The 110,272-nt window shown below is 27.9% G+C and overlaps 6 protein-coding genes across 7 annotated transcripts in view; 5 read left to right on the top strand and 1 right to left on the bottom strand.

Moving 5' to 3' along the window:
* The first annotated feature begins 40,019 nt into the window (after window positions 1-40,019).
* LOC113554945 (mucin-2-like) lies at window positions 40,020-55,017 on the top strand. Its single transcript, XM_026959066.1, has 5 exons — window positions 40,020-40,133; window positions 50,001-50,108; window positions 50,171-54,165; window positions 54,234-54,345; window positions 54,416-55,017. Exons 2-5 carry the CDS (start codon window positions 50,048-50,050, stop codon window positions 54,556-54,558), a joined length of 4,311 nt encoding a protein of 1,436 aa, XP_026814867.1. The 5' UTR covers window positions 40,020-40,133; window positions 50,001-50,047; the 3' UTR covers window positions 54,559-55,017.
* A 2,693-nt stretch (window positions 55,018-57,710) lies between these two features.
* LOC113548230 (splicing factor U2AF 50 kDa subunit-like) lies at window positions 57,711-62,875 on the top strand. Its single transcript, XM_026949004.2, has 11 exons — window positions 57,711-57,967; window positions 58,048-58,290; window positions 58,988-59,115; window positions 59,187-59,303; window positions 59,371-59,533; window positions 59,593-59,634; window positions 59,696-59,751; window positions 61,568-61,690; window positions 61,784-61,939; window positions 62,001-62,165; window positions 62,228-62,875. The coding sequence occupies exons 1-11, from the start codon at window positions 57,952-57,954 to the stop codon at window positions 62,357-62,359; spliced, it is 1,341 nt and encodes a 446-aa protein (XP_026804805.1). The 5' UTR covers window positions 57,711-57,951; the 3' UTR covers window positions 62,360-62,875.
* A 1,436-nt stretch (window positions 62,876-64,311) lies between these two features.
* Window positions 64,312-67,842, top strand: LOC113548309 (probable small nuclear ribonucleoprotein Sm D1). Its single transcript, XM_026949118.2, has 4 exons — window positions 64,312-64,536; window positions 66,259-66,335; window positions 66,784-66,987; window positions 67,085-67,842. Exons 1-4 carry the CDS (start codon window positions 64,523-64,525, stop codon window positions 67,192-67,194), a joined length of 405 nt encoding a protein of 134 aa, XP_026804919.1. The 5' UTR covers window positions 64,312-64,522; the 3' UTR covers window positions 67,195-67,842.
* A 1,407-nt stretch (window positions 67,843-69,249) lies between these two features.
* LOC113560827 (putative phosphoenolpyruvate synthase) lies at window positions 69,250-82,855 on the top strand. 2 transcript variants are annotated; one of them, XM_026966919.2, is made up of 28 exons: window positions 69,250-69,496; window positions 73,946-74,046; window positions 74,118-74,262; window positions 74,455-74,563; window positions 74,636-74,674; window positions 74,945-75,028; window positions 75,123-75,305; window positions 75,471-75,586; window positions 75,687-75,795; window positions 75,984-76,164; window positions 76,286-76,431; window positions 77,264-77,509; window positions 77,847-78,000; window positions 78,537-78,651; window positions 79,127-79,263; window positions 79,740-79,864; window positions 79,931-80,087; window positions 80,188-80,346; window positions 80,413-80,541; window positions 80,686-80,770; window positions 80,853-80,938; window positions 80,995-81,150; window positions 81,406-81,551; window positions 81,618-81,848; window positions 82,055-82,151; window positions 82,242-82,452; window positions 82,520-82,594; window positions 82,656-82,855. In XM_026966919.2, the coding sequence occupies exons 2-28, from the start codon at window positions 73,969-73,971 to the stop codon at window positions 82,721-82,723; spliced, it is 3,567 nt and encodes a 1,188-aa protein (XP_026822720.1). In that variant the 5' UTR covers window positions 69,250-69,496; window positions 73,946-73,968; the 3' UTR covers window positions 82,724-82,855. The 2 variants fall into 2 exon arrangements, with proteins under 2 accessions (XP_026822720.1, XP_026822721.1); XM_026966920.2 differs by lacking the exon at window positions 69,250-69,496 and adding an exon at window positions 72,679-72,813.
* A 37-nt stretch (window positions 82,856-82,892) lies between these two features.
* Window positions 82,893-100,337, bottom strand: LOC113560828 (transmembrane protease serine 9-like). Its single transcript, XM_026966921.2, has 8 exons — window positions 99,978-100,337; window positions 85,465-85,775; window positions 84,556-84,993; window positions 83,876-83,964; window positions 83,669-83,804; window positions 83,457-83,595; window positions 83,237-83,382; window positions 82,893-83,113 (listed from the first exon to the last, which is right to left on the bottom strand). The coding sequence occupies exons 1-8, from the start codon at window positions 100,159-100,161 to the stop codon at window positions 82,958-82,960; spliced, it is 1,599 nt and encodes a 532-aa protein (XP_026822722.1). The 5' UTR covers window positions 100,162-100,337; the 3' UTR covers window positions 82,893-82,957.
* Window positions 100,338-108,641: 8,304 nt separating this feature from the next.
* The window catches only part of LOC113549351, a 1,642-nt gene continuing 11 nt past the window's right edge, over window positions 108,642-110,272 (top strand). Inside the window, exons 1-6 of the mRNA XM_028188583.1 lie at window positions 108,642-108,820; window positions 108,954-109,184; window positions 109,572-109,805; window positions 109,866-109,934; window positions 109,998-110,075; window positions 110,158-110,272. The exon at window positions 110,158-110,272 is cut by the window's right edge and continues 11 nt beyond it. Coding sequence (XP_028044384.1) covers window positions 109,621-109,805; window positions 109,866-109,934; window positions 109,998-110,075; window positions 110,158-110,194 — 369 coding nt within the window. The 5' untranslated portion in view covers window positions 108,642-108,820; window positions 108,954-109,184; window positions 109,572-109,620 and the 3' untranslated portion in view covers window positions 110,195-110,272. The remainder of the gene's footprint in view (window positions 108,821-108,953; window positions 109,185-109,571; window positions 109,806-109,865; window positions 109,935-109,997; window positions 110,076-110,157) is intronic.

The following is a 110,272-nucleotide window of genomic DNA, read 5'->3' as shown; positions in this document are numbered from 1 at the left end:
TACATCTTATATACAATATATATCTGATTAAGCTAATAACAAAAGAAAACTAATATATCAAATGTATAGATAAATGTCTATATTATATTTATATGTTTATAACACACGAACATGTTTAGTGGTGCACATTATCTTCTTGAAGAATAAATGAAAATAAAATAAATAAATATATATATTATATATACATACATAAATTGCTATAAAATAACTGTTAATAAGTTAATAATAGTTTAATATTTTTTTTATTAATAATCAATTATATAAATTGTTTTTAAATTATAGATTATAATAAAAGTTAATATTTTAATAGTATACATAGTTTTTAATTTAGTTTCAAAATGTATAAAGGACTCTGTATTACATTTTTAATCTTAGGTTTAAATAAAAAAATTGTCGATTTTCTTACTACAAAGTAATTTGTAATTTTCAAAATTTTGTCAAAATTCTAAATTTAAATTCTTAAAAAAAAATTTCGTGACTATAATTATTCGACATTTTTGAGAAATAAACCACTTGTTAGGAACCTTGTTTTAAATGTTAAAGCATTTTTGCTCATTCATATATTTTTTATCAGTATTTAAAAAAAAAAAAACATCATTATATATAATTATAACATTCATCGCACTATTTAGAGTTTAATACTTATAGTGTCCAAGAGTAAAAATCAACTTATTTTACTCATCAGTCGTCATTAGTTTTATAATAATTTTAAACATCATATAGTAAACAGTAATATAATATTATAATGATTTAAAACAATTTCACTAGGTATCATTACGTGATGAGTTGATGTGCGAACATCACCATTGGCTGTATATTTTTCAAATATTTTCTGGACCTATTGCTGTTCCATAGATTTATTTAATTTTTTCATTTGTGTTCAATATTATAAAATTGGCCCGATTTAGCAACATCGCTTGAAAATAAAATAAATTGAATGTGTGAAATTCGTGTTATAAATTGCATCTGTATAACCGCCGGACGCAATCGTATTTTACTCGTTTCTATATATTTCTATTAAAGTGACATTTACCAATATCAATAATATTCAGTTGTTAAAATAGTATAATTATAAAATAATTTTTAGGTATAGGAATTTTGTGCTGTACACATAAATTAAAATCACTCTAGTAAAAATCACATTATGCGGAAAATATGTAAAGTTTTTCGTTCCTAGATTGCTGCAGGTCCTTCGGACGTCACCGCCGCCGTTCGAATAAACGCGATAACGCTGGATTTCCTGAAAAGAATAAAATATAAACAACAAGTGCCGTTGGATCACGGAATTCCAACATATTATTGTACTTAACGCTGATTGGCGTCTTCGATGGCGTCTGCAGCTGCTGCAGTCGTGTGTGCATATATTATTATCGTACACACGTGCACACAGATACGTATTTTTTTTCTATTTCATATTACAAAACGGATGATACGTCGCAATATCGTATTATAGTGTATTAATTTTCCCGTGAATTCGATACCCGTCATCCGACTGATGTTCGGCCGTATTTGAACTATACGGCGAGAGACGAGAAGAAAAAAAAACAAATTCTTTTTTTCGTAAGTAAACGCGACGCGCGTGCAGTCGTGAACCTTGTCTTCATTTGCATTGCGGGAACGGCTGCGGCGGCGACCTTCAACTTGGACCGCGAATACCTTGTGCGCCGCACGGTCACACGGGTGACATCACCCGGATGATCGTAGTGTTATTATCTCTATCATTTCACGTCGGGGGAGGCCTTTCACCCGTACCCATTCGCATTACCATACTATTATTATTAATACACTATATTTTTATATAACGTTATAGCGTCGTATTGGCAACGGGAATCGTAGCCCAAAGGTAATATTATATTAATATAATCAGCTAATAGGTATCGGTTTCACACGTGCCTGTATAACATAATACTACAGCCGTATGCGTACGAGCGCGACCGTAATAATAATATATATTTTACATATTATCTATAATAATATATACGTGTGCGACCACAACGGGACCGCTTATCCGATCGCAGTGTTTCGCAGGAAACCGGGTGACGGAAAAATAACATACTTATATGTGAGCTAAACACGCCTCGTCGTAAACCGTATCCTAAAGCGGAGCTACTTTGATTTTTCGTGGGCCGAAATCTGCAAACAATGGTTTTGGAAACAAGACCGATTATTTTCAACACGACATCATATATCATTCGGGTATTTAAATACAACGTACCAGTGTACCGTGTTTACACACCATATTGCGATGCACGGGCGGTAAACCGTATACCTGATATATGGTTATGGTAGTTATACTACGTTGTCTACGACGTCTTGCGGAGAATGCGGAAATTGGGTGGTAACCTACTTATACAAATGCCGCCGTGCCTGTATAGAATAATAACCGTGCAAGTCTCGAAGACTCGAAACGCCGTTGTTTACGATGATGTTTTGAGAAGGTGCAGCTAAAATAGACTTAAAATGTCCATTTATGTGTTTGGCAAAAACCTCGACAATACATAACACCGAGTCCGCCGTTTTCTCACGTGTATAATATATATATCGTGGAAAACACAAGGTATACCAATGATCGGTTAGTCTAATGATGTACTACACTATACTACAGTTTGTGGGATCAGTACATAAATGGATTCAGAGTGTCTTAGTCACTGTGATAACCATAATAATTAGTTTCCATAACACCATCGGTGTAAGTACCTATTATAATATGTATGTAGGAAATTATTTCTTATTAAGATACGTTATGATTTATTGTTGTTTATTAGTAACATTGTGATACAGTTAAGTTTATGTTTCGGTATTATATAATGCAATTACATCTATACCAGTTACACAGCCAGAGGGTACCGGTGGCACGCGCCTTCCCCTTCCGAATATCTATTTTTTTTTTTAATTATTAGTTATTTAAAGTATAATAACTCATATTAACTTTATAACGAAATTATCGGGTATGTTGTAACTGTGATAAATTATCATCGAAACAACTATATTATGAATGATATTTTCACACTAGCTGTTGTCTTGAAAATATTAAAAAATCAAGTCGAGTATACGCGTAAATCAATTTCTAATTTGTATCACTTTTTTAAACTATTTAAAAAACAATTATGTATAAAAAAACACAGCCCTTCTCTCCTCTGTTTCTGGTTACGGTGAGGACATCTACAATAAAACAAAAAAAAAAAAAAACTCAAAAATATTCCAATTATTCGGTTATTTATGTATAAAAATATGACACTGCATACGTAATATTGTTTAAAGTATAATAACGGTTTAATGATAAACTAGATGATTTAAATTACTATAAATGAAATGTTATTTGATTCGTTTAAGTTTTTGATTAAGCGACGTCTAAGTTACAGTCGTTAGTCGTCACACATATCCCATATATAACATAAAATATTATAAGTTATAAGACATCCATTTATGTGTTTGTAGACATGCGGTGTACGCATTTGTGTTAAGTGTTTAGATGTGCACGACAGTTGTAACTCCAATAACTATATGTATATACTGTGCACGATTAAAAAGTATAATGTGTTAAACATCTCGAATTACATACCCTATTCACTACACTATATAGGTATTGCTAGTAGGTCAACCATTTCGCCTTTTGTTAATTAAATAAAAAATATAATATATGATTAATATTATATTATAATTCGTGTTATTATCATATTAATTTTGAAGTTTAAAATGAAAACATACGTATCCAGTCCGTCGTCCGTCTACGTATTTAGTCCTAAAATGGAACCAGTTTGTGAATCACGCTATAACAATTGAGTGACCTGCTCTGCATATTCTTTCGCAGTATCCGTCGAACCCGTTCGAGGTATTTATTATTCGTACATGTCATCATCAGTAAAATAATACTGTGTCAAATATACTGGATTCTTCAATATTTTTAGTGATACGAAATTTATTTAGGTGTCTGCAGACGAACACCGACTCAACCAGTTTTAAATAATTAATTCTAATGGGCTTTCTCCCGCAAGCTGTCACATAAACAAACTTAATTACGACAGTGTTAGTGACTTAAATAGATATTTTGGCGCCGGGTTTACAATCGATTATTAGTAATTATCGACATTAAATTATTTATTATGTTTACATTTTTTGTCGCTACCGGAAAGTACATATTTAACTATTCAATTTCATAAGGTCGAATTTGTGAACCGCGTTCTTTAATTTATTAATAAGTCATGCGATTTAAAATATTGTTCGAGAACCTATCATATTTTAAAAACATGCAATACTTTAAATATTTTAATATATTATGTGCATCTATATATAGAATATGGTTAAAGAATACGAGTAGATTAATATCAACGACAAAGCGTGAAATTCGGTGGCCTTATCCTAGACCGTGGGCCCGGTATACGTGTGAGGTCACCTCTTGAAAAAAAAGAAAAGAAAATAATTATCATGTACCTAAGCAAATATTTCATTTATTTATTTTTTTCGTAATATATTCGTAATTGGACATTATATTGAGCAAAATTAATAATATGTTAATAACAGGATAATTATTTTATCACAGTACACATTTTCTACTATTTTTTTTCTATACTCGATGATTTTTTTCTTTACCTCTTTTATCTAAACAGTTTTGTGAAACTGTACAAAACGTAATGATGAAAAATTGAACAGTCAATATAGAAACGATTTTAATGTAAATTAACCAGTCACTTTTAATCATTCTGAAAAAAAATTCTTGATTAATAAAAATAAAAATATTTTTTAATTCAATTACTACTTTTCTTTGGTAACAAAAATTAATTGTTTTTTAATGCAAAATGTAAACGGATTATTGATTTATGAATACATTATACTCTATATAAAATAACTCGAGTTTATAATTTATAAACTGACATTAGCACAACAATTATGATTTATGAATAATTACTAAATACTTCTTCTGATGTAGGTACTATTATATTTATTATAAAAAAAATGTTGTGTAAAAGGTTTTTAACACAATTTTGTATAGTGGTAATTTATGTGACACTTTAGAATTTATTTATAAGGTGCAGTTACTAAATTAGTATTATGTATTTGTATTAACATTTCAAGAGTTTATTTTATGAAAATGAATACATTTTATTTTAAAATACTACAATATACCTATTGCAACGTTCATATATAAAAGTTTAAGTTGAAAACACATTATAGTTAAAGTTTCTAGTTAAAAACATAATATAAGATTACGTATAAAGAATAAATTTCCTTCCATCATATCTGTTTCATATTGTCTAAATAAAACATTTAAGAAATGTTATAATTTAAATAAAACTATCATCTTTATACTTTTTTCAAGACTGAAAATTGATCGTTAAAATTTGAGTTATATTTTTAGAAATAATATACACAAACTTGTCTGTTTTAAAATTAAATGGCAATTATACTTGTAAAAATATTACTTATTAATATTTTAAATATTTATTTTATTATTCAAGTTTGAATAATTGATTGTTTTAAAACACATATTCTAGTAGGTAATTATTTTAACTGGTATATAGGTACAATAAAAACGTCTAAAGATGAAATGTCTAAAACCAGAAATTTGCTCAGTAAAAATTTCCAAAATCTAAAATTCTCAATGTTATCATGTATTATTTTAGTTTAGGTTATATATCAAACTAACAAGGTAATATTATCAAATCATCTATTTTTATATACTGTACTGGTCTGAACAAATGCATTGGTATTCATAAGAGTGTAAATGTTATCCAAGTATCGTAAAAAACGATTGCCCTCAGGGCCTCGGGGCAGTGATGGTATAAATAGAACAGTTTCTACACTAGTAATCTTGGAGGTTAGGCAGAACTACTTTCGGTAAATTTGTTGACCAGATAGAGGCAGAGAAGTTATATGCAAATAAGAGAAACAGTAATGAGAAAAGAGAATTTGAGAAAAATAAGTGCGTGAAGAATTAATATACAGAAGGTGGCAGTAGTAGTAGAATACGTCTTAGATAGGATGCTGGACATTTGAACTTATCAGATGTGAGGAGGTGGACAAACGAGAAGTTTGGATGCGTTGATTTCCAGATTGTTACGATTGTCAGTAGGCCACGGATACTTTGGACAGTATCTTCACGGGTTTAAGACATTGCAGGAATACTCAACATGTGTAGACTAACAGATTTATATGGACGACGCCAAACGCCGTGTTTAAATGCGACCGATGATAAAGGAAACATAGAGCTAGAAATAAATTATGGTGGAAATTTAAAACCAGATACAGTCATCGGTCAAACGCTTTGGGGCAGAATAAATTAGTGGCGAGGGCGTACGTCCACTGCAGTAAGTATGCTTTCGACTAGAGAAAAGAATATGGGCTGAGACAACAGGTGAACCAAAAAAACAATAGAAAAAAATAACTACAAGAATAATAATAGTTACAGTTTTAACTAGACATCTAAAATGTGTGCGCGAAACTAAAAGAGTTTCGGGGATAGAACCTTCTTTTTTCCGTAATTTACTGGCCAAACTGTGTAGAAGGTATATTCTCTCGGGTCAACTACGTCTTTACATAAACAAAATATGTAAATTCTCCCAAGTTAATTTAAATTTCATTGCTACACTGAAACTACGCTTATAATTATAAATAAAATGCAATTTAAATGTATATAAATTAATTTAAATAATATTTTTTTTTATCGGTAGCTTGAATAAAATTATAAATTACAGCTAAATTAATTAAATTATATTATTATTTTAATATAGTTTAATTTTATTGACTTTAATTTGTAAGCTTGATTTTTTTTTTAATTTTTATATAATGTACAAACACTACAAACACAATTATTATACAGACTCGGGAGAGTTTGCATAGGCATAACACGTTCGGACACGTTATCAACAATTAACAATTTATATATTCACTATTTAATAAAAAAAAAAGGCATTTTTTAATTTAAATTAATTAAAATTAATGCTGCCATTTGTAAGATTAAGATCTTACTTACTACATAATGTTTATATTATCTACCTATTCGACCTATATAAAAGAAAACACGCCACATATCATACTTTATCAGTGATAAAATAATACATAAGTATCACTAATTAGATAATGAAACTTAAAATTAAAAATTAAAATATTTGTCCACCCCCTTTGCAAATTCCTACGGATACACGCTTTGACGCACGTAGGGAAATATTACACACATATATCGTATAAACTATAAATATACGCCATAAAGTGTTGTGTTTTGGGTCCAGACGAATTCTTACCGTATACGTTTACCCTTCAAATAGTACTGAAGTTGACCAGGAAGAGTTTACAGTTCATTAAAATTGGGAAAGTCTACAATAGTCCGCCAAAATCAGTATTTTAAGGCAATAGTATAATAGTTTGTTATTTAGAATAAACGATACGTATAATGCAAGGGGACATAACGACTAAGGTTGCACACCCTATTGTAATTCTATGACGACCAACGAAAAAAGGTGGGTTTTATTTAAACTAAATTAGATTAATAACTTAACAATTAATATGACATAATATATGTATTGTATTAACGCTAAACATTTAAGTGCCTAATATATTATAATTGCAGTACCTATTATTTATTTGATCGTGCACTATTGTACTTATGTCTAACATAATAGCTAGGAGGTTAATAGTATAATAGTACCTACTTAGTAAGATACCATCGGGCAATCATTAAACAAATTATATATTCATATTCATTAACACATATATGTATGTAGTCATAAACCTATTACGAAATATCGAACTATTACAATAGCAATAATAGTTAACAATGTCTATAACTAAACATATAAAATATTGATTTATTCATACTTAATAGTAAAAACTAAGTTAAATTCTTGCAGTAAATACTTAAAAACATTTAAAACAAACGTATAAATCATTACAATGAATTTAAATAGATCATTGTATTCTAATATCTAAGTTCTACTTAGTTGGTTCGGACGCTTCACCTGTTATATGAATCCTCCATTATAACATTGATAATATTTAAATTGTCATTTTGTCCCCAAGTGTCGCTCGATCCAGCCCTTTTTCCTTGAAGCCATTACAATATTTTCTTACAATTTATTTATATTGGTGAATTATATATTTTCTGATAAAACATTTTTTTATTATTGAATTAAAATGCTTTCTGTATTCTGTGTATCGTACAAGTAAATTAAATTATTATAACGATTATATCGAGTTAAAAAAGTCACAAAAACGTTCAACATATTTAAAAAAAGTACATTTTACTGTTGGACTTCCGAGATTACTGTAATAAGAAATGACGTTAGATGTTTAAGTTCCGTGAAATGTTTACGCAGATTCACTTAAATATTCTGCAGAACGACAAAACTGCTTTACTATTTTGGTCATCAAATATTTAGAAAAGAAGCTATCGCGGACCACAGTATATGTAATCCACTTCAGAGTTTCGGCGCAAAATCACTCCTTTAATATTACATGGGTAATAATAAGTCTTGAAAAATAATAAATAATGCGGAATACAATGATGTGAGCCGGTAGGATAACAAACATTAATGCGGACGTCATCTGGTAAAATCGGTTTATGTAAAATTGTTTTTACCGGACACGCATTACACAACATTATACGCGCATTCAGCGCATTCATATACTAAATCGCGGATCATTATTATTATAATTTATAGTGTATGAGTACATAAATTAAATAATACGGTTGTCGAATCAAAATTCTGCTGCTATATATAGTACGCATGATACTCGTTTTCCTTCCAATTAGTAGACGACACGTCGTGAAACACGACATTGCGTGTACCGTACACGAGAAAAAACAAAATATACGAAAATAGACTTTGCGTCCGAATTACATTTTCCACGGAAATCGTTCTGAAACGACCGGGACGTTAACAGCACGACCAAATCGAGAATTAGAAGTAATATGTACACGCGTGGTATTCGCTCGGTGGTACAAACGGGTCAATACCCCGACTGCGAAACCTTATTCGCAATGATCGTGTGATATCACACAGCGTTATTCGTTATTGGCGCGTACCTACGTGTATTTCGCGGGCGTCAATATGTTTTAAACACGCGAATAAATCATAGTGTTACGTCGGCCGCGGGAAGACCGAACGCGTATAATAATATAATAAACGGACAGGTATAATAATATTATATGGCCGCCGTCTCGAGCGACAGAGATAGGCCGCGGCCGGTTAACCGGAACCGGCCGCGTCCCCCCGTGCGGCCCGCGGGGCGATCCGCAGCCGCAAATCTGGACCGTCAGTGATTACCGTGCGAGCGGTCTGCGCGCCATTATAATAATATAATATAAACGTTTTCGCACACACGTTGGCGAATATTATTATTTTTGCCGTTAGAATTATTATGACTGTACGAGGAGGTTGGTGCCCGTGTATTGCATTACCCCAGTCGTCCCGGAGGGCGGTCCGGATGTGTGTTTCATCCGATCGCACACACCGCACCGGTTTATGTTTATTGAATTGATATAATAATAAATGTATAATAATAATAATAATATGCGAGCCGTACGCGTGCCGATCGAACGGAACAAAAAAGCAATAATAATAATAATAAAGACGTACGATAATATTATACAGTATATATATATATATATATATATATTGATAGTATAATAAGACGAGTGTTGTACGCGCACCGGCCTGCACTTGGGTGTTCGATTCCGGTGTGATATTAATATTATTATTATATGGATATATTATAATGAATGTGCGGCAATTATCGACACGCCCGGGATCAGCGAATCCGCGCGGTCTCGGTTTTGTTAATTAACACGTTCCTTTGCAGAGGATCGTCATAGACTCGAGAGGAATACCTTATAGCTGCGATATAATATGTTACGGCCGTGTGCGCGTGGGAAGTGCCTATTAACACTCGGCAACAGAAATCCGACAAGGCCCGCCATATATTGTCTTACCTGATCGTTGTTTTTTTTTTTTTTTTATTATTATTCGAAATCTCTATTATACTTATTGTACGTTTTCGGTGACACGGACGGGTCAACGCGGAATCATCTGCGCCATACAAGAAGATTCATCGAGCATGCATCGATGTACATTATAATGCAATTATTCAAAATTTGATTTTTGAAATAATTTTAATTCAATTATTAAGTTTCCTGTGAATTTAAATTTCCTTTTTGTACTACCTACTTAAAGAGTGCACTGTGGAGATACTAACTTCCGATTAACAATCCCTTCGCTATGTAATAAATTATTGAACGGATAATTTTTCTGAAAAATTCAACGGATTAAAATAAAAATTCGAACAAGTATTTTTTTAATTATTTAACTTTGTGTACTAATAGGGTATTGGATCTATGAAATAATGGGTTTGTAAAATATAAGAGCTGTGGTAGTACAACATTTTTATTAATTTATATTAAACCATCAATAATTATAATTAATAAAAATGGTTAGAGTGTAATTCGATATTACATACCATTTAATATTTTCGTAAAACCATTTTTAAAAACTATCATCCTTAATTTAAGCGTTATAATAACTTAAAAACTACTCATCTGCGTTTCGAATTAAGTTCATCAAAATATTCAAATAATTTACAGTAAAAAAGGAGGTTCTTATTTGAAAAATAGGATCTTGTGTCACCTCAGGGCACCCCTTAAGTAGCACAAAAAACACCTCACCTTTAAGATATTATGGTTCTTAAATTGTATTTTATTGTTTTTATTTAAAAATTTATAAAATCATAATTTAAATAGAGTCATTATTAAAGGAAAAATCGAGGTCGGCATACTTATTACTTCGTATCGTATAATACTTAAGTGATAATAATAAGTAATAACTTAGTTGAATGTGTGACAGGAGATCGGTTGCCGTTGAGGAGAAATAAAAGCAACGATAGACTTCGGTACATAGTACCTGTATCATTCGAATATTAAAGATATACAGGACGATTTAAATACCGGCCAAATGAATCTATACTCATAAGTTAACAATAGTGTTATAAGCCTTATAAATATAAAGTTTATATTATAAGTTATAATATACACTTTATATTTTAGCGGTTTGAAACGAAACACGTGGGTACGAAACACCCCGCATACTATGTTAGTAATAAATGTAAATAGGTACATTAATAGCGTGCGATTTATTAACTATTGCTTTTATTTAATATACATGTCATAGTCGAGTATTATTAAACCTGTCTAGTACGATCCCGCTCCCCGCCCGATCTATCACGTGCCACGCACAATAGTAAATTCTATGACCTACTATGTTTGATTATAATTATAAAAATTCGTTCTAGCTCTCAAGCCCAAATGTTTATACAATATATACATATGTATAAATTATACTATATAAACATTAAACATATTATTCATACGTCGAGGAATACCAAAATGAAATGAGTACGGCTTTATATGGTAAGTTGCGTATAAAAAGCGAATGGAATACTGTGAATTCAAAAACAGGTCGTTTAACAAGTTTTTTTCGAATCTATTGACACAAAATAAAATGTCTATCAATAATTTAATATCTTGTTTATTTTGTTTTTTTTTTTTGAAAATTATCGTTTAAGTAATTTTCATTTTCATTTTTTATTTAACATCGAATAGCCATTATTATAAATAAGTTTGATTTACACAGCTGTATATTATATTTTTTTATTACATGCCAAATATAAGTTGCATAAGTGTCAATTCCGTATTTAACTCTTTTGAGTAGTTTTTTTACGAACCTAGTGATATGAAAACATTTTGATTTTGATCAAATACAGTAGACGCCACTTATAAGACTCACTTTGGGACCAGCACAACCGAAAGTCTTATAACCTTATAAATTTTATTTTACTACATATTTTACTTTAATTTTAATACTTTAACACATATTACATATCACATACTTATTATTGAATACATTTAATAATCCCGATAAAAAAAAACTAAAATTATAATAGGTAAATATTACATATAAAAATATTATAAAAATTATACATTAATAAAAATTTATAAAGGACATATGTATAATGTATTAATTATTTAGTTTGAAAAAATTTGTAATTTTAGTTTGTTTTTTATTTTTTTTTTAATATTCCGAAAATATAATAACGATAATCGTTGCGATAAAAATTATTATACGTTAAATGATACCAACAGAAACTAGAAATAATCGACAAGAATATTGTTTAATTTTTCAATACCAATTTATTTCTAAATTATAACCAAAAAAGTTTATTTTCTATTATTTATTTTACGAAATTTCTAGTCTTATAACCGAAGTGTTTAGTCTTATAACAGATTTTTTTTTAATGTTTTTTGATACGTACGGTCCGTTCCAAACGATTTTGAGTCTTATAAGCGGCGTCTACTGTATATAAAATTGAAATAAGTGGTTATTAAAAAAAAAAAAAATCCTTCACACGATGTTCTAGACTATTACACTAAATAATGAAACAATACATTTTTAATTCAATATAATTTAATAAAGAAACTAATACATAGATATACATTACTATACACTTTTTTTCCACCATTTAAATTATATTTAAAAAAAATTATTTTATTTTATGTACCTATGGTGATTTTTGGTATTTAAAATAGTAATAGTAGGTACTATAATAAGAGTAACATATTCAAAATACCTAACCCAACGTTTTCATTATTTATTTATTTCAAATTTAAATTAAAAACCAACTAATGTCATGGGACGGAACGAGTGCAGCAGGATGAGTGCCAAACAACAGGTCTACGTCTTGACTGGATCCATCGTTACAATGCCTAAACTATACAAGACATTAAGTTATTACACTGTATATTATACATGAGACAAAAAGAAATCATATTGAACGTAACAATTGCTGTGGACACTATAAATCATAGATGCCACTGAATAAAATAAAGATAAGAGAAGATAAAAAAAATTAATTTCAAATTTAATTAACGTAAGCGAATACTCAAGAAGAATGACAATCAGTCGATGTCACTGTATAATATCTAAATTTATGTATAACAATTAGTATAATATGCTACTATTGGCACTTCATTAAAAATAATAGTGTTAATGGGACATATATTATAATTGAAAAAATAATATGAAATATTATAAAGTAATATATATATATATTATAAATATCTTATCTGTATGCTAATATTATAAAGAGGTAAAGTTTGTAAAACGAAAAATAATTTTTTTTAAATGCTACTTTTAAATAGTCAAAATTTGCACGAGTAACTCTGGTAGGGACACCAATGTTATATTAATATATTTTAAATATCGTCTATACATCAAATTAGAAAATTTAATTATAATTAAATTGTATAAAGAAAACATTTTTATAGAAAGTTTGAATTTTTAAAAATAAATGTCATCGTATTACTCCAAATAATTCAATATTTAGTACGGGTTTTTGATTTGTGTTTTATTTTACTAAATAATACCTAGAACACCTTATAAGTTTGGAATCATATCTTTCATAATTGCAGTTATACGCTATTAATAGCCACTATCTAATTCTTCTTATACTCGAATATTGGTCGTCAAAACAAAGGACTACACAAAATGTTTCATTTAGAGCTCAAGCTTGTTTACAGTCAGGTGGGGAACACTTAGAAAATCTGATTAATTAATTAAATAAATACAACATTTATTTCCTTGTTATTTATTTTTATTTTTAAACTAGTTTATTATTGTTTTTTGTTTTTGACGTTAATTAGGTTCCATTTTGTCTTTATAAAATAAACTAACTTATTAAATTATTTATATCATCTCTTTATATGCCTCATTTAGATTTGATATTTAGTATGATTATAAATAAGCAATAATTACAATTACAAAAAAACCCATAATGTTTATCTAACTTTTGAAAAAATGTTTACTTTTTTCAATTTAATAATAATAATAATTTGCATAATTTCTGGTTTAATTGGGTATATTGGTTCATAGGATAATATTAAATATACGATTTGGAATTTTTGTTCAGTACATTACTGACAGTCAAGCGGACACTTTCAAAATTAAAGTTTTAAATTTTAAATATTTATTTTGTTTTTATTTTTTACTATAGACACCTTACGGCTTACATATATTATTATTAAGTTCAATTACATAGTTTTCCAAGTCAACTCACTGTTGGTCTAGTCGTATAATATTTTGTAAAGTATTTCGAACGGCGCGCGACACTCAATAGTTTGGCCAAGACTCCTAATATATACATATGTACTTGATGACCAATAAAGAAATAACCAAACATTAAACGAATATATTACAATCGTTTAACAATAACAAGTCAGGAGCGGATTGGCTCGGCTAGTTACAATTTCGGCAGAGAAAAACTCGGTAATTTCATTCTGTTAATTTAATTAATAATTAGTTATTGTTAATAACATATGCAATTGCATAAAGTTCAAGTCCATATATGTAATATTTTTAAATTTACAGCAAAATAATATTTCCTTGAATTTTAAACTTTTAAATCCTATTAAACTATAAAAGTATTATGCGTCAAAACACTTATATTGGTATCTTTAATAAGATAATTAGGCTGAGTTACATAAATTAATTTAATGCTTCACTAAAATGTAATGGATCAATCATTGGCTACTAAGTCATGTGTAAAGGACTATAGAAGTCATTAACTCTTTATTAATTCATTAAACGCTTAGTGATTGATACGAATTATAAAACCATTAGGATAACATAATGGTACTATTAAGGCATAATATTTTGTTTATTTAAATCGCTTCTTCTTATCCAAAGAAAAATCCAACAAACGCGCAAACGGACACAGAAATCCAACAGGCCTTGACAGCGATACTCCCAATTAAAAAATACCATCTATGGTTCGTCAGCGAACCACTGTATTGTAGTCACATCAAGATCATAATCGTGGCTCGCAGAATGTTTGTTAGCACGAAACACTATACGTCTGCATAACACTGCGATACGTAGTCGACAACACACATACGAATTGTAAGACGTCAACTTCTATATGTTCCGTTGGATTTTCTTAACAGGTCCCGAGATCTATGATATAATTCATCAAGATTGGATGTATTGGTTAGATTAGGTTAGGTTTATGTATTATATGGTACGCATATTTATGAAATACTTCGATATTTTTTCGGACGCGAGTCTATTTATTATAACTACTGCAGTGTATAGTAGTATAGATATCGTTTTTTGATGAGAATTTCACATTTTTAACGTTGCAGCGATCTCGTTTGGAGTACTTGCATAACACGATGTACTTACACTGTACATAAAATAGATGTGAGGTAGAACTTAATATTTTTAAATGATTTTTGTAGCCTGTATCAGTGTCATTTGACGAAAACGACGATTTCACGGTCATTTCGATTTTCTTTATTCGTTAAACTCGCTACCAAAATTATATCGTAGTTTACTTCTCGCTAACGTATTCATTTTACACGTCTATCTGTAACCTTGTTATCGTTGCATCTCAACCTGAACCGTTTCGCTCAAAGTAACGTAGTATTGTTCTGGTAACAAGACGTAATATATTATTATTATTATTATTATTATTATATATATATATATTTAGGAAGATAGGTACACTATACACATATTGATCACTAATTAAGTACTTTACAAATACATAACCTTACAAATAAATAAATAATTTATATTATATTGTATCTAGTATAAGTTTATATACGAATGATTTTTTTTTTTTTTTTTGATTATTTAAGTTACTATTTTATATTTACTATCACGATAACCAAGAATCAGAAACGTAAAATTAACACGTAACATTTTTTTTGCGAGCACGAAAAAAGCCTTAAGTAAGATAAGTAATTGTTTAATAATTTATTTCTATACTAATTTAACGTTTGACATATTTGAATATAATCGTATGTTTAATTGACAGACAGCGCGTACAGGCACCTACAGTAAAAATACCCCTATTAAAATTAATCATCGACCATAAATCATAATGCTGTACAAAGTAAAAAATCTATACGCTTTCAGCTTTGCATATGTTTATTTATTAAAATGCGAATTGTAAAATATACTAACTAGATCACATAATTATTATTACGTGATGTCGGTCAAACTACAAACAACAAAGCAATGCAATTATGTAGCCCGAAAATAATTTGTTTATAAGGTATTAGCGGTTTGTTATTTTTCTAAATTTTAAAATCAATTGATTAAAATTCATATTACCCTAGGCTATATTATAATGAATAATAAGCAACTAAGTTTTAATGTTGTGCGTCGTAAATAATAATCCCAGTATAAAATATGTTAACACTATAACGGTTAATATCACGAGGTACTACAATTGTTTAAATGGCTTACTTAAATATATATTCACTTACTGACTTACTGTATGCAAATTTATACAGTAGCTGAAAATGGACATTTGGTGTAGTAAAAAGTGTTATACGATTTATCCAATTATCAATCACGACCCACGTGAATAGAGGAAGTCTAATGTCAAAATGCAACACCTGTAGTTAATTTCCAATATCCTGCGTTAATTTTAAGTTGAAATTCAACAATAGTATTACTTTATGCAAATCTCTTTCACTCGAACAGAGTTACTTTAATAATTAATTTCATTACTTCAATCATTTTAGTTTTAAAGGTACTAAATCAAAAGGTGTTATCAATAGTTTATTTCCTCAATAGCACGTTGATCGTGTCATTTAACATTATTCATCAATATATCGAATTTACTTTATGACTATTGATTGTAATACGTCTAGTTTTAAATAATAAAAACAAAAAAAAAATACTAAATACGAATTATTTTTAATTAATCTATTATTCTTATTTAAAGTAACTAAAAACTAGGTATATCTTAATTGAAATATAGGTTAACTGATATGAAAAATCTTCGAAAAAGGATTAAAACTTTGAAAGGTTTAATATTAAATACATAGTACCTATGGGCAATGGGACCAACCAATATTAAAGTCTTATATTTTCTTTAGCATTGACAATAAACTATTAGGCTTTCAAATCAACGAGATTTTATTTAATTCCGACGACATTTTTACAATAGCTAAAACTCAGTAATCTAATACAATACACAAAAAAAAAAAATAAGAAAGAAATGTATTATATTGCAATTATTTATTTATTTTTTTTTTATTAATATCGAATGGTAATATTGTTATAAGTGAATTGAATCTTAATTGAAAAGACTAGGTTCTTATTTGTACTATTATGATTGTTTTATCTATGTTCGCACGCATTATACTTACCAAATCATAATTTATTAAGATTTAAAAGTAAAAGTGTTAGTTGAAACAATCTATAAAAAAAAGATTCTAAAATCTAATAGAAAATATTTTTCTGTAAATAATAGAATACTGTATTTTCAGTATTCAAAACAAAGCTACTGTAACACAATATGCTATTGTAAAAAGTTACTTTCTTTAATTTATTTAAAATAAACTATAATAACTTGCATAGATAGTAGCTATGTAAATGTAACAAATGGATTTCAATTTGTAATTTTTAAGGTCTAATTATGTATCACAAATACTTGCATTTGAAAAATATTAAAAAAGAATAGAGTAAAAATGTTTTATTATAGCATATTTTTTTCGATTTGTTTTGGATGAGAAATAGTTTAACTGTAAAGTTATATCATGTCAAATGTTAATTACTTATTCTACTTAATTTCTTACTAAAAGTAGATGAAATGTGTGTTAGTAGTCGATTATAATTAATTATAGTTACGATTTTAATATTTATTTCTAAATAAAATCTTACACAATTGTTCAAATTAAAATTAAAAAATTTTTATCACTAATCACATAATAATTACTTAATATTAATACATAAAAACACTACTATAAAGTCCTTTAAAAATAAATAGCAGCAAACTTCAAATTTATCTTACAGCTTTAATATATACATAACCACAGCGGCTAGATTAAAGAATATTAGTTATGTACCAATAGGTTTGGTAGTAGTTTACTCTCAAAAATCCAACGTGATAAAATGTAGACCATAATATTATTGTAAATATAAAATACATATTAGCAGAACACTATAATAAATATTATTACATTCAATAAATACGACTAGGTTTTCAACTATAAATATTTAATTATGTATGTCTGTTGTCTTGTACTAATTTAATTTATATTAAGTCATTAAAACGTGTCCTCTATAATTTGTATATAATTTTTAAAGAAAAAAAAATAAGATAACTCGCTTTGCTCTATAATTAGGGCTTAAGTGGGGTTTCTAGTGTACCTGAGTAAACGGATTTGTCAAATTTTAATGATAAATAATTGTAGGTACACGAAAATTAATTCCGCGCGAATGAGAAGGAAGAATCAGCCGTAGGTTTAGACAAAAGACAATAGTAATGCACATAATGGCAAATAGTTTCTATTCTCTAGAATTAGTATTTTTAAGTTACATCTAAAATATCATAGAATCTTTATTTTTCGTGTAAATATCCAATCCAAACTTCAAACGTCAAGAAAAGATAATTGGTATTTTTTTGAATTTAAGAAAAATGTATGAAAAATTTTATATGTATTACATTTTTTAACTTTTTGACTGAAAAACAAAAATTTTATCAACTTAAATTAGATTGATACAGCTTTTAAAATATCTAAAAATAGCAAAAAACTAATAATTAATAAGTATAAATATTTTGAACATTTTTTTAATGTTTAAGACAATAAAACAATTATTATAGAAGTAGGAAATACTGACATTTTTCAATTTTCTACAATTGATATTTTTTTTTAATTAGAACAAAACCGATGTTGTGTTAACTAGAATAATTAAGGAACTGAAGATCACGGCGAGGAACACACGAAATGGAATTGTATAAAATAACCGAAGATGATAGTATAGATTTATAAGACAATACATTTGTATATTAAATGTTCGTACATTGTACAATAATTATTATAACTATTATACTGTATTATTCAATAACAAAATATTTATTTTATAATTACGTTACAAAAATTAATTTATATTTTGATCATGAACTTTCTTTTTAAATGTATTACATTTGTTTCCGTGTCAACGTAGAAATACGTTTTATCGTTACTAGCAACACGCCATGAATTTAATAATAATAAGCCACATTAACTAGGTACGTTATCACCTGTTGCACACACACTTTATTTTATATTTAATTTTACATATTTTATTGTCACTAATATGAATTAAGTATACACTTTTTTTGGTACAGGAATATACGTATGTACCCCGACAATTTTGGGTACATTTTTCCACTCATCGAAACTTTAAATTCTTATGTATTAAAACTTATTAAGTACAGTATAGCGTCGATTATCCACAGTAATTGGGATCGAAGAGGGTGCAGATAACCGATTTGTGTGGATAGTCAAATCAGAATTAAAAATAAAGTTAAAAACTAATTTACTGTGTGTGTATAACGTACCTATAATATGATACATTACAGTGAGCCGTAGTAGATAATAAAATATAATCTCTCATTTCATAATATACACATGACAAAACGAATAAAACGAATAATAAAACTAAATTAAATTAAACAAAAATTAAATTATAAAAAAATTTTGTGGACCAGATAATTGAAGTGCGGATAATCGACGCACTGTACTGGTTTAACTTCGATTTTTATGTATTAAAATGACATCAAATAGCCCTGAAATATAAATTTTTCTTTATTTGTCACTCAAAAAAGTAATGAGTATTTAACAATAAAAATGTATTTATTTTTAATAATAACGTTGTTTTATAATAATTTCAGATTATGTAAAAATATTATTGCATATACATAAATATACTTTTTGAAATAATGAGTGTGTACTGTTAAAAGAATCACCCAGTACTATCGATTACTCAAATTGTACCCGAATTGAGAATTCATTACTACCTATATTATAGTAATTATAAATAAAATGTAAAAAACATCTATAATTATTTATTTATTGTTAGCAATTAGCTGATAATCTTGTAGGAATCATAATTTTTTGTAATTATTACAACCATAATGAACAATACAATTAATGTACAAAATGTTTGTGAAATTAAGTTTAAATATTATGCATTCATTAAACATTTTAATTTTACGTTGTCCAAAATCAATCGCATGATAATTTATAATGTAACTATTATCAGTATATTACATGATTATCTCACCTTGAAATCTAAAAAAATACTGTTAAAAAATAATCATGAAAACTATTGAAAACTATTAATAACATAAAATATTTCATACTAGGAAGCTTATTTTTCAACAAAAATAATTTTTTTTAATTTGTATCTTATAAAAGTACGTAATTTAATTAAAATTTAAATATTTTTAACGTGATATTTTATTTAGACTATCTGAGACATACGATAAACAATAAAATCAATTGATATATAATTTGTATAATGCTATATAATGTATAATTAATGATATGTACAGCGAATAGACCTAATTCTCAGTGGAGATATTTCGTCGTGATATAATATATATTACATTACACTTTTTTTACATTATTTAAATACGTATTCATTGAAATCAAATACATAATTCGATTAAATATAATTGTATATTAGTTTTACAAGTGGAATATAAAAAACAAAACAATAATTATACACCTCTGTTGATATTATTATACAATACTATACGGTTAACTTAGTGACTTCGTTACTGCAGTATTATTTGCAGGAAAATATAAGTTATTTTTATAATATATTTTCTCAAGTTATAATTAGAGTTTCGGGATTTAGTTACTTATCTGAAAACTTAGCAAAAAAAAAATTGTTTTACTGACCCACATTTATAGTAGGTAAGTACCTATTGGTTGAAAAGGAATAATTTATTGCAACTATTATAACGGCGTTACCGGCTTTTTGTTTAGTATGTACATAGCCTGAAGTATTCTATATGAGGTAGAAAATTGGCATATACCAGTAAATTATAATAATTATAAGGTAGAATACAATATGCAAAAAAATATATCATGGTAATTATTGTCTTAATATATAGCTTCATAATATTATAGTGTTGTTGTCGTCGTTGAAATTGTATACCTACCTTTTACACTTATGTTTAGTTTATTTGATAGTTAAAGTAAAATAAACCAATTTTTTTTTTTTTTTTGAATGCCTCAAATTTACTTAACATTAGACATTTAATATGTATATAACATACCTATATTTTTTCTATTTAAAAAATAATATACTTATACATGTATGTTATTATTTTATTTACTCGGATGTATTGATGATTATTTGAATTAGATTAATTCATACATAATTGCATTATTATATCTAGTTTAAGTATAGGATGAATATTTATAATTTTTAAGTATGAACATATTTATTAAATTAAATTAAATGTTTTCTATTTTATTTCTAATGATCACCTTAGAGCTTAGAGTAGGAAATAATAATAATCTGCCCTAGAATCAAAATTAGTAGTTTACACAAATAATAATTTAATTAATAACTGGTTTAATATTATTATATGTGTTTGTATAAGCACGTATAATTATTATAAAATGCATAATTTATAAGTAAATATGGTGAGTACTAGCCCGTAATTTTAAGAAAACGTCGATTTAGAATCATAAACATTTTATTTCATCCATTTAACAATATTCTGGAGACGTTTCAATGTACAGTAATATATAAGTATATAACATAATCTATAATTCTATATATTACATAGCTATATACAATAACCGTCAATCAAGTGGCACCTCATAAACAAAATGTATTGGGTTACGTTCCACATATTTATGTGTTTCGAGCGTGCGCGGGTGTATTTGTATTCGATAATGAACGCCAAAGAAATATATAATATATAACAACAGAAAAACAACAATACAACTAGTACTCGTAATCGTGATCGGATGATCGCAAAATAAAAAATATTTTCGTTAAGAATGTAAACAGAATTTTTAATTACAAGATATCAATCGTTGTCATCGATGTGTACCGCGTTAATTGTTACACGATGTACGTGTTCGAACAATTTTTAACAACAAACTGCTCGACGACATTTTGCAGGTGAGTGTCGTCGTATACGATGAAAGAAAGGAAATTCGTATTTACAAGGACATATTGATATTAAATAGCCACACAAAAGTTCACTGTAATTTAATTTTTAGTTTTAAAATATATTTTTTGTAAACATCACGAAAGTATCCGAACAGTATTCGTAATTACAATCGAAAAAAATAACTAATTTCTCATTCATGTTCAAAATATTAAAAGTCGAGGTTATTTTAAACTTTTCACAGTAAAAAAAAATGAATCACATTTTATTAAACTAAATTGTATAACCATTAACCATATGTTTACGTTTCACATTAGTTAATTAAATTGTGTAACTCACACACTTTTCAATGACTGAGCTACTTAAAAATTGTACAAATCCGAACTTAATATAAATAATGAAAATAAATCCGTTAGAACTGTATAATATAAACTCAAATATGAATACATTATCATAACAATGAACATATAAAAATGTATACTGTAGCAAGAACATGAATAGATCATATTATTTAGAAATATATATCTAATTTACGATATTGGTTTTGTACATTTTAACAGGTCTGTCTATTATCTGTAAATATAATATATATACATATACATGATACACATGGACTTTATTATATTTTTCTATATAATTAGGTACATGTATTCTGAAAGAATGTGGGAGTTGGTTATACATATATGATACATACCTACCTCTTAAAAAAAAAAATCCTTTTTGGAAATAATTTTAATATGAGTTAAATACTCAAATGCAATGTAAGTATTATGATTATCAACCTCTACAAAAAAATATAGAACAGATGTATTAATGTAATATACTGTGATCCTTATCAAAACGATGATATCATTTTTACCACTAAAAAATAAACTAATATGTTTGATATCTTCGAATTCTATAGTTATAAAAACGTTAGCTTATTTTTTTTTCTCAATTTAAACGGTTTTTTATTTGTAATTATAACATTATTGTATATTACGTTTATATAGATAAAAAATTCTCTAGTCGATGTCTCGATTCATCTAATAAATATTTTTTTTTCCAATTGAATGAAGACAATTCAACAATATTGTGACACTTTTTTTTTTGTATTAAGGTATTATTTAGATGTAAACATTAATATTTAGTTATTTAAAAATCTAACAATGCATAATTAATCAGTTAATTTTTCATTAAACTTTTATTTTATTTATACGCTAATTGTTTGATCATTTCATAGTTGCAAAACATAATATTTAAACTATATTTTTGACTGTTTGACATTGAATATTTGTATTAAATTTGTTTCAATCATTATTATGTACCTAAAAATATGTCCCTGCATGTATAATTCAACAATTTTTTTCTCCACTTTTATTTCAATTATTTAAAGGCTAACGTTGAATACACATACAAATTTCATAAATGTTCTATTTAACTTTACTGATTGCATCTATAATTACCAAAATTAAAAAAAAAAGAAATTTCATAACCATAAATCACAACATTATAAATATTACAATATTTCGATCCTAATGCTGTGTCACTATCTCTTCTATTTTATTTATAGTTAATACGACACATTAAATTCGTACAATAAGCTCGACTAGTAAATCTTTGGACATCTATACGCACATATTTTATGTGATCGTAACAATTTTTTTTTTTACAGAACGGACAAATTATGCTTGTATTATCGTAATATATAGGTATATATTATAATATACATACTTCGATTATATGCACATTTTATATATTATTTTAAACGTAAAAATATTAATTACCCGTGTGTCATCGTAACGCGTATTATGTGCATAACCGCATACGTTTTATTAAAACACGCGTTCACGTGCAGCATACGCATTACAATGGTTAATGGTGCAGATAACAATCGATCGGGTTGCCGCAATTGATTTATATGTTATCATTATGCTCGAGTGGCAAGTAAATACAATAATATGTATACGTTATACTACCTACGTATATTGTTTTGAACGTGCGAAATATGTACAGCGGTCGTTGCACGCGAACGCGTTTATCATAATATTATGTTGGCGTGCAATATATTTTACGGTTTACAAGACACTTGTTTGCGTGTGTACAGCGAACACGCGAGTAAATATCCATAACATCAATGTAAATAAAAAATAATAATAAAAGTAACGCCGTAAAAACGATAATAAAATCGCTCGACGGCTGTACGATTATCATTGTGTGCGTGTGTGTGGTCAGACGGTAAACGGTTTGCGCGAAGTTTGTTTTGCGAATATTGAATATTTGTTTTGTGACGATGACCGTGTAAGACGTTTTTTTTTTTTTTCATTTTGTCACCCGTCATCACCGACCGCGGAACCGACCGTTTTGGTAACGGCCCACGCGCCCGCAGACGCACCCTCCGCACTATCCGATATAGTATATTATACTGAGTCTGCAGAGTGACCCGTTTGCACTCATATTTGAATATTTCAAAACCTATTAACGTGTTTGAAAATAATTTCAAGTGATTATAAATAATAAAATTTTTTTTTTTCAATTTTTAGTGGCAATGTGCATTTTTAATTTCTCATTCCAAATCATACATTTTATTGGAATACTTTAATACATAAGTACGAATTTTGACTAGCGTATAAATTATAAACTTATAGATAAGAGCAGAGTGGAGTGAAATGACGCGGGAAAAGTGTACCTCGTGAAATGTGTCGGCCTTCGCTCATCTAAACTTTAAATACTTAGAGCTTAAAAGCTCGTATTTACGTATCGACAAAAACATTCTGCTTTGGAATGAGGAATTAAAGATGCACGTTGTCACTAGAAAATTTAATTTTTCCAAAAATATTATCTCGTATAACGGACTTGTAACCGTTTTAAAGAAATATTTTCAAAAACGTTTTCTGAATACTAACGATCGCCTCGCTTGTTAAATAGATCACTCCATATTATAATGTATTGTATTATATATTTGGATGACTGGCGTAACACTGCAATAATGTACGTCATGTAATACGCATATAACGTTATTATATACATAGACGTGTACAATATATCCATATAAACCATACGCCGCCGACGCGGTGATCCACTGAACTCGTGAAAAGAGAGTTCTACAGCAGTCCTACCTATTTTCGTCGGGCGAAGAACGCCGTGCAAAACTACTGCGACCCGTGACAACGCTGGCAATTTTTAACGAGTAACAACCGTCGGGATCGTACAAAATTCGATTGTGGGCGCGTATCCGCATACCTGTCTGACCTGCGGCCGTAGACATATCGCGTGAGTGTGTGTGTGTTAAACGTCCGCGACACAGTGAACTTGACCTGATTATTCTTCGGAACTCGTGTACGAATGTGTAAACGTTGTTTTCTTTTTTCGTATACGCGTATTTTTATATTGCGTAGGCCCTCTCGTTTCGGAAGCCTCGCGGCGGCACGTACATAGTATTCGGCGTTATGTTACTATTGAACATTACGCAGGTGGACGGAAATAAACGGATTATTATTTTATTATAAACGCATCGATAAAATAATATGATAATATCATTTATGGACAGGTCGTCGTCGTCGTCCGTAGTAGGCACTCTGCGGCACGGCGCGCGTAGGATGAATACCATCACCACCGAATCGAAATCACAGATACCGCGGTGACACGTATAAAAATAATAATATATGTTTATTTGTATTTCTCTTTCTCATCTGTTTTACATACGAGGACACTGAGAAATAAAAAAAAACGGTACAACTAAATTTTACTCGCTCGTCGTTTCTATTATACGGGTCGCGGCTGTCGAGTGCGTGTTTGATCGATGTGTTATATTTAATTTAGATTTACCATTGTCATTATGTATAATTTTTATTTATATTATATATGTATAATACACCTACTGCAAAAGTAGCTGATGCTTATGCCGAACACACACCAAAAAAAAAAAAAAAAATAGGATAATTTAATGTACAGCAAATAATGTTATAATTTGTTTGACCTTGCAACTAATTATTAATTAATACCCCCACGAGTTGTAATGCGTTTACTCTAATAGATAATAATAGTGCTTTATGTTACTAGCATGGCATAAAATACCCAAATTTTAATAGTCAAACTAGGAAGTGAATATTATATATATAAATCATGTTGTCTGGGCAACGTGCACCACTGTGACTTTGTTATCGAGACATTGTCAAGAGATGAAAAACGATTGTATAAAAAGTCAAGATATAATATACGTATATTTCATTATAAAAATTTGTTTTTTGATACAATTTTTGATAAAAGAGTATTTTGGTGTGTTAATGTATTTTTTTATTATATTATTATTAATTATTAGTTACAAAATCACAACAAATATTTTATATTGCGTTTTGGAAAATTGTCTATTTCCGTATTTTTATAATATGTAACACTCGAACTTCAATTAAAATTCGTTAGTCCTTACTGTCTTGTGCATATTTCTCGATATTTAAGGGTGTCATATTATATAGTGAATAAACGTTTTTTTCTTTAATTAAACAATGCTTTTCCCAATAAGTTGTTCTTTTATATCAAACATTTATAATATTTTTTTTTCTGAATAATATTAAAAAAATATATATATTTTTATATTCAATACATTTATGGCTTTTAAATAAAAAGCTATCTTGAATATTTTGAACAACCTTAATTTAATGGTTTATATACTTCGTTTTTCAAATACACAACAATTTTGATTTAAAAAACGAAGTACCTATCTAAATAATTATAGTATATAACAATACAAGTTGTTAAACAAACTACAAACAATAATAATACACTAAGTTTTAGAATAACTAGTTGATTATTAAATTCATCTTCTTCGTATACACGCGAAGTCCGCTTCCGTTAGACAGTACTATTATATACTTAATAGGAAGTTCAATTGTCGTTCAACTTCTTCGCAGTGTGTTCACTATTCCGAAAACAATTTTATCAGAAAGATCTTTAACTCTAATGATCATAGTATTGCAATAAATCTTGAAATATTCAATGTAAGTATGTAAAATAAAAGTTTCTATTTTAAATAAATAATAATAGACTTGATTTTCGATTGTCTAGATTTTAAAGGATTTAAAAAAAGAAGGTATTATATTATATGCAGTTTTAATATGAAAATAACTAGCTTTATAAATTGCTAAGTATAATTGTGTATGTGTGTGTGTGTGTGTGTGTGTATTACATGAACAAACATGGTATTCTGTTAAGTTAATGTGACTGTTTAAAAACAATTTAATCTACTCTACATTGTAAAGCTGTAATTATAATATTTTTAAAACACAAAACTAAACAAATGGCTTTTTGCTTTATAATTTATAGTTGTATTTTTATTTTTATTGTAGGTAATATTGGTGGTATTACTGCCAATAGTGTCAATCCAAATTATTACAAATCCTAAAATAGCGTCCTCTTAACTAAAATATAATAGTGTAAAATATATGTATATAATAGGAATAATAGGATAATTTATGCTCACCATCTTTTTACGCTTTAATAACAAATGTATTAGATTTCTAATTTTTAGAATTTTTTAGTAGGTATCATCATTATTTATTAAAGATCCTATTTCCAATTAAAGAGTATCCTGTGTTGATATAAAAAAAAAAATTCTATTTTCAAATAAGCCTCTTTGCTATAAACTGTTAAATAGATTTTGATGTATGCTTTTATATATTTAAATTTAAACTACTAGTTACTGAGTTATTAAACGTAACGTATTATAGGTACCAAGGATAATAATTAATGATAATAGATTTATACATGGAAGCTATTATGATTTGACAATTATTTGAATTAATGTTTATTTATCAAAAATTTAAAAACTGTTTGGTTATCTATAAGACAGAATATCACATAATATTATATTTTATGTAAGTTGTAAGTACATTATGTGTCTGTTTAACATTTAACAGTAAAAAGGACGTGTGTGTTTGAAAAAACAGTTTGCATCACCACAAAACACTGTTTAATTGTCGTAAAAGATATAACCATTTTAAAATATAGTCTCTAAGTAAACTTAAGAATTCCAAAAATCAGAATTTTAATAAATAAATTATTAAAATTTAATAGTGTGAAACGGTTAGGTTAGGTTAGGTTAGGTTATACAATATCATCGAGTGTCTATGTGTATATACAATATACACATAGACACTCGATGATATGAGGTGAAGATAATATTAGAATCTATTGAATGATCAATATTTAAGACCATCACTTTATTTAACTATTTAACTACATAAATAATGATGAGTTTACTATCTTGCGTTAGCGAAAATCATGCTTTATTTATTTACACAATATAATGTTGACACGGATAAGTACCTACTCTTTAAGTGAACAGTCTTCGGAAGACGCGTGGGCGTTTAATTCAATATGATAATATATTCATATTTTTTGACATAGACTAATATTGACCGGCTGTTTTTTTTTTATAATTGTTTACCTATAAATTAAGTTATATTTAAGTTCTAAATTAGCTTTAAATTTTAAAAGTTGTTCCAAATTTAAGTTGTATAATCAAATATTACTTTTAAGAGTAACACTAATAATAAAATATAGATACCTTTGTATTTTTTATAAAAATAAATGAAATATATTTATGATTGTTTTTTTTTTTTTAAGTCACGACAATAAGGATTAAGAATTTGTAATAGGTAGATTAAATTAAAGTAACAAATTAACCAACTATTTATTACTTATTTACATGCGATGTACTCAATAATGTTAAATTAAATTTATAAAATAGATGATTTAAAAATGACTAGATTTGTCTTCGTGCGTCAATAGGTTAGAGTCAAATGCTTTCATTACATTATATACTTATAACTTATCCATTAAATAATAAAAATATTTTTTAAATAAAATTATACAATATTATGTATCTATAACTTAGGTACCTCCATTGGCTATTGTATTTAAATTATTCAAAATCTTGCCACCTCTCGTACTTGAATTACTTTTATAGTTATAAAATGGATCCTTTATTTTTGTCTGGAAGTTTAAATTTTATAAGATTAATCTAAAGTTGCATTTACTATTTAATCTTCGACTCTTCGTCTATGATTGTTGTATGTCTGTATGCGCTTATAAAGAATCGTTTCTTTATAATCGTGGTGCTGTGCAAACACTAAACATGTGTAGAAATATATTGTCTTCAAAATAATTCCACTTCGAAAAACTAAATATAAATCGTTAAACTTACACAGTTATGCATTACCTAGTGACGTTTATAAATATTTTAATAATTTAAATTTACTATTGTTATAAACGTAATCATATAACTAAATGTCACCAGTCAGTGATTGAAATAAGTTTACGTTTTACAGCTTTACTTAAGACAAAATATAATAAGTTTTAACTGTGTCAACATTTTATAAGCAATTTTTCAAAAGAAATTATCTACCCGAGGTTCATTTCCTATCTCAGTAATATACTATGCAAATATATGTTAATACACTAATATTTTGAAGAAAAATACTAATTTTTTTCTTTAAAATTATTATTATTATAATTGATAATAAATAAATAATTAATTATTTCAAAATGTTAAATTAAAGCAAAATTATATTCTCAGTAGTGTAGAACTCTGTCAAATTTAATAATCAAATAAATACTACTATTGTTTTTTATTAAAAGTGTAATTACATTATTTTTATATTGTTATCAATATTATCATAATAAAATAATAAATTATATAATAAACATACAATATAAATCATTAAAAACTATTTATAAATATAATATATTATATTATAGTATAGTTATCATAATATAATTATAAGAATTAACTATATCTATATGATTATACCATTTATACCTACGTATATATTATTGAAGTGTATTTTTATATAGTTTTGAGTTCCAATTATTTCACTCGAAAATACTCGATCATTACAAATTCGTTTCTTACGAATGTATATCATATAAATATCATCGAAAACCACATCGATTATCTATCAATAATGGCGAGCGAAGGTGTCATGTAACTCTGACGCCCGTGACCTCTCTGACCTTACACTAATAATCAACTCGAACCGTCATGGTTGGAAGTAAGTGCTCTGGGCAGTCATGAGTTAATGATATTTCGGCATTTCGCTCACACTAAATAAATTTGTCACACGTTCGATGAACACCGGAAACTTTTATTTTAGGAGTTTATAAGGAACAAGGTGGAAAATTGTAGTAGTTTACAGTCATAACACCACACTATAAACATTGAATTCCAACTAGACACCATTGTGTAGTATATAGTTATATAATCAAAAGAAGATGAAAAAATCGATTACTGTTGTCTCGATATATTAAATCGTCTGTAGTGATTTAATAAATTACCACGTCACTATATAGCTTATATGCAACAAACAATCTTCGCATACCATTCGTTTGAAATATTATATAAATCAAATATTATAATTATACAAATATTAATTACACTAATTTATAATATTTTAATACTGTTGTAAATCGTTATAAATATCTCACTTATAAAAATAATGTATAAAACATAATGTGGTAATGAATTGATAAAATGTTTTTTATAAAAAATACATATAGTCATTGATTAACTGCACATTAAAGTGCACACATTACCTTTGATAGCACATACCTATAATTAAAACAAAAAATTGAGTATCTCAACAAACAACTATTTTAATATGAGTTCTGTTATAGTTGTTTACTAGAAAATTGTAATGTAAAATGTAAATGTCTTAAATCTTATATAAGTATAATTATAATGCGTGTAATTTATACGGCAATTTCTAAATAAGTAGGTTCAATTAAGTTTAAACACGTAATATTATATTATATGCAATATTAAAAAAAATATATTTATATACCACTTGATTTTTTGTCAATTAAATTAAAATTATTATCATTATATTTTTTTAAATTAATAGTAAGTACTTGAAATATTGAAATATGTAGCTTAAAAATATTTAGTATTGTATAGTAATTAATAAATTACATTTGTTTATATTTTGCACATACAAGTTTAATTATTTTAATTTTTATATGATCAAATGATATTTTAACTAATTAAATTTTAAGTGTTGTTACTATTATTAGATTATTTTCTATGAAACCATTCAATATTTAATAATGGAAGTTATTGTGGCCAATACCGATTATTTTATGTTCTATTAAAGGTATTCTTCAATAATATTCTCGGAAGTAAATATTTTAATATGTTGATCAATCATTTTTTTTGTTAACAAAAATTAATTTAGATCACCTTGAAAACCCCGAATTTCAAGATAAAGGAAATATAAACAAGGTGCATCTGATCCTTGAGTAGTGGTCGCATTCCCATATTTTAATTAAATTAAAATTGCAATGAGGACTCTTTGTACGGGAGGTCACGATCACGATAATCGTGAAAACTATAAAATTAAATCAATTATTTTGATAAGATTTTTCTCGCGAATTTCAGGAGAAGAAATATTATACGTAGTAGAAATTCTTATGGTGACGTCGTCGTAACGATTCACGTCAGACATTCGCATAACACGAGAGCATAATATGAACATCATTGAATTCTATTGACGAGTGGAAATGAAAATAATGACCAATGAAGTCCAACGTACGTAGGTACCTACTTACGTATTGGTAATTTAAAAACGATTTATAGCCTAAAATTAATTTTTCAAACACAAAATAACACATGAAACAATAAAGCACTTGAATTTGTCAGCAGCACGTTTGGTTTGTACGATTTTGCAATATCCGGCATGTACTTGGACATCAATCGCAAGGCCATAATGTATCAGGTATCTTTGTTGATATGCGTGCACGTATAATACGTTATAAGTTCTATACAATTATATGACGTAAACCGTAAACTGTGCAAACAAATAATGTGAACTCGTCGCGAGAAAACGTTTTTTGTTTAAAGTTCAGATGATAGACTGATAATTCTCTTGAACTTTACCTCCACAACTCTACTTAGGGTTTCAAATTACGTAAAAACATAAATTATAGAAATGATTTTATTTAAATTTACAATATAAAAATAAATCAAAATATTAATAAGTTTACATTATATTTATGAATTTCCAAAGTTATAATCAATATACACATAGGTACATATTTAATTTTAACTACTTAATTAAAATACAATTATAATTATAAAAGACGAATTGTCACTAAACGTGAGTTGCCAATATATTTTTATACTGGCGAAATATATGTTGATAATTTGAAAATAATGATGTCCCCTATAAGACTATTTTTATTACAACGGTTAGTATTCCAAATCCCGATGTTATAAAAATAAATAAACTTTGTTCAATGAGTAAATCGCTCTAATAAATGTATTAAATTTTTAAACGAAATCGTATATAATAATGATTCTGAGCAGACTACAGAGATAGTGTGGAGAACAAAGTTTATATTATAACTTGTATTAAATTTTTAAGTCTTTAGTATTAAAATTTATAATGTTATGAATCAATTTCGATATAATTTTAAAACTTTCATGGTTTTAATAACACCGGTGTTACGTTAATATTTCCATTTTTTCGTTATTTTTTGTTAAAATAGTTAAGAAAATTAATGTAAATTTTCTACTATAAATCACTCTCAATATTAACAAAACTTTAAGAATATAAAAGATTCTCGTTTTCTCAGGGTCTAAAACCACAAAAATGTGTGATAACTAGAAAACATATAAATAAACTCGATTTATGTAGATTACGGATATAAATGAAAATTAATTATGTATAATGTGTTCACTGTTCATCACTATACTAAATACAGATAAAAAAGATTTTCAACTCACGTAAATATTTTTGATTTTTAAAAAAATCACCTCAGAAAACGAATGAATGTGTCACGAATGCCAAGCGCTAAACCAAAGTCAAAAGAGCTTTAAATTCCCTTATTTTTGTCTATTGTAGTCTCAAATAAAAATTGTTATTCAAATAATTATTATATTAAATATACTAAAAGTATAACGTGAATTTTTTTTATTTCTTCTCTAAAACTAAAAATAAGTTGTATTTATTTTATGTATCGAATAAAATAAATACAAGTTATTTTATAGATATAATCTAAATATATGTATGAATCTGATTTTATATGCTTTACTGGTTAATTAATAACATATATAATAATAACATCATTTAAACACAAACTAATCCCACACGGTGAAAATTATCATTTCAAAGGTTGATGATTTAAGAAATAAGCAAGTCTGATTAGTATTGACAAGTAATTGAACATTGGGTATGCCTTAAGACATATTTCAAATATGTAAGTCGATTTCCAAATGAATTATAAGATACAAATAGCGTAACTTCAATAGGTTTTTAATTAATTTTTAGGTATACGAGCGATCATCAGACAAACAACCGATTTCTGCGATCAATGAATGTGGAATGTAATGATATCATGATACACAGCTCATCATAACCTAACCTGCAGTTGTTTCTGCACTGTCCTTCTATTCATAATATTACTCAAATAAAGATGACCGGATCCGTTAATTAAATGCTACATATAATATATTTTTGTAACGACCATTTCGGTTATTCGATTAATTTTACCACTTGCATAATATATGCAAACGTATACAAGAAACATATAACGGTAAACTTAATATTATTTTAGTTTATTATATATTTTATAATTTGTTTATATTGCTATTATTAATAATTTATTGTTCAATCAGTCATGTAATAGATTAAACCAATTTCTTATAAAAAATATTTTTTTACTTCTTTAACTTGGAATTCTTGTTACAATGTTACCGTGATTTGAATATTGTATAAATAGCTAAAAAAATTAAAATATGCATAAATAACTCAAAAAATGTTTACATACTCATAAATCTTTGGTAAATTATTTTATTTACTGGCTATACTACTATAATACTAGTATAAATTGCGATAACTCATAATTAAATAATACAACAAGAAAATTGCAAAGCTCATATTTGGTAAATATTTCAAATGTTTACATTCTACAGTAATTAATTTTATAATTAACAAAACAATAAAATTAATTTTTTTTAAAAATAGTATTACGTAAATATTTCCATTTTTAAATTTTACCAATTATTTTTAAAAGTAGGTACTTAAGTACTATAACTTTTCAATTTCTGATCTCTCAAAGTACAAACTAGATTCAATTTTCTAACAGAAACTACCTTAATATTGAAAATTGAAACATTTTTTTGAAATGTTTTTATGTTTCTATTACCTATTAAAAAAAGTCACACACTTACATTCATCACTCCACTCATCCAGAATCTAAAATATAATTTATTTATTAAACTAATTTTCATAAATATAACATAAGCACTTGTTTATAATAAGCTCAATATTTGTTAGATACTACCAAGGGTCAATACTGATCAAGTACACAAGTCGTGTGGGACCGGCTCAACATACAGTGTTCTTAATTTTAATTGATTCACCAACAAGTACGAATAAGTGAGCTACAATTTTTGTTCTTCCTTAAAAATTTAATTTAATTTAATTTAAAATAAAAATGTATTTCTTCAACTACAGCTCAACATTTAATGTCAATTGATAATTCAAAAAACATTGCGAATAATATATATTTAATCACGTGTATAGTTTCCTAATAGTCTCTAGTATTACAATATTACATATTATATTAATATTAACTATTAACATGCAATAACTATACGAGTACAATGATTTATACGACGTATATTACTTTATATTCGTTTTCTGGTAAGAAGATTTAAATTTATTCAGGTTGATACTGCCATACTACGCACTTAATTTTTAGTATATAAAAAATCCGTCATCATAGCTGTAAACATTGTTCATTTTATATCAATAACATGTTATTATTTTATACAATACATTCTTACAATAAAGAATAAATTATAATATTTATAATTCTATACAAATGCAATATATTCACAGGGTAATTTATTATCTCAATAAATAGTAAATATGAAATTTCCAAAATTTAGTAAACATTTACCAATCATTTCATAGTTATATTACAGATGAAATGATATAGTTACTATTGGAATCATTTAACAAGTTAAATTTTATAAACGCGAAATACAAGTACGTACAAAATCGTATAGGTTAAGTGTAAGTGTGAAAAACATGTAATATGTCGTATGGGTAAAATAGCATTATTATTTTGTTTTCAGGCGGTTATATTAAATACCTAATTATTAATATATTTTTATTTTAAATTGACATTTCAATAAAAACAATGTAAAGTCATTTTTATACATTTACAAACCAATTAAATAAATACTTTGTCTACGAAAACACTTCATAGACTCACATTTAAATACCTATCCAACAAGCACTATAAACGTTTTATTATTGGCTAATACACTATAGTCATCATATAACATGCTATTTTGTTAGTCAATTATATATTAATAATAAATATCAATAAAAATGTTATTATTATAGTGTAACGACACCTTCATAACACGAAGATACAATAAACTAACAACCACTGCTTTAATAGAAGCTAATTAATAAGAATACTAATAAAAAAATCCTCAATTATTGTTTGATAACACATCAGATCCTGGTTGTGGTGGAATCGATTCGTCATCCTACCTGAATCGCGTCAGTTGAAATTATTATTTATTTATATTCACGTTTTTGGCGGTAATTTGTTTGTATTCTCGTTTTTTTTTCTTTTTAATCACTATATTGGAAATTTATTAAATTATAGCACACACAGGTACTAGCTGATGCAAAAAATATGACGTCATTTCTATAGAGTAGTCGATAATTTACGAGTTGGCGATGGACCGGTAGTGACCCATGTAAATAATTTACGACCTTACGATAGTAATAATATTTATACCACAATGAATCGTCCCTATAGAATTAATATATAATATGCATCAACATCTTTGAAGATGAATTTCTGTGTTTAAATACTTCCTATTGATTATTTACGTAATAAAAATATCGTCAAAATGAAAATTATTAGTTTTTTGAATAATCGTTTATTTATTAATTATTAACACCTAATTTAAAATTAAAATTAATTTAAAATATTAGGCATTAGGCATAATACTAGGCTACTTTTGAATTAAAATTATATTATTTACATGGAGACTTAAATTAAATGTACCTTTATAATATTAAGGAAAATATATACTAAATACATATTATATTACTAGTTGATGGTTATTAGTGAAAACTGATAAAATATAAATAACAAAAAATCTAAAATTCTTAAACAATTTTACTTTTTAAACTACAGAAGAAAATTTAAATTAAATTGAATCTTCTAGACGTTATTTAAACAACCTTTAAATTATAAGTATTTATTATAGGTATATTATTAATAATGGTGTTGATTTAGTTTAATACTTGAATATAAAAATGTGAAAACTTTAATGGTTAAAATGGTAAGGAGATAGTGGTTTAAATGTAATATTTAAACAATTTTGAAATCTAAAAAAATGTATTTTGTAGTATGCAATATAAAGCTCAGTTATAAAATTTATTATTTATATAGTTACTTATTTTGTGGTAAATAGTCACGATTGATAAATGTATTCAGTAGCCATATTACTATTAATTCTACATCTTTAATCCATATAATGGATGATGTATATTAAATGTATTCATTATTATATATCTTCAGTGGCAATATACAATATTTGTAATACCTATCAAAATATTAATTATTATAAATTATAAAATAATATAAAATTAAGTAGTTTTGTATAATAAAAATCAAATCAAAATCAATATAACGTATTAAATACTATATTAATTATATTAATTTAATAAAAGCTCGTTGATTTATTTATTAATTTGTGTTTCATTAAATTCTAAGTAGTATACAATATTAAATCTAAATAAAAATTACTTGTTGAAGGTTAAATAATCATATTATAATAATATTAACATTGTAATATATTATTGTTTTTGATTATATAAACAAAAAAAATACATTCCAATATTTTCAAATTTTCTTTTTTTTTCTATATTTCCTCGATTTTTATTGCATTACTGTATTATATTTATACATGGCGTTATAACCACAAAATACACTAGTTTTAAACGTTCATTAAAGTTTATTCACATGAGTACTTCAGTGTGAACTGCGAAGACCTCAAATATTTTCCGTGTGAACTACATGAATACCACAAATAAGCTATTGACCAGCTATCAATAGCAATAACAATACTGTTAACCTAACCTCAATGTATTATAGTTATATCATTATTTGTTTTTCTTTATTATTATCTCATTTTTGGGTAGTTTATTTTTTTGGATTTCGTATTCAATTTTCCATCCCGATCAATAAACTTAAAAGAAAATTGTATTTTTTTGTTCAATAAACTTTATAACTGAAAATTGTAAAAATATAATGAATCTTAATAGTAAAATTATTTTCTGGGCTAGTTATGTAAATTATAACTGAAAAATAGTTCAATAGATCATATTATATGTTCATTTTTGTTTAAATCTGAAATTTTTTGAATTATTATTGATTCTAAGTAATACGTTTTTAAAATTGTGCTTGGTTAAATTTTTTATTCAATACTTTTACATAGAATTTTTGCAATTATGTATAATAAATCTTTTTTTAACAACAACAAAATACAGCGTTGTAAAATAAATTCGTCCCACGCTTCACTTAGAATCAATAATACTATATAATTGCGGTAAATAAACAATTAAAAATCAATTGATTGAAGTTAATTTAGCGGGATACCAAAAACCATAAGCTATAATTTTTATTATACATATCTCAAACTCAACAATATTATTGTAATTTATAAGGTATTCAAATAAAATTATTAAATGTTGTGAGATTCCATTGGCAGTGAATCATTTTATAAACATTTTTCACAATCAAATCCACTGTAGTAGTACGTCTTAGAAAAATTATATCTAACAAAACCTAACAGCATTGGTTAGGTCATCATTATAATTAGCACAACCGATAAAATAAAATATTGTTTTTCCTTGGTAAAATATCTTATGAATAATATAACCAGTTCAACGGTAAAGTTAGACGTTCAATACCTCCTCCTACCATAATAGATAACAACTTATTATTATTTAAGTTCTAAATTTAAAATTAAAATCCTAATTTGGGTAATAATATTCTACAGGTGTGTTTTAATGTATCAATAATAATACGTTACACTAGAATATTCAAATGGGAAACCAATTTTAAGTTTTGTCTATCTTCTATCATTGATATTTTTAATAAAAAAAAAACAACAACAACAACTACACTGAAGTCATCTTAATAGACGGACAGCTGAAAAGGTGTTTAATTTAACAAAAATAAGCAACTAATAATTACTAGTTTGAAATATATTTTAAACTTAAAAGTTACGAGAAATAAATTAACAACAATATTTAGGGACAATTTTTATTACATATTCATCATCGTATTTTATCTAATGCTATGTATTATTACCCAATACAAATGACTAACGCTTTTATTAATATTTATTTATATTTTTCTATTCATATTTTAATTCAACAAGTAAATATATTATAAATTTGATTATAAATATCAATTAAAATAAATTCCTAACTATATTATTTACGATAAATCAGTTAGCATTCAATTAGAATGATATTATTATGATGTTATGTACCTACTAAGTACTTACATGTGTATTATTTTTACCAATATTTTTTATTAAGGACAATTTTTTGGTAGATCTTACAATGTAATAACAATTATATGTAAATATAATAACATCTCCTTATTATTATTGAATTAATTAATATGTTATGCACTTTGATCTATTATTAATATTAAAAATATAATTAAACTTGATTGAAATTAGTTAGTTAGAATTTAAAGTATGAATGATTTGTTCAGAGTTAAGAACCGTTTTAAAAATATACAATATTTATTGTGATTAAATTTAATATCAAGTAATTAAATTGAATGGTTTTTTTATTTTTATTTATTTTTCCTATTACTTTAGTGTACGCTCGTAATATGATAGGTATATCTACGATGACAGTATAATATTAATTTGTGTAAGTACTTAATAGATACAATATTATACATAGTATATAATATAAACATAATATACTGTTAACTGCTTAGAAATATACAGTAAAGGCTATTTTGTATATTTTTAAATAAAGATGTATTAGATATATAGTTTTATATACCATATTAATTATAATTTATATGATTTTACATAAATAAACATTTCTTTGTTAATTTAAAATATAAAAGACACCGAACCTTAACACTGTTTTCCATATCGTTACATACGACCAATCCCAACCTCAACCTCAATAATATTATTCCTTGTATAATACTCGTTCATCGTTAATTAAAATTATTGTTTTGTATCTTTTTATTTTATTTTTTATTAAATGATAGAATCGATTCATATTATATTATATATTTTACTATTATAGTATTATTCATAAAATAAATAAAATATAATATTACCTTAAATATAAAAAATTATTATAATACAGACGTTTTTGTAATCAGATAGATACATAAATAGATAATGAAAATATTTTATTGTTTAAAAATGTTCTTTTCTGAAAATTGTAATTGACATTAAACAATTTAAATTACTGTAAGGTATTCATTAAATTAACTGAAATACATATTATGTTAAAAATTATCAAAGTGTAAACTTAATAACTTGATATTTTATATAACCCAACTTATGTGCTAAAGATAAAATGATTCCTTTTATTTGAAAATTATTCAAATAAATTCCTAATGCTTGTTTGTAATTAGGTATGACTGAAACTGTTGTAACTTTTATGGTTTATTGTGTATAAACCATAGAATGTAAATTATAGGTACTTAATTTAAATTAAAAAAAGATAACAATAATAGTTAACTTAAAAATTATAATGATAATATGTTGTTATAAATGTATGTATGCCAATTTAGAAATCCCACCATCACAATATAATATTTAGTTAAATCTTTCCAATACCCAGAACCCACCTCATCAAAACGACGTCCAGAACATCTTTTTTTGGAGGGGCAAATGTATTATTTTGGCGTCTGGCGGTCGTCATGAGAACGGAGATTGGGTGCCGGCAAACGATCTGAGGCAATGGGTTTGAGGAGGAAGGATCTCGCGGCTATTTGTAGGGCGCCGAATGGATTGTGTTGCGAATTCAGTCGTCGCGGCGCTGACGAACAAGTGATATTATTCTAGCCGACAGTGACCACAACGGTCGTGTATTAATACGTTCATAATTTCGCGGGTAAGTGAAAAAAACTTTAATACTTGTAACTTAGATATTACATACTTCACATTAATAATATTATATTCTATTGCTTTTATATTAATGTAATACACTGCATAAAATAATATCGATACGCTTATATAATAAATATACATTTAATTAAATTAGAATACGGTGTACAAAATTTCTTTCGTAAAATGCTTGTGAAAATTGAAATAAAATATGGTTTTTGATATTAGAATCATAATAAGCTTACATGATGTAAATACTATAAAAAAAAATAATAATAAAGAAATATTATAATATTTTCATTTCGGATTAAGTAAAACAAAACGTATATAAAAATTTAAAAAAAAATTAAAATTTTTGACAAAGCTTATTAGTCAATTTATATATTAAATAACTACATATTAAAAAGTTATTTTAGGTGAATATTTGTAACTTATTAATATTTATTTAATTTTAAAACTTAACTTAAATCCGTTTCAAAAATAAGCCATCATTTCTGAATCGTACTTTTACGATCTACCTCTAATTAAAAGTCTGCAATTTCATTATTTTATGAATATTCGTAAAATGAAATTGTGAATTTAAGTTTAATTTATTGAAAGTTTAAGCAAAAAATATAAAAATCAACAAGTAGAACAAATAATTTATTTGGACAAAAACTTTTCTTATTAATTAATACAATCTGAAATTTTAGTTGCACTTACAGTATGTACCTTATACTTGATTTTGATTATTATCCAAGTTATTTTAAATATCTAACCTAATTGTATTTAACCAACCATAATAATGTACTCTTAAAATCATAAATACAAAGTTAAAAATGTAATAAAGAATGCCTATAATAGTAATATTTGTTGATTAAAAAAAAATCCTATTTGTGTTCTGCTGAAGTTCGCGAGTTTTACATTTTTTAGAACGTTAATATTTATTAATGTATGAATAAATCTAAAGAGATTAAAACTCATTCAATGCATAGTCCTTGCATATTGTTTTTTTATTATTTAGTACTTTTGTTAAAAATTGTATTTGCCTAATCTAAAAATATTTTGAGAAAAATAACTACGTACTAGAACCTCTACAACATGATATTTCAAAAAACTGATAAGGTAGCTATTATAATAAAATATTTTTGATTATTTTAATTGTTGTATTTAAAAACGATTTTTCATATACCTCCTTGCAAATAAGTCATATCTTATGTGAATTCATTAATTATATTTAAATATTATGGCTATTATTTATACAAGTCTACCTTTATTTTATTATACCCCAATGCCAACCCAAGGCTTGCACAACGTTAACTGTTAAGTTCCGTTAAAAATGGATAGGTACATCATTATGTTTTACGCTATTATTTTCCTGATTATCAAATAATTATAATTTTCTATTGTTTATACTATACATACGCTTTGATAACGAATCTGATAATTTATTCATTATTTATGTGGTATAGTTAAACATGTATATTAATTTATTATAATTTTTAACCAATAAACCGTAAACCACACGAGGTAAAAACCGTATGTGGTCAAAGTAAAAAATTATATGCATTCGAAATAATATATCCAATACCTACCTATTTAGAGAATTGAAGTCGGTGATGATCTGCATCACGCAACTTAGGAATTTAGTCGTGTTTGATTTCCAACGTATCTATATCAATTCAATAGTGCGGTAAGGACTATTAAAAAAAAATCGTATGTATTTTATCTATGTTTCTATTTGTATCGTTAAATATTTATAAAATTACGTACCTATAAACTATTATAAATTACGTACAAATCTGAGACTCAAATATAGTATAATATTTAAATAAATATATAGTAGGTACCCAACTAGTGTAGTACCTAATATAATTCAGGGTCCAATAATTAGTATCAAAATGTAATTTCAAGACTCCACTCATACAGCCTATAACTACGTTTTAATGAGTCATATTGTCGGTGAATATGCAAATCAACACCAATAAGACGTAGCGTATCAATATATTTATTATTATTTTTTTTTGCCCTTTACTTAGTGTTTAAAGTTGCCTCATCCCTTGTTAACTATATTACGTTTAGAGTTATTAAATTAGAAAAATACAACACTTAATAACCTATAGTTAAAATAGATTATAATAACCTAATTTATTAAATGATTTTCAATTGTTTAAACTAGAAGATTATACTCAGGCACGTAAATAGATGCTTATTTTTTTGGAGGGGGAGGGGGCGATTAACCTTATTCAGAAAAGTTAAAGTTTAAAAAATGTTTTTTATTAATTATTAGTTACTAAAATATGATCTTGGGGGGGGGGGTGTTCGCTCTTATCGCCTCTCCCTAAATTACGTGTCTGATTATATTATATCTATTTATAATATAATAGAAACGTATGTTGTTAATTTAATTAATTTATAAAGGCATCTTTGCATTTGTAACTTGAAGGAAAAAACGAATGATACTAAAAGTGAATAACAAAATAATCAATAATTTTTTTATGTGACTTGATTAAATTCAACTCGGTAATTTCTCAGCACGGATATACTCGGTAAATACCGATAATATATTAGGTATACGCACGCATAACCGCATAGGTGATGAATACTGTATAATTTTAATATATAGTACGTATACCCGGTTTAACACAGCTAGGTGTATATATATATATGTAATTATAATACGTTAGGTAGGTAAGCGCTATACACACGCATCGTGTCCGTCGGGTTGCGAAACGTGGTCGTCGCGCCGACGTCTATCGTGCGGTCCGCAAGGCCGGACCAGTTAGTCATTATAACCAGTAGCTTTAACAATATTATTATTAGTTATTTCACCGTAATAATATTATGTAGGTATATTTGCCATCTACAACACGTAATTTGTTTATTATTTTGTTTACCACCCATCTCGGTGATCGAAACGATAAAATATTAATTATAAACTCACCGAGACACAGAAGCTCGCGTATATTATTGTAGCGGATGCACTTTTGTATTTATTGTTGTAAGCCATATTATTGTTTTTTTCGGTAAGAACAACGTTAGAATCGTATTCAATTTTAATACTTATTCATTAATGTTTTCGGTTTTCGGTTTTTAGGTCATTTTCTTTTTTTTAACTCACTTCTACTTTTTAGTCCATATTTTATTGTTAAACTTATGTTTACTGAATATTTTATGATTTTAAATGAATTTTATAAATGTTTATAATGCATTTAGAGCGCCGCGCATGTATAATATAATATATAGTGATAATCGCGATAATATATAATATTCGATAACTAGGTCTCCTCTCGTCTAGAGACAATGGACATTCATGGGGTGCCCTAAGACGTCGCATATTATACTATTATACAGTACCTACACGGAGCTGCTTACACATACACCAATCGCATACTCGGTGTCTAAGCCCCACGGCCATTGCGATTTTCGGGAAAACTCGAGGCACCAAACGAATTTGCATCGCGCGTGTGAAATAATCCAATAATATAGGTATATACATCCAGTCCCAGGAAACCGTTAACCGGAACCCGAGGGCCTCACAATAACCGCCGTCTGGTCCGGGGTAGGGGGCTTGTTGGGTAAGGTGTATAATGATATACAGTTGTTCAAACGAGACGTAACATTATAATAATAATAATATTATTACTTATTGCGATCGTTGTATAAACATAATATACTTACATCGTATGCGTGATGCGCGTAAATACTAAATACGAGTTTTTAGTTTTTACCTTGATGTTTTAACGGATCGGACGTTTTGCGCTTGGCCGTTGATCATTCGCCAATTTCATTACGGGTACATTGAAACTTGTTTGTAATAATATATTGTGGCCTATATATTATAATGAATTCCTAGTATGCGCGGTTACCTGCCTACCAATACCACAGAATAGATACTTTTAATGCGTGTATGTAGATTGTAGACGCTACATAGATGCGCCTACGAGATGTGTTCGGATCGGCATGCGTTCGCATGTATCGTTTTTATTATGATATTTTGTTCGGCGATTCTGCGACGCCTTACCTTGAATTAAATTATGTATATTATTATAATTTATAATCGTCACACAAAACAAAAACATCGCCGTGTGTGATTTGTCATGATACCGGTAATGCTATTATTAAGTGTGATGAGGAAGAAAAACGAGTTCATCGACCATTGCAGTTATTAATGTTGATCATCTCGAAGAGTATACGATATTCGCACTAGTTATGCATAAACATTATAATTATTTCAAAAACGTCCGATAAAATTTGTTTGAAATAAAATGTATTGTTTATAAATTTAGCTTAATTATTTGATTTATTATTTTTGTTAAGTAATTTCAGTATATCCTTCAAGACATATCGTTTAAATCGTATTCCATACTATATCTTGAGATACATCATTATTCGTTAAGCGCCTAACTTTAGCTAATAAAAATATATATAATATATTAATGTATGCAGTAGATATGTCAATATGACGTGTTGTCAATAAGGAAACATACGTAAAAATAATACATTTTTATAGTCTTGAATAATTCTTTTTGTAATCAATTGTATTGAGTCAACAAATTTTATTACAAATGAACCAAGTGTATTCTCGAATTTTTATTTGTTCGAAAAAATTACTTTGTTGTGTGGAATTAATTGTTAATACGTAATTAAATCCAATGGTACTTTTGTAGTTTTATTTAAAAAGATTGTAATCGTTACATATCTAGTTTAAACATAGTAGTAGTATATTATTATTATTATTTATTATTTTTATTAGATAATTACATAACGAATAATAATGTTATTAATGTATACACAAAGACGGGGGTGATAGATATTATACAGTATGCCAGTATATGTATACCTATCTACTTAAAATACTATTAAATTAGCGATTCTGAAGGACTATAGAATTAAACGCACAAAAAACACAACATGTTGTGTTAAAACTTAAACACGACTTAAATATTACTTACAAAATTACTTGTTTCTAACAAACAAACCGTTTTGCTTCAATGATCATTTCGTATTTTACGGCTACAGGAAAAGTGCTACATTGCTACTTGTAAACCTTAATATATTATTGTGTAAATCTGTCTACAATATTGAAAATTTGGTACTTTTTAAGGCATCACAAAATATCGTAAATTTAGACAATTCACGAATAGGTATGTAAACGTATGTGAACACGAAGCTACAAGCAAATTCATCATCGCGTAATGTTATAGCCTTGATGAATAACAAAGCGATAAAAATGATATATTTTGTTTATTTATAAATAATAAATCATTATTATTAGTATAATATATCACAAAAATATTATAAAAATCATAGATGAAACCGATGCTACATGAATTAATAGCATCTACTTTTATAAAAAAAAATTATAAATATAATATGTCTAGGTAGGTATATCAATAACAGTTTAAACATGACTAAAACATTATTATTTAATAATAAACATTTATTTAAAAAAAATTATATACTTATTTGTTAAATATTTTGTAAAGTTCTATAATATTAGTTTAAGACCTAAATTTATTATTATTTCATGAATTCATATATTATTTTAATTGGTTTATAGATCAAAATAAGCGTGTCTTAACTCTTAATTGATATTTATTTCATAATATTCAATTCATTGTTGTTGTTTTTAGTAGTAAAAAGGTCTTGTTTAAAGCGGTAACGCAAATCATATGTCTATAAAAATAAGAATCATCGTTTTATAAACAGTGGTGTTTTACTAACGTAAACAAATAAAAAAGTAACTAAGGAACAAAAAAATAAAAAAAACCGTCGCTGTGAGTTAGTTTTTAAGTTTAAACGATGCGTGCGTATGTAGTGATTACTTGCAAAACGGGCAGCGTATCTTTCATCACGATATCTGATACATCGGATATAGGCGGTCTAGGATCCAGAAAACACACTAACGGGAGGGAGTATCGTATATTTTTGTTGTTGGTTTAACACAAATCAAATACTACAATAGTTTTATAAAAAAAAAGAAAACTAAATTATAATACTTTCGTAAAATTAATGTAAATAGGTGTAATATGACTTCCAAATAAATTTATATGTATATATTATAAACGGAACACAGTTCAATAAAAATGATTTTTAAATCAGTAGATTATACAGAACTTAAATAACTGGTTCACAGTAAAGTTTAAAAATCATCAACTGTCAGTAGAAAAAATATCACTGAATTCAATATGATAATATTAATTTAATTTTAAAACTCAAAATATAATCAATTAGGTGCTTGTTAATCCGTTTCGAGTGAATAATAAATAAATATGATATTAAAATGCCGTCCAATCTGGAACGTGGTAATTTTTTCAAAAAGTATCATTAGCCGTACGGAAATAACGATTTAAGTACCAGTGTACGATCATCACACGTTGCGCGTAATTATTATGCGCGAATTGCTTATGCTCGTCGGCGGTGAAGTGTTCCACCGCTGCTGAGTCTATCCCAATGTCAATGTCACGATATTAGAGACTACAGAGAGTGTTATATGCTATCGTCTCCGGTTTGTTGTTATGCCGAATTAGCTGGACAACAACATTATAATAACGTTGTGCGATCATGATAATGTACGTAATTATGCCCAATTCATGGTTCGTTTGCTCAACGACGATCGACGATGAGAACAGTCTAATATTATTATAAATATATTATTTGGGCTTCAGGCTATCTGTCAACAGTGTCAACGTTATAGCATCATCATTCATCAGCTTCACTTTGGATAGTATTATAATAGTAGTTTATAGGTATTTACAGTGAGTGTTCACTCCATAAGCCGGTATAAATGTATAATATAATAAATCTGTTTGTTAATAAAATCAAATTATAACAATACAATTTTAAATTGTTTTATTCAATTTCTAATTATAATTAAGAACATTTGAACATTTCATACTTTGAACGTTATACGCTTATACTATACATCACATAGTGACGTTATTATGAAAGTGCTAAATTAAACCAAACTATGATTAAAATGTGATTTTTATTTTACATTAAGGACTTATATACTAATAAAGCTTATATTACTTTTACACGTTTTTGAATAGAAATAATTACCTAATCAATTTATAACAATAATAAAACCGAATTTATATTAATAAATAATCAATAAACTTAATAAACACATCCTAAACCCTCAATTGTAGTTATACACATATAATATGATAATATTAATTGTTATGAACTATAATATTTAAATATAGGAACGTCAAAACAAAATAGTTAATTTATATACTTTAATATAATTTTACTTTCATAGGAATACATAGAATATTTGTAAAATATGCTTATTATTAAATATATATTATTTTATCCCATTTATAATTCAATAGGAAAAAATATTAGCAGTATTTTGGTTTTCATGATTCGTATAGAATTTTATGGCTATGAAGTTAAAATCCCTTAATTATGACAGTTTCAATTAATACTAATATTTATACAACTAATTAATATAATTACTTCTTAGCAGGCACAGATCCAGAATATATTTATGAGAGAGGAGGATGCAGTGGCATATTTGAGATAATTTTTCAGGGGGGGGGATAAAAAAAAACAAATCAAGATCCTCGGGGGGGGGCAAGTGCCCCTATTTCACCCCTCCCTCGAATACGCCACTGAGAGGGTGACCGACAAAATCAGACTCCCCTTGGATTTACGTCTGCTTTCTAGAGTTATCACATTAATTTTTATTTTGTTTTTTTTTTTTTTGTGGGAAGGGAAGGGGGCTACTTTTAAGAGTTAAAGGAAACTGAAAATCCTTACCTATACAATTGACAGCTGTTTAAATCAGAAATATTTTTATCAACATTCTATTCCCGGAAAGGTTAACTGATAACATTATCTTCAATACAAATTTATAATCTATTACTTCCTATTCGTGTACTAATTTACTATATGTATAAAAAAAAGTAATTTGTATATACGTAAAAGTTGACGTGAATACGCGCTAGACCTTGATCGCACAATATCCAATCCTTGAACCTTGATCATAATTTTTACTATTCGCTACAATGTCATCACGTCATCATCTCACCATTCAAGTTTTCATATGAATCCGATTGAAACTCATGACATCATCATTTGGTACCTACATGGCTTCATGCCGTTCACAAACTATATTGACATACAAAAATAACACACACGTACACGTAGTACACGCATACATTTTGTACGTGTTTAAGACATTTAAGTACTGTAAACGTGACTTTGATTTAAAATTATAAAGTTGGCCAGAATATTTAGGATTAATGAAGTAGGTATTTAAATGCTCAAGTATAATTATTTATAGTTGTCATTTTGTAAATTAAAATTGTATTCAATAGAATTTAAAAGAGACATGACAACATTCAAATTACCAAAAGTGTGAGTAAAAAAGAAAATCAAACTTTGTATTGGTTATACAATTATATTTTACAAACAAACTATATTTTATTAATTAACACGAATTAAAATATCAATCGAAAAAAATATAGTTAGGTACCTACTATATTATCTATTGATCTGTAGATAATACCCACGTCTTTTACTCATTTATTTACTCAGACATAAAAATTATTAACCAAATATTTCATATTATTGATAGATATCCCAATATCTTATTAGAATTATTATCCCAAATATGGTTTTAAATAATAAAATGTTGAAAATAATTTTTTATGTAAAATATTATGTTTTTGTTTTGAGGACGATTTAAGTTGAAATTTCAATATATAGATACATTATAGTTGTATTTGTATACGATTAGCCATTATATTTCAAAATATTCCTGACACTTAAAAGAAATGTATTACCAATATTGTTTACTGCTGTAAACAACGTGATTTTGTGACTCATTAGAACCCGATGGCGCTACGTCAGATTTGCATAGTCATTTCGGTCAACGGCCAACCATGACCTCCTCTCTTCGACCTCATAAAACACGATCTGGTCGTACGAAATATCAAACCTACCTCCCCCAGCTTTACTTTCTCGTCTACTTCCGTGTTAATTTCTTGTACTCATACGCACATTTCTCGGATTAACAAATTTATATTCATCTAATATACCTTCTACAGTGTATTTGATAATAGCAAGACATTTATATAAATATACATACATGTTTATTGTAAAGTGTGCTACATAATACATAGACACATAATAATGTTTAGGTGTACGTAAAGCTTTGAATTATGTTAATATTGTTTTGATATTATATTAGTCATCTATGTGGAATTGTAATCAGATAAATCAAAAGATAAGATCTTTCAAATAAGATTTTAAATTGCAAAACGATAGGACACATGCATAAATATAGATAATTTTAAAATAATCATTAGAAATGTATTCAAATATAACTAACGAATTTATTTTTGGTATACAGTATAACTATGTATGTGCTTAATTTTTAATAATATAATCACACCTACTATAAAATTCGATGAAATAGATATTTGTGGAATATTTGTGGTTACCTAATCAATATCAAACGAAATTTTTTATATTCACAAGATTACGATTATGATTAAATAATAAAATATTTAAGTACGTTCTATCGTTTAACCTTATAACTGTATTTATACTACTATTACCAGTAATTTAGGTTAATAAGTTAATTTAATATGTGTCATGTATTTTATATGTGCAGTGTATTTTCAATTGATGCGATTTTATATTCACTTTTATACTTTTAAAGATTCGCATATTCTTATGGATATAACCGGTTTATGATTCCGTTATTTTAAAAGATATAATATCTGCATATAGACATATAGTATAACATTTTTAACCACATACTACAGGCAGTTACTAACATGTAATACTAGACAATATTTTACGGCTGAAATAATTTTCCGGCCAATGAGTCCTTTAAAAAATTTAATGTATTTATTTATAATTGTTTTGTTTTCAGGAAAATTTTTGATTATATTATAACTAAGTGACAAGTCATATACAATCATGATGGGTTCGATGAGCCGAATCATCGTCTTAGTGTGTATAATATATCATTCTATCTGTGGTATGTTTCTATCTAATACATTCCGTAGAAACATAAAAAAAAATTATTATTTTATATTACAGATGTCACCGGCAGAGGATCAAGAGCTAGTTCAAGTCCCACAGAAGGAACATTTATTTGTAAATCGGAAGGATTTCATTCAGACCCGTCTGACTGTACGTCATTTTATAGATGTGTAAACTTTGGAGCTGGGACATACTATACCAAGTTTAAATTTCAATGTTCTCCTGGAACTGTTTTTGATCCAGAAAACTCTGTATGCGTACATCCTTCTCTTTCTAATAGAGAAGAATGCAGAAATGTACAATTTAGTAATCCCGAGCCTGAACCTAGCCCAGAAGAATCTAATTCGTGGAATTCACGACCTAATGAAACTCCAAATCAACCAAACTCTAATAAACCAAATAACTCAGGTTATGGCTCAACCGCCCCCGAATATTTAAGTCAGCCATCTTCCAACTATGATTATGGGCGCCCACAAACCGGTTATAAGCCAACACAAACTGAATACGTACAACCTCAATCACCAATATACCAACCTCCCCCATATATACCACCACTACCAAACTATCCATCAAATAATTATAAACCTCAACAGCCAGAATATGTAGAATCTAAACCTCAACCAAGTTACAATCAACCACAACCTCAATCTGGTTACATTCCTACTTCATCACAACCGACACAACAACCAAATTATAACCAACCTCCACAATCTGGTTACATACCTACTTCGTCACAACCGGTACAAAAACCAAATTATAACCAACCACCGCAATCTGGTTACACACAAACATCAACGCCACCGGCGCAACAGTTCAACTATAATCAACCACCACAATCTGGTTACAAACCACCTAGTCAACAACCTAGCTATAACCAACCACCACAATCTGGTTATATACCACCTAGTCAGCAACCAAGTGATAATCGACCATCACAGAATAATTATGTGCAACCTGTAGTATCAGAGCCAAATTATTACCAACCATCAAATCCTAATTATAATCAACCGCAATCTACATTTGCACCTCCTGTTCAACCAGAAGATGGATACAATCAGCAATCATCATCGGAAAGTCCTGAAAATGAAGTAGATAATGAATCACCTGATCAACCAGAAGACTCTAGTTCTACTGGACCAAATTGTGTGTCAGAAGGATTCCATCCGTACGATGAAGGCTGTAGTAAAAAATTCATAAGATGTGTAGCTAAAGGTGATGGAACTTTTACCAAATATGAATTTAGTTGTGGTGAAGGGACCTTATGGGATGATAGTCAACAAACATGCAACCATGCTAATTTAGTAACTTGTGGAACCACGACAGCAGCTACACCTTCCACAATACAATCAGATTCTACTGTAGCGCAACAAATAACCACAGCCAACCAATGGTCTAGTTCAATGAGTTCATCTATGATGTCAAGCTCAAGTTCAAGTTCTAGTAGTTCTTCAAGTAGCCAATTTTCAACTTCAGCTATCATTGCTGGTCAAACAAATGGAGGAAATAACCAACAGCTTTCATCTCAAGGTGCTACTTTAACAACAGTTGCTATGAATCAAGGCTCAAATCAGGCTGAAAGTTCTAGCACAAATCAACAATTTGCTACTTCTGGGTCTAATCAAGCTGTAACATCTGGATTTAACCAACAAACAACTAGTGCCGGAGCCAACCAACAAACAACTAGTGCTGCAGCCAATCAACAGACAACTAGTGCTGCAGCCAATCAACAGACAACTAGTGCTGCAGCCAACCAACAGACAACTAGTGCTGCAGCCAATCAACAGACAACTAGTGCTGCAGCCAATCAACAGACAACTAGTGCTGCAGCCAATCAACAGACAACTAGTGCTGCAGCCAATCAACAGACAACTAGTGCTGCAGCCAATCAACAGACAACTGGTTTTGGATCTAACCAACAGACAACTGGTTTTGGATCTAACCAACAGACAACAAGCGCAGGATCAAATCAACAAACAACTGGTGCAGGATCAAATCAACAAACAACTGGCGCAGGATCAAATCAACAGACAACTGGTGCAGGATCTAATCAACAAACAAATAATTCTGGGATTAAACCAACTTCACCAATGTCATCAACATTAAAACCAACAACGCCAATTTATACAACAAAAAAACCAATGGTATCGACAACTCCAAAACCAACCACTCCAAAACCAACAACTTCAAAACCAACAACTTCAAAACCAACCACTTCTAAACCAACTACTCAAAAACCAATCAATTCAAGTACTACACAAAAAGTTACAACGACAACTCAGTCAACATCTACTTTACCAACAACTACTACACAAAAAACCACTACTAAGAAACCAGCGCAATACACTTCAACTTCTAAACCAACCACTCAATCAACTACAAAACCATCTGTTACGACAACCATTAAACCTATAAATTCAAAACCAACAACAGTTGCTCCCACAAACAGACCATTAAATCAATCATCAACAACTATTAAACCAGTAAGTCAACAATCTACGAAAAAACCACCTACCACACCTGTTACCACATCATCATCTATAAATCATCAAACACAACCACCTGCAACAACAGACACTTGTACGACAGAAGGATTTTTCCCAGATTCTAAAGATTGCAACAAATTTTATAGATGCGTTGGTAATGGAAAAGGATTTACTAAATATAATTTTAATTGCGGGCCAGGAACTGTTTGGGATCATATTAACAATGTATGTAATCATCCGTGGGCAGTGGATAGAGATTGTTCTAAAACAAGTTCATCGTCTACACCTGGATCAACAAAACCAATTGTTTCAAATAGTTCTGAAAATCCAATATCAAGTCAACCTAGTAACCCAGAAATATCCACAACATTGCCTACCAGTCCTTACCCTCAATCGTCAACAAATAGTCAAACTACTCAAACCCAAACTTCAACAACTACGTCTAGTCAACAAACATCATCAATCACAAGCCAAACAGTTATATCGACCAATAATTCGACTGCCCCTTGTAATACTTCACCAAAACCACCTAGCAAAATAGTGTGTAATGGAAGTGGATTTTTCCCTCATCCTGATGATTGTAAAAAGTTCTATAGATGTGTCGACTGGGATGGCGATAAAGGTGAACGGTTTTCTGTGTACCACTTCGACTGTCCTCAAGGAACCATTTTTGATCCTAGCTTAAACGTTTGTAATCACGAAGCTTCTGTATACCCCCCCAGAGATTGTTCTGGATCAAGCACTCCGCAAATTAGTGGAACTACTCCAGCTACTGAAATATCTACTTCCACAGAAGCAAGTACTATAGTAACAACTGAAGGTCAAACTGACACAACAGGACCTTCTGAAACTAATGAACCAGAATTAAAACCAACTTCAAGTTTGCCAGAAACAGAATCTACTACATCTAGTCAACCAGAAACTAATCCACCGACAACTAATCCAACAGGAACTGATCCAATAACGTCTAGTGTAACTGAGACTACAACGAGTCAAATAGAAACAAATCCACCGACAACTAATCCATCAGAAACTAATCCACCAACAACTAATCCATCAGAAACTAATCCACCAACAACTAATCCAACAGGAACTGATCCAATAACGTCTAGTGTAACTGAGACTACAACGAGTCAAATAGAAACAAATCCGCCAACAACTAATCCATCAGAAACAAATCCACCAACAACTAATCCATCGGAAACGAATTCACCTACAAGTCAAACAGAAACAACAGATTCTGAAACAAATCAACCGTCAACAGAAACATTACCTGCTACAACAACTTCACCAGAAACTTCAAACTCTACAGACAAGTGTCCTACTTTAGAACCTGATCAAGTCGCATTAGTGTGCCCAACAGGCTTTAGAAGACATCCAAAAAATTGTAACTTATTTTATCAATGTACAATAGCAGACAATAATGACATAAAGGTATTGGTCCTGGCATGTTCAAATGGTACGTACTATGACCAAAAAAGAATTCAATGTTTACCACCAGATGAAGCAGAATCGTGTCCATTGAATAACGAAGGCCGGTCAGAACCACTTGAAGAGATACTGCCAACTGTAAGTTATTACAATTGAGTTTCCAAATAAACTTACATATAAAACTGGTTTATGTTTATTTTACATAGGTCCAGATTCAACCGTATCGGCAGTTATGTCCGTCAGAAGGAATGTTTGGTTCTCCAACTGATTGTCAAACTTTTGTAAAATGCAATAGAAATGCTCGAGGAATTCTCAGTGGTAAAATTTTAAATATTAATTTAATTAATAATTATGAACAATTTTGCTATATAATATGTTTCTCTTTTAGGTCAAATGTATCAATGTCCCGAAGGTCAAAGCTTTTGGGAAACATCTAAGAAATGTGAGAAGAATAGGAAAATTCCCATGTGTAATAAACTCGGCCCTAAATTAAATTGGCAAACGAGCCTAGCTCCTGTTCTTGCTAATTAATGAAATTTAATTTTATATGCAAAAATTTCAAGTTAAAACGTTTAATTAGCTCAATATTAATGTATATTAGTTTAAGCTTATGATAATAAATAATATGTAATTAAGTATTTAACCTTAATTTAGATTACAATTTGTATACATTTTGAAAAATGTTTCAAAGATTTACCTAGGCAACAAAAATACAAAACTTAAAATTGATTCACTATACGTTTAGTTTGTGAAAATATGAACAGAAAATCAAACTAAATAGGTATGTAATGGTTCTAGCAAATATTATAAATTAGGTTACTATTAATACAATATTTTTGTTATGAACCATATTACCTACATATTTGATTTCAAAAATAATGTGCCATATTAGACAAGTATTTTTGCTTAAAAGTCTCATAAATTTTTGAAACATTTTTTAAATATTGCAAATAATTACGTATAAGTTATATTTTTATATTTTTTATACAATATTGTGATGAATTTATTGTTTTTTTTTTTTTTTTTAATCTTATTTATACATTTTGTACATACATTTTTATGCAAAATTAAAAATATATTATTAATTTAATTTTTACAACCTTTTTTAGTTTAATTGTATTCAATAATTAAAATAATGATATTGTAATAATTAAGAAAATAGATAGTAGGTACTCTATTAAATAAAATATAAAAATAATTACATTGATTAATTTGATGTTTTCAAACTAAAATATTATTGTAAATATTAAATATATATATATATATATATATATATATATATATATATGAACGTCATGTATTAACATGACGTTCATAAAATAAAATTAGGTTTGTAAGTTAAAAATTAACTATAGTTAAACTACAGCAATAACATTAATAGGCAATAATTGAAAATAAACTATCTACAGATAGTAATTAAGTTTAAACTAGTATAATAATTTTACAATTTTATTTGTACGCAGTATAAAGCAATAGCACACTATCATACCGTATAATATTGTACTATTTTTATCAATAAGAAAAATATCGTTGCCATAAAATCCAGGTAGGTAATACAAAATAATACAATACTAAAAAATTTATTTAACCTAAAAATTTGAACATTTAATTAATTTTTAAGATTCTAAGCCAGGAGAAGAATGTTTTGATTTTAAAATTACCTATACATTTTTTTTTTTATGTAAAAATGCTTGAAAAATTAATACATTAGGTTCCTTATAGGCATAAGTTTTTCGTATACTAATAAAATAAATATAGAAAAAAACATAATCAAAATATTTTTTAAAAGCGTTTAAAGTTTACATTTTGACAAAATTGGGATATTTACGCGTAAAATAATAATTTCTAATCAATCTAAAAATTCATAGTAAAAATAAGCTTTAAATTTATCATAGATAAAATGATTGTCTTTTTGAGTTGAGTGTAATTACGACGTTACCGTCATCACCCACATCAGTCACAAGTTCACAACATGCGGCATGCTGATGACTGTACCACGCAAAATATTTGAAACTTATTATGATTCTTTTTATAGATAATCGGAAACAATATATTAGATGAATAAATATTTAGATAGCAACTATTATAACAACAATAAAATTTATGTGAAACCAGAAATCACAAATTTTTTTCATATTTTCATATTTTCTTCTCAATACGCATAACACAATATTGGTTTTTATTTTTTATTTTAATAACGCATTAGTATATTACCTACCAAAATAATGGAAGTCGTGTTATAAATGAAATTATAATTAACAGCACCCAGTAATCAACCCAAAATATTTAACAAAGGAGTGAATAAATTATATTATAGATAAGATGTATAAAATATGTATGTATAATATATATATTATATATGTGTGTAGAGTGTAGACCAGTGCCGTATCCAGGGGAGGGGGGCTTTTGGGCTTAAGCCCACCCCGAAATCTTTTATTTTAAATAGTATGTGTATATATATATATATATATATGTTTTTAAATTATTTCCTATTTTCCTATAAAGTTAAGAATGAATGTTTAAGCCCCCCCCCCCGAAAACAAATCCTGGGTACGTCATTGGTGTAGACTGTGTAGTGTTTGTATTTATATATCGATGTGTTTGGTTCAAAGACCGAAATTGTACATACTGGAATGTGCGGTACTGCGGTAGATTCAGTCATTTGCAGTGTACGCACTTATATTCTGTGACACTAAGTGTTCAATGCATAAATATTATTCTTCTGTCTAAGGTACAAAATGTTTCTGAAGAAAGCAGATGGGTAGGTAGAAATGTATAAAGTATGGTACAAATCACATTTTAACCACGTTTATACATTTTGTTTCACTTTCAAAATAAGTACATTTAATTTTTTTAATTTAAGGTACCTATGTAGGTACTTTAATACCTTATTACCTATATCTAATTAAAAATATCGAACGTAAGGCTATTGATTATAAATACTAGTACCTATTCTAATATATAGTTATGATTAATGGTAGTATATACTACATACCTAGTATCCTATCTCTTGACTCTTGTAGCCACTTTTGATAATATCTTACAGAGTTACAATGTTTAAAATGTACTGAAATCGGTTTGTAGTAATGTACCTAGAATGCCTAGTTATTCAATACAAATATTCTATAAGAAAAACGTCCAAACCAAATGTAGTTATATTAAGGCACTATAAAGATTAAAGGTCTCATAACACATCCAATGCTCTAGTTACACTACAATTAATACCTGTTGTGCGATTTTAGGCGGTATTTACATGATTGTATTACATATGTATATACTAAATTGTATACCTTTGCAATTGTTGAACACAAATACCACAACAGTCATAACCTAACGTCTATAGTTCAATTTAAGCGATTAACGTGAAAAATAAATCATAGAATATATATTTTTTTAATAATAGTACAATAATACAATCAGTATATTTTATACAAGTAATAATAGATTAATAGCCAATAGGTTGAATTTGAAAATGAATAAATAAATTCTAGTTGTATATTAAATTTTTTTATTTTTCGATGTTGGTGCACCTGAGTTTTTGATTTGCCGTCTCGATTTTACGTTTCTTCCAGAAGAACATCCTCGTACTCGCGTTGTTATATTCTGTTTATGTTGTTATCTTGGGTCTCTTGGGGGAAGAACTGCGTACAGAATCAAGAGATTAGAATTTAGACTTAAGGGGTAATGTTACTTGTGTACGCACTGGAGTACCGGACATTTGTACAGCCCGGTACGGCAGTCACGAGTGTTAATGAAAAATATTATAATTATTATCAAAGTCGGTTTACTTTTTTCCTAATTCTGCATTCAGTATTTACTAATAACACATTACTAAATGTTTATGACTTTTCATTCTGTTTTTTAACGTTGGACGTGATAATTCAAATTAATCGCTGCGTTTAATTTAACCACAAACATAGTGTAATGGGTGAAGACAAAGGTAGTGTTTGAATAATTATGTTTATCTAGTATGTATATTGTTGTGTACTTATAAAATTGCATTATATTTATGTAACATAGAAAGAGAACGAGACAGGGACCGTGGAGAACGTGATAAAGAACGTGGTGAAAGACGGCGACGTTCACGATCTAGAGACCGCGAACGTCATCGCAGACATCGATCAAGGAGTCGCGAAGGACGTAAACGTAGTAGATCTAAGTCACCTAAAAATAAGTCTAGACGTAGAAAACCATCTCTTTATTGGGATGTTCCGCCACCAGGTTTTGAACATATTGCGCCTCTTCAATATAAAGCCATGCAAGGTAAAATATAATATTCAACATGGTAAAAATATAGGTCTTAATTTTTTTTTTTATATTTGCATAGTTGAAATTAATTAACTTTATTAGCTATTTATTAATTCGGTTGGTAATCTACTTTAATTTGGTATACCCAAGTAGTAATTCATTCTTAGAGATTTTTCTAATCTAATAGGGTATATCTTTACATGTTTGACTGTTTGAATTGTGTATTTAATTTCTTATACACATTTTAATATTCTGAAATGGGTTAACCCCACCACCACAATACTAATTCAAAACAATTGTTTTACTAATAATTAAACTATATAATAAATATTTATATTACCAAGACAAACAGATTACATTTATATAATTATATGTAAATTAAATTAAATTTACTGCATCTTTGTAATAGACTTAAATGATCATAATTATAAATATGTTATTAATAGCAAATACACTTAAAATTTTAAGTTGTTAAACATAATGTTCTATAAATACTTTTCTCCATCTATTGAGATAAATATTGGTCATAATAAATAACATATTTGACACATTATTATTAATTATATAGATGTTTTATATTTTTATATTTATAATAATCAAACAATAAATTTATATTATTTTTGTCTATTAGGTACTCTTGCAGATTCAATAATATTTTGAATATTAAGTAAAATTTTAAAATTTTAATTAAATGAGTTAATTTTTTGTTTAGCTGCTGGACAAATTCCTGCAAATACAATGCCAGATACCCCTCAAACAGCTGTCCCTGTTGTTGGCTCTACAATTACACGCCAAGCAAGAAGGTTGTATGTTGGCAACATACCATTTGGTGTAACAGAGGTATTACTATTATTACTTATTATTGTTATTATTTCTTTATAAAAATAAACATATTTTTTTTACATTTTTAGGATGAAATGATGGAATTCTTTAATCAGCAGATGCATTTGTCTGGATTAGCTCAAGCTGCTGGTAATCCTGTGCTTGCATGTCAAATTAATTTAGATAAAAATTTTGCATTTTTGGAGGTATGTACAAGTTTCATATAATGCTATTATAAAATTGAATGAAAATTTAAATTTCATTCGATTTTAGTTTAGGTCTATTGATGAAACTACTCAAGCAATGGCTTTTGATGGTATTAATTTCAAAGGCCAGAGTTTGAAAATAAGACGACCACATGATTATCAGCCAACACCTGGAATGACCGAGAGTAATCCAGTGACAAACTATAATTCTGGAATGACTTTAGACATGAGTATGGGAAGATTTATTTTCTCTTAGATCAACATTTTTCATTGAATTTTTTTGTTATAGTGAAATATGATTCCAGCTCATTTGGTCTTGGAACAGTTCCAGGTTTGTATTACATTTATTAAGATTAAATATTCTTGCTCATTAATAATTGTTATGTTTTTAGATTCACCACACAAAATATTTATTGGAGGATTACCAGCATACCTTAATGATGAACAGGTAAGTCTTTTTAGTAATAAAATCTGGCTCTTTATTTTTAGCTTAATGGTCCATCATTAGCAGAGGTACATTAGGTCAATACAAAAACATGGTTTGAGAAGAAACAAAAATAGTGTTAATTTTTTTTTTAAATTTTTAGCACATACGTTTCAGATTTTATTTTTTTGTTTTTTTTTTTCAGAAAATATGTTCTTGTTTTGTGTATTAAAATATAACAGTTTAGATTTACAGGGACCTAGGGTATTTATTTAGGGTCGCCGTAAGAACATGGATTCTCCTTGCCAGACTTTTATTGACTTTTCATTATGCTTGCAATACATTTACTTTTCTTTCTGTCTGAAAACAAATGTAAGTAGTAATACAAAAAAAATATTTTAAAAAAAAGAAGAAATATGAAACATTTCAATAGAACAGTAAAGAGCTAATAATAATTGTTCCTCTGCTATACCCCATGCCCTTAGCTAGATAACTTGGTTGAAAATGAAACTCTCTGATACAACTGCTTCGTCTGTCCAAATCGACATACAGGCAAGTGGTGTTTCGGAATATTACATTGGTTATGTACTTATGTGTCATAGAGACTAAACTTTCTTGATTAATTTATATATATATATATAATATAATACTAACAAGAATAAATTAAATATGTCTTTAAGTACTATTATGTAAAATGTACTATAAATGTATAATTCTACATAACAATCTAATAACTTAAACATTAATTAATTTAAAAGAGAATAAACTAAAACTAATTAGAAACTGCAGCACAATTGGTGGATTTTTTGTTACAATAAAATATTTTATGTTGGGTTTTATATTTAGGAAACAATTAACAATAAGTAATATCATCAATTAAATAATGAAACTGTTGACCACTTTTGTGGTTTCTGATTGATTCACATGTAATAATTCCTTACTCCATTATATTAAACTTGTTTAAGTACATTTTTTAAGTATTTATATAGTTGCGTTATTATATATTAATGTAGATAATTTTATTTATTATTATTAAAATTAGTTTTTATCGAACAGTTTAAAGTGAAAAACAATTAATACATTTTGTGATAAAATACCTGTTTTACAACTTTTTAAGTTTACAATCTCTCCAGTTCATTCATATTACATACAACTGAAAAAAAAATAATAAAGATGTAAACAGATTGGAGTTAAGAAACACTAAAATAAAACAAAACGTAATCACAGAAGTGATTCTATTTATAAATTGTTTTAGTCATTCATATTATTGGAAGATATTAAATGATATAAACACAATAGAAACTTGATTACAAATTTAAGTGTATATTAAATTAGTCTATTGTAAATTTTTACCCCATTGTGAGTAGTCATTGGTTAAATAAATATTAATATAAATTAAATTAGTTAAAAAGTAGTATACCTTTAAAATATTTAGCATTAAATCTGCTTTTTTAATATAATAATGATTAATATAAAGCATAAAGAATGGATGTAACATAGGATAATAAAAAAAAATACATATATATTTAAAACTACTATATAACCTGTAAGTTCAGTGTTTAACAGGTAAACTTTTTAAATTTAATTTAGACTTGTAACAAATTATTCTTAAATATTTCGAATGTATGAGTGTTAAAATATAAATTTACTTGAGGACATGCTTCTAAGCATAAAATAAATAAATCCTTATGTTTATTTTTTATTTTTAAACTGCATACTATTTAATATTTATGAATAATATTATGAGAGTTCTAAACAAATATTATTGAAGGTTAACTATAGCATCCAATAGGATATAATACTGTAATAGATTTTATATTATTTATTTGCATGATGATAGGTGAAAGAACTACTTACATCATTTGGTCAGTTAAAAGCATTCAATTTGGTCAAGGATGCTGCCACTGGTTTAAGTAAAGGTTATGCATTCTGCGAGTATGCTGATGTTGTGATGACTGATCAGGTAAAAAAGTTTACTAATATTCAAAAATATTTAAAATTCCTTATTAGTTATTATTAGCAACAAAAATTAATTTTTAAATGTTGATAATTATAGGCCATTGCTGGTTTGAATGGTATGCAATTAGGAGAAAAAAAATTAATTGTACAGAGGGCCAGTATTGGAGCAAAAAATCCTGGTCTTGGTCAAGTACCTGTAACAATTCAAGTCCCTGGACTTACAGTTGTTGGAACTGCAGGACCTCCAACCGAGGTAAATAATTTTTTTTTAATACAAAATAAAAATTTTTAAAATCATTTATAATTATTTACAGGTTTTATGTTTACTGAATATGGTAACTCCAGATGAACTTAAAGATGAAGAAGAATATGAAGATATTCTGGAAGATATTCGTGAAGAGTGTAATAAATACGGCGTAGTTCGGTCACTAGAAATTCCACGGCCTATTGAAGGAATTGATGTGCCTGGTTGCGGAAAAGTATTATTTTTATAATTCATTATTTTCTAATAAAATTAATATTAAAAAATGTTGTCTTTCAGGTGTTTATAGAGTTTAATACTATTGTTGACTGTCAAAAAGCACAACAAGCTTTGGCAGGCCGAAAGTTCAACAACAGAGTTGTTGTTACTTCATTCATGGAACCAGACAAATATCATAGAAGAGAATTTTAATTACAATAATACTAAACTAATAATTAAAATATTTGAATATTTATAATATTTTTTAAGTTACAGAACCCCTCAATATTGAATTACGACTTAAACTAGTTACATTAACCTTTAGATGCATTTTTTTTTGTCTTTTTGTTATATGACTTTTAGACTGAGATAAAAATATTAAAAATAAATAATTCTACCAATTTGAATAGTTTAAGAAAATTTTGTACGATATTTATTATTATCGTGTGTAAAAAATGGTTAAGTGAATGCCAAAGTGTTTGTAATTATTCATGAAAATAATTTTGCTTGGTATAAACTCATAGAGCCAGTATTTTAAGTAGCTTTACCATATTTTACCATACTCATAGAAACAATGTATCATGTATGTATATCATTGGATTTTTATTTTTATTTAGTATTGGTATTAAAAAAATAAAAAACACTAGGACATAATTAAACTTTTCTTCAATATACTGTGAAAATTTGGTAAATCTACTGTAAATAATATATTTATATGTTTGTACCGCATGAAATCTTTTTTTCTATATAATCTCATTGTTATGCAACATTGTTGGTACTGCTATGGGACCATTTATAAAATACTATGAATTATATTATTCAAATATGTTTTGTATTAAACATTTTAATTCTTTTCAAAATTACATTAAAGTTGCCTATATTAAACTCATTAAATAGAAAATGTTAAGTGTGAATATTTTTTTAGTTATGCTATTACCAATTTAGTTTTAAATACACTTAAAAATTCAATTTTTTATGAACTGTGATGATATTTATATCTAATAATATGTTAAATAACTTACTTCCATATTTATATTGTTTGAAGCTTAATTTAACAGTTCAACTTACACATGGGCAAAAATTGACCGATTACATTTTAACCACATGATCATTTGTCCCTCAAAAATTGTATTTTGTGTCTTTTTATAATTTGAATAATAAAATGTATATTTTACATCAACGTTTAATTATTAATAATTTATATTATTATAGTTATTTGAACAATAATAATAATAATAATAACCTATATTAAGAGTAACTCATTTTTTAACAGCAAACACTAATTTATTAACATAATATTTAGTTTTTGTGAATTATATTTTTGTTATATAAGTGTTATTATTTATTATAATTTAAACTTGCTTTGATTAACATAATAAGTATAATAAAACAAAATTTACAACTCAGCTAAAATTATTTCATATTTTTATTGAATTGGTTGGTAAGGTTAATGGATAAATGAATACATTGTTTTTAAAATTAAATATGGCACTTAGTATTAAGTAGGCTAGAACAGACTATGTCAATTTTTGTTTTGTCAATCTTGAGAAGTTGAGAACTTTTTAAATCAATTTATGAACAATTATTACTTTATCCAATAGTCGAGATTTTATGTATATTAAATGCTTATTTGGATTATGATGTTGAATAGTATTGACTATTGAATAGATCAGTGAAATGGGTGGTAAGTTCTACGAAAAATGTTATCAATAGATAAATTGATATAAATAATTTTTGGAATGTTTGCATGGGCATTGAACTAATTTCGAAACACTACCACACAACAATGTTTATGTGAGACAATAAATTCACATTAAGAATACTTAACTATTATTTTCCATAACTATTTTCAATGCGAATGTGACCAATGCAATGTGTATATGTCGTATGACAATAAAAATGATATCACAGTCATATACATCAATCAATACTCGAAGTCGGCTATCTACTATTTATAAATGTGTGAACCACGAATAAAAAAATTAATATTGTTATTTTTAGTATATTTTATTTCGTGATGTGAACAAAAATAAAAAGATTTATAAACGCACAATCAGTGTACCATAGTTAATGAGAAATCGTCGTTTGTGTATTTACAATCGATAATGTTGGTGGCACTGGTTTTCGGCTTCTTTCGTTGACAACATCAGCTATCACGTGCAGTTTCCCGTCTTTTTCCAAAATGTTTTGATTCTATAAATCGTATTTTTTAATACCGATTTGATTAGCATTATTCTTATAAAGTATATTTCATACTTATAGTTTATACTTTATTTGTTTTACTTTTGTCTTTCACGTCGGGCAGGCCAACAGCCAGTGCGTACTATTGGATACTATTGGATTAGAGCGCGTCACAAAGCTTTCTTAAACGTAATCATGAAATTAGTCAAGTAAGTCAGTAGTTTGATTTTAGCCGCGGTCGCCGGTAATTATTTTAATAAATCGAATTTCGGGACTAATTCGATTTTCGAGAGGTTTTTTTATAGGTTTTTTTTTTTTTTTATTAATTTAGTTTTTAACAGTATTTACATGTTCAGCTAATAACTATTTAAAACATCAAATAGAACAAATCATGTAATAGACTGTTAATAACTGTTTTGTTTACTTTTCAACCCATGTAGATTACTAGTTACCCACATTATATAATGTTTAATCAACTGGTCTTACGTAATAAGTATACCTATAGGTAGGTTTTAAAATCAAGAAATTAGCAAGATGTCTAGTAAAATTGGGTGTACAGTATATACTAAGCTAGTATATTATATTCAACTTTTTACTGCATAGTGTAGTGTGCATCTCATTTAAAAGTGAATGTACTGAATAGTAAACCTTTATAATATAATAGATTAAAATCAATCAGTACATAGATAATTGATATCTAATTTTATAAATGTCGCTTAAAATAATAACAATTTCAGCTTAAATACATATCAAGTCCTACCACTTATTAAATTTCTGAAATGAATTTCACCTGCTGTGAAAATGAGTGTTTTTGAAAGCATATATATTACAATTACATTAACTAGTATACTTCAGCGTTCTATTGTAATAAAAATATAAAATTGCTTACCAATTTATTGATATTTAATCCTATGAACAATATTTTAACCTATTATTAAGCATTTAGTTTTAGTTTCTAAATCCATACATAAATTGTTAAAGTATTTTTTATTGACATATCCTTAGTACGACTTTTTATATAACTTGATTGTCTTTGTTTTTTAAATATTGATTTTTCAAATGTCTTTCATTAATTTCTTAATTCAATATCTATAAATTGCTCTGTTTTTTTTTTATAATATGATATTAAATAATCGTTAATAATACTATGCTCATCTTTGCTTTTTACACATATTTTAAATCTTCAAATAATTTATTAAACACACTATGTAACTTATGTTATCTCCATATTATGATGTCACTATTTTATTTACCATATTTTTATATCTATACATTACTTTTTACAACTAATTTACTGAATTATAATCGTAATTCAAGTACTATTTTCATTTCCAATTGAATTGAACTTATAAATGTTACCTTTATCCTGTTTAGTAATTTAGTATGTAAGCAGTGGCGCAGAAGTTTTTAAAATGTGGTCAGGAAATTTCAAAACTTTGCGGTCTTAATACCTATTAGCATAAAAAAATATTCAATTGGGGGAAGGGGTTGAAATATACATTTACTCATAATAAAGTTATGATTTTTATGATATGGCCTACTGGACTTCGGCACCACTGTTCAAGTACTAGCATTTATATATTTTTATTTTATGAGCTTATAGTCTATAAACTAAGTAAATTAATTTAAATAATTATGAACAATCTATGTAAGTTCTTCATAATGTAATTAAAATTATAATTATCACAATCATTATGTCAATCATGTCCAAGAATTTTGTGATTAAACAAATGTTATTTGTTTATTATTGTGATCAAGAATAATATTTTAAAACATTATGAAATAATGACTTAATAACTTAATATACTTACAGTAAAACAAAGTTTGTAGTTGTTATTTGATTTTAAAGAATATTTTATTTTAGCTATTGTTTAATTATGTACATCATATTACAACATGTCATTTTACATTTAATAATTTTTATGTTTTAGATTTTTGATGAAACTCAGTCATGAAACTGTGACATTAGAACTTAAAAATGGTACTAGTGTTCATGGCACTATTACAGGTAAAATTTTTATAATTAATATTTGGAATATTCTTTTAAGCTAAAAACATATTTAATTCCAACTAAAAAAAGAATTATTGATGTATAACATATAATATATACTATGGCAAATTACCAATAAGGGTTGACATTTGGAAATATTGTTAAAAAATCTAAAAATAACCATAATTGATCATAATATAATGGATTATCAAAACTCACAAAATGTGTTTAGTTAAATTAAGATAAATTACACAATTATTTATTATAATGTTAATTTAAAATATTATAGTTAATAAAATATATTATTTCAATTGCATTAGTTAAAATTATTCTAAACTATAGTCTTTATTTAAGTTATATATATATTTAAAACTAATATTTCAGTTTTATTAGATTGACATCAATAGTTGTATTTTTTTAATTTTAGTAATGTGTTACTAAGTATTAAACATTTATACAATTTTAGGTGTTGATGTAGCAATGAACACTCACCTTAAGGCTGTTAAAATGACTGTTAGAAACCAACAACCTATACATTATGAAACTCTTAGTATTCGAGGTAACAACATTCGGTACTACATTTTACCTGACTCTCTTACTCTTGAAACCCTATTAGTCGATGATGCTCCCAAATCACGAATGAATCGTGGTGGACGAGGAGGTCGTGGAGGTTAGTATACATATTTTATTAGATATATTTACTTCTTAATGAAATAAAATATATTAATTAAGAAATAATATTAAATATACAACTATTATTGTCTTAGGGCCAGGAAGAGGTGGTCGTGGACGTGGTGGTCCAAGAGGACGAGGAGGTCGTGGAGGGCCACGTGGAAGCGGTGGTGGACGTGGGCGTGGTGGTCCACCTCGGCGTTAATACTTGCATAAATTATTCAATTTGAAATCAAACTTGTGTATTTTCAAATTTGTATGTGTATTGGTCTTTTTTAAAAATATTTAAACTTTATTTATCAAGTTTTATAATAAATTGTCCTTTATATTTAATTGTCTAATACTTATAAATACATTTAATAAACAGTACTATATACCTAATATAAATGTATTTAATATTAGAACTGATCATATGACTTATTATTTGGTAGAGATACTGGAAAAAGCATTAATTAAGTTTTCAGCTATTGAAAAGCTTACATACTTTTAATTATCTTTGTTTTTTTTTTATATTTTTTAATATTTAATAATCATGATTTTCTGAATATACATATTTATGGTATGTAAAAAATAAAAATAAGATATAAAATGCAATTAAGTTAACTCTTAAAAATTGCTAGTAACAAATAGTATGCTCTAAGTCTAAAAAGAATTTTGTATGTGGAAAAGTTTATAACCTATTAATATTATTTTATATCTTATTCTTTAAATAGTCATTAACAGTATATCATACATTATGTTAATGGAAAGTATTTATTTATTTTTCATATTATATATACTGTTTTTTTACAATGTTCATAATAGTTAGTCTTAATTAATCTACTTTTCCTGTTTTTCAATATAATTATTCAAATTAATATCATTGTTTAAAGGTTAATCAATTTTCCACCCTACCTTACCAGCTAACCAGAGTTAGTGACACTGAAGTGCTTTTTAAGATACTCTTACATCATATATCAAGAAATCCCCTACTATTCTCCAAATTAAATTAAATTAAAGTTATTTAACTTTTAAGCAACTACTGGGGCTATATGATAATTATTTATTATATTATATTCATTTGTATATCATATTTATTTATCTTAATACATAAAATTGTGGATCGATAGTTGGACCCCACTTTCTCACATGGGCCCTCCTGCCTACAAAATCTACTATGATTTCTGTCATAGGTAAATTAGATAATTGGCGCCATTGATTAAGGTACTAATATTAATGTAATCCATACATTTTCAAATATCAGTATTTTTTATAAATCAAATTTTATCTGTTCTGAAAATGTTAAAATCACAAAGCATTTTACAATAAGAAATTCTGAAATTGTATCTTCACTGTTGTAATATAGAATAGATGCGTGCCACTATGCCATTAGTTTTATTTTTATAGAGTGACAATATTTAGTTTATATTTTTAATTGTTATTTATAAGTAGAATAGAATCCCTAATCAGGACTTGATGGTTATTTATTTACAAATAATTAAAAATGAGCTCAGGATGCTTATAACAGTTATAACTTATAATTTATATATAGTATATGTACCTAAAAACAAATATGTTGCATGACCTCTAAATATCAACCGAATTAAATTTAAATTTCATAAAATATATTTTATATCATTCTGAACATTTAAGGTGTGTGAGATAAAAGAAATATTTAAATTCATTTTTTCCATGTTTTTGATAGTCATCCTATACTTATAATAATTTTATTTTAATTATCTTGGAACACTAATTATTTTCAAGCTTAGATATTATGCTTCTTAATTATTTTCATAATTGTCCCTAAATATTGAGGATAGTTCAATAATTGTTTAATGTCAGTTGTCAGTTTATTCGAAGAGACCATAGGTGTATACGTAAGTGTGATGATGATAATCATGATTACATCAACATTTATTACAGAATACATTTAAATTTAACCTATCCTATGTGTTATATTATTTTGGACAGTTTATAGTCTTCTAATTTTACAAGTTATTAAATTACAATAAAATAGTAAATGATATCAAATTATTATTCATAACAACTTCAAGAGTTATGAATTATGATACACTACCTAAAAACTGTTATCACCATATTTTTATAATGATTTCCAATTACGCCCACCTACATAGCAAGGTTTATAGATTATACCTAATCTACATGATACATCGTACAATCACAGAATAAAGTACAATGTATTTATATAGATATATAAAAATGTACTAATACCTTTTAGTTTTTATTATCTTATTTTAATTGTTAGTTATAGGTACACGGTACTGTACGACGGGTTATTACATGTAATAACAAATGTTTTTTCTTTCAACGAAATAAATGATTTCGGACTTAAATTAACATAACCTAATAAAGTAATAAACAAATAATCCTTGTTTTTACGTACTAACTAAGTTCATCAACTTTATCATTACATTCATAATCGTCACCACGATCTAAATAATATCTTTTCTACATCGTGATAGCCAAATAATATGGTCTATATACTGATACTATAATCTAAGCAACAGGTAGGTACTTATTTCATATAGTATTTTTTAATTTATATATGTATACAATTTGTTTATATTAAACTATAGTTGGAATTCGATTATACTTTAAACATATGTTTATAAAATTTTATTTTTTTACCAAGAGTTGGCATTAATTTTGGTCATCTTCAGATAAATGATAAGATTGTTTTTGCATGAGTTATGAGCAAGGTTCGAAACTTATAGCATTTGTATATTTTTTTTATTTATTCTAAAAAATAACAGTATGCGAAATAAATTAATTTCTCGATGCCATGATATCTAATCTGAAATTTGAATATGCCTAGATATTTTTAGTTAGAGTTAGATAATACAGCTTTTTAACGCATATTTTAGCGTTTATTTTGATGATTTTAAATGTTATAAGTCCCAAACCCTATCTATACATGACTTTTATACTTAGGGAAACTATTTATCGATTCTGCTAGTACTTGTAGCCTAAAGATAGTTTATCGATTCCGTCACCTATTGAACAATGGAAAATTAATTTTCCCGAACAAAAATTATATTTTTATTTTGCTTATAAAATTATAATTTAGTGTGGTTATTAGTATACGGTTTGAAGTAATTTTGTTCAGTATTATATTATTGTATACACTATACACGATTTAGTATCTATATCGTATATTGTATAATATAAATATAATGTAACCCTTCCTTCCAGACGTCTTGAAAAGAAACTGATACTGGTACCTTATCTTCCTCCTCAAATATTTAATATACATGCATCAGTTATATAGGTTCGATCTCCTCTACGACGATTCTTGCATTTTCGTATACGATCCAATTTAGTTTAAATCAAGATTGTACTTCAAATAAATAATTAATTTTTATTTATTAAAAAAATAAATTTGATTAGAAACAACAATAATAATATACGGATGATGGGTATAAAGAATTTCCAGACGAAGTATCATCTATACATAGACACTTATATATATCTAGAGTACAATCACAGATAGATGCAAATAATATTGTTCAAATTATTTGGGGGACTTGAATTTTCTTTATAATATTGCTTTAAAAACTCGTGGGGCGTAGCCCCCGCAGTTACCAATTATAGTTATCAAATAAAAATACCAATTTATTAAAATTTGCATTCAATGCTATTTTATATACATATATATTACATATTTAAACGGAGTTGCTGACAAACACGCATGTTTATGGGTACCCTTTACCAGTATTAAAATATGAAATCGTTGAAATGGTCATTTATGTATACTCATATTATTTTTTTATAAACACAAAAATAAAATTTTAAATAATTTTTGTCGTGTTTATCGTCTAACTTATAGAAAAAAACTTATGTTTACTATATACAGTGAATTTTCCATGTACAACATACTTCCATTTGACAACATTTTTTATTGCACGCCCGACTTCGACACTACGTTACATGGAAGTTTCACTGTAGTTATCAATTAACAACGAATTGATGTTGAGAGACTTGGCATACTTTTGGCAGATATAATTTGCCCCACCAATCACGATCCCCTCAATTGGTGCCCATGTGCATTATAGTTGTGCTTATAATATGACTATTCCACTATTCCACTTCACTTGTTTTGACACAATCCTACTGCAGTGTTGTATTTTTGCATTCTATTTAAAAGCGTTTATTTAATACTACCTATTATGTTTGGATTGAAGTTTCTTGATTACAAAACAACGTACATCGGTAAATGATTAAATAGATCTTTTCCACTTTCGTTTTGTTGTTTTTCAATTTCTTGATAACTATAATAGTACTATACCAACTTAATGGTAAATTCTAAAAAATAATTTATTTTAAATAATTATTAGTTATTGATCTACATTCATTTAAATTGTACATCAATAGAAAAATTATAAAGTAAAATCTGTGTTCATCGAGCCACATTATCATTATTATTAATATTTTTTTTTAATTGTCAAGATTATAAAATGATTCTGATTTTATACCGATATTAATATTTTATAGACTGCATATTGTTTGCTATAATTATATTAAATATTAAATAAAGATTTATTTTAATGTACATAATTTTCCAATTTGTTTTCAAAAAATAATAATTGAATAACCTAATAAATATATTAATTTCGATAAATATCTTATGGATATCCATTTCACATTACACTTATTTGATGAATGGTGGTGAACTATATCTAATGGATATATAATATTAAATCATCTTTGATGTCCAAGTGGATGTCTATTAATAAATAAAAAAAACAGTCAATTGGATATCTAGTATATTATAATAGATGTTATGGATATCTATAAATCATATATATTATACTACAATCATTAGTTGTTCTTGTTTTATGTAGGAAGTGCTTTAGAATAAGTGACCACAGCCAATTTTTAAGTTGAAAATGTATATAAAAAAAAAATTATTTACAAATCAGTAGGTGAGTACGAAAATACGAAATACAACGAATATAAGATTATAACATGAATGTTGTAAACTGTGAAATACTATATCCATATAGCTATAGACGTATAGTATCTAATAAGCTCAAGTAGTGGTGGAAAATTAATTTTATATGATTGTATAGTATATGTTTATATTGTTTTTTGACAGCTTGATATAACAGGTAACTTGACTCCAACTCTAGTAGGTACCTAACCTATCTAATCTAATTTTCTATGTTCCGATTAGGAAAAGAGTATGATAAAATGCATTTTCGCTTTGTTATTTAAATATCATGTTTTTTATCTGTAAACGTTGAAATTAATCTTTCGAAATTCAATTACCTACGCAAATTTTTCTACTCATGTTTAATGTATTTATACAGAACGCCGATTGGCTTATGCAGTTTCTCAACGTAAATAATAATATATAGACAATAATAATAGTGGGGTTAGTACCATAATATTCAGTATTATTTAAATAGTTTGTGTTCAATTTTTTTTTCATAAATTTAATTCTGAACGAAAATAGTCGAGAACTGGATTCCTGACAATTAGAGTGCACTTCGTTTTCGTATTAGATGATAAAATAAATTATACATTTTTTCTAACAGTATTGCACAAGTACATATAATATTTATATAGGTTCTAACCTATATGTGTATAATATATATATATATATATATATGTTTTATTTATTCTTATTGAGTTATTTTTTGAAATTTAAATACACATAATTATTCATTAATCAATTGTCATAATATCCACTCCTATTATTTCAGCGTCGTCATCGCGATTAATCATTTTATAGGTATATAATAAATGACGTATTCTATATAGAATAATATTATTACATGTGCAGTGTGCACCGACTTATTGACTGCCTACATTTACGTTTTCGGTGAGTTAAAATTATACTTAACATAATGATAGTTTTGATAATTTATATCTATAGATATGCGTTAAAAACACTATACTCATATACGAATTTCACTATGATTACCTAGTCAATGTTTATCTTGTTTGCGCATACCGTAATATTGTCTATAGCTGTATACGTACATTTATACATATAATATTAACATATTATAGACACACAGTCCATGGCAACATGCCAACATATGTTTAGATGGTTTAGGAACCAACAATATTTACTTAGGTAGGCGCACCGATATTCTTTGTCGTCAAAACCGCGGTAACATTATGATGAATAAACGAGTGGGCTATATTGTGTGTAATCTTATAAAAACTAGTAGATACTATTTTGTATGCAGATACACTTATCTATAGTATAATTTATTTATTTTCCAGTCTGTTTGAAAACCGTTGAATGAAAACTACTAATTACAAAAAGTCGGTTTTAAATCGATACATATCTATTCTTTATGAAGTACTTACCTCTTATTATATAGATATTACTTTTATTAAATTATTATAATAAAATAATAATGAATTCATAAATGAAAAAAAAATACCTATTTAATATTTCTCAAACTAACGTTTACTCAGATAAGTTTAACAGAATATGGTTTTGTTTAACTTTATGATTGAAAATTATTCGTTACGGCCGTTGCGCAAATATTAACCAATTTAATAATAAAATACGTCTTTTAAAAAATCTACATTTGCCGCCCACCACTAGGTAGTAGACAGGCAGATTGTTTCTATTCATATTTTTGCATAACACTATTGCAGCAAAATTATACAGTAAAATTAATAGCAATTAGAAATTTTAAAAATATCTTATAATATGTATTGTTTTGTTGATACTAATGAATAATGCCAGTAAGTATGATAGTGAACTTTTTACGCTTGAAAGCGCGATTTTAATCAAACTGATATTTGAGATAAAAAATAATCAACGTTTAGAGCGTAAAGAGAATCATAAAGTTACTTTTATTATAGATAATAATGTTCATGCAGTTTTAATTCATTAAAAAATTTAAGAAATGTCTTAGTGGGTTATTAATGAATTCAATATATTAATAGATTTAGCGTTTAGATATAAGATTACTTTTTATTATATTTTTCAGAAATAAGGAAATAATAGTGAAAAATGGACAATTTTCGCCAACGAATATGTTTTTCTGCGCCAACGATATCAGATAATTTATTGGATCTCGAACGAAATAATGTGAGTTGACTGAGACGTTTATATTTTAAGCACAAAAAACAAATTATATCTTATGTGTCATATGTGTGTAGGAAGTTCAAGATTTAATGGTATTTTGTGGTGCAGACGAAATAGGAAATATGATTACATTATGCGTTAATCAAAATTACAATTTAAAACAATCGAAGTCTTTAGTATACATCCGAGATCCCACCGGACTTGAATTCACAAATCAAGGTATCTACATATTAATTGACATAAGATATATCTCATATTTCAAATTTAAATAGATTTTAAGTTGTATCGCTAGTTTATATGACGAATCTGTTTTTTATGAAGAAATATAATTGATTGAAAAGGCCTTACATATAATAATAAATTAATAAGCCAATAACACATTTTTTTTTTTTTTGGTTTTGTTTCTTTTAGAAACAGATAAAGGATCTTATGAATTTTCTAGTTGGAAAACACTCAGTCTCCAATTTCAATGTATAGTACCAATGCGAACATGGAGAATCGTGTTCAGTGGTCGTCTTAGGTTAGAAAACATACAAATAAACTATAAATTAAAACATAAATTCCTACGTATTAAACATATTTTTTTCAATAGAAACGGTGGGAATTATCATCACGTGAAGATAAATTTCTTGTAAGTTCACAAATATTTTGTTATTTGATTGATAGTTACTTAGTACTTAAAATAGGAAACATATTCGATATATTAATTTAAAAAAAAAGTATGTTCAGAATTTAATCAAGAATGCAGTTTCAAAAACGGTTTGATGGTATTAAATATTATACATTTAAAGACATTTTCAAAAAGAAGTATTATTATGATTATTGTTATTTTACCATTAGCTAAAACATGGCATACATATGTAGTTATATAATTTTAATTTATCCTTGCTTCATTGTTTAGGTGGAAGCCATTTGGATTTCCAGTGTACTGTGATAAAAAAAATACATTTTTCAAACATGAAATTGATCACTCTGATCCGGACTAGTAAATGCTTTTATAATTTTATATGGATAAATTATATTACTAAATTGTAACGTATTAAGATTTATATATTTTTTAATTTTACCATACGGTTTAGCATTAACAATTTATTGGGATTCGATCATTTCGGTCAAATTTCCGGTTCAATAGTTGTAGATGGTAAATCAGAAATGATTTACATGCGTGCTATGAGATTAAGACGGTGGAATATGTCAGTAGACGACTCAATGTTTGCTGGCTTTATGAACAGTAATATGTGTTCCGTACAGAAATTAGAAAGGTAATAAATATTAAAGCTACTGGTTTTTACTATAATATTATGTGACCCGCCGCCTCATAGGCTATTGGAATTGATTATTTCATATGTTTTTTAGTCTATAATTGGTTTGTTATTAATATAAGATATTAAAATTAATTTTTTTTGTAAATATTTGACTGGATTTAGGATAAATTGTCGTGGTCATTTAAAAACAATTTCAGTACATGAAATACTGACACCAGATGAAATCAATTTCGTGAGTGGAGAAAGCGATATTCCAACAATTGCAATACATCATAAAAGTGATTATTAACTTATACTTTATATATTTTAACTTTTTTTTCTAGATTATTTATTTTTTTCTACCTCAGATTTTGTTAATTTTATATTTTTATATTATAGATTTTAGTTTAAATGCAAATTTAAAAAGCCAAACGATTGTCAACCTGAATACTGTGTCAATCGAAACCGTTATTGGAGACGACTTTAAGGGAATACTTTTATGTTTCAAGTAATATTCTTTTAACCGCACAATACTGCGTTTATAAAATTAAAACAATACTAATAATATAATTAAAATATATTATGTTTGTATTATACATTCATATCCCCATTAAATATTATTTATGTACCCGTTCCCACATCATACAAACAAATAAACAATATAGAAATATAATTAAATATTTTATGGACTTTCAGAAATGCGTACATAACAGACAAGATAGTAGATTCCACAGAGGACATTTCTGTAAACGATCATAAAATCGGTTTAACCGTTAACTTAAACTCGGAGATGTGCGCGTTCAGCAATATAGTAGGAAATAAAGCAAAATCTCTGTTCCGATTAAAAAAAGCAATCGTCAATGGTCTAATTAATGACGTGAGTTTCAGATTCGCAAACGCGTGTTACTGTTACACACGCTTTAAGTTGAATTCTAATCTGTCAGAAACGTGTTGATGATTTTTATACTAACATGATGTTCTGTTGTTTTGACTCGAAGGTTATTGTCCCCGAAGGTTTATGCATCACGACGATCGCGATGAGAGCACATATAAACGAAAATAAAGAATTGTCAAACTATTTAAACAGCACGATCGAAAAAGCAAAACAGAGTGATTTTGAACAGTTGTCGAATTACTGTGAACGGTAAGAAAAAATCATTTGATTTTATTGCGGTGTAGGTGCCTTCTATAGGTGCTCAGTGGCCATCTATGTCGACGCAATATCGAAACTTAAGCAGGCGAGCCGTGGCTGATAGTGGACAGCAGGCTCTTCATACAAATAATAATAAGAGATATTCTAATTTTCCCAAATTCCTTTTTTTTTTATTTTGAGCAATATTTTTGTATTAAATTATTTTAAATTTTATTTCTAAAAGAATATTTTATAATAGTTATTAGTTTAATGAGTTTTTAAAAAGATTTCATAAAAGAAACAAATTACAGAAAAGATAACAAAGTCAAATATAGGCAAAAATGCATTAAATTTTCAAGGGGGGCTAACATTTTTAACATCAACTTAATCTCCATTGCTTTGCACCCAAACCTCCACTAGAAATCTAATTATCTGGAATTGTAAAATCTATTAAATATATGTATATGTATTAACTATTTAATTTAAATATAATTTCAAATAAGTATATAATTATATAGTTGTGAACGTAAGGATATTTTAATATCAAATTTATTAAACTAAAAAAAAAAATATAATATGTGATTTGAATACTTAAAAAAATATTTGAATACATATTTTAAATACAAATAACACCAAGTATTTAAATAAATATTCTGGACATATTTGTAAAGTATTCTTTTAATAAAACTGCGGCTGAAGAACGACACAAAATTTAGCTAGAGTCAGTAAAATAGTTTTTCTGCGTTAATTTATTTTGTACATTCGCCACGGATGTACTTACTACAGCCTACAGGCATGTATAATATGTGTAATATTGTAATATAATATTTATCGTTACATTCAGGTTGAACGATCAGTGGCGGTCGACCAAACTGTGTGTCGAGTTGCTGGAGGCGATTTCAAACGGCGTGAGCGAACACCGCGTATACGCCGTCCGTTCATCTGGAACGTTCGAGGATGGCGAATCGACATCATCAGCAGGTCAATACATCACCAAACTAGGCTGCGCCGGTCGTACTTCCGAAGTTGCGGCGGCAATTTTAGAATGTTGGTCGTCAAATTTCTCGGCGCGAGCTCTGACATACCGAAAGTATGTATTTATTATTTATTTATTATTTATAAACGGGCATGAAACCTAATAATACAATTTAACATGAAACTCACGTTCGTTTATAGAAAAATTAAATTTAAGAATGCAAATTTACTATGTTGTGCGTGTGCTAGCGCTAGGGACAACATGACATAATATTATCTTAATAAACTTAAAAAAAATAATAATATAATAATTGTATTATGTGATTTATAAAATATCGCTATCACCGTAGTATCTGTTATACTTATATCCATCACTTGGTATCGTAATCGCGAACGATAGATTGTTACGGTCTCACGTATACAGTATAAAATATTATTTTTCGTTTTCATAGAAATAACGGACAGCCATTGATGTGCGACATGGCCGTGATCGTTCAGGATCAAGTAAGCGGTCCAGGAGTGGCAGGAGTTGCGTTCTCAAGAGACCCAAACACTGGAGATCCCGGAAAAATCACCGTGGCCGCGAGTTATGGCTTAGAAAAAGCGGTAGGCTTTAGTAACCAGTAACTATAGGTGTAATTATTAGTGTTTACTCGAGATTTTTTCCTATATATACACCATGACAGGAAGCTAATATATATACAATGTATATTATACATATATGTATTATTATCTACAATAACGAGATCGAAGGGCCTTGTCATTCAAAATTATCCAAAAACACTTAAGTTTTCGTAAAATGCATATTTTATGCGAGACTTGTTTTTCCGTAAGGAGAATTGTCCCTCGTGTACCCCAATTGTAAATAGTAATAAACAAACCTATAATAAATATCAGTTTAAAAAAAATATTTTATTACACTTACAAATAATTTAAAAAAAATTGTATATTATGAATATTAGTAATAACAATTAAGTATAGTGTAAATTATCAAGTTGCATACATAATTAGGTTACAAAATAGTGCCTGTATATTTTTAAATTTCGTACTACACATAATTTTAGTCCTTAAGGTACATAAATTGCGTCTATAAATAAAGATATCATAAAAAATCTTCTCAGCTAACAGACTACACATTACAGGGCGTTGTTTCGGGAACGGTCGAACCTTACGAGGTCGTTGTTTCTAGACTGCAGTTTGAGACAATTGACGACGACTCCACTACAATTGCGGAAAACTGCTCACAGACTACATCGAGTACATATACTTATTTTCTTAACTTACTGCTAAGTATTTACTTAACCATTAGGTTGAGTAAAATGACAATACATTGAATTGCCATTATACTTATACTATACATACATAAATAATGTAAAACATTAATAAATACCACGTATAACACGCATAAATCCATTATAGTATATGGATAGACATGTATAATTAATTGAATATCAGATTATAATGAACTATTATATTTTATTAAATGATAGTATGAATTCAGATTCTTTTCTATTTTTTTTATTTTTAATGTTTGGTATACTTTTCATAACCAAGGATTCTAAGTTTTTTGACCGAACGACAATGTGAAATGTATGGTTACTTTATAAATTATAAGTATAAACAATGTCCGTTGCACTGTTATAGTGTATCTTTAATTATATATAGACACATCATGCCATTATGCCTCTATTAAGAACAACTAATAATAAGTAATAACACATATGATTTGCAGATTTCGTCGTTGAAAATGACAATGATGGGAAACCGCGTTGTGTTTCCGATAATTTGGTCAAAAAATTGGCCAACATCTGCGTCCGAGTAGAAGGCGTGTTTGGTTCCCCGCAAGATATCGAATGGGTGGCTGTAGAGGTATTCGTTTTGCGTATTAGTATTGTTCTTTGATTTTTTTTTTCTATACAAAGCTCATCTTATACCAATGTTCTGGGGTGTTATTAAAGACTCAAGTGTTGTAAAATTTTAAATTTTCATTTTCATACACGCGTGGTTTTTTAATAGAAAGATTTTAAATAGTAAAAAACAGTGGTAATTATTTCAATAGCTAAGCTCTTTGTTAAATTCAAAGTACATAATAATAAGCTCTTAATCGTACTTTCATCTGTAGTATATAGATATCGATACGGTACTGAGTTTTATGAATGAAACGCGTGTGTGTGATATAGTAAAATCGTATGTAAAATACATTTGAACCTATACGAAAATAGTTCTAAAAATACGATAAGATAAAGGACAATTGTTGACAACTAACTGTTTTCTGAAGGATTAAAACTAATCGTTAGGTATATACATACGTCATTCATATATTCATAATCGTCTTTTGTCGGCAGGATCAAATTTACCTTCTCCAGTCGAGACCAATCACGTCCATATTCGCTTGGAGTAACGACGAAATCACGCGAGAATTTGACACACCGTTTACGAGCGACGACGTGGTGATGTTTTATAATGTGAAGTTAGATCGATCAATAATATTACGTACACAGCGTATCAATTGATACAATTATTCGTCAAATTTCAGGGAAGTCTACCCTAACCCTATGCACACTCTATCGTTGACTTTGGATTTCTTTTCAACGTTCCCACTGTTTAAATTGACCGAAAAAGAACTTACTGATATATATTGTAACAAACAGTTGTCCTACACTCACAACAACATGTGTCTTAACGTATGTCAAGTAGGTACCTATATTACTAACAAAAACGATATACATACTTAACTGACATTTTATATCCATTGACTAAATTAATTTATCTTTTTTTTTTTTTTAACGGAAGATGTTCCAAGATTTAGAACCTGACAGCGTATATGTTAAAATAATTGAATATTCGATAGCTGGACAATGTTTTTTAACAAGTAGCATATGGGAGAAAATATTATTGAAAAATCGCAGTTCTGCATTACAAAAATTTTTAAAATCTATTTCTTCATTTAAGGTAGGTAATTGTTTTGTATATAATACATATTATAATCTATTAAAAAATGTATAAAATATCATTTAGGAAACACTATACCTCGAATCACGGTTAAACGAAACACACAAATTGATTTGTAATACAAATATACAACAGTCGGATACAGCATTGGGTCTTTTAAATAATATTGACAGTGTTATGGATATTTTAGAAAAGGTATTATATTAATTATAAAATTATTGTATATAATAATACTATCATAACTTATATGCAATGTGCAAATATAGTTACTTTTCATTGTATATAATACTTATAAGTTATAAGTTATTCAATATATTTTTTTTAATGATATATTTAAAGGTCACTTCTTGTCATGTGGTATCAAGCATGAATAATATAATATCACATACATTGTTGGCAATATTAGGATTAGACTTCAATAAAGGTAAATTTGTTTAATTATTGCAACTTTTTTCATAAATACAATATAAATTTATATTAAAAATTATTGAGACACAAATTTTTAGACTCGCCTATTGATACGTTATCCAATTTAGCGGCCTCGATTAATACACCAGACATAATAAACGTTTCAATCTTAAAAGATATTCAAGTAAGATTTATGAACATGATACATTTTTCATTGAATCAATTGATTATATTGTTTAGGCTATTGCTGGAGTTATTTCTGAAATGCCTTCCAAAAAAGAATTTTGCGATTTACCCGTTGAAAACTGTAACGACTGGTTAAAATTGAACTGTGAGAAAGGTTATGGTCAAGTGAAATATTTTATTCAAAAATATGGACACCGTGGTGCCCAAGAGGTTTGACTTATACCTACTTAAATATTTTTTAATATTTAACTAAAACTCTGTGACTCAAACTATTAATACTTTATATTATCTATATGTGAAATATAGTTTTTTGGCTATACCCAACAATACTAAAAAAAAAAAATCATATTATATTTCATGGCCTACATTGATCTTTTTACATTTCAACAATAGAAATGTATTTTTTAAACCTTATTATTACCCTCATTAGTTAAGAACCAATCTATTCTTTTGCCGATTTTATAGTTAGATTTTGGTTCAGAAACTTGGTCAACCGATTGTAACCGATTATTTTCGTGTCTCCGATCGTTAATATTGTACGAACACCGTCAATCCGATAAAAAATCAATAGAAATCGATTCTAGTACTGTTTCAAGAGGATATATTAAAAAGTACTTTAAATTAATTAAACATTTATGAAAACACCGAATTAATAATGTATTTTATTGTTTCATTAGAATGATATTCGATTATTTACTAAAGAAATATCGTCAAAGCATTTCATATAGGGAACAATCAAAGGATATGCTGGTGCAGATCACTCACAAACTGCGATTGGGTTATCGAAATCTCGGTGAAAAACTCGTGGCTGAAGGAAAAATACCAGATTCGAAACTTATTTTTTTCATGTCTCAGTACGAAGTTAGAAAAATGTGCGGAAACAATAACCGTCCCGAAATTGTACACAGGTTAGTGTATATCATAATATAATACCATTAATTATAAACATTATAATAGGTAATAATATTAATAATTAATAATGATAATAGGTAACTAAATTGACATATAGTATTTTAAATCGTTATAGGCTTCTCTTTATAGTATCAATATGTTACTCCCGTGTTTGATAAACAAAAAAATATATTTTTTCTTGTAATTTTATCATTTTTTATAGAGCAATGAAAAGACGTAAATTGTGGCCCGATTGGGCATTATTGCAGTTTGACGACGTATGTTACGGACCACCTGTTCCTAAAAAAAATTTAGACGAGGTTGATTATATAATTTTATACTTGATATATATTTTTTTAATCCTTCTAAATTGTACGTATTTATTACGATTCCTTGTATTCTACATACAGGAATCTGTTTACAGTTCCAAACGGTTTAAAGGTTGTTGCGTGTTTCCTGGACGGATTAAAAACCGTGCGTGTGTACTAGAGCACATCGAAGACGCGCATTGCTTGCGGACAGGAGATATTTTGATCGTGAAATCCGTCGACATAGCTTGGTCACCATATTTCCCGATTATTTCCGGTTTAGTCACGGAGATTGGCGGTGTAATATCTCACGGTGTGCAATGACAACAAAATAATTTAAAAGCTACGCACAATTAATTAATATTATCGAATTTGTATAGGCGCTGTTGTAGCCAGAGAATACGGGTTACCTTGTCTTGTTGGAGTACAAAATATCAAAAAATATTTCAAAACGGGTAATACATAAAAAAAAAACAGCTGGGTGATTTGAAATGAGATTTCAACTTTGAATTTCAGGTGATATGGTAATTCTAGATTCCGAGAAAGGATTTGTCATCAAAGATGACAGCATTATGACGAATTGAGATTACATCTAAAATAATAGTTCATATTTATGTATCATTTAATTTTCAAGTAAAATATATAAAATAAATTGAGAACAATACAAAAAGTTTAAAGAACATAAGATTATAAATAATAAAACTATTTATACTAACCTAAATAATATGTACAAAAATAAAATAATATAAATATTTAATATAATAATAATTTACCGAGACACAATTATTATTATCGGTAAGCAATACTGTGCTATCAATTTACGTTTTTAAATTTCTTGTAATCCAATTCATGAAACTCGTAACTCTAGTGTATACTCCCGGGTATTGGCCTTTGCCGCATCCTATTCCCCAACTGACAATACCCACCTGGGTCCATTTACCATCGTTTAGCATCAAAGGACCTCCGCTGTCACCCTGTTTTAATAAAAAACGACAATTACATATATATTCGCATCGAAAAATAATCCACTAACCCTGATTGAATACGATATAGGTATACATAATATATTATACTATGTAACAAGATTTTATACTTACACTGCAAGAGTCTCTTGCTGCTTTGCCCGCGCACAAGAAGTGGTCTACAATCCCGCCCGGAGCCGCAGCTCCATACTTGAACTTGCATTCCTGATTTGTCCACACAGGCACATTGACTTTCTGCAAAATCGCCGGCTGTGGACCACCTGAAAACAGACAGTACATCGGGTTGATTTTTAATCTCAACAATTATTACGTGTTCGTCTCTTTCGAAACTCACTCTCTTTCAAACTGCCCCAGCCGATTACTGTAGCGGTATGTCCTGCGTACATAGATCTGCTCGTCGGTAAACATATCGGGTGTACTTGTTTATCGAACTTCACTGGTTTATCCAGAGTGAGGAGCGCGATATCATTGTACTGTAGTTAAAACACACGAGTTATTAGACGTAAATCGATGTACACTGTTTAAGATATCTAACGTCTTACTAACCAGAGTTCTTTGATCGAAACCTTTATGTCGAACGACTCTTTTGATTTTTCTCTCCATGTGTTTCACGTCAGTTTTGCTTTTGATATTGTAGTCTCCGAGATTCACTGTTAAACGAGCTACGTCCCACGAACTCATGCTACAATCAAATTTTAGAATATCAAAGCGATATTGGGCGTTTATAAATATCGGGTCTATATCAACACTTACTGAGCAACGCAATGTGCGGCCGTTAATACGTGTGTGTCATCGATTAAAGATCCTCCGCAAAAATGCCTGCCCGAGTTGAATATAGCAACCTAAAATTATTTACAACTCATTATTGTAAAACGCTTATTGAGCACATAATAACCTACCTATATGGATGCCTACATCGATATTGGGAACACTACGAACCATTGTCGTTTTAGATTTGTATTCACTATAAATTTTGTGTAAGTGAAGATGCCCAGAAATCATTATCTAACTATGGATCAACAGTATGACAGCCGAAAAATTATACACCGGAGAACAATACTACCGAGTGTAATAATAGACAAGATTACAATGTGAAACAATAATTATTTTCACTATTATTGAAGCATATTATGATGTTTGCAATTTTATAATGTGTATATCACATTATAGATGATCTCTATTTCGATTGACATTAAGACCGTATTTGTACCGTGCGATGGACATCGGAAATGTATAGATTACATAGAAACCCATAGGTTATTAAGTTTAAGCATATCACAGCGTATAGGCTACTTTAGATTGACCTAGTTTCATCAATTTCTAATGAATATACGAGATATTTTACCGTGACATTTGTGTAAGATATAATACATTACATGCAACACGCGTATGCGCATTATTTACGATATTACACTAGGTATATAGGTACTTACGATCCACGGCCATTCTCCTGGATCGGCGTTTTGACCACCGACGATCCTCTCTTGATCTTGAGGACCGTTTTTCAGACCACATTGATAATCGTAGCTCCCACCTTCGCCGTCTACATAAGACGGTGTGGTAGTGGTGGTGGTGGTAGTGGTGGTGGTGATAGGTTTATTGTGTGGGGTAGTAGTGGTGAAGTTTTGATGCTGGAATGGCGGCCATGGTGGTATCGTAGGTTTCTGTGGAGGCGTTGGTTTAGTTGGCTGCGTCGATGGTGGCTTCTGTGGAGGGTGTGTAGGAATCGGCGGTATAGTGTGGTCCGGAGGGTGCGTCGGCAAAGGTGGTGGCCAATTCGGTGGCATTACCATTGCCGGTGGTGGTCTTATCCCTTCTTCTTTATGACTCTCCCCGACAAAGCTCGGGTGATCGCAGCACACGCCAAACATCTAAATGCCAATCGATACGGTTAGCGTATAATACTACTGTGCATAGGTATTAATTTATTTTTAATGTTTTATTGAAAATGCGTTTTAATTTATTTTTTTGTGTACGTAAAATAATAATAAGCATAAATTATAATGTATTTCATAACATTATTTTACTATTTTGTCATTCAAAATAAATCCGTTAGATAATTAATTTTAGAGCAAAAAATATTTGATATAAATGCATTGAATAAATAAAAGAATATTTGAACAAAAAACCTTGTACTTTTAAAAATCTTAATTTTCAAATATCAGAGCTTGTAAAATAATTTAAAATATAAGAATTTTAAAAGCAAATTTATTAAAATATATTAACACAAGGTGTAACATTCTAAGATTTTCTATACGTAAAAATCAAATGTATACGGACGTTGATTTAGCATTTTTATATATATTTTTACACATCACATTGAATGTTAAGTTGGTATTCACCTGTTTGTGATCGATACTTATGTATGTGCACGTGTCGTACATTCCTACCATCCACGAGTCCCAGTATTGGAAGTTTGGCATTTTAATGTACGGATAACACAGTCGAAAACTCGTGCACTTGCCCAACGTGCCTCTGGCCGTCACACACGGGCCTGATACCATCGACCACGAATTCTGTCTTTTCGTCCTCGACGTCCTGACGGTACTGAGATCGTCGGTGCCTTGAGGGCCGCTACCGCTGTTACTCATCAGCGGATCACGACGGTGATCGATATCACGACCTGTTGAATGTTCCTGGTCCACAGGATATGCTACAATAATAAAACAGACCCGTATTATTATGAATATATGTAAAAATTGAAATGTTATGATTAAGTTCTTAAATTCGAACGTTATTTGCCACCGCTACTCACAATGTGAATAATATTATGTTATCGACCATTGCAAAGGAGCGCGGAAAACACGGGTTCGCAGATACTGCATTATCTATTAATGATGACATTTTATAGTCGACATAAGAATACCGATAGGGTTCATACGATCAAATATAAGTGCAATATGATAATGTATGTGTATATGTATAAGTCGATCTGACAGAACTGTCGTTATTTTATCACGTATATTCATCAATAATTTATACAGGACAACATCTGCTACATCTATAATAATATTATATAGAATTACACGTTTACACGCAAGTAAACAGAAATATGGGTTCACGATGACATTAAATAATAATATAATATTTTAAGATAAGTCTGCAGTCAGCGCACTTTGTGTTATCGAGACCGGTTCGAAGCGCGTAAGCGTACCTATACGTACATAATATATGTACCTAGCTATATATAAATAAGCTTAGCCCAGCCACGCGCGCAATAATAAAAGCCTTTATGACGACGTTCGTTACACAGTTTTTATAATCTATTAGAATAATATTATTATTCAATTATAATACATTAAGTGTTAATCTCGGTTCTCGATTCCATTAGTAAGAATAGGATGAATAGAATAATTATAGAAAATCTTAGGTGACCTCCACGGTTTCACTATAACACTCGCGATTATATAGGTATGAACACTGGACATAATATGGTATGTGATTTTGTTTGGTTGTTGTACCAATTTCAAATCTGACTAAACTCGCACTTACATTATGCACCACAATTACGTACATACAACAAATACTATAAAAATGTTACTCTGCCGTTTTAGAATGATACGATTAACTTCAATATGACTAAATTTTTTCCTTCGGTAGAACTCATCTCCCACAAGTATTGCCTTTTTTAATCTATGTGAATATTTTTATTATACCCTAACCTTACGGCCTACTCCCTCTACAAAGTTTGTATGTTAAATATTTCTAAGTAGCTTAATGCCTGTAATTAGAAGTAGAATTTTTATAATTTTATTTATTTGTTTCTAGTGCTGTATGTACTTAAATGTGAGTAATGTATGATATATATATATATTACTATATATTATTTTCATATTTACAATTCATGAAACATAACATTTATAAAAAAAAAAATTATTTTACATAAAAAAGCATATTTTAGGAGTTAGAGAATATTTAATACGCTATAGAATACTTGAGAATATTAAAAGAATATTTTGCATTTTTAAGGTCATAAGATATTGTATACCAGGTATTTAAAAAAATATTAATAGAATATATTATTGACTACTTTAAACAAATAAAACATTAAATTAAAGGATTTTAAGAGAATATATTAAATTTAAATTAAATTTGTAATGATCAATCTTTTAAATTATATACTTAACTGATATTTCCTTCTAGAATAAATTGACTATACACACCTCATTCAATATTAAAAAAAAAAATTTTGAGAACCAATCGTGCTGCATATGTTTATAGTTTATGTATAAAAGTTCATAGCCAATTGTTTACCTCATCAAAAAAAAAATTGTTTGTGACTATATATATATATATATAAATATATTGGGGACTATTAAAATATGTATTTGAGGAGACTTAATTCTTTGGCCTTCGCCTAGTTATATGAATAAAACACAAAACGTACGTCGTACACCTATATAAACATTATATCACTATAAAGATGATCATTACACCTATAGTTGCAAATAGTTTTATTTTTTAAAACGAATATTTAAGTCGTAAATAGTTCAATTTTGTTTTGTTTTGAAGGGGGCTCAAATCCACTACAATTTTTTTGAAATATGCCATACAAATAATTTTTAATATTTAATTATTTAATTTAAATTTTACATTTAATATACACAATACACATTTATTAAACATATCTTTGGTAAAATGTATCATTATCTGGTCATATTATTCTCTCAGCACATTTTTTTACTAAAAAACTACAATAATTCTTATCGTGCCTGAATATACTGTACTAAAAAAATTCAATTTAGAGATTTAAAGATTTTTATTAGGGTTTATTCTCCCCATTCCAAGCACCCTTATTTACGCCAATAATAAACCCTCTATAGTAAACATATTATATTAGGTGTAATTGTTTTATTAGTCATCGAATTGAACACACATCAAATACGACGTGTGTTGTCGTATATAATATCTAGAGGTGATTGCGATATCACGCGTTTTTCCTGACATCCGCAAATTTAATGAACGATGATTATAGGGTTCAGTAATATTTTAATATAGTGATGCTGGGCTAATGACCCAGCGGCAGTCCGATTAATCGTGCAAAAACGGACCACCGTTGCGCTACGCTATATATTATTATCATATATAGCGCCACGCGGCTTAATCGAAACACGAAGACGCTCCCGGCGAACGATACAGGTGGCATACATAGTAAAGTTTACTTTATACGCTATAATATGTAATTTAAGTTACCAAAAACAAAATAATATACACCTATACCTGTGTTATTTGCGCGAGTATGAATTTTTTTTTAGCTTCTTACTGGAACTGTTTTTTTTCTTTCTCTTTCTAATAATGAATATTATATTATCACGACCGCGTCATTCGATCGTTGTAAGAATATTATATCAGCCTTTCGGATATATTATAATTCTGCGAAATACTGTGGCTAACCTAACCCTATACCTACCGCGAGTATAATATATAAAGACGTGTTAACCGCGCTTTGATCTTTCGCGTCAGGCGTCAGTTTCGATACGATATAATTACACGTTGTAGGTATATACACCTAAACTGTTTATCTATGCACGAATATTTGTATATATATGTATATATATATATTAATAATATTGTCTGCTGTAATTCGAGCATAACATGAATATTATTTCAAACGATCTGGTTTTTTCTATGAAACTAAAGTCCCGTCGTTTTTTTAGTAATAATCGAATGACGTATATATTGATTAATAAATTGTATCATTTAGGTTTCCGCGAAAAGAAATAGAAAGACTAAATGATTAGAAAGCTGTTCATCGAACAGACTATAGAGTACCTATCTACCAACACGTAACTACGTAGGTATAAGGTTTTAAAAACAAAAACAACTGTTTATGAACTAATATATTAGTATAATTATGTACAATATAATATTTTGTATATTATATGCGTATTGGATAAAATGTCCATTGCGACAGACCACGCAATGCACAGTAGTACATTATACACCGATGATCGGTAGTATTTGCATTTAAGATTAATTTTATTTACCCACATTTTTAAATATTTTAAATACACTTTAAATATAAAACACCATTTTACATTATGAAGATTATTGAAAATAGGATCTGGTTATCTGGACCACTCCCAAAGTCAGAATAATATGCTGAACAATAATTTTTCATGATGTATAAACTATATAAGTTCTATACTGTCTTTTTTATGTTTTTAAACATGTAAAGATACGTGTAATGTATGAAGTCGAATTCAAATCTCATGGAAATCTACCACCGGATGGATTTGCCCCAATGCCCCGCCGGTGAAAGTTATCTGAACAATATACACAATATGAGCACCTAATTTATCAAAAGGAAACCAATTATTATTTAAATATTTTATTAAGTTATAAACAACTTTTTGCGGTTACGACGGTTTAATAAGTAATAAATAATAACTATATCATCACTGAGTACAAACTATATGAAATATATCATAATATTATATAGGCATGCTATCATCACCAAACACTATGACTATAAAAGTATATAGAGTATAGGTATAATAATATCGTTATTTTTAGGATATATAATCGCTTCTCTGTGTGTCGATTGCCGACATAACAAATAATAATATTATAATGTTTAGTGCGTGTAAAAAACGATAAAATTACAATAGGTATACGCTTCTGTTTAAAATGTAGCCAAACCTCAGACATAGGTACATATGGGTACAGCTGGCATTAGGTAGTGTACGGCCAAATCGGAATCGACTATATAACCAAAAACGTGTTTAAAATTCACTTTTGTTCCCGTTCTTCCTGATGTACACACGACACACACACACACATGCTACATAAGTATAATATATAGCTGGTATACATATAGCGTTATCACACAAAACCAATTACATCTCTGCCAAAATACCCACACACATACACACACGATCTATACGTCTCCGTGGGTCACATTCAAACTCATAAATTCGCACGCCATTTATATTAATGTATTTTTAACAATATTTCTGTATATCAAATAGACGGTTCTTTTCGTAGCGGTCAGAGTAGTTTATGTACATACATACATATATATAAACAATCAAGTCTTGGACTCGGCCACTTTGTTTTCTTTTTCTTTTTTTTTTACGCTTTAAATATCTTCCAAACTGGTCATTCGCAATAATATTATACTATATCAAAAGTTGAACAGTCAACGTGGGTCAATATACTCTAATGCACACATCATGACCACGCTCGGGTTACCGCCATATAGAGGGGATGCTATGTGTATACTACATTTATATTATTATAAGACGAGTATAAATAAATATATTTGCGTTTTATACATTTTATATTCGTTTGTAGGTTATTTTACTGCGCAAAATAAAAGTTACTACTAATCATTGTATACATCACCTATATGATAATATAATTCGCATAAACGACACCAATAACGCGTCTTGGTCGTATAATATAGGTAGTTATATAGCGGTACCCACATAACCTGCCCAAACTGAGTGAAAACGATACATTTGAAAATAAAATTCGCGCGATCTTCTAGGTGGACGTACGGAACAGTTGTTAAGTATATGTATGTATGCTTAACAACTGTAAAAAACATATTTATCATATTTTCTCCAAAATCGGTGTCACCGTCCTCATGGTTAATTTATTTTAGTTTAGAAAATACGTTACATTTTGAATACAGCAGATAAGTATAGACACTACTAACATTATTATAATGATTATAATAAATATATATTCATCATACACATATAGCTAAAATAATATAAAAAATATATAATATATTCCATGGACCTACATACTTTTTTAGAGAAAACTGTACTTGGGTGTGTTAAATATTAACATTTTTACTTATAATTTTAAATCGTAGTTTTATCATGTTATTGAAATAAATAAATTGGATCACATCTATAGGCGTATAATATTTTTTTTAAAACTTAATTAGACATTTGACATCGTGAAGATTTGTTTTTGAAATCATTTAGCAGACATTCGCACATTCACTACCTAGTTTACTGTACTCATAAAATAAAAAATGTTATCTATACGTCGTAGTTATTAATATTTGTATTCGTATAATTTATAATATTTTATACAGTTTATTGACATAAAAAAAACCCCATTCTGTGAAGGTGACTAACTCTAACTAATAGGTTGACAGAACTATGTATAATTTATGTACAACTAGGTATACCTATATGACAATGCGAATTTTTATATTAAGACCACGAGTTTAAATTTGTATTATTTATATTTACTAGACATAACTAATATATATATGTTTACTTCCCTCAATAATCTCACAAAAAAACAATAGTGGCTCTCCCCACAATATATATATATATATATATATAATTTAAATATATAATTATTATGTTTTACGTGATGTGTACACTAGTATAGTTAGTTGATCTCCGAGCGGTAGTGAACTTATTGACGAATTTATTGTTTATAATGTACTTATAGGTACGTAGGCTGTTATATTATACAAGAAACTTTGCAAATTTGTTTTATCTCTGACAGTGTTTACAATTCGTCCCACACGTGATAAACAGATGCTGCATAACGAGTTATTGTAAAACGAAAACCATATTATTTAAATTCAACGTAAAAAGACACGACATCGTCCATAACGACAGAGGGAATTAATATTTTTAACAAGTCATATTTGGGTTTTACTATATCTGATTGTTACAAGCCAATCGCGCGCTTCCGGTTCAACTATAAATATTAATTTTTGTCTCCGATTATATTTTACTTTGTGTGTTTTAAACTTTTTTTAACGTGACAAAATATAGATAGATAAGCATTACTTTAAATCAATGATAATACAATCATATACTATATATATAAATTATAATTGCATTCGAAATGTATACCCAATCATTTGTATTAGTTGTATTTCGTTCAACGTACCCGTCCAACCTATACAATTATTACAATAATATTATAAATAATATAATACACATAATCCAGTGTTTATTTAAAGCAGTGATTGTTTTTATTAGACCCACGCGTTTCATAATCCATTAAACGTAAAAGGATTTGTTGAGAAAAGAAAATCCTCCTATATGTATTTGCTGTAGCTATCATAATATTATATGTACTTATTGTTTCGTCTTTACTAGTGTACTAATACATAACATACCAAATTGTACATTAAATAATTTCTTTAAGAATATTTTTTTATTTTGAATATTAGAGCGAATTGACCTAATATTAATTAATATTCTTTAAATAATATTTTTAACATGATAATAGAGTAAAATAGATTTTTCCAAACGTTAAATTGTCTATATTATGAATTAGTAAGACGGAGACAACACAATATGCGACCTCTTAACTAAATACAGAACGTATATTAAAAGAAAAGCAACTAGTTGGGAATCTCCAATTACCTTTCTGAAGCTTTAAGCCCAGAAGCAAACAATATCCTTAAATGGCTTAAACTCCTTACTTTATCGGAAATAAATCCATCAGTTAAATATCATATAATAATATAATTTAATGTATATATTTTTTTACATTTGTAAATACTACCTATTAACAATGTAACCTTATTTTATCTAAACGTTCTAAACCAATATGTTATGCTCAGTGGCCTTTCTTATTTTCGAGTGGCGGGGATAAATTTTAGTAATAAAAAAAAAGATTTGTCATTTTTGCAATCCACGTATTAAGAAACCCGTACCTATTGAATTTTTGGCAACGTTATTTTTTTCATCTCACTATAAAACATACAGTATTGTCTATTGTCAAGTCGCTTAACCGTTAATCTGAATATATTTATATTATTTATTTCGAGTCCAATACTACCTACATCCAAACAACGAATAACGACACACGCCAATGATAGTTTTGATAACGAAAATGTCTGTAATATATTCGTTTAACCTAGACTCAACATATAGATACTAGACGAATTAAATACGTCTATATAAAAATGGAATAGACGCAGCTAGGTATTAGAACAGAAATTTAATAGAAACCGGAGATCAAAATGTGTGATGTATGTTGTGTTTTTGTTCTCTTGAAGCAAACATTCATAATTACGTACGCACTCATAATATATAAAATATTTCTTCGAAACAGAGATCTAGGGCAATTGTTTGGACGGAGTGATGTGTCACAAAATTACACGATACACACTGACTGAATTCTGAGAATATTTCGGGTTTATGATAATAATATTTATAATCATATTAAATGCTACTCGTAGATTATAAAAGCAAGTAAAGATGTAAATACTAAAATACAAATAGCTACCAATAATATTACATTATCTTAGAAAGCCGTGTATATAAAGTTAAACTGTTAAATTATGATTATCGATATATTCAATATTTAAATTTGATACAATTTTATACAAATATGATTATCATTAACGAATCATTTAGAAGTAAACTTTCTATCATAATATGTTATCGCACTTATTTGTGTTTTACATACTTGGTCTGAAAAAGAACATTCCGTTTTCAAAATCCATCTCAATAGATCTCAAACCTTAAATTTCAATCTTTGAATTTTAGCAGTACCGTAGCCAGAGGAGGGCTTCTGGACTCAAGCCCCCCCCCCACCCGAAAGGTCAGACGACAATAATTTTATTAATTTAATTACCGTTTGTGGCAGGGTTGCCACGAAAAAGCCGAGTCCGAAAAAACCCGGGCTGCTTTTCTAGGTTAAACCCACTTGATATTTTAAAAAATCCATAATAAGACCCGTGCTGTTTTTCTGGATAAAATAAAAATTCACTTATTTTTTTTTAACTTGTGTTATTTTTCAGAAAAATTTACTTTATAGGTATAATTTATTTTTCCAATTAAAGTATTAAACTGATTTGAAAAAAATTTCCCGGTTTTTGAGTTTTTCGGGGCTTTATTTGAAAAAACCTGAAAAAAACCCAACCGGGTTGGATTTTTTCTATAAATCCTGGGTTTTTGCCAACCCTGGTTTATGATGATAAAGCAACGCCGCTCTTATCACATTTAATTAAACTTGATTTGACAATATATGTAATCATGTGTAAACTTAATTTGTTGTCATAATTGACCATCAGAAATTAAGACCCCCCTTCCCCGAAAAAAAATCTTAGCTACCGCACTGAACTTTTGTATGATTTAATTAAAGTATTAACGCATATACTTTTTTGAATTCTAAAATTGTATTGACTATTAAATCGTGATAATAATATTATTGTTATTATAAATACTGATATTACATTGTATCTAATAAATTGTTATATTATAATAAATAATTTTATTTATACTAATATTCACCGTGTTTGGTGCTTGTTGTCATCATAACAAAATATCCTAAATATATATATATATATATCTTAAATATTTTAACTAAAATTTCAAAATCTTTTTTTCTTCGAAAAACGTATTTATTTAATTATAATTTATCACTATACTCGTACAATAATATTACTATACAATTTTTTTTTTTTTTGAAAATTTTACCTGAAAAAATTAATCACAACGTTAAATTTGATTGGTCTCAAAGGTTGAAACACCTACCAAATTAAATAAATATGGGATATAATACTGTAGTTATTATGTAAGTACATGCGTATTAAATCAAACTGTCTGTTATTTTGTTTAACCTGTGTTAATTAATGAATTATGTCTTATTACACGTAATTCTATATACATAATACTAGGTACCTATATACCTATACTTAAACATGTATATATAATTGTAATGATCTTACATAGAAAAATATGTTTGTTTTAAACGTTTGATTTATTATAATTTATTTGAAGATACGGTAAACCATGAAAACACATTTACTCATAAATTTATAGTTAATCAAATCAAATAATAACATTTCAATAAAAAAAATAATATATATATCATTTGTTTAATTTCTTTCGATTAGTTATAAATTATAATTCGTGATGCTATACAATTTAATAAAATTAATTGTATTTGAAATGATACCAGTTTAATATTTTACTGAACACATGAGTATAAAATATAATAATATACAGTGATGATTAATTTTAATACCTTATAATAATTCAATTACCTACGCTATTTGAGAGTATAATATTTTGTGTGTTAATATATTTTATTTATGTAACTCGTTTTGACCTTGCCACCTGCATGCAAGTTACATTTTGCTCCCGGTATATTAAATATTTAACTAAATTAAATCCTAAAATATGCTTATGTACCTATATATAGTACCATATATCATACATTCATACACATATGGCCTATAGTATAGACTATTATTATAATCAACTATAAAATAAATACTCAACAGATCAACTTTATCAATTATACCACATTGTATTATAAATGACAACTAATCCATATTCTTTTATTCACTGTAATACACTTACATTATTTACGACGATCAATAATTGATTATTCTAAAATTATAAACATTCTAGCTAAAAATATTGAAGTATGACAATATTTTTTATAAAACCTTTTAAGTTAAACAGCAAAACATGCATGTATTTTCATAATGTAGTTTAATTTATGATGGTATTATAATCGTATTAACTAATTAATCCATCTAATACATTTAATACAGAAAAGGGATTTTTTTTTTTCATAAAATAGTATATAACGAAGAATGTATTCATCTGGTGTGTCACCAATAGATTACTATACAAGATCGCGAGTTGAATATTAATATTGTTATTATGTGTGTGTACGAAGTTTAATTCGTATAGAGTACACGTAGGAATGTCCTGTAATGGATATTTTCTATCCGGCCGGAGATGTCTGATAGATGACTGTAATTTTACCTAATAAACTGGTTAGATATACATTTTGTATTACTCATTAATCTAGAAGTAAAAGAATTATTTAAATAGTACCTACACATATTAAAAAGTATACATTTAAATTTCCTATCAAGAAAAATGCATTAAAAACGTAATGGTCACCTTAAGTTTTAATCAAAATATATATGTGAATATTGAATATACCTAATATTACTCGTATTATTAAAAAATTACAAGTTACGATAGGAGCGCATAAAAAGTCGAAAAATTATTCATTTGGAATCGACTATATTTGTTGAAAAATATCTCATTAGAATCATAAATGGTTAGAAATGTATTATAATTGTTATTGAATCATATTACTTTGGAGCGTAATCTGTTTGAAATATAATATACCGGGAACAAATGCGTTCATAAATGTAACTTTACAAAAATTATTTGTTATAGAAACATAACAATATACCAAACAATATTTTTATGGAGTTATAACTGGTCGAAGTTCATTTTATAGAAAATTTTCTAAATTTTTTCAAACAAAATATAGACTTCAGTTACGGCCATCAAAATACTACACATTATAACACATCATCATACGAGTACCTACTTTGAAGAAAAATATAACTGACAATTTCGCAATTGTAGCATTGGATATGTATTATGTATATGTACACTACACGGTGTTTCTTAATAAATTGTATCATATTTTATAACGGTTACAATAATTTCAAATAATATTGTACCAAAATTTACTAGATACCTACCATCATTTTCGTTCATTCTCGCCTCCTAGTAATACAGATTTTTTATTTCTTACGATTTTATACTATGATTCTATTGAAACGATTTTTTCGACTCTCCGTGCCAAACCAAAAACGGTATCTGCATAATGCTCCAGAGTTCACATAGTGTGAACGACCGCCCCGATTCGTTTTTTATATTTGATTTTTGGTAACATGTTATATATTTTTACAATAAAAAAATTTAGGCTTAGGTCGTAACGCGTATTAATTCTGTTTGCTCTATCATGACGTTTAAATAAACTGCAGAGTATCAAGGGCGACACTCGTTTGGGATTGATCAAATTACAACTATTACTATATGGTTTGTCAAATTTTTTTTTCGGGAAATCTGCACGCGGGACGCATGAGCCACGCGAATTGTCTAAATCAATATTAAATATATTACCTATTATGTGCACGATAAAAAAAACCCGTTAACTTAGCCACGTGTTTCGATGATACATCGAATATAAATTTTAATCCATACTTAAGGAGTGAATTATCGCAGTAGACAACGAATTCATCGAATAAAATACATATTGCAATCACATGTAAACAAACGGATACTTTTTTGCGCCGCCGCCTCCGCCGTCGCTGTCATTGAACCTGTGTCGCATTGGCCGGCGACCTTGACGCAGGACAACGTGTTCGCATCGGCCGAGTAAGTCATTTGTAAGTATACAGTAATTTTAGTTCGATTTTTTTCTATCTTTAACGCCAACCTTAGCCCTCGGCTCAACAATAACAATATTATTCTTCGTGTGCGTCCTAACATCCTTACTGTTGCGATAATTTAATGAAATAAATACCTATATATGATGCGAACGTGATGATAATAGTATACCCACTCGTTTTGCGTTCAAAAAATATGTTTACTAGGAGAGTATACAAATATATAATGAAAATGTGTACACGAGCTTAGTGTGATCGTATATAATAGGATGATATAGCGATGTATTCCTTCTCGAGTGAGTATAACCGCCCACCGAAATCGAATAGGTATACGTTTAAAATATATACTTTACTTCAAGTAGAAGTTGACAGACGTGCTGTTTGCAAAATAAATATTAAAATTGTATTTGGTATACCTACATTGTATTTGGACAACTATTATAAATTGCTATATAAACATATATATACATAATGTATATGTATATACATTATACGCATATAGAACAGACGTGCAAGGTCCTACATTTTTCACGAGACGCGCCCGTATTCAAGATTTATAATAATACGCGTGATACTGAATAAATTATGTTTTTGTTGGATTAAATAGAACGCAATTACATTTACACGGAATTAAAAAGAGGCGAGTATTTAATAAAACAATTTGAATTTCAATTACCTCAAAAATCCATCCCCTTGAGTCCTAAATAATAAAATTATTTTTATTACTTGTCTGTTTTATGACGGTATAAACTTATTATATAATTTGGTATGTACATTAAGTGGTACTATATAAAGTCTAAAATCTAATTAAAAATAATATGTCAGCAAGACAAAAGTTCAATCGTATTATTATTATTTCGTATTCACTATTTTATGTTCATAAGCTATAAGTAATAATTGTATTCGATGTAGCACATTATTTAATTACGACTTGAAGAAAGTTAATAAGTTATAATTTCAATGATTTTATGAAAAGTCAAAACTGTTGGGTAATATAAAGATCAGTATAATTGAACTACCGTGATCGAGAAAAGTAAACTATTGAACTCGTTAGAAGACGATTAGTCAAAAATACTTATAATAGACTTTCTTAACATGCAATGTCTCATCAGAAATCAGAATTATACGCTAATAATAATTAATATAATATTTCTAAAATGATTTATTTTCACTATTATATATTATGGTCAATTAGGTAATTTAATTTTCAACACAATGATAAAATATTATCATTCGTGGTCAATGAGAAATAAGATATTTCAAACTATAGTTGTATGATTTGATTTTTATTGCATAGTTGATGCATATATAAATTATAAAACACATGCTACATCGAATGTCATAAATGGTGCCAGCATGTGGTTTAAAAATGAAATTACTAACAATTATCTTTATATTTTTTTTCATCGCAAAAGAAAAATTGTACAACCAATATATACTTTATACTTATTATATTATAAAATATAAATAAAATACGTCTTTTATTTAAAAAACATAAATAATATTTCGTCTCGGGTATTTAAACAGGAATTATGAGATACTATAAAATATAAACTCTACGTAGATTTTATTTTATTTTATTGTATACGTAAATTGAATTATACTACAATAATAAGTATACCATAGTACCTATACATTTTTGAAACAGAGTTGACAATGACACAATTTTATGTTCAGTTTAATGAGCAGGAAAACAACTTAAAAACTTCTTAAACCCTAAATTTTAAATAACATAATTTATCGACTGTATTAATCAAATAATGGATAATTTCTACAAAAAATATCAGTTAAACAATACGTTTAAATAAATAAACCATAATATGAAAAAGGCAATCGATTGAATCAAAATGTATTTAGTAGTTATTACTTTATTCAATACATTTCATACAAATTAAGATATTAAAAAACAATTGAATAAATACAACATGTATTTATATTATATTATAAGACAAATATCAATCTTTTATTTAAATTATATTTTTCAAGCTTAACGCTTAAAGTTTTTGTATTTTAAAAATATGAATACATTATAAGATATGAAATATTTAATTTAAATAGCCACTGAACTACCTCTACCTACTCGTAAATTGTGAATTTATTTTTTATCTTACTATTATAAAATTCATAAGAACGTAAAATCATTACTCGTATAGTTATATAGAATATACAATAAATTTATGTTTTTGTTCATTAATTTTACGTCTGAATAAAATATTAAATTAAAATTTGGACATTATTTTTGGAAATCTTTATTTAAGTAGTGTTATTAGTTATTACACGAATGCATCGATTATTTTAACTGATTAAATTATAATTAGACTGGCCTCCAGTCGAAACATCACATATTATTATGTTTACGACGATCTAATAATGAGATGAAAAATACGAACGAATAAAAAAAACTTGAAACCAGTTTTTGAATACAGTTAACTATATTTAAAACATATTTGAATACGATATACCATGGAAGAATGCAAATTACGTTTGCAAAAATGTAGTGCTGAACAACAGAAATGTCTATATTATTATATGTAATAATATTTAAAATAAAAAACACACATATATAAATATGTCGTTTCAAAATAGATCGATCAGAAAAGATCAATAGTTCAAAATATGATCTTTTACAACGAATTTGACTGTATAAACGTACCTACCTATATACTCGTATATATTATACGACGAGAAGTCGCCTTTAGTCCTTACCTTCAAGTATGACCGCGTCGTCGGTGTGAATCTCGCGGTATGCTTCACGCCTCAGGGCCAAGGTCGGAGAGACAAAGTGCAGAATCAGCAATAGGACGGCGGTGGCCTGCAGCCGCAGAAACGGACGATAATGATAACGAGAAGGTCCCTGCTCATTTGGCCGGTCCGGCCCGGAAGACTTCATCGTCTCAGACGGTTTCTCTGCTGTTTGCGCGAGACGATGCGGGTTTTGAATCGTAATATTGTAAAGGTGGTGGCGTTGGCAGCGTTTAAATCGAAATATGACGTTCGACGGAAAAACGATTTCGCACTACGACCGGCTGTGGTGCCGGTAATCAGTGCAACTGACCGTTGGTCACGAGACGCAGCCGCCATTTATTGAGAATCTTGTGCGCGCGTGAGGTTGCGGTTACTTCTACTTCTTCTTCTAATACTACTACTACTACTACTACTACTACTACTACTATTGCTATTACTACTACACTACTACCAAGTGTCACTCTGACAGTTTATTAGACCCGATATCTGTACAAATATGAACACTGTACAGGGTGTTTCAACCGTGTGTTTGTCCCCGTATCTCCATATTATGTAGTAGCTATAATAGAATGTATAAATTGGATAGTATTTATCTTTTTCAATATTAAACGGAAATCATATTTTATTTAACTTTTAAAATACACTACAACACTAAAAATTGACTAGCTCAGATTTTTATGAAACACCTAAATCATATATTTTGAATTATTATACCTAAATAAATCAAAAACGAATATATTATTCAAACATTATTATAAATTGTAGCATTCTAGTTTCAAGTACATTATTAATAAAAAAAAGTTATTGACATGGTTGAAACATTCCATTTATTAATAGTACTATACATAATCTTTAGGTGCGTATAGATACAAGGTACAATATGTTATGGTTTCAGCACGCAATAGTTTTTAAATATCAATACGACAATATACCACCCTACATTATCTTTAATATAGACACTTTGGTAATTGGTAAAATACTTATTCGTTAAAATTTTGTATTAATTTATCAACATTGTAAAAAAATAATATACCAAATAATTTACAGTAAAAATAGAAGATTCTTGTTTCAAATGCAACAGGACACTTCTCAAGTAAAAAAAAGAATTTGATCAAGAATTTGAAAATATGGCTTTTAAATATATAGAAAAATTCCAAAAAATCAGAACTTTAATAAAATCATTATTAAAGAAAAATGAGTTGTATATTTAGTGAATCATTGTATTATAAGCATTATGCAATGTATTGATTTGTAATAATTTATACTTAAAATTTTTGAAAATTTATATTTTAAAACAACAAAAATACAAAACTATACTATCATAAAAAAAATATGTAAATATTAAATCTTGACAATGTAAGATATGTCATATTTCATCATCTAAAACTTTTGAAATGAATAAAATGTAATAAAAATAAATTTCAATATTATAATTATGCCACAACAAGAATAATGACGTCATGACAATATAATAATATATAAATCAATTAACTTAAAATTCTATTAACTTGAAATAATTATAACCAAAGTGGCAAAGTGTGTTTTAAAAGAAAAAACATGTGTTTAAAATAATAATGATTTTAATTTTTAAATCAAATTAAATCTAGTTTTTTTTGTTTTGCTTTTATCTTATATACCCTATCATATTATCCGTTTATAATCATACAGATACAATATATTTAATTATATACTCGAGTTTCTATTTAAATTTATGGTTTTATACATTATTATTTTATTTAAATTTTTATTGAACATGACTTAATTTGTTTTATTATTATAATTAAGTGCAGTATTGTGTATAGATACTCAAAAACGTATGATTAAAAAATAAAAAATTATAATATACATTTATAGACTTAAGTATTTATTAATATAAAAATTACTTAATTTACTAAATTCATTTTAATTTCAACACTTGTAACTTAAATATTAACTTTCAATATACCTTTTAAATTCTAATAGGTGTAGTAATAAGTAATTACAAATAAGCATATTTTAATATAAGCCAATGAAGCATATGTGCTGAGGTAGCGAAATTGTAAACTAGATATAAGGAAAAAGAAAGAAGAGAATGAGACAGTCGTGGTATCTGAGTGCTGCGATACTTTTGTTTGTTTGTTTGAATTGTGTTTGTGTGTGTATTCTAATAAAAGTATCATAGCTCATTGGATCGTTTTATTATTTTTAGTGTCACCTTGTAAACTTTAAAACCGATCTGAAACCGATTAATTTATGGTCGTTGAGGATTGAAAGTCTAAACAAAAGGTAGTGATATCGATTTCTTGTAAGCCAAATTGAAACCAATTAATTTATGGTCTTTTGGTTACTCAAGTGTCGATAGGAATATACTACTGATTATTGCGCCCAACGTGGGGCTCGAACCCACGACCCCGAGATTAAGAGTCTCGTGCTCTTCTTTCTTTTTCCTCATATCTAATTTACAATTTCGCTACCTCAGCACATTTGCTTCATTGGCCTATATTAAAATATGTTTATTTGTAGTTACTTATTACTACACCTATTACTACATAGAGAATTAAAATATTAATTTTTAATTGGTAGTCAAATCGTAATTTAAATAATTAAGTACTAATAGTATTTTTAATTTTTGAAAATGTACCTCAATAATGCATTTTAAGGTTTTGATCCATTTTTAGCTATCACAATTAATGTAAAATGCAAATAAATTTTTTAAATTACTTTTATTATCAGTACAAATAAAATAATATCAACACCTAGATAAGTTAATTTCATATAACTCATTTCTTGGTGATCTATTTATGACAAAGTGTACCATAACTATCGTACTAAATGTAATACCAAAAATTATTTTTTCCAATTAATATTATACTAATTTTTATCATGTAATATCTCGTAAATGTTGGTCTATTATTCCACTCGCATAAAGTTTAAATACTTATAACTCATAAACTCCTCTACTATAACAGTCGATTCTTATGCATTAAAATACTGCGAAAAATATGAAATCAAAAATGTATGTTATTCAAAAAAGTAAAAATCTTAAAAATGATAACAATAAAAAATATTTATTTATTTTTTAGATTTTATTTAAATTTGACCGAAAATTATGTAAAAATAATGTTTTTTAAAAAGTTAATAGATTTTAAAATAATGAGTGTTATCCGATAAAAGAATCATCCAGTATATTAAATTATTAAGTCACCGCATTCAGAATACATTTCTTGGTGGAGCTTGAATCACTTAAATTGTACAGGGATAGTTTTTATAATATCATAACTAATTCAAAAGTAACTCTTAACACGACATTTATTACACATAGTAATAACTACTAAATACTATAACTAATAAAAGATACCTAGCTAATATAGTATCTTAAGTATATTACTATATTTATAATAACTTTATAATAGCTAAAATCGTATTGTATTTAAGCCCAATAATAAGAAATCACACAAAGATAAAACCAATTCTAAAAATAAAATTCCCATAAAATTAAAAAAAAATCACAAGTTGTTTCAAATTTTATTTTAAACGTTTATAAAAATGTGTTAATAACTGTTTTTTTATTATAGTTTAATGGCAAGATACCCATCACTATTGATGATAATAAACCGGTCGATACTTTTTATACATCGTAGCGTTATAGTTTATCTATGTGTACTAAAACTGATGGTTATAAAAATTACAAATTAATTTTTTATGCATATATACATAAATTGTACAACGAAAAATACAAAATTACACAATTTTATAATTCATATATAGTTGTTATATAGACCTTACATAATTGAAAGGGATTTTTAAATAATTTTTATGGACTTTTATTAAAAAAATATTTTTATCACACCTGCACGTATTGAAAATTTAGTTGAAGAAGGGTTGAAAGTTATATTTTTCTATTCAATGAACAGAATTAAAACCTTGTGAAAAAGTGAAAATTTTCCATTAAACAGCGGTTGGAGTTGAAAAAGTTACTGTCCAAATCAGATTAATATACACAATGAACAAATTTAATATCAATACGTTTTATCTAATCATCTAATGACTAATGTATAAAATACTAGCTGGTAAGTGGTTACTTCCATGATAATTTTCGTCAGTTTATCCAATCGAGATACTTAGACCGACAAGAACAGTTCGTTATGGCTTACCGTAATATCGATAAAAGAATTTTTAGTTTGAACAATTAGCACGAATTCAATAAAATAGTCATAAGTTAATCACGGGAATACTAGATTTTTTAACCTCGTATCAGGGTATTTTTAAAATTATTTTGCATGATCTTAGATCCATACTTATAGTAATATTAATAATTAGTAATTACTCTACATAGATAATAATTAGTTATATTAGTTAAACATATTTTATGTTGTCTATCAGTGTTGAAATAAGTTACTTCCCGTAGTATAAAAATACTAAAAACTAGAAATTGGAATTGTATTGTTAAAAAAATCTTAAACAAAAATTAAATGACATAATTGTTTTATGATTTATTTTTTGCATTACAAACTCCTTATAAATGTAATAATACTACAACTGTTTATACAAGTTAGTTGTGTAGTCATTTGGGTTGATTGTCTTTCTCTACTGTGGTCAAAGCTTAAAATGTATAACATTGTTATAACGTAGACAGCAGCATAGATTAATTACTTTATTATCATTTATCATTGTAATCAGTTATTTTATTATTTATAATTTGAGTTAGGTTTTTTGGGATAACACTTAACACCATAGACATGAAAAGTGATTTCACCAAGACAAGTCACTTTTTTATGTGTCCCCAGAAACAAGGGATGGCCAAATAAGGGTATCTGCAGCCAAGAGGGAGTTAATTGGAATCGCAGAGATTTTTCATAAAGCCGCCAGCCATATCACTTTGGTCAGCATAACCATGTAGTCTTTTTCACCAGTGCATGCGCACCAGCCTACCTATCAACACCGGATCCTATCCTGAAAGCGAACACTAGACCTCATTTTTAACAAGCTATGTTGTATTTATTTTGATTCTATATTTATAGTTTTTAATTGAAGTTACATTACTACACTATACAGGAAAACTCGTTGGCACCCTTGCCAATTTTAGAAAAGAGCGCCTTTTTGGTTTTTACCAATTAAAAATAATTGACAAATTTTGTCAATATTAATGGAACACTCCGAACACTGATGGAAAAAATTGGGATTTTCCTTATGAAATTCACACATTCCTAATGCAGTAGTGCGTATAAATAAATAAAATAATACACATTTCAAAATTAAAAATTATCGTTTTGAATGTAGGTAAGTAACAAGAATAAAAATACTATTTTCGCAAACACACTTCGCCATACCCTGGTACATACGCCACTGGCTTTATCAATTTAACAGGTACTTATAGTAATTTAGTAGTTAGTATTATTTCTTATAATCGTACATTGGCTATAAACATAATTTAAAACGTAAACTGTTTATTAATATTGTATATTATAATTTATAAATAAATGCTATAGGTAATATAATAATATGCTGGCCAATAATGTATGGTATTAATTTTATTTAATGAATAAAAGGAACTGAAAAATAGTAAAATGTTTATTTCTTATTATTGTTCTAATTTTTTTAGTTTCGTTCAAAAAACATTTAAATAATATACATAAGTATTTAATTCATAAATAATAGGTAGGTATTTGTATTTCTTCGATTACTGTTCTTATTTTTAATTTATAAAAGTTTTCTGCGACTCCTTTTAACTCCTTTTTGTTTCTTTTACTTTTGTATAAGTCTTGGCAGGAACAGTGGCGTCATTTGGTGGTGGCATGGTGGGAATTCCCCCCCCTTGTCATTAGCGAGCCGCTGTCGGGCCGGGTATGTGCTAGTTTTGGTATGTTTTGTTTTATTTTTTGTAAATACTTTTATACTTATATTTGACGCAAATAGGACATAAATTGAGGTGAAATTCCACTCAAAATAAGTCATCATATAGTACCTAACAAAATTAAAATCTTTAACTAGTAAAAGGTTAAGGATCTGTGGTTTTTATTTAGGGATTAAACCAATCGCTGTTATGGGATATGTATTGGGATAGTTCCGATGTATAATAATAATAAATAATTATACCTATTTTTATATTATTTTAGAGTTTCACCTACTAGAGATGAAGTTGTAGAAACAAATAATAAACCTAAACCTAAAAAACAATCGTTATCTAGAGATTTTACTAAACGTAGAGAGAAAAAACGTCAATACCGAACAAATAAACAGTGCTTGATTTGGAAAAAAACTAGAAGGGGGACTCAGTGGATGTTAGATGAACGAGCGTTCCACACAAAATTCAATATCACATTACTGTGCGGAGCAAAGCCCTTCAGCCACCCATAATCTCCAAAAATCATCAAATTTATTGTATAAAAATATTTTAAAATAAATAAACACTCATTTATTTATTACACATCGTCCAACGACATTATAATTTAAATTACGATTTATAAAGATAAATAACATGTTATTATAATAACTCATCAATACATCTACAAAAAACTTATCATGTATTATTACATATATACACCAATACACCCATGTACATGAATACAGTATTGTGCGACACAAACGTCGTCGAGATACGCTTTTATGGTATACAGCACAGCCCGTAGTTGAAGATTTATATCTTCAACCAGTATAACGTAAAAGTTTAGCTGCCGATAACAACAAAAATAATATAAATACATAATACAATTTATTGAATAAAAAAATAAACAGTATTGTACATCGACAAATGGGCTTCGAATCAAACGTATATTATATTATATACGTGTACATTTAAGCAATAACAATAGAATAAATATCACGTACATCGATCGGCGTCCGTGGTCCTATGTGCGAAAATAAAAAGAACGAAGAAAAACGTCCGGGGAACTGTCGTCGGCGGTCGTACGCGTTACCGCGATCGCAACCGCTACGAACGCAAACGCGAAAAAATCGTATATATACGTACGGGTTTCAAAAGACGCAAACTACGCGAATACGAAAAGAACGGGTTGGAAAAAAACTCTGGAAAAGTCTTAAAATCCCGTGAAAAGTTTGTAGATAATAAATAATTGTTTAATATTTTGACTTTTAATTTTTCCGTTCGGTGTGGGGAAGATGCACGGATAAGGTTCTAGGTTCTTCTTTTCCTTTTTATTATTATCATTTTTATTCCTAATCTTATTATTATTATTATTATTTTTTATTATTAAAAAGAATAACCCTCGGCAACATGGCCATTGGGATAATATACATTTATTTTTTTTAAAGGTGTTACATAATAAAAAAGCTTAAATAATAATACATGTCTAAATTATATGAGAAATTATAATGATATGTATAAAGAAAGTTAAATAAGTTTGTCCAATCCTGTTTCTTGGAGAAATACGAATATGTCCGGTGATTGGAGAACTGGCCCCAGTATATCGTATAAGTCGCTGGATAGGTGGTTCCGATTTCTTGCGTCGAGGTATGCAAGACATTCCGTGAGAATATGTCTTACGGTTAATTTGATCCCGCATGTCCTACACACAGGAGGCTCATCTCGGGACATTAAGTAACCATGTGTTATTCTAGTGTGGCCTATTCTTAGTCTGTTGATGATAGTTTCCTTTTTCCTATCAGGAAAAGAGTTAGGCCAGTGAAGAAAGGTTGATTTAATTTCGTTCAGTTTTGTTTTTTGTTTTGCCCATGTATTTTGCCAAGGTTGTATTGATATGTGTTATATCGATTTTATGGTATCTTGTAAAGTGGTGAGCGGAGTGATGTCTAGAGAAGTTGAGGAGGCTGTTTGCTTGGTATGCACATCTGCTTTTTCGTTGCCATCAATTGAAGAATGGCCTGATATCCACATTATTTTAACCGAGTTCCCTTTTGATAGATGGGAGGAAATGAACTGTGGACTGTATTTTTATTATTATTATAATAATTTTTATTTAAATTGTGCGTTTATCGGCGATTGCACTATTGGGGTTTCTACGGTTTCTTGTTATCTGTCACAGAACACAATACCGGTCCTGTGTTATCGCTAATGAATCGGGTATAAAAGGCCCGGCGAAACGACCAAGTATTGACATTCACTATCTGTCCTCCGTCGTAGCAAGACCCACCCCGGGCAGACTTGCGCGATTAGGGAAGGCATCGGGTATTTATATTTTTTGATCTTTAACATATTATGTTGCTTGCACATTACATTGCTTGTACTCGTATTATTAAATAGTGATTTTATTCATATCTATATTCTACCTATTCACAGCTCTAACGTTTCCTTAGCTCAAGCTCTGGTATGCTCAAATTAAATTCGACCTTGGCCTTGTTCCGTGGCCTATAATATAAGTCTGACACCGTTCAGGCGCACTGACGCACTGTCAGTGGTTGGTTTGTTGCGTTTGCGCGAACACTGATCGTCACATCTATATTAAATATTTGCGTTAATGCATATTTTATTTTTTCTGTTTCCGTGTTATGCGATAAACGTCAATCATAGGAAGACGTTATTTGTAAAACCCCGTTTCCCTGTGCTTTATCGTCATTGTCGACATATGCGCAGAGCCACGGCGGGTTACGTTCCGCAGAAATGACAAGTCGCGCGTACGTCGGATGTAGCGAGCAAATGGCACAGTTTCAGTGACTCGTCAGAGTTCCGCGTTACGGGTGTATCACTCTCGATTGAGCTGCCCGTATCGTGTGCCGCTTTAATGATCTGACAACGCGTGCGATTTGATTCTGATTCGATGGTTCGGTGATTGTGACGTCGTTAAATGACATAAGAATCTGTTCAAAACATTGTACACATTACGAAAACGTTAAATTTTTTTTTTTCGGTAATGTTTGTAAAATTGTAACGTATAATAATTGTCTATTATACAAGATCTTTTTTAGTAATACATATATCCACGTTCATTTAGTTAAGTTTATTATTTATAAACACCTAGTTATGAATATTTTTTTTTATAGATGTCCTACAGAAAATGAGCAATTAACTCAACTGTGGCCAATCGATGTTAAAAGCGAATTAGTGAAAAATTTGTTGAAAAAACACTCGTAGATTTGACATCTTCTTCTTTTATATATTATTATAATAAAAGTGAAAAATAGTCACGTTCACAATATCTAGGATCACAGCAGTCGCATAGAAAAAAGGTCTAGGTGTGGTCACCGCAGCCTAACGATTGATTATATTAATTAGTAATTACCCATTATTATTAACCAATTTTTTTTTCATAGTCTATACAAATATGATGGTTATAAGTTATAGGTATATTTTGCATCAGAAAAAACTAATGATTTACAAATTCACTACATCAAATGTCGCGGTTTCCAGCGTTCCGTTTCAAATAAATAGAAGGGGTATGCTTAAAAAAAAAATAAAAAAGAAGGTGGACTCCGTCCCCCTATGTCCACCCACAATTCAAGCACTGCAAATAAAGATGGATCCTCTGGTAGTGAATCAGACAAAGATAAATCTACAGATAGAAGATTAATATTTATAAATAAATAATCAAAGAATATAGGAAGATTTATTTTTCGTAATTAAAACTTATCAACAATAAAAATTATTTTTTCTCTTTAAAGGATCGCCGTGGTCGTTCATCTTCTCGGTCAAGACAACGTCCATCTAGACATGCTTTCAATCGTGGCCGTTACCGTCAAAAAAGTCTTGATCGTTTTTACAGAGAAAGAGAACGAAATCAACGAGATCTTAGAGATAGAGAAAGGGCAATTCGTAAAAGGGACCGAAAACGCGATAGACGTAGGCAAAGAGAAAGAGAACAAAAATCAACATCTCCTGCTACTAAAAAGAAAGAAGTGTGTATTTTTTTTATTTATTAACAGTATATATTTATTATGTTTACAACTTAACTCAAGGATTCTACTTCATCTAAAGATGACGATTCTAAGAAAAAAAAAACGTAAAAGAAGATTTCTAGTTCAGATGTATGTGTAATTTTGAGTTAACCTTAAAATTGTTATTTATCTTCGTTGTGTGTATTTCTATAGGAAAGAGATAGGGATGACAAAAAAAAGACAAAATACAAGAAACATAAGGAACATAAGAAACGCAATACTGAAGAAAGTGTAAATAACAGTTTGATATATATATTATACTTATCATGTATTAAAGCTTTTAATAATTATATATATATATTTGTTATAACAGTAATAGGGCTCTGATGTCAAGTCTGGAGATGAATTAGAATAACGTTTAAGAGAAAAGGCATTTCGTACGATGAAAAAGGCTGGACAATTCATTACAAATGTATTTGTTTTTTTTT

The sequence above is a fragment of the Rhopalosiphum maidis genome, chromosome 1 (assembly GCF_003676215.2).
Source record: "Rhopalosiphum maidis isolate BTI-1 chromosome 1, ASM367621v3, whole genome shotgun sequence".
Taxonomy (NCBI): Eukaryota; Metazoa; Arthropoda; class Insecta; order Hemiptera; family Aphididae; genus Rhopalosiphum; species Rhopalosiphum maidis.
This window is presented reverse-complemented; position numbering and strand designations above follow the sequence as displayed.

Excerpts from the sequence above, each read along its gene's own strand:
- LOC113560828 (XM_026966921.2), bottom strand. The coding sequence starts at position 100,161 with ATGAAGTCTTCCGGGCCGGACCGGCCAAATGAGCAGGGACCTTCTCGT. Across the intron at positions 83,965-84,555 it reads CAGGAGAATGGCCGTGGATC|GTTGCTATATTCAACTCGGG; the intron begins GTAAGTACCTAT and ends AAATAATTTTAG. Across the intron at positions 83,114-83,236 it reads CAGCAAGAGACTCTTGCAGT|GGTGACAGCGGAGGTCCTTT; the intron begins GTAAGTATAAAA and ends TTATTAAAACAG.
- LOC113560827 (XM_026966919.2), top strand. The coding sequence starts at position 73,969 with ATGGACAATTTTCGCCAACGAATATGTTTTTCTGCGCCAACGATATCA. Across the intron at positions 74,047-74,117 it reads TGGATCTCGAACGAAATAAT|GAAGTTCAAGATTTAATGGT; the intron begins GTGAGTTGACTG and ends ATATGTGTGTAG. Across the intron at positions 78,652-79,126 it reads CTGCTCACAGACTACATCGA|ATTTCGTCGTTGAAAATGAC; the intron begins GTACATATACTT and ends TATGATTTGCAG.
- LOC113548309 (XM_026949118.2), top strand. Across the intron at positions 66,336-66,783 it reads TGTTCATGGCACTATTACAG|GTGTTGATGTAGCAATGAAC; the intron begins GTAAAATTTTTA and ends ATACAATTTTAG. Across the intron at positions 66,988-67,084 it reads TGGACGAGGAGGTCGTGGAG|GGCCAGGAAGAGGTGGTCGT; the intron begins GTTAGTATACAT and ends TTATTGTCTTAG.
- LOC113548230 (XM_026949004.2), top strand. Across the intron at positions 59,304-59,370 it reads AAAATTTTGCATTTTTGGAG|TTTAGGTCTATTGATGAAAC; the intron begins GTATGTACAAGT and ends ATTCGATTTTAG. Across the intron at positions 59,635-59,695 it reads TGGTCTTGGAACAGTTCCAG|ATTCACCACACAAAATATTT; the intron begins GTTTGTATTACA and ends TTATGTTTTTAG.
- LOC113554945 (XM_026959066.1), top strand. The coding sequence starts at position 50,048 with ATGATGGGTTCGATGAGCCGAATCATCGTCTTAGTGTGTATAATATAT. Across the intron at positions 50,109-50,170 it reads AATATATCATTCTATCTGTG|ATGTCACCGGCAGAGGATCA; the intron begins GTATGTTTCTAT and ends TTTATATTACAG. Across the intron at positions 54,346-54,415 it reads TGCTCGAGGAATTCTCAGTG|GTCAAATGTATCAATGTCCC; the intron begins GTAAAATTTTAA and ends TTTCTCTTTTAG.